This window comes from Sarcophilus harrisii, chromosome 3, assembly GCF_902635505.1.
Source record: "Sarcophilus harrisii chromosome 3, mSarHar1.11, whole genome shotgun sequence".
NCBI classification, from domain to species: Eukaryota; Metazoa; Chordata; class Mammalia; order Dasyuromorphia; family Dasyuridae; genus Sarcophilus; species Sarcophilus harrisii.
Window position 1 is genome coordinate 553,762,157 of NC_045428.1, and position 144,179 is coordinate 553,906,335.

Below are 144,179 nucleotides of genomic sequence, written 5' to 3' on the forward strand. Positions count from 1 at the left end.
GTAGTCCTGGCTTATATTGTTTCTGGCTCTGCTTCCTTCCGTCTGCACTAGTTCACGTCCATCTTAACAGGCTGCTCAGCAATCATCATATTTGTCATTTCTACAGCACAGTAATATTCCATTATATTCATGTATCACAGTTTGTCCATTCCCGATCGACCGGCATTTACTTTGTTCCCAGCTCTTTGCCACCACAAAAAGTGCTGCTATAAATATTTCCTGCGATGGTTTTTATAAATCCCACTTGTAGCCAATAATGAATGATATATGCTCTGGTGCAAACCTATTTATTTATTTTATTTTTCAAAGACATCCCATCTTAAGTTGTCAAAACCCAAACTATCAGTGATTATATTTTTTAAATGCTCTGAATCATTAATAATTAGATAAATGAACATTAAAACAGCTCTGAGGTTCCATATCATACCTATCTGATGGCAAAGATGACAAAAAGAAACATGGCAAATGTTGGAGGGACTGTGGAAAAAAAGACACTCGTGCTCTCTTGATAGGCTTGACACAGTTTACAGGTGATTAACAAATACTAGATGAAAGAGTGGCTATGAATTGGTTCAGCCATTCTGGAAAGCCATCGGAACTATTCCACAAAAGTTTCTGAATTGCGTATTACTTATGACCCAATTATATCACTACTAGGTCTATACTCCAAAGATATGAAAGAAAGAAAAGAAGGACCCCCAATGAACAAAAATGTTTTTGTAGTAGTGGAAAAAAATAGAAACTGAAAGAATGCCTGCCATTTGGGCAAATTGTGATAAGTGAATGTAATGGAATATTATTGTGCCATAAGAGATGACAAAATGGATAGTTTCTCTATGGATTGATGCTCAGTAAAGAGAATTGAACTAAAAAGAACAATTTGTATAATAATAATATCAATTTGTTGTTGTTAATGTTTTGAGTGATATCCAACTCTACATGACCCTATTTGGAGTTTTCTTGGCAAAGACACTGGAGGGGTTTGCCATTTTCTTCTTCAGGTCATTTGGCAAATGAGAAAACTGAGGCAGAAAGGATGAAGTGATTTGCTGAGGGTCACACAGTTATTGAGTTTCTGAGACTGGATTTGAATTCACAAAAAGATTCTATCTAATTCCAGGCCCAGAACTACACCACCTAATTACCTACAACAATATTACAGAAGGAAAAAAAGTTGTTTGTTTGGGTTTTTTCTGAGCACTATTATAGAGAAAAATAACTTTGAAAGACTTTAGAACTTTGATTAATGCAATGAAAAATCCTTAGTCCAGAGAACTATGATGACTCATCCTACCTACTTCCTGCCATAAAGGTGATAAATTTAAAATCCAGAATAAGATGGCTATTTCTGGACCATCCCAATGTTGGAATTTGTTTTGCCAGATTTGCTTTGAGGATTTGATTTTTAAATTTTTAAAAATTATTTAGTTGAGGAGACTAGAGGCAGGGAAAAAACAAAGGTTTTTAAAAAATAGTCTCATCCTAAAGGTATAATATTTCTTTATAATAAATAGTTTACTGATGACTTTTAAAAAAATACTGTCATTTTCCAATAATAATTACAGCTAACATTCATATAATGCATCAGAATTTACAAAACAAACAAAAAAAAATATATATATATATATGTTCTCTCATTTGATCCTCACAAAAACCCTATAAAATAGGTGCTATTCTCTCTAAGGGAATCAAAGAGGTTAGATGACTTGCCTAGTTTCACACAGTGAGGGAATGTCCAAAGAAGAATTTGAACTTCTGAATCGAGTCTAGTACTCATAGATTATAGCATACCCAGTTCCAACAGTCTTGTGATAAAGAGGGCTATCTACACCCAGAGAGAAGACTGTGGGAACTGAGTATAGATCACAACAGCATTTTCATTCTTTTTGTTGTTGTTTGCTTGTATTTTCTCTTCTTTCTCATTTTTTTTCCTTTTTGATCTGATTTTTCTTGTGCAGCATATTTGTGGAAATATGTATGGAAGAACTGCACATGTTTAACATATTGGATTACTTGCCATCTAGGGGAGGGGATGGGAGGAAGGTTGGGAAAAGTTTTGGAACACAAGGTTTTGCAAGGGTCAATGTTAAAAATTATCCATGTGTTTATTTTGAAAATAAAAAGCTTTAATTAAAAAACAAAGATTATAGAATACCAACTTCCAAATAATTACCTCCTCCCCTACCATCATTACCACCACCAGCCCAGAAAGGAAGCAGAAAAGATAAATCCAAAGATTGGCCGTGTCTAACAAAATATGGGCAACTAGGTGGCTCAATGAATAGAGTGCCAGGTCAAGAGTCAGGGAGATGCATTTTTCTGAGTTTAAATCTAGCCTCAGAAACTTCCTAGTTGTGGGACCCTGTGCAAGCCACTTAACCCTATTTGTCTCAGTTTCCTCATCTGTAAAATGAGTTGGAAAAGGAAATGGAAAACCATTCTAGTATCTTTGATTAGAAAAACTTAAATGAAGTCATGAAGATGGACATGAAATGACTGAACAACAGCAAAACATACCTCATTCCATGCCTGAACTCTCCTTGTGGAGAGGAGGAAAATATGGTTTTCTTTAGTCCTCTGGAATCAACATCAGTTGGTGAGCGCAGTTTATATTTAGGGAAGTTGATATTTGGTATAGTATAGTACAGGGTGTCCCAAAACTCTTAATGGCTAAAATTACATTATTAGAGACTCATTCCTTTTAGCTTACAAGTTTGTTTCCCATTAGAATGAAAAGTCCTTCCTTTCAGCAAAGGTAATCTCTTTAGCTCTTCTGAATTATTAGTACCTCACAGTGTATGAGTGTTAGATCCTTTCCTTGGAGCAAATTTTAGTAGGGAGAGAACAGCAAAGTGAGAAAGAGAAGAAAGGTCCTGTCCTCATATGACCACAAAACCACCCACTGCCCAAAAACTTCATTCATAGCTTTCATAGCCCCTTCAGCATGGACTCTCCAAAAGAGAGAGGGCTTACTAATCAGGGCCTTGATCCTGCCTCTTGCTTCTTATGTAAAGTGAGAGGTTTGTATTTTTATTTTTATACTTTGTTGAGCTTTTTTTTTAATTGGTAGAGGGGATAAAATGGTTCAATAAAAAGAGGAAATTATTGCCTAGAAGAGGGAAGTATACAAGGTTCTGCTGATAAATGTTCAACAATCAACTCTTCAAAAAATGCCAGCAGGACCTAGTTTCATATTTGCTCTGCTATTAAAATTTTCTCTGCCACTTTCTACAGTCTAGACATTAGACAAAGCAATCAATTAGGGTTGGATTTGTAGCATTTGCTGATTTCCTAGGTATAAATGCTCATACTGAAAATTAAACAGTTGGAGAGCCGGTAGGAGCCAGCTCCAGCACACTTATGGAAGTCAAGGTCAGACAGCAAGTCAGTGGCAGAGCCAATGCAGGATTTCTGGAACACGTCCATGAAGCAATCCCCTAGGGAGAGGGGCAGGCTACTCCGCCGAGGTAGGGAGACATCAGCTAGGGAGGCTTGGTTGGAAAAAGTGAAGACCTTGCCTAGCCTGCCATCTAGTAGTTTCTGATTTTAATTATTTATTCTTGCTAACCATGCGTCCAAAGGATCAAAAACGTTGACAGTGCCCTCTAAATTAGCATACCACCCCCCCTTGACAAAGTCCTCACTATTCTGCCCTGTGGGAGCTAGAGTTAGAACTTATGTCTTCCAACAACTAACCCTATGCTTCCCCCAAACAATCTACCCTCGTTGTTGTGGAGTCATTTTTCAGTAGTGTCAGATTCTTCATGATCCCCATTCAGGGTTCTCTTGGAAAAGACACTGGAGTGATTTGTCATTTTCTTCTCCAGCCCATTTTACAGATGGGGAAACTGAGGTCAATGGGGTTAAATGATTTGCTCAAGGTCACAAAGATAGTAAGTGTCTGAGGACAGATTTGAACTCAGAGAAATGAGTCTTTCTTACTCCAGGCACACTACTCTATTTACTGCACCCCTAACTGTCCCAATCTATTCTTGGATGATGATAATTTTTTTGAGATCAAGTTATTTTCCCTGCTCCTCAATTTAAGGGATCACTGATTGCCAAAGGCAGTCTTTGACTAAAGACATGACTTTGGTATCTCCCCCCCCCCCACTTTTTACAGAAATGCTCAGCTCTGCCTCAAGGAACATTCATGGCAGGAGCTGAATATGCCTGGTCCTAGGACTACCCTCATTCTCCCATTCTAGGAAAGAGAAAAAAGACCTAGAGAAACCCTCACTTCATTGAGAAAAACAGACTCCCCCCACCTTTCCTGAATAAAGAAATATCTTCAAATAAGCAACTCTAGAGCCTGATTTGGGGGCAGAAGATCAGTAGCCCTTTCACCTGAAGAACATCACTCTCTCTTTCCAGCCTGAGAGTTCCTTGTCCAGATATCCAGGACAATCCCCCAGGGAAAAGCCTCAGAGATAAAGGAGAAGTTAAGCTAGCTAGCTAGCTAGATAATAGATAGATAAATATATGACAGATACATGACAGAACTAAAATAGAGAATAAGTAAATAGATGTGAGAAAAATGATGATTATTAACCAATTATTTTAAATCTACTCAGGTTTGAGTGGGGACAAATACTTTGAATAAATTGCCTAAGGCTGGGCATAGCTTGAGAATTAAATGATATAATCAAAATTCAGGTCCAGCTCTTCATTGTAATATTCATTCTTTCATTAACTATTAACCAGTCAGAGTTGATTGCCACCCTGGAACATCTCTCTTCCAATGGGCTTATAAGCTACGAGTCCACTATCATGATTGTCTTTGGTCTAAGAGAGAGATGGCCAAATGGCCATCCTTTTATTAAAATGCTGGCATTGTTAACAAAATGATTAAGTTACCCTGGAATTATGCCTTTCAAACTTTTAAAATGCCATAGACAGATAGATGATAGAAACAGATAAATCCCTTTATCCATCAGCAAACAGCCAACTCTGTAAAGGAAAAATGTTCCCTGAAGTCCAGAGAGTAAAACTAGAAAAGCCACGAGAAGATTCATTGAGTCCAATCTATTTATTTTACAGAAGGGAAAACTGAGGTTCAGTGAGGAAAAGTGACTAGCATTTGAACCCAAACCCACTGTCTTCTGGACCTGTGCTATATCCTCTCTATTGCACTAGAGACTCAAGGAGAAAGGTTGAAAAGAGGGCTGTCTTAGGAGATCAGATTTCCTTACAGATACTGAACTACTGGTTCAAGTTATTATACAGAAATATGCTTCCCAAAACCAGAGGCACAACTTGTCTCATTCTCAGAAGGCCTTTTTTTTATTGGTGTGGAAACCTTCCCAGAATGAACTCGGTTGTTATCCCCCACTGAGGCCACGATGGAACTCACCCAGCTACATGACCTCGGAGCAAGATACACATAAATCTTACGGGAGATGCTGCTCCACCAAGAGCCATTTATTAAAATCAGACCCACTCTGCTTAGGAAACTCAAGGGCAAAGCAAAAGGATGTTCTCATCCTCTTCAGGGATTGTTAGCACATTAACAATTGGGATCAGGGCCCAGAAAGTCATGATTTCCCTATGCAAAAAGGTACAGAGGATCCCACACACAAAATAATCCAAGAGTTGTGTCTGCTGGGAGCTGGGGTACACACTAGGCTTGTTTTTGTCAATGAGTTTCCATCAGTAATACTGACTCACAGTCCCTGAGGACTAATTCATTGTTCAGAGGAGACACAGCAGGGGCCCCAAATTCACTGCATGATGGGAATGTTTGCCTCGGATTTCAGAAGCTGACTTGAAAGCATCACAAAGGAGGAGGGGAGGAGTGAAGGGACACAGATAATCAAACTAGAAAGCAGTAGTCCCCCTTTTTAGGGAGGTTGGGTGGCTGACTTCGTTTTCAAGTTTGGGCTTAGGGAAGACTCCTCCTTCCCCAATCAATATTATTTTATACATCCTTCATGTATTTTTTAATCTCCTAAAAGAACTTTCTAGGTTCTGATATCACCTTGTCCTTAGAGTATAAATTTAAACATGAGGCCCCCAAATCTATTTTTGTAAAAAGCACCCCTCTCTCCCACTCCCCCCTTTAGAAATGTCCCAGTTCCTTTCTCCTATGGATCTCAGACACTGGTGAGCAAAGGGGTAGGAAGCTGCAGAGTAAGCACTTTTCCCTTACAAGTTTGAAGCTGGCAGAAATCTTTAGAAATTATCTCAATTACCTTTTATATTATAACCCTAAAAGAGACAACTGGATAGCACAATGAATGTGCTGGACCTGCAGTAGAGAGGATCTGAGTTCAAATCTGATTTAGACACTTACTGGTTGTGTGACCCTGAGCACCTGAAGTGCTCAAGTTCATATAGGGAGGCTGCCTATTTTCTTATCTGTAAATTGGGGGCAATAATAGAACTTACCTTCTGGGGTTGTTATGGGGATAAAATGTGGCAGTATTTATAAAGCACTTCATAAATCTGAATGTTCTTTAGAAATGTTTATCATTTCTAAAATATATAGAGAATTGACTCAAATTTATAAGAAATCAAGTCATTCTCCAATTGATAAATGGTCAAAGGATATGAACAGACAATTTTCAGATGAAGAAATTGAAACTATTTCTAGTCATATGAAAAGGTGTTCCAAATCACTATTGATCAGAGAAATGCAAATTAAGACAACTCTGAGGTACCATTACACACCTCTCAGATTGGCTAAGATGACAGAAAAAGATAATGACAAATGTTGGAGGGGATGTGGGAAAACTGGGACACTGATGCATTGTTGGTGGAGTTGTGAATGAATCCAACCATTCTGGAGAACAATTTGGAACTATGCTCAAAAAGTTATCAAACTGTGCATCCCCTTTGACCCAGCAGTGCTACTACTGGGCTTATAGTCCAAAGAGATTTTAAAGAAGGGAAAGGGACCCACATATGCAAAAATGTTTGTGGCAGCCCTTTTTGTAGTGTCCAGAAACTGGAAACTGAGTGGATACCCATCAGTTGGAGAATGGCTGAATAAGTTATGGTATATGAATGTTATGGAATATTATTGTTCTGTAAGAAATGACCAGCAGGATAATTTCAGAGAGGCCTGGAGAGACTTAGATGAACTGATGCTGAGTGAAATGAGCAGAATCAGGAGATCATTTTATACTTCAACAACAAGACTATATGAGGATCAATTCTGATGGATGTGGCTCTCTTCAACAATGAGATGATTCAAACCAGTTCCAATTGTTCAGTGATGAAAAGAGCCATCTACACCCAGAGAGAGGATTGTGGAAACTGAGTATAGATCACAACATAGCATTTTCATTCTTTCTGTTATTGTTTGCTTGCATTTTTGTTTTCCTTGTCAGGTTTTTTTTTTCTTTCTAGATCTGATTTTTCTTGTGCAGCAAGTATAAATATGTATACATATATTGGATTTAACATATATTTTAACTTATTTAATATATATTGGACTGCCTGCCATCTAGGGGAGGGGATGGGGAAGAGGGGAAAATTTGGAACAGAAGGTTTTGCAAGGATCAATGTTGAAAGATTACCCATGAATATGTTTTGTAATAAAAAGCTATAATAAAATAAATCCTTAAAAAAATGTTTATCATGGTAAAACTGAGGCAGAGGGATCAAACTTGTATATGGTTAAACAGGGAGCTAGTCATAGAACCTCAGGATTGTGAGAAACCTCAGAAGCTGTCAAGTTCAACCTAAGCAAGATTCCTTTTTATATCCCCAAGTGCTTCTCTAGCCTCATTGAAAGACTTTCAATAACCAAGAAATTCACTACCTCCCAAAGCTAAGGATTCCTTACTCTTGGACAGCTCCAAATGGTCTTTTTTTAAAAATCAGTACTCATTCCCCTTGACCTCTCTGCAGTCTTTTAATGCTATTGGCTCCCTTCTCTTTGTTATTCTCTTCGTTCTAGGTTTTTGGGGATACCACTGTCTTTTCTGTGTTCTGAGATTTCTCCCAGATCTGACATACTACATAGAATTTAGAAAGGTCCTTCCTAATAGAAGGTGGGAAAATTGAGACACTAATGCACGTTGAGGGCATTGTGAACTGATTTAATCATTTTGGAGAGCAATTTAGAATTATATCCAAAGGTCTATAAAATTGTGCATATCCAGCAAAATCACTGCTAGATTTATATCCCAAAGAGATCAAAGAAAAATGAAACAGACTTATGTACACAAAAATATTTATAGCAGTTTTTTGGTGGTGGCAAAGAATTGTACATTGAGGAAATATCCATCAATTAAGAGATGACTGAACAAAATGTAGTATATGATTGTGATGGAATACTATTGTTCTATAAGAAATGAGCATTCTGCTTTCAGAAAAAACCTGGAAAGATTCACATGAACTGATGCAAAGTGAAGCGAGCAGAATCAGGAGAACAATATATACAGTAACAGCAATATTGTACAACTGTGAATGAGTTAACTATTCTTAGCACTACAAGAATCCAGAATAATTCCAAAAAACTTTTTGTGAAAAATGTTATCCATCTCCAGAGAAAGAACTGATGCAGTCTGCATACAGGCCGAAGCATACTTTTTTAAAAGCTTTATTTATTTTTCTTAGGTTTTTTTTCCTGGTCTGTTTTCTTTCACAACATGACTAATATGGAAATATATTTTGCATTACTACACATATATAACCTATGTAAAATTACTTGATTTCTCAATGAAAGAGAAGTTTAAAGACCCAAATGTTAACATTTTAAGAAATGAATGTTTAAAATTGTTTTTACATATAATTGGGGGAAATAAATTTTTTTCAAAAAAGGCTTCCTCTCATTTTATACATACTAATGACTAATCCAGTTTGATATTCCCGAAATCTGAGTTTTTCTATGCTCCATCCCTAGGCAAAATTATTCATTTCTACCATCATACATAAGGGATGAGCTCCAAACATATTTCCTAGTCTCTATAGAGATGTAACAATCTCTAGCAATGTAAAACCATGGAAAAAACGAACTTCTGGAATGATATGAGGAAGATAGAAAATGTCTTGTGGGGGGAAGGACAATAGAAATCCATGTGGTATAGAGCATGCTTGTTATTGAAGTTGGGTCAGTTTTTTTAAGCGTAGACATTAGACTTGTGACATCATCAATACAGAAAACTCCTAAGTGAGGAAACTTCCGGCATCAAGGCTGACCCCTTAACCATACTCTATACTGCTTTTCACTACATCCTCTATGAATGTAAACTCACCACTAATTTAGTACATAAAAACATATGTGATTTAGTTGTAAAAAAATATAAAAACAAAAAGACCTTCAAGTTTGGTGTGCTTAAGAGAAATAAAACCCCAGAAAACAAACCCCTTGCCTCTCAGAACTTAATTTTTCCATTATAATTCGTCTTCCAGCTTCCATTCTGGCATCTCATTGAGCTGAGTCTCCTTGGACTCTGAAACACAAGAACAGACTCATGGGAGGTCAAGCCAGAAAGGACCTCTGAGTTCATCCCTTCCAGCTCCCTCATTTTACAGAGAGGGAAAGTCACTTGCCTCAGGGACACACAGTGAGTTAATAATAGCCTTGCACAGTACCTGTACCAGGACCTAGGTCCTTGGAGTCCTAACATTAGCTCTTTCCCATTCTGACATCTACTGGCCCTTCCAGTCATGACCATACCAGCCCCTGGTCACAAAATCTCTTGTTGACTTGGCAGGTCTTTCCCTACCCGACTTGTACCTATCCATGTACCTTCTATCCTTGGGGAGGAAGCTCAGCTCAGCCCATTCTTCCTGGGAAGCCCTCTCTGATTAAATGCACTTGCTGGAAAGCTCTGGGCACCTACAGCTTTACACCCTTTGGCAAATAGAGTAATTTACTGTGTTGCTTAGTAATTAACTGTGTTTCTTTCTTCTAGCTATTCTTAGTGTCTCTATTTCCACCTGGAGTAAAGGCAGCCTCAAGGCAGAGACCCTAGAATCCACCCACCCCTGTCCCTCATGGTGTCTAGCACCAGACTCTGCAGAGGAGGTGGAGTATTTAAAGCTGGAAGGAAACTTAAAGATTATCCTACCCAGCCCCCTCATGAGTCCCTGAAATGTGAAAGCTATTGTCAAAGGACACATAAGTTTACCCTCAATGGCAGAGTCAAGATTTGAACTTGGATCTTCTGCCTCCAAATCCATCGTGTTTTTTTCTGAATGTCTGCCCAACTATTCTCCTCAAGAACTATAAATGCTATAATGCAATATATTGACAAAATGCTACTCAGAAAACATACCCAGTGTAGGTCACCAGGGACCACTAGGGTCAGTTTAGAGACTGGTTCCAGAAAATAAAACAAACTCTTGTTTGTGTTATTGGAAGAAAAAGAGCTCCTCCAGAAATCTCTGCCACATGAACCTCAATCTTAATTTACGCACTATTATTTAAACAGGAATCATTTATACTTGCTACTCAGGCTGACTTCATAAACTATCCCAACATGAAAGTCATTCTTTCATATATGGGGGATTCTGGTCTACACTGGCACCCTTAAGAAATGGAGCACTCCTGCCCTCAACCGGGAGTCATAGGCTCTAGTCTTGCTCACTGAGTAATGAATCACCTCCTTTTGATTCCTTGAAGAGTCTCCAACCCCAAGCTTTGAGTATTGAGACAGGATTTCTACATTAGGGAGGACACCGGCTCTCCTTCTTTATCTCTGCCTCCTTCAATTGCTTCAATTGCTCTAGCTTCAATTCTCAGCTAAAATCCCACCTCCAACAGGAGTCTTCCCCAGTCTTCCTTAATCTTAGCAACATCCTTGAGAGATCCCATCTTCTCCTAGGAGAGATAGCGTACCATTCCCTCAAAGCAGTCCATTCCATTTTTGGACCACTCTGATATTATTTTCCTCCCTCTTATCAAGCCAAAAGTTGCTCTTCAAAATCTCCACTTGCTCGTCTTGGTTCTAACCTCTGGTGTCATACAGAACATCTCATCCTTTCTCTGCATCAAAACCTTTCAAGCACCTGAAGATAGGTAGCATGTCCCTCAAATGCATGCCCAATTCCTTCAATCAATCCACAAAGGATGCAAACCAAAGGCCCTTCAACACCCTGGTTGTCCTCTGTTCTCTCCAGCTTATCAGCTTCTTTCTTCAGCTGCACCCAAACAGAACACAACTCTTTTCCTCTCTCCCTCCCCCACCAGAGGTTATCAGGATTAAGCGACTTGCCCAGAATGACATAGCTAGTAAGTGTCATATGTCTGAAGCACAATTTGAACTGGTCCAATGAGGGCAAAGAACAGTGGGATTAGCACCTTCATTTTTCCTGGAAGCAACATCTGTCTTAATATAGCCCAAGATCTCATTAATCTGTGTGGCTGACATATTTCATCACTGACTGATGGAGCTTGAGGTTCACTAGCATTCTCAGATTTATCTTGAACGCCATCCTTCATAATCTTGAACTTGGGGAAACCTTTTTTTTCCCCTAAAACTTTTCATAATATTATTAAATTTGGGGATCCTGACTTTGTCATCCTATATGAGCCATCCCTCCCAGCTCACTGTCACCAGCACTTGATGAGCAGATCATCCATCTATGCCTTTATACAGGCACAGGGCCAAGCCCAGACTCCTGGGATTGTAGACGCCATGATTAACTAAGAATCATTCATATAAGACTGGAAGTTCTTTGAGGGCAGGGACTGTTTTTTGCCTTTTTTTGAACCTCAGTGCCTGGCACTGGAATCCATCTGACTAAATTCAAATCTACAGCTCTCCATCTTCTCCACAAGAATAGTATGAAAAACTACCAAATGCTTTGTTAAAAATCCAGGAAAAGTGTGCTACACACTCCAAATTGCATTCTATGCCTTTTGTCTGCAGATAATTCTTATCATCACCTACGCCTGAGAGCACAATCAGCTCTGGACCTACTTCTCCTAGATCCCTCCCATTCCAGGTCACAGACACAGACTAGTAGGTGAGGGTTTATGTTCTTTGAGAGAACATATAAAAGAAAAGACTCATTTCCAGAAGGAAACACACACACATATCTATCTTGTTTTTTCTTTTTTCTCTTGTTTCTCTCTCTCCTCTCTCCCTTTCCCTGTCCCTCTTTTTTTCCCTTTGTTTCCTCTCTCTCCCCCATTCCTTTTTCTGTCTTTCTCCCCCATCCCTCTCTCCTCATTCCCCTCTCTTCTTTCTCACTTTCTTTTCCTGCCCCCTTTCTGTTTCCTATTTCTCTTCCCCTTTCTCCCTGTCTCTCCTTCACCTGTCTTCGTCCTCTCTCCCTCCTATTCTCCTCTCTCTCTTTCTCCTGTTTCTCTCTTCTCTCATCTCTCTCTCTTTCTCTCTCATTCTCTCTCTCTCTCTCTCTCTCTCTCTCTCTCCTCCCTTCCCCTTCCTGTCCTCCCTTTTCCTTACTTTGTCTCATCTCCATCTCTTTCTCCCCCTTTCCCTCTCCATCTCTCCCTCTCCTTTCTGTCTCTGTCCTCTTTCTTTTCTCTCTCCACCCCTTCACCCTCTAACCCCATCTTAATCCAGGAAGATGCCCATTATGTCACTGCTTCAGGGGACAAAGTCTCAAGTCAAATGCACCAAAAATGAACTCCCTCGTGCTATTTCTGTCAGAAGCATAATAACTCCCCAGTGAACTTAATGAATGGCTAGATTAAGAGAGATAATCAGTAGAAAGAAGGAAGCTTCCAGTGCTGGGTTTTAGTCACTAGACAGCTGGGCTCTTCCAGCTCCCTTGGGCATGACCATAGTTATGAAGCATAGCTGGATCATCCCAAGTTCTAAAGCAGAATTCTGAGTTGCTGCCAAATAGTCCAGCAGGGGACATGACAACTTTTCATTGGGGGTGATGGTGACCCAATGCATCATAATCACCTTTAATAACTCTATACCCCACCACCTGCTTCCCTATATGTGACTGATGGAGATTGATCTCCAGGTGACTTAACCAAGTCTTAGTGGCGTGGAGGAAAAAAGTCTCACAAAGGTAAAGGAAGTCTGACTTGAACTTATTCACAGACATTGAAAGTGAACTGTTAGTAGGAAGAAAATAGATACACGTGTACAAGTGCTTAGAAGAAGCAGCCAGGACCAAGTTACACACAATAATTACCTCTGAATGAATAGCATGAATGAGAAGCACACAAAAGCCAGCAGCAGAGGCACATCTGGTGCTGGTGAGCAGTTAAACTGGCCATTTGCCTCGGGTGAGCCCGGGCCTTTCACCTAGTTGTTTATTTATTTATTTTTATTTTGAGCTGTGCAATTTATAAGCAGCAGATTTGGGCAAAGTTATAGCCCTTCTGAAATTCCTTCCATCGTGGTGACATTGAGTTGCCAGTCAGGTGGGTTTCAGCATCGTCCCAGGGTTTCATCCATGGGATTCAGTGCTCCAGGAGGTTTGTCTTGTCTCTGTCTCCCCGGGAGAGTGATGATCTCTGGATCGGATTGCTACTAGGCTCTGTCTTTCTGCAAATAGAGAAAAGCTCAAGGAAGTGGCCTAAACTGGTCAGATTACAAATGAAGGTGGCCACTGATGAGACCCCGGTCCCATCCGGTATAGTTCAGAGTGTGTCTTGGAGGGTCCCCAGTTCTCCACACTCAGGAAACAATGATGGGGTTTAAGGGAGAAGCAATATATGGAAAGGGGGCAGATGAGAGAGTTCCAGTGACTCCCCCAACTCCCTACCCTGCCTCCCACTCTTCTGGCACTCTGCCAATGCCTTCCTGCACCAGCCAGGGTGCTTGGCCCTCTGAGCACCCGAAGGTGAGTGACAGCGCCACAGATACAGAGGGAAAAAAGGCTTTTGTTCCACGGAAATGACTGTCAAGGGGAGAGGAGAAGTGGATTGTTCACATTTTTTTTCTGTTTGAGATAAAAATGTCAATTTACCTCAATTTGTCCCAAAAAAGGAAGAAAATTAAATTTGTTTTTACAAGGATGTCAACTCGACACTTCAACATGAGAGCCCAAGTTAGCGTGACTGAAGGGAGAAGGAGCAGAACAAGAAAGGGGGAGGAGAGGCTCTGGGAAGAGATTCTGTTCTCTGGGGAAAGAGAATCACAGAAGTGAATGTTAGAACATGAAAGGATCATCTCATTCAAACCCCTCATTTTAGTGAAAGGAGAGCTACAGCTTAGAAAGGAAGATTGACTTGCCCAGGATCAAATAGCAAGTTAGGGGCAAATCTAAAAACTGTTTCATTAAGTTTTAGAAAAAATAAATCAAATCTACTTTGCAGCCACTAACCCTGGGATTTTCCCTCTCCTTCCCCATCTTTCCTAACATCAGAAATTTAATGATGAAAGGAAAGAAATACTCTGGGTAGGATCATGGGGTAAAGATCCCTGACCTTACAGGTTGTAGACAGGCAAGCCCAGAAGGAGTGGGCAGGGAGTTCTAAGGAGCAACCAGGTGACTCAGTGAATAGAATGCTGGCCCTGAACTCAGGAAGATTTAAATGAAAATCTGGCCTTAGACACTTACTAGATGTATGACCCTGGGCAAGTCACTTTTCGGCTTCAGTTTCCTCATCTGTAAAATAAGCTGGAGAAGGAGATGGCAAACCTCTCCAGTATCTTTGCCACGAAAATTCCAAATGGAATGACTGACACAGGTGAACAACAAAAAAGGAATTCTGAGACTGACTAGGTCTGTCTGTGTAGACGTTTGACGTCTGTCTCTTCCTCCCCTTACCCCACCTACGAAAAAATCCATTGGGTAAAAGTTACAAAGAGACAGATTTAAATGTGACATCAGGGAAAAAGTCACATCATCCAGAGCTGTCCCCAAATGGAACAGGCTGCTTTAGGAAGTAGTGAATTCTCCTTTTCTGGAGGCCTTCAACAAGAAACTGGATGACTACCTGTTGGACTCACTGCCAGTGGAGAGATTGTTAGCCAGATCAGAGTTGCACTAGATATCTCTTAGATCCTTTCCATCTCTGCCATTCAGTGATTTTGGAAAAACCAAATCCTTGGGTAAGGGACATCAGTATATGTATGGATGGAAGGGGTGGGAAGGAAAGAACAGGATTTCTCCAGAGTCCAGCTTTAGAGGGATAACGCCACAAATTATTTCCTCCACTTCATCACAGAAAAACCTGCACTAAAGTGAGACACCTAACTCTCTCACTCAAACCCAACCAGGATGGGGGTACTTTCTCCTTTCTCCCACACACTTTAAGGTTCTTAATTCCTTAATTACGCCTTCCAGGCATAATTCCAGTTATGATGGACTCCAACAGAGGTGGAGACCCGCCTTTAATTAGCTACAGGAAATCCCAAGTCTTGGGGTTTGAGGGGAATGGGGAAAGGGTGAAATATCAGCCATATCCCTTCCAGGGTCTCAAAAAAAGCCCCCAACCCCCAATCCTGGTGAACCCCCCGGGGAGTTGTGGTGTGGAGGTGGGGGAGGAGGCAAAGAGGATAGAGACCCTAGGATTTCCTACAGCCCACTCCCATCTCTGTTGCAGCCCCCTTCCCACCCCCACCCACCGCGTGACTAAAACTCTGTAGTGGTGACCTGGGTCACTTCCGAGTTGAGCTCGGCCCCTGGGGCTGCCCGGGAGGCCGGGCCCAGCTCTAGTCAGGCCGGCCTACTGACGCCGTCCGACGGAGAGCAGGTGGAGACTCGCTCCCGGACGGTGGCCTCCCGCGCGCGGCTGAAGCTGCTGGGCTCCCGATGGGGTCCCCGGCGGAAGGGCCGGCAGAACTCCCTGAAGCAGCGCTTGAAGTTCTCGTCCAGGAAGGCGTAAAGCACAGGGTTGAGGCTGCTGTTGGTGTAGCCCAGGGCAATGCAGAGGTGCAGGCTGGCCAGCACCAGCGGGTTCCTCTTGTCGATGTCCACGAGGGTCCACACGATGACGAAGATGTGGATGGGGGCCCAGCAGATGATGAAGGCGGCCACCACCACCAGCACCATGCGGGTGATGCGCCGCAGGTTGCGGTCCTTCTCCTTGGAGCCCGAAAGCAGGCGCACGGTGCGCAGGCGCAGAATCATCAGCCCGTAGCACACGGTGATGACTAGGATGGGAACCACGAAGGCAAAGATGAACACGCAGATCTTGGTCACTGTGTCCCAGTACCAGCTGGGTTTCGGGAACCGGAGCATGCAAACCACGATCCCATCTGGGGAGCACAGAGACAAGTCGGGTTAAGAGACTAGCTGAGAGGGGGGACAACTGGGGGGCGAAGTGGATAGGGCAGCAGCCCTTAAGTCAGGAGGACTTGAGTTCAAATCTCCCCTCAGACACTTAACACTTCCTGGCTGTGTGACCCTGAGCAAATCACTTAATCCTAGTTGCTTTAAAAAATAATAATAAAATAAATAAATAAAATTTAAAAAAGACTAACTGAGTAATGACCCTTCCCCATAGCTAGATTACCCAAAGGCTCCAGCTGGGGCTGGCAAAGGAAGTACCAAGATTATAGAGAGCAAAGCAATCAGCCTGAGTCCCTCCCTCTCGAGTAGTCATTTCCTTCTTTTATGGTCCTACGGTCCCAAACCTGGAGAATGAGAACCAGGTGCCCTCCTCCAGTCTTGTCTTATCCCTAGCACCTGCTTAGCAAGCGCTGCATGGGAGAAATAGGGGAATGACCACAGAGAGTCCATGGGCTGGGAAACATGTGGATTTCTCAACTCTCCCAAGAGCGAGAACAAGGAAGAGAAGGGCAGATTGAGTCAATCAGTCAGTCAACCATTTATTAGGCATTTATTATGTGTAGTGTGACAGGAACATGTTGCCTCTGAAATGTTCCTGGTGACTTACTTAAAATAAAATCTTTTTATATTTTGTCTTTTATATCACCTTCATCAGAAAAAAAAAAAAAAAAAAAAAAAAAACATTTCCTTCCATGTGCTCTCTACTCAGGGAGCCATTTCTTTTAACAAGGATGAAAAAGATTGAAAAGAAAGCATTTCAGCAAAAGCAACCAACTCCACAGTGTCTGATAACATACAAGATTCTACACCCATAATTTGTCACCTTCACCTTTATATTTTTTTATTACTGGTTTTATTTTCAAAGCATGCTGCATGTATAATTTTTCATCAGCCACTCTTGCAAAACTTTGGGTTCCAAATTTTTCCCTCCCTTCCCCCCATGGCCTCCCCTAAATAGAAAATACTCTAATATATGTTAAACGTGTTAAATATATATATTAAATCCAATTTACGTAGATATTTATACAATTGTCATGCTGCACGAGAAAAATCAGATCAAAAAGGGAAAAAATGAGAAAGAAAACAAAATGCAAGCAAACGAAAAAAAGTGAAAATGCTATGTTGTGATCCACACTCAGTTCCCACAGTCTTCTCTCTGGATGTAGATCCTCACCTCTTTAAAAAAAAAAAAGGGGGGGGGTTGGGAAGAGGTACATTTTTTCCTTCATTTATGCAAGGAAACTAGGGATTCTAAAATGTGGATGTGAAGACACAGAAAATTCTAAGCACTGGCAGGGTTGAGGGGAATGAGAGACAAAGTGTGTAGAAGCCCTAAGATGAGAACACACAGGCAGGAACAGCAGGAAGGCCAGGTTGGTGGAGTGCATAAAGAGGAATAAAGTGCAATGAGGCTTGAAAGGTCAGTTAGAGCCAGGTAATAATGGGTTTTTGATTCGATATTGGAGATAATATGCAATTCCAGGTAAAAGGGAGCCGCTAAAGTTTATTCAGTCAATTTAGGTGCTTCTCAGTAGAATCAACTTGAGGGACAAAAAGAAACTGAAAAGAATGACCAGTACGTGCCACCTCCAAAGAGCCTACTTCAACACTCCACAGGGACTAGCTTAGAGCCAGCAGGGAGTACGTTCCAAGAGACCGATATATTTTGTATAGCTGGTGACAGGACATATGGGTCTGGGGGGAAAGGAAGGGCCTGATTTCTGACTGAGGTTGCTCCCAGATACCACCTTGACCTTCTTCTCTACCTCCCCCATTACCCTATCCCTTCCCTATCAAGTCAGCAGGGTGGGCAAGGCTTCCTGATAGCTGATTCATTATCAATGGGAGTTAAGAGAAGGGTGGACAGCAGCAGCAGCAACACTCAATCCTTCCCCTCTCCTCTTGCCTTTTGAGATGAGCTCTGAAAAGATTCACCCTGAACCAATTTCTGACTCCCCATATTTGGTGAGAACAACAACCTCTGTTTTGGCTTCTTAGCCATAAATGTGGGCATGGAGAAGGGGAGAATCCAGTGATTGTCTTACCTCACCGATTTTCAACAAGAAGGAATAGAGTGGGTCTTCAGGAGGGGGCACTAAGGTGATATTAACCAAGGGACAATGTGCAGAGGGACAGGGAACACTGAAATGGGTTATACAGGCTCATAGGATCCTGGAGCTGAAAGGGTCTTTGGATGTAATTTAGTCTATCTATCCTGCCCAATGGGAGGATTTCATCCTTTGACATCCACTGCCAACCAATGAATGATTATCCAAATACTTCTAGCAACAGGGAACTTGTTACATAATAAGACAATGAGTTTCCAAAGATAGGGAATGATCCCTGTGAGGAAATGTGTTTATCTGCCCCTCTGTCTATGGTCCATTAGGGTCACTCTTGACTCTTTGTACCACTAATTGTTAAACCACTCTGATCTATGAAGAAATTGAAACTATTTCTAGTCATATGAAAAGATGCTCCAAGTCATTATTAATCAGAGAAATGCAAATTAAGACAACTCTAAGATACCACTACACACCTGTCGATTGGCTAAGATGACAGGAAAAAAAATGATGATTGTTGAGGGATGGGAAAACTGGGACACATTGATGCATTGTTGGTGGAGTTTAAAACCAACCATTTTGGAGTAGTTTGAACTATGCTCAAAAAGTTATCAAACTTGATACCTTTGATCCAATGTTACTTTGGGCTTTATCCCAAAGAGATTATAAAGAAGGGAAAGGACTGAGTGAAGAATGTTTGTTGGGCCCTTTGTAGTGGCTAGAAACTAGAAACGAATGGATGTCCATTAGTTGAGAATGGCTGAATAAATTGTTATATGAATATTATGGAATATTATGTTCGTAAGAAATGACCAAAGGATGATTTGAAAGGTTTGGAATTAACGAACTGATGCTGAGGAAAGAGGGACCAGGAGATCACTTTTCAAAAAATATTATTGATGACCAGTTCTGATGGACCTATCCCAGCAACGAGATCAACCAAATCATTCCAATGGAGCAGAATTGAATTAGCAGCCCAGAGAAAGAACCTGGGAGATGACTAAAACCATTACATTGAATTCTAACCCTATATTTATGCCCACCTGCATTTTTGATTTCCTTCAAAGTAATTGTACAATATTTCAAAGTCTGACTTTTTGTACAGCAAAATAACGTTTTTATTATACTTATTGTGTATCTAATTTATATTTTTAATGTATTTAATATCTACTGTCATCTTGCCATCTAGGGAGGGGGGGGAGGTAAGAGGTGAAAAATTGGAACAAGAGGTTTGGCAATTGTTAATGCTGTAAAGTTACCCATGCATATATCCTGTAAATAAAAGGCTATTAAATAAAAATAAATAAATGAATGAATGAATAAAAATAAATAAATAAAATAAACCACTCTGATCTGATGCTTGCAGTAGGAGCTTAAACACCTCTCCTAGCTTTCCTTAGGTAGGTAAGCCCTGGACAGTGACATTGACCTCCTTCTTGTTCCTCAAACAAGATCTTCCATCTCTCAACTCTGGGCATTTTCACAGGCTATTCTTTATGCATGGAACGCTCTCCTTCCTCATGTTCCTCCTGATTTCCTTCAAATCCCAGCTAAAATCCCAACTTCTGCAAGAAGCCTTTCCCAGTACCTCTAATTCCCTTTATTGATTATCTCTACTTTATCCTGTATGTAGCTTGTTTGTACATAATTATTTACATGTTCTTTCCCTCCTTTAAATTGTAAGCTCCTCAAGGGCAGGAACTGTCTTTGGCCTTTTTCTCATATCTCTAGAACTTAGCAAAATTCCTGGTACACAGTAGGATGCTTAATGGTTACTGACTAACTGGCCAGAACCCATTCCATTCCCGTGTCTCTCTCCAGCCCTTTCCCAAAGGACCTGCCACTCTGGGCTTGTTAAAAGTTGATGCTATTTGTCCTTCATGTTTGAAGAGGACCAATGACGTCACAGATGAAGTTGTGACTTGTGCATGAATTGGATTTAAATGAGACACAGCTGTGTAATAGCATCAGCCTTACTCTCTCTGAAATGAGAACATCACAGAAGGAATGGAAAAGTTACTTGTCAAAAGCTATCCTGAAGAGCCAGTATGTCAAACGACAATCTGAGTTCAAATTCCAGGTCTAATTTTTACTATCTGTCAGAAAGTTAATAAATATCTATTAAGCACTTACTCTGATCCAGACACTATACTAAATTCTGGGGATGCAAAAAAAAGGAAAAACACAGTCCCCAAAGAGCTAGTTCACAGTCTGTGGGGGAAATAATATACAAAAAGCCATGTACAAATAAGACATAGACAGGACAAATTGGAAATAACCAACAGAAGGAATGCACTAGAATTAAGGGGTCAGTAACTGTATAGCCATAGGGAAATCCTAACCTCTTGGAACCTCGTCTTCTTACTGTAAAGCTGTCATAATAACATCTACCTTACAGGTTTGTCATGAGGACAAAATAAAATCATGTATAGAAGTTACTTTGCATTATATCTAAATGTCAATTCTTATTATTTTTTCCTGGAAATGACTCAGAGAGATCTCTCTTCACTTAGGTTTGAGCCCTGACCAGATTTTATAGCTGAATTATTATCAGAGCAGGATTTGAATCCTGCTTTTCCTGTTTCCCAGCCTAATGCTCTCTCTACTTTGCAATAATTAATGAATGTGATCTTACTTAGATTTTTGTCTTTAACTCGGCTCTCCACCCCACTAAGTCTACTACTTTAAGCTAGACTTTTCTGGCAACTAGCAATTTGCCATCTCACCCCAGGTTGTAGGCAAAATGGTCATTCCAGCCAGGGATTCACACATAGATCTAACAAGAGGAGCTTCTCAGCCTTAGCCCCATAGGCAAAAGGCAAGAGTTGAGGCTGCCCTTGGAGTGAGCTCAAGGATGAGACCAGGAGAAAGATACATACTGGCCAGTGTCCTGTTTCTCAGAGATTCATTACTCATATGCTTCCCTGGTCAGTCCACATTGTCCATTGATCAATCAAGCTGATTAAGTCTGACAGCTCATAAGCTAGTAAGAGAATTACAAATATTCACTAACCCCAGTGTGGAACCTATATTCTCTCTGTACCCATTGACTTTGACACTTCTAGCAACTGAGGACTCACTACCTTTTTTTTTTAATTATAACTTTTTATTGACAGAGCCCATGCCTGGGCAATTTTTTTTTACATTATCCCTTGCACTCACTTCTGTTTCGACTTCTCCCCTCCCTCCCTTCACCCCCTCCCCCAGATGGCAAGCAGTCCTATACAAGTTAAAAATGGAGGACTCACTACCTTATAAGGCAGTAAATTTCCAAAGAAATCTGGGGAATCAACATACTCACCCTTGGCCTGAGTCACAGCCATGATCATGATAGGCACACCAATGCCAGAGGAAAGGAGCCAGATACAGATGTTGATCAGTTTTGCTTTGGCTGGTGTGCGGAAGTCCAGGGCTTTAACTGGGTGGCAGACGGCAATGTAGCGGTCCACACTCATCATGGTGAGGGTAAAGATGCTGGTGAACATGTTGTAATAATCGATAGAGAGAACCACCTTGCAAAGCAGCTCGCCAAAAGGCCATGTCTCCATCAGGTACTTGGCACTCTGGAAGGGCAGTGTGCTAGTGGCCAAGGCATCTGCCAGGGCCAGGTTGAAGATGTAGATATTGGTTGCTGTCTTCATCTTGGTGTATCTGAAGGGGAGAAACAACCAAAGAGAGCTTTCTCACTTTCCATATTTGTCAGGGGCCAATGGGCCATTTGCCAGAGGAAGGAAGAATAAAAGAGAGAATGAGACAGAGACAGAAAAACACAAACACAGAAATAGAGAGATAGAGACAAACAGAGAAACAGAGAGAGAAAAGAGAGAGGGAAAAGAGACAGAGAAAGAGACAGACAGACACAAACACAGACAGAAATAGAGAGACGGAGACAGAAACAAAGAGAAAACAGACAGAAAAAAGAGAGGGGAAAGAGACAGAGAAGGAGATAAAGAGAGAAAGAGGAGAGAAAAACAGAGATAGAAAGAGAAAAAGAAACAGACAAAGAGAGAGAAGAGGTTTAGAGCTGAAAATTACCCTTCAGTTTCTTGTTTTCCAGTTGAGAAAAGGAAGCCCAGAGGGGTTAACTGATTTGTCAAAGGTTACACATATAGTGAGAGATGCAAAGAATTTTTTATTCTAGCTGGAAGATGGGGGAGGGGGAAAAGTCTGGAACACTTAAACTCCACCATTTGTCTGGCCACCTGGGAATGCTCCTGGCTAGCTATCAGGCAAGCAGAGCTAGAAAATGGGTCCCTGGGTCCTTTCCTTTATGATGTTACGCTACACATGAAAAGCACTCAGCGAATCTTTAGCCTCTATATAAATATTATGCAGCTAGCATGGTGCAATGGATAGAATGCTGTACCTAGATCAGACAGATTCATCTTCCTAAGTTCAAATCTGACCTCAGATACTTCCTAGATCTTCAACTCTGAGCAAGTCACTTAACTCTGTTTGCCTCAATTTCCTCATCTGTTAAAATGAGCTTGAGAAGGAAATGACAAACTATTCCAGTGTCTCTGCCAAAAAAATCCAAATGGAGTCACAAAGAATCAGCTATGGCTGAAAAAAGATAAAACAACATCTGAATGTCAAGAATTTTCATCATCATTACAACTCTGTCTCTAAATCAAAATGCAAATCAAAACAACTCTGAGCATTGTTATTACTACAGTCTCCAAATCAAAACAATTCTGAATTATCACCTAATACCCATAAAACTGGAAAAATTGGCAAACGGAGGAAAATTTAAGGGGCTATAGAAAGACAGGCACATTAATATGCTTTTGTTGGAGCTATGGATTGGTTCTACCACTGTGGAAAGCAACTAGAATTCTCTATGCATACTCTTTGATTGAAAGATCCTAGAGTTACACATATACTCCCAAAGGAAACAAACATTATCATAATAATGAGTATTTATACTTACTTAAAGGTTTGCAAAATATATATATGATCTCAATGACTCATAACAACAACCTGAGAGGTAGGTGCTATTATTGTCCCTATTTTATAGATAAAGAAACTGAGGCTGAGGGAGGTTAAATGACTTGCCCAAGCTCATACAACCATTAAGTATCTGAGGTAGAATTTGAAACAAAGATCTTCCTAAGTTCAAATCCAACACTCCATCCACTATTGGCTCATAGGAAGGTTCTAAAGCAGCACTTTTTGTGGTAGCAAAGAAAATGAAAAAAAGGGCTATCAATGAGGAGTGGCTAAACAAACTGATACATGAATGTGATGAAATATTGCTGTACCATTAGCAATAATAATTATTATTATGAATATTTACATAGTGCTTACTATGTGTCAGACACTGTGCTAAATGCTTTACTGTTATTTCAATTGCTCCTCACAACAATCCTGGGAGAGAGTGTTATTATGATTCCCATTTTACAGTTGAGTAAACTGAGGAAGACCGAATTTGAAGTGACTTAGTAAGTTATCTGAGGCTGGATTCTAATACAGGTCTCCTTGACCTCAAGCCTGACGCTTTTGCTATGACAAATATGGAGAAGCAAGGACATATTGTATGAAGAGATTCAGTATGAAATGTGCAGAAATGATCCACACTACTGCAACAATGTAAATGGAAAAATAACAATAAAATTCAAATTGAATAGTAGGTTAATTCATCATCAAAAACCAAGTTTGATCCTGAAGAAGAGGAGAGAAAATGTGTTCCCTGCCCTCCTTTGCAGAGGCTGGGGGCGGGGGGCTGATTGTGGGACATGACATAGATTATTCAATTCAACTACTGTGTGGATAAATTTCACTCAGCTGCTTTCTCTCATCATCTGTCTCTCTGTCTCATTCTTTGTTATAAGGGCCAGCTCTCTGTGGAAAGAGGAGAGGAGATCTATATATAGTTGGAAATGAAAGTAATATAAAAACAAAAGATATCATTAAAAAGGTCAAGGCAAGTCTTATTTCCCAGACCCTCTCATCTCCCATTGAATAACACCCACACAAAGCAGACTCTGACTTCAGCTCCTCTTCATGTTTAATGATAGCAGAGATGATGACAAGGTGGGGGAGCAATTCACATAAAGGAGGCTGAAGGGGACACAAAGGAAATTGCACTAATTTGGGAATCTGAGACTGGGTTTGAATCACAGTCTTTCCACTTACTATCTATATGATTGAGGGCAAACCCTGTCACCTCTCAATTTTCTTGGCTTCCATAAAGTGGGAGAAATTAGCACAGATGGCCTCCTTTATAACTCCTATAAGTATTTCCACAGTCAGCCTGAGTGGGCCAGTGGGACTGGAAATCTCATGGGGGGGGGGGGGGGGCGAGGATAAAAAAAAAATCAGGGCTTCCGTCCTAGAACCATCATTTTCTTTTCTTTCTTTTTTGAGGGAGCATTTGAGTTGAACTTTATTTTTTTTATTAAAGCTTTTTATTTTCAAAACATATACATGTACTACTGGGCTTATGTCCCAAAGAGATTATAAAGAAGGGAAAGGGACCTGTATATGCACGAATGTTTGTGGCAGCCCTTTTTGTAGTGGCTAGAAACTGGAAACTGAGTGGATGCCCATCAGTTGGAGAATAGCTGAATAAATTGTGGTATATTAATATTATGGAATATTACTGTTCTATAAAAAATGACCAACAGGATGATTTCAGAAAGGCCTGGAAAGACTTACACGAACTGATGCTGAGTGAAATGAGCAGGACCAGGAGATCATTATATACTTCAACAACAATATTATATGATGACCAGTTCTGATGGACCTGGCCATCCTCAGCAATGAGATGAACCAAATCAGTTCCAATGGAGCAGTAATGAACTGAACCAGCTATGCCCAGAGAAAGAACTCTGGGAGATGACTAAAAACCATTACATTGAATTCCCAATCCCTATATTTATGCCCACCTGCATTTTTTATTTCCTTCACAAGCTAATTGTACTATATTTCAGAGTATGATTCTTTTTGTACAGCAAAATAACGGTTTGGTCATGTAAAAAAAACATATACATGGATAATTTTCATCATTCATCTTTGCAAAACCTTGTGTTCTAAATTTTTTGCTTCCCTTCCCCCAACCCTCTCCCCTAAATGGCAAGTAATCCAATATATGTTAAACATGCAATTCTTTTATATATATTTCCACAAAAATCATGATGCACAAGAAAAATCAGATCAAAAAGGAAAAAATGAGAAAGAAAACAAAATGCAAGCAAACAACAATAACGTAAAAATACTATGTTGTGATTCACCCTCACTTCCCACATTACTCTTTCTGGGTATAGATGATTCTTTTCATCACAAGATCATTGGAACTAGCCTAAATCATTTCATTGTTGAAAAGAGCCACGTCCATCAAAACTGATCATTTTATAATCTCATTGTTGCCATATACAGTGTTCTCCTGGTTCTGTTCACTTCACTCGGCATCAGTTCATGTAAACCTCTCCAGGACTTTCTGAAATCATCCTGCTGATCATTTCTTATAGAAAAATAATATTCTATAACATTCATATACTATAATTTATTCAGTCATTCTCCGACCTATGGGCATCTACTCAGTCTCTAGTTCTTTACCACTATAAAAAGGGCTGCCACAAATATTATTGCACATGTGGGTGATTTTATGATCTCTTTGGGATACAGACCCAATAGAGACACTGCTGGATTAAAAGGTATGCACAGTTTGATAACCTTTTGGGAATAATGGAACCATAATTTTCAAGTTGTAAGTCTGACTATGGACAAGAAAATCAATCAATCAACAAGCATTTATTAAGCACCTACTAAGTACCACCAAGTGTGACCAAAGTCATCTAGGTGTTGAAGCAGATAGAGCTCTGGGCCCAGAATCAAGAAGACTAATTCTTTATTTCAAATTTATTTCAAATCTAGCCTCAGACACTTACTAGTTGTGTGATGCTGAGCAAGTCACTTAACCATATTTGCCTCAATTTCTTTATCTATGTAATTAGGTGGAGAAGGAAATAGCAAACTTCTTTGATATCTTTGCCTTTCCCCCCAGAAAACAAATTGGGAGAGGGAGTGTCAAGAAGAATCAAACAAAGATTGAAAAACAACTGAACAACAAAAAAGTGCTAGATACTATGCAAGGTACTGAAGGAAGGAAAAAGACAAAAATGAAGTACTTCTTGCCCTACAGATCTTTAAATTCAATACTAGGAAGTCAATATGTACATACATACACACAAACATATATATGTATGTACAAATATATATATATATATATACAAAATAACTGCAAATAAATCATTGAAGTTAAATGAAACATAGTTAAGAAGGGAGGGCACTCACTAACTGGGGGAGGGTAAAAAGAATAAGGGAAGAGCAGAAGGTGGTGCTAGAATTGAGTCTTGTGAGATGATGAGATGATGATGATGATGAGATAGACTGGAAGAAAGAAGTGTAGTCCAGGCATAGTGGACAGCCAGTGAATGAAAAGACATGGAGATGGGAGAAAGAGATCTATGTGGAAGATACAGTTCTGTCTGTAGAGAGAAGAACAGTTTGACTGGATGAAAGGGGACTGGGGAGGAATATACAATGAGAGCAGAAAGATGAGTCGAGTTGTGAAGGACCTTAAAAGCTAAACGGGGGAGTTTCTATTTGATCTAAGAGGCAATAGGGAACCATCATAATTTTTTGAGTAAGGGAGTGATGTGGTCAGATAGTTATTTAAGAAAAACAACTGAGAGTTATGTGGGGAATGAATTGGAGAGGGAAGAGATTTGAGAGGGGTAAGATAGCAATGACATCTCTTAAGCCTCAGTTTTCTCCTCTGCCAAATGGGAGTAACAACACTTCATTAAAATGCCATGCGGCTCGGTTGAGGTTACATATGCCCCTACTCTTTAGATATGAGCTATTTAGAAACACAGTGGAGAATCTGAATCTGTTCATGGAGTTCCTGCTCAGTCACTTACCAACTGTGTGACCTTTGGTATGCCAATTAACTGTACTGTTCCTCAGTTTCCTAATTTGTAGAAGGGGTTTATAATACATGATTGACTCATTAGGCATCTTGAGAATCAAACAACAATATCCACATTTCTATTCATAAGACTTCAGATCTAAAGCTGGAAGAGTTCTGAAAGTTCTAACCTCCCCAATTTTCAGAGGAGAAAATTGAAGATTGGCAAAATTAAATGACTTGTCCAACCTCATACAGATAAATAATAGAGCAAGGACCCAAACCTCTATCCTCCAATTTCAGATCTAAAGCTTTGTCTTACAAACATGTTCTTTTTGTGTCTCCTTTGAAAGAGTCCACAGCTTCATTAATGTGAGTTTTCCCTGCACCTTTGCTGCCCACAGCCCCTCCATCCCTCAGACAGCCTAAACTTACTGAACGCTGGATTTTGGAACAGAGATTATGAACCCAGAAGGACTTTAGAAGTAACTTAGTACAACCTAACTATTTTTTTAAAGTTGTTGCTGTTGTTTTTCTTTGTTCATAAAAAGAATCAATAACATTATGAGGGTGATGTCTTGACTTGGATTTCAGTGTGGCAGAGCTATGCAAAGTCATCAGCCTCACTCTCTCCTCGTACCATTTTTGTTTTCCATATCACTGTTATCTCTAGAGACGATACCCAGGCACTGCTTTAAAATCAAAATTTTCTTTGTAACAAAGAAAAGCAGTTTAGACAATCATTATGATGACAGATTCCAGTTCCAGAAGGAAATATTTCATTATCTGATTCAGAAAACTATTCCAACCTTCCTCATTTCACAAGAGAGATCCAAACAGGTGGAGAGACTTGATCAAATTCAGTGAACCACAGGTGGACCATGGACACGTAGTCAGTCCATCATCAGCCTGTCCCAAAAGGCTCTACAATTTCAGATCTTCAAAAGCTTATGGACCAGTATCATGGTCTTTGAAAGCCTAGATCACCTGCACACTACAACGAGGTAGAGGAGACTATCTTAGAGAATATAAGTGTTAACCTGATTTTACTTCTGTTTCACAGAATCTGACCTGAAAGATAGTTTAGAGATCATCTATACTAAGGCTTCTTAAACTTTTCCCATTTACAACCCCTTTTTGCAGAAGAAAATTTTGCATGACCTTGGGGATATAGGTATATAAAATAGGCATACAAATAAAACATTTACTGATAATAAATCATAGTTTTGCAATGTCACATCCAGTAATGAGACCCTCATCTGGAGGTGCAAACCACAGTTTAAGAAGCTGGGATATATACTAACCTGTAACTTAAATGGGATCTCCTATACAACATTAGTAAAATGTAAGTCCCTTGAGAACAGGACATTGGTTCTTTATCAAGTATTCTATGTCAAGTATAATTAACACAGTGAGCAAAATAAATGTTAGTTGAGTTCAAATGAATTGATTATACAAGTAGTTACCCAACTTTTGGTTTTCCCTCAAAAGAAGGAGAAATCTATTCCTTTCCAAGGCAGTTCATTTGACTTTTCTACAGGACTTGAAATTTGTGTTACAATTACAATGTGAGAAAAAAACTGGAAACTCAAATGCCGGGTAATTAAAATGACCAATCTTGCCCCCCTTCCCCCCAAAAAAGCACAAGAAAATGTATCTTTTTCCTTTCCTTGTAGATGTGGAGGACTATGGCTGTGGAACATTGCACAAACCATCAGACTCAATCCACATGCTGATTAATTTTGTAAACTGTTTTATTCTCTCTTTCTCTTTTATGCATTGCTATAGCAGCTGAGTTCAAATCTAGTTTCATACACTTCCTAGCTGTGTGACCTTAGGCAAGTCATTTAATCCTGTCTGCTTTAGTTTCTTCATCTGTAAAATGAGCTGGAAAGGAATGGCAAACCACCCCAGCATCTTTGCAAAGAAAACTCCAAATGGAATCACAAAGAGTTGAAAATGACTGAAAAATAACAAAAACCATAGCAACTGTTCCTGTCAGCTCATCAGCACCAAGGTCAGGGCACAGTAAAGCAAGTGCCCATTAAAACTTGTTGAATGAATGACTCCAGATCTGCTGAGCCTTCAGGCTCTTTCTATTTGATGTTTCAAAGGGTATGATTGATTTCAGTTGTTTGTTTGGTTTTTTTTTTTTAACTAAAATTGACTAACTCAATCCATTGTTGGGCAGGCAGAGCATCTGTCCCACTTCTGTCCCAAAATATCCCTAATTTGCTCTCTGGGCTTGCAGAGAAAGGTTTTTGCTCCAAGAAAGATTTTTGCTCAGCGTCTTTCTCAAACGTCTTGGAAAGTTGTCTCCTCTCAGCTGTGCACAGATCCCAGCTGTGTGGGATGCGGCCTCAACCCTACAGCTGACTCCTTAAATTTCTTTTCTTTTCTACTGAACAATTAGATGTCTTTCTATTTCTGCTGCTTTGATTCATGCTGGATCTTTCAATTGCCACAGGGGGTTGGATCCTTGGGAATTGTGGGATTCATTTTCTTTAGCTTAAGTCTAATTTGTTTTTTTTTTTTTTTTTTGGTAACACTGCCAACCTCTAAAAATTAAAGATATGGTTTTTTAAACAGTGTTATCCTTTGGATATGAAGATAATGATCTTAACTTACCACCTAGGTATCAATTCTGTGCAATGGATAGAGAACTGGGTCTGGAATCAGGAAGACCGGCATTCACATCCTGCCTCAGATACTTACTAGTTGTGTGACTGTAGATAAATCACAACTTTTCTATGCTTCAGTTTCTTCATCAGTAAATAGATGGCATAGTGAATAGAGTAACAGACCTGGAGTCAGGAAAACTCATCTTTCTGAGTTCAAATCTGGCCTCAGATACTTATTAGCTGTGTGACCCTGGGCAGGTCACTTAACTCTGTCTGCCTCAATTTCCTCATCTGTAAAATAAAATGGAGAAGGAAATAGCAAACCATTCCAGTATCTCTGCCAAGGAAACCCCAAAGGGAGTCACAAAGGGTCAGAAAGGACTGACCAACAACAATATAGATAAAATGCTTTGAAAACTTTTAAATGCTATAAAAACAGGAATAATGATTTCTGGGATTTGGGGTTTGTTTGGTTTTTTTTTCCCCAGTACTCCTTTGGGCCAATAGTTTAGCAGAGCCAGATTAGCATTAGCCCAAAGGTTAATATTCCTCCTCCTCCATCTCATCAGCTGCCTTGATTAAAGTGATGGTTTAAGTATCCTCTCTGCATAGGCCTTCTGTCCCCCAAGCCTGGAATTACTCCCTCCTCACCTCTCCTTCTTAATCACCACCTCCTACACAAGGCCTTTTTCAACTTCTACTTCTACTGTCTCCGTGGCTCTGTATGACTCTGTTTTTACTTTACATGTATTTTTGTATGAAAGACAGCCCAGGCTAATGGGTGGAAAGCAGACCTCAGAATCATGGATGCCTCTGATATATACTGCTAGTCGTGTGAACTCCTTTACCCCCAACAACACCCTGTATAAATTGTAGGATTGCTTCATATATTCCCTGCTCCATTGAAATCACAAGTCCAGTAAAAAAAAAAAAAAACTACACAAAAAAACCATTTTGTATATACTTGTGGTTGCTTAGTGTTGTCTAATTTTATATGCCCCATTTGGAGTTTTCTTGGCAAAGATACAACAGTGATTTGCCACTCCCTTCTCATTTTGCATGGTTAAGTGACTTCTCCAGGGTCACCCAGCTAGCAAGTGTCTGAAGACAAATTTGAACTCAGGAAGATGAGTTTTCCTGACTCCAGGACAAGTGCTCCGAGCACTATGGTGCCACTTAGGGGACCTCCCATTCATGCCTATTTTTTCTCCCACAATGGGGACAAACTAAAGCTCCTTAAAGGAAGGTATTGTTTTATTTTTGTCACATTGCCCCTGGAACCTAGCAAGACATCCCCAGATAGTAAAGATTTAATAAATGTCTACTGATCAGTTAATTCCCATAATCAGCAGTCCATCAAGTGAGGGTGCTGGAACACCCTCATCACCTCTTGCTTGGACCACTGCATTAGCTGTCTGGTTGGTCTTTCTCCTTCCCATCTCTCCCCACACTGGTCGATCAGATCACCCTTCACTATTTGATCATCTCCAGGATTAAACCCCAGAACAAACATAAAATCCTCTTGTTTGGTTTTTAAAGCCTTTCATAACCTGACTCCCTCCTCCCTTTCCAATCTTCTTTTACCTTACTCCCTCTAGTGATACTCTTTCTGCATCTTCCAATTCCAGGCCTTCTCTCCTGGCTTCCCTGGCTTCTGTCACAACCATTTTGAAGTGTCACCTTCAGCAAGAAGCCTTCCCCAATCCTCCCCAATTTTTGTGACTTCCCTCTGAGATAAGTTCTAATTTATCCTGTATATATCTGATATATATCTTTATTTGCATGCTGTCTTTCTCATTAGACCGTGACCTCTTTGAGAGCTTAGAGGTTGGGATTTTGAGTTTGTTTTTTGTTTTGCCTTTTTTATATTCCTAGCACTTAGCACAGTGCTTTCCACACAGTAGGCATTCAGTAAATGCTTAATGACTTGATGGGTTTTGCAATTTTTTATAGACACAGCCAATCTACCAACCATCTCAGAGGAGACATGGTTCCTTGGGTATCCAATTGAGTTGAATGAAATTCAGGTAAGCACACAGATCTTCCTACAGTGCAGAAGAGTAATCTCCTAAAGACATAAGAGTCACCCATCCATATCTCAAGGGAATCTACCTCCCATAGAATCATAAAATTTCAGGATTAGGAGGGACTTCAGCTCAGTCCTTATGTGGACAAAGAATCCTTCCTGACAGGTAGCCAGCCCTTAGTCAGACTCTGCTGGAAGAGCACCAATAAGGAAGAATCTGCTTCCTTCCTGCAGCCCTAGCTCCATTTGGGCAGCTCTAGCTCCATTTGGGCAGCTCTCATCACAAAGTATCTCCTTAATACAATGAACCCAAATCTTCCCTGAAGATTCCCCTACATTACTAATTCTGCCCTGTGGAGCCACCAGAACAAAGCTATCCACTTTATTCATTGACAATCACAATGTCACCTACTGAAAATTATTACAAAAGAATTATAAAAAAAATGACTATGGAAATGGAACCCTAAGTCAGGGCAAAAAGTTCACAATTCAAAAAGAAGTTTATGACACTACAACAAAGAGAAGACGAGAAAAAAGAAATTTCTACTTGAAGGGGCTGTGGCTTGGAAGGAGGAAAGGTTCTGTAAAGACGGGAAAAGGACAAAACCCCTCCTAAAAAGGAGGTGTATGGCAAGAGGAAAAGTCTCATTTTTCCCCTTGGGAACTGTTAGACTATGAAGATACATAATATTTTCACCTTTTTTGACTGTTTGGATTTTTTTTTCTTTCTTGTGTTTTTCCCCCTTCCTTTTGGTCTAATTTTTCTAACACAACATAACAAATATGGAAATATATTTAAATTATTTCATATAGTTAATACTTATCAGACAGACTACTTGCTGTCCTGGGGAAGGGAAAGATAAGGGAAGGAGAAAGAAAAATGTAAAACACAAAATCTTATGCAAAATGGATGTTGAAAATTATCTTGGCATGTATTTGGAAAAATAAAATAATTTTTTTGGGGAAAAAGAATGCCCAGTACCCAAAGTGATAGCATCTTGTTCCATGAACAGCCAAGAGGCCAGTGTCGATGATCAGAGGATACATGTTGGAGAGTAAGGTATAAGAAGACTAGGAAGGTAAGAGAGGGCTAGGCTTTGAATGCCAAACATTTTACATTTGATCCTGGAGGCAATAGGGAACCACTAAAGTTTATTGAGTGAGGAAAGTAACAGAATCAGACCTGTGCCTTAGGAAAATCACTTTAGTGGCTGAATAGTTGAGGGATTACAGCGGGGAGAGCCAAGAAGCAGTATTATCATTTTTGCAAGCTGTCTCCCCATTCAAAGGTGAGCTCTTTGAAGGCAGCCTGTCATTTTTGCCTTTCTTTGCAACTCTAGTGGTTAGCACAATGTCTGGCACACAGTGGAATGTTCTGTTAATGTTTGTGGATTGAATGATCCTGTAGGGGAAATGACTTATTATATTGTCTGGAAAGATCATTATACTGTTTCAATCCAACCTTACCTGATGAAAGGCTGTCCACACCCAGAATGTTGGCTGACTCATAACTCTCTAGAAATGCTGAAAATAACTTCAAGGTGTCTGAGGATCCTCCAGGCCCCCGATCCACCAAAATCATTCTTGCTTTGAGTTACCACATCCAGAACTATGTGACCAATCCACCCACACTTGGGTTTTGGCTTCCTGTGGTTCCTGTGCAGGGTACCCTTGTCTAAATTCTATATAATTGAAACTTCTAGAGTTTGCAAGAGAGGGAGTCAGAGCTCCTTCCTAGATCTCTCTCCCCTAACAAATGATCTAATAAATGTCCTTCTAAAATTATTTCAGATTTTGGGGTCTGTTCCCATGAACAGTAATCTCCTGGTCTCCTCCTCTTCTAGACACATCCCAAGCTATCTCTTGTGCTCAGCTCACTCAAAGTCCATACACCGTTGCTACAGAATGTGGGGGAGGTGGGAAAAAAATGAATTTTTTTAATCACCAGCAGCTCCCAACTGGCACGTCCCTCTTACATGCCCTGAGAGCAGTCTCTATAGTTACAAAGCTCTTTACATATATTATCTTACTTGAGTCTGTCAACAGACTTTCAAGATAGGGAGGCAGATTTTGTAGATGAAGAACCAAAGCTCGGATGGATTAAGAGTCTTGCCCACTGACACACAGAGAAAAATGCACTGCTTGGACTGGAACCCAGTTCTTTGGACTCCCAAGTCCAATATGCTTTCCACTGGACTAGATCATTTTCCTTCCCTATAAGGTACTTCCTCTACTATCTGTCCCAACATGAGAAGCCCAAGCTAATGGGCTTCTTCTGACTCACTTAATTAAATTCAACATATTTATTAACCACCTTGTATGTGTGACAAACTATTCAACAAATATTTATTAAGGATCTACAATGTGACAGGCACTGGACAAAGCACTGAGGATGTACAGACAAGAAAAATAATCCCCTGTGTTTAAGAAGCCTTCTATTAAGGGAGTTAACATGTATATATCTTTTTGTTGTTATATGTAATATATATTTACATACATATGTGTGTACATATACATATATATGTACACACACATTATTGATAGAAGGCAATTTTTAAGGGCGATTCACTAGAATGGGAGGAGGGTAGTCAAAGTCATGTAAAAGTTACTGCCTCTGCACCTTCTTGGAGGAAATTAGGGATTCTAAGAAGTAGAAGTGAGGAGTACATGCTAGGGATGGATTCAGGAGATAGAGTGTTTATGAAGAACAGTAAAGGCAGTTTGAATGGACTGAAGAAAACATGGAGGAAGGTAATATATAATAAACATGGAACATTTAATCTGGGCCAGGAATGCCAAAGAGAGTTTTTTACTTGATCTTAGAGGTGAAAATCACTTAAAGTTTATTGAGAAGAAGAGGACCAAGGTTAGATCTGAACTTTTGGGAAATCACTAGTGTCAGCCATGTGGAGGATGCACTGGAGTGGGGAGGGACTTAAGTGAGAAACTACTCAGGAGGCAAGATATTAGAGATATAAAGAAAATAAAACTGACACAATCTCTGCCTTCAGGGAGCTTATACTGTAATGTCTAAATTGTTTTTTTCTCCAAAAAATTGAAAACCTGCTCTCTAATCCAGCCCATCGGCATCGGGACTAATAAAGTTTCTTTCCTGTCATCTCTTAAACCACAGGGGTATCTCCTTTAGATTTAGACAAGGGTAGATTAAGAATGGGTATGGCCCAGTAGCATATCCAGAAGTATAAGATTGGGAGAGGGGGAGAGGGAAGGAAGTCCTGAGATATGAAAAGGCTAAGGCATTAAAATAATACCAAAGCAATACACTGTTATATGCAGATCAGACTTAAATGAGTTTTCAAACAAAAATTAGATTTTTTCTTTTATTCTAGGAAAAGGACTTTTCATTCCCTGAACAATGAAACTTTGGGACCCCTGGGCCACCACCCCCTTTGCCCTCGTGTTCCCCTCCCTCTCCAAACAGCAGCTCTGAGTTAGCCCCAGATCTCTCACTCTTCCAAATAAATCTCATCAGCAGGGAGCCTCATCACCACTGCAATTAGTGTTCCTCTGGCTTGTTCTCTCCTCTTACCTGGGATCTGCTGTTCTCTATGATTGCAGTCTGCCCTTCATGCTTAATTGGCCAAATATAAGAGCCTTCAGGAGAGTTGTGTGTGTTTGGAGGCCAAGAGGGAGAGTCTGAGTTATAAGGAAAATGAATGCTGGAACATGCCCTGCTCACTGAGCTGGCAATAAAACATCTTTCCCCAGGCAAGCCCTGAGCAATTGAACAAGTAGAGATCATAGCTTTATAGACTTTGCTTAGAAGAAGTAGAAGAAGGAAAGAAGGAAGGAAGGAAGGAAGGAAGGAAGGAAGGAAGGAAGGAAGGAAGGAAGGAAGGAAGGAAGGAAGGAAGGAAGAAAGGGAGGGAGAGAGAGGGAGGGAGAGAGAGGGAGGGAGGAGAGAAGAAGAGGAGAAGAAGAAAGAAGGAAGAAAGGGAGAGGTGGGAAGAAAAAAGGAAAGAAGGAAGGGAGAAAGGGAAAGGAAAGAACTGAAGGAAAAGAAAGAAGGAAAGGAGGAAGGGAGGGAAGAAGAGAGATAGCCAGGGAGAGAAGGGAAAAAAGAAGGAAGGAAGAAAGGAAAGAGGGAGGAAGGGAGGGAGGGAGATTGAGAGAGAAAGAAGAGAGATAGGGAGAAAAAGAAAGAAGAAAAGGAGGGAAGAAGGAAGAAAGGGGGAAAAGGAAGGAAAAGAAGGAGGGAGGGAGGAACAAAAAGGGAGGGAGGAGGGGGGAAAGTTCTACTATTTGTGCCAAACTGAACAAGTCTGATTCTTTTCCCACATGAAACTTTCAAATACTTGAACACAGCTATTATGTCCCCCTCTAGGTTTTTTTTTTTTTCTTCCCCAGGCTAAGCACTCCTAATTCCTTTAACTGGCATATGACATGGACATGTTACTTCATCATTCTGGTTACCCTTCTCTGCACATTACCACTTTATCGATGTTTTTAATTTATGTTGCTCAGAACTGAACACAATACTCCTGGTGAGAATGATGAGAGCAGAATACAGGACTTTTTGCCTCCTGGTTCCTGGAAGCTATGCCTCTCTTAATGCAACCCAAGATCCATTAGCTTTCTTGGCTACTATATCCCACTGCTGACTCATAGAGAGTCACATCATATCATGAATTTATACTGAACTTGTAGTCTTCTAAAATCTCCAGAAATTTTTCAGATGAAATGCTGTCTGACTAAGCATCTACCATTTTGAAATTGTGAGGTTGATTTCTTGTACTCAGGTGTAAAACTTTACATTGATCCTTATATCCATCCTATTGGATTCAATCCCCAATTCTGGCCTGTCAATATCTTTTCAAATATTGCCTGTCATGCAGTATATTATTAGTTCCTCCTCCCAACTTAACGTCTTTTGCAAATTGGATGATTTGAGACAAGTCACTGATCATTACTACTGGGATATTTCTCTGGAGACTTTCTGTCATGTTGACATTGAACCATTCATTAGCTGACTTTTTTTATCATTCGATTTGAAAAAGGAAATTTCTTTGCCAAGAAAACCCCAAATGGGGTCACAAAGAATTGAATACTACAGAAATGACAGAACAACAATTTTCATTCAATCTGTTCAACCATTTTAGAACCCATATAATTGCATTATTGTCTAGTCTAATAGCTCTCCATTTTCTCCATAACCAGAAGTATGAGATACTTTTATCAACTGCTTTGCAGGGAGAGAAGTTAAATTATAGCTGTAACATTCCCTTCATTTGCCAGTTTAATGATCTCATTAGAAAATGAAATAAAGGATTAGTCCAACATAACTTGTTCTTATTGAACCCATTCTGGTTTGTTTGTTTTTTTACCTCTATTTCCCTAGACATTCTTCAACTGCCAACTGCCTTTTTAGTAATCCATCTCTAGAATTTTCCCAATGATCAAAACCATGCTCAGTGGCCTATAATTTGAAGACTTCTCTTTTTTGAAAATTAAGATTTATGCCTTTCTCCAATCTGGTGGTGTTTCTCCCATTTTCCATTTTTCAACAACTACACTTTCCAATTCTTTTAAAATTTAAATTTTAAAATTTAATTTTAATTAATTTTTAAAATTTAATTTTAAAAATTAAAACAATTTAATTTTTAATTTTTTTTTTAATTTTAAAATCAGGTAATATACCTGAGCCAAGGGACACAGAAGGTCAGAGCTGGAAGAAATCCCAGAACATGGAAAGCAAATGCTAGAAAAGACTTTAGGATTCAGCATGGTAGAACACACAATGTCAGAGTTATAAGTGGCCATCCAATCTAAATTGCTCATTTTGCAGATGAGCAAACTTAGAAATGTTTAGTAATTTGCTCTAGCTACAAAGCCAGAAAAAAATATTAAGAGAAGGAATCCAAGCCAGACTTTGGGAAAATAGCCACTCAGGTATGACACAAGAGATAGAATGTATAATTACTGAATAATGTGAGCTCTTTGAAAACAGAGCTTGCTTTGTTTTTGTCTTTGTATCTCTAGGGTCTTGCACAGTCCCTGACACACAGTAGACACTTACTAAATTGCTTGTTGAATTAAATTGAATAATACTTTGATACTGTAACAGAGCTATTATCTCACCCATGTGGGCATTTCTCCACAGGTACAAATCTGAACCACCCACATCTTCTCCCATGCTCCCACAAAAGCTCCACAAGAGGGCAATTCATCAACAAGAATTTATTAAATGTCTATTAGGTAGGGAATACAAGGACAAAAAATGAAATAGTTCTTGTCCTAGAGAACCTTACATTTTAAGAGGAAGAAAAAATACACACATATATAAATAGATATAAAATATACAATATAGATACAAAGGAGATACAACACATGTACACACATGATTACTCCTCCTTCTTGCTGTGAGATATCAATACAATCAGTCAGCCATTTACTATGCTTAGACTTATGCCAGGTATTGGAGATCCAAAGTGAAAAACTATCTGGCCCTCAAGGAGCTTAACTTCTATGGGAATGATGATGAGGATAGTGACACACTTGGAGGTTTACAAAGCACATTTGCACATAGAATCTATCTCATTTAATCTTATATTTATTTTGCATCCCTCCCCTCTAATCTTACGTTATATTACTGTATCAGTTATGTCCAATCTTCATGACCATATTTTGGGATTTTCTTGGCAAAGATCCTACTTCTTCAGCTCATTTTACAGATAAGAAAACTTATCTGACAGGCATTTTTGCCTGAGGCAGACAGGATTATGTTCACCTGGCAAGGAATTGTTCCAGGCCAGATTTGAACTCAAGAAAATGAATTTTCCTAACTCCAGGCCTGGTATTCTATACACTGTGACACTCCCAATAAGCCCTGTTTTATAGATAAGGAAATAAGCCTTAGGGACTTAATAATTAACTTGGCTAAATCCATAAACACAGTAAGAAGAGACAAGGTTTTAGTCTTTCCCTGATACCAAATTGAGATCTCTGACACAAGTCTCTCCCCTCTCCAACTCATTTTTCACACAGCTGTCAAACTAAACAGATTTTCCTTAAGGACAAATCTGATTGTGTCACTCTTCTACTCGATAAGTCCAGTGGCTCCCTGTTACTGCCATGATCAAATATAAACTCCTCTCTTTGACTTTTATAGCTCTTCAAAACCTTGTCCCAACAGACATTTCCATCCTGCTTGTATCATATTCAGAAAGCCAAATTTGTCTTCTTTCTGTTGCTTACATATAATATTCTATCCTCACGCCTTTGCCCTAACAGTATCCCCTCTCTCAAATGCAACCCCTCCTCATCCCTATATTTTAAAACCAATAGTTTCCTTCAAGGCTCAGCTAAAGTGAGACCTCCTACATCAGACCTCTCTTCCAAATCACCTTATTTCAATTCAGTGTAGAACTATATATGTCTATGCTTCTCCTGTCTAGTCTATAAGATCCCTAAAGGTAGAAGTTATTTTCCCCTGAACCCTGAGTGCCTATCCTAGGCCTGCCATATAGTAGGTACTCAATTAATATTTGTCAATTGATTTCTACTATATTATACATCTTAACCTCTCAAACCGCTAGTATCTTCATCTATGCAATGAAGAATATAATAATAATAATATATGACAATAAATAATAAAAGGTAATAATAATTATGGATTGTCCAGAAGTATTAGATCATATAAAATAATTTTTGTAAAGTGTTTCATAAATCTTATAGTTCCATAGAAACCTCTGCTGTTATTATTACACATTCCAGGACTGGATGAGACAGAATTGACAAAGTACACTGTAAATCACTATAAAAAATGGTTATTCTCAATATCCCTGTTTTCCAGATATGGAAAATTAAGGCCCAAAAATCCAGTCCAATTTATTGAGAATTAACCAAGAGACAAGGTGCTCAAATTTAGAATGGCTTCCAACTAAGCAAATAGGGACTCTAAAAGGAAAAAAACTTTTCCCATTTCATAAACTTTAAAGCAAGCCATACCCTACGCAAAGCTATGCCAAGAAACCAGGCCCATGGGGTCTACAAAGATTACCTTCTTCAATTCCCTCCCAAGCTCATAAAGATTTCATCTGCTTCTCTGGATCCTTCAACACCCATCATCGTGTTGAAATTATCCCCGGAGCTATACAAGAAAGCTTTTCAAAGCCTTTAGAGACAGAGAGCTGCCTGGCACTGGGGACATTGAGGCTCTGAGAGCCAAACTTCATTTAGGGGAAGCAAACCTAGGCCTGTTGGCTGAGGTATTCTCAAGGGGAAAAGCTGCCAGAAACACACACCCTACTCCAGTCTTTTCCTCCCTCCAAAAACGGGTTCCTATTTGTCTTGACAGTAAGAACTGAGTGGAGATAAGAGGAGGGGAGGGAAAAGAAATCAGACTGTGGGCTCTTCAGAACCTTAGGTCTCAACCCTTTCCAACGTCTAAGACTCCTGGATGCAGAGCCACTTCCTTTCCAGGGAATGGGACATTTAAGCAATATTCACCTTTATTCTGGGAATTGCTCAGAAGCAAGGAGGCTTGCACATTGATATAGTGGTGAAAAATGCAAGATTCAGAATCAGAGGGCCTCCCTGAGAATCAGTGATGCCTCTGGAACAAACAAGAGGCCAGAAGGAAGAACGGACTTTGGTTTTGAACAGATAGTTTTCAATATTCACCTTTGCAAGTGTTCCAAGTTTTTCTCCCTACCTCCCTATCTCCCTCCTCCCCTAGACAGCAGTAATTCAATATAGGTTAAACATGTGCAATTATACTAAACATATTTCCTCATATAAATGAATTTATATGGATATCTTGTTTTCACATTCCCTACATGTCTCGGTGTACCCTCCCACCTTTTCCCAGAATCATTTCTTACAATAAAGAATAAAAAGAGGAAAATAAGCAGTTCAGCAAAAACTAACCAACAAATTGAAAAAAATTTAATATTATATGCTATATTCTATACCCATAATTCCTCACTTCTGCAAAGAAGAGAATAGAGTTGGAAGGATAAGTCTGAAATGAGTGAATGAATCTATAAAACCATAAATGTAACAGTTGAAAGGGACCTCGGAGACCATATCGTTCAAAACCCTCATTTTAAAGATATGGAACTATAGCTCAGCAAAGTCATTTGACCAAGGTCATTCAAGGCACAGAATCCCAAACATTTTCCCTTTCTATCATCCTGTGGTTGCCTCCATGAATGAAGGAAAGGAGATAATTGGACATAGTGTGTTTACTCCATTTATACTTAAGAAGGGACCCGTAGGATGGCTACATGCACCTTCAGAAGAGCTGACTTCTTATTTCAGTATCCTAGTCCTCAGTCATTCAAATGAAATTATTTGCATTCAGGGCAAGTTGCGTGAATAGAACCCTCAGTTGGTTGGGCTGGTGTTATTAATGGGAGTAGGACAAAAGTCATATGGTCCTTTCCCTGGCCTGAAGGGAGGTGAACTGTGGAGATCTGTTCCTTTTTCTTGTAGGAAAGAGAGAAAATAGGGAACAGCATGGAATAAGAGCTGTCCAAAAGGAATATCAGAAACCAAAGCTCTGATAGAACAGGTAGTCTCCCTATCAAAGACTTTGCCTAGAAGCTGCTAGGATCACTCAGAATCTCTAGTTTGCTCCAGGGAGTCTGGAATCCTCTAGGAATTCAGGGGCTGGTCAGAATTTCAAGCAGCACGATGAGAAAGATTTCTGGACTTGATTCTGACCAACAAGGAGTGAATGGAATGGATGGATGGATGAGAAAAGGCAATAATTAAGCGATTACTATATGCCAGGCTCTGTGCTATATGATGGGAATGCAAATACAAAAGTAAGGCATCCCTTGCCCTGAAGAGGACTACAGTCTAATAAAGAAAGACATATATATATATATATATATATATATATATATATATATATATATATGAGGTACCAAGGATGAGTATTTCGTTCTAGCAAATTATAAGGATGATAAGTGGAACAAGAAAGCAGTCAACAGGAATAGGCTTATTCCAGTAACAGAGTTGATTTGATTACTGTTGGAAAATGGAGGAGGGAGGGAAGGAAAAAAGGAAGGAAAATATATTAACATGAATAGCAAGAAAATGACCAGGGTGAAACATGATCCAATCTTGGGGCTGGCTAAGTCTAGTGGCCCTTCACCTGTTGGGATAGTATAACCCCAGAGTGGAAGTCCCGAAGCTGAGCACTGTAGCTCCCTGGAAATCCTTGTAATGGCATTGATTCCATGGCAAATCTCTGTGCTTTTAGCTCTGATCTCTGCAATCCAGCTTTTGCTTAGGTCTCCAAATTTTCCTGCCGAACTCATGTAACCTTAGTAGTCCCCTGCTTAAAAATCTTAAATGATACCCCAGTTCCCACAGAATAAAGCAGAAGCAACTCAGTCAAGTTCTTAAGATCACAACCTTCATTGTGTGCTCCTTCCCAAATTTTATATTCCAACCAAACCAGGTCGCTGGCCCTTCTCTGACTCTATCCTACACTCTGCTGCTCTCAGCCGGGCCATTTATTACATCAGAACAACCTTCCCTTAACATTTTCATCTAGTGAAAATCTCTTCCTTCAAAGCCCAGCTCAAATACTGAGTCCTCAATTAATCTATTGCCCAACCAACAAGGATTTAATAAATGTCTGCTATGTGGCCGATACCATGCTAGGTACTGGGAACATATTCCCCTCTTCAACTCCCAAAGAAAATTATAATTATCTCTCTTAAAAGTCTTACAATCTTTTATCTAGACTTCTCCTTTCCCTTATGATCTTCCTTGTAATTTATTTATTATAATGTGCTTATCTCCCTTATTATATTAGCTAGGTATCTTGATAGATAGAATGTTGGACTTGGAGTCAAGAAAATGAGTTCAAATCTTTCTCAGACATTTGCTAATTCTGAGATCCTAGGTACAGCTTCTCTCAGGCTCAGTTTCTTCATCCGTAAAATGAGGATAATAACAGAACCTCCCTCATAGGGTTGCTTTAAGGATCAAATAAGAGAATACCTTTGAAAAAACTATTATTGTTTTTTCTTTCTTTTTTATTGTTTCTTTCTGGTTATACATGTACATTAATTTTCTTAGCTTTTTATTTTCAAAATATATGCAAAGATAGCTTTCAACATTCACCCTCCCTTACAAAACTTTGTGTTCCAAATTTTTCCTCCCTCCCTTCTTCCCCTCCACCCTTAGACAGCAAGTGATCCAATGTTACATTAATTTTGAAAAATTTACATTTCCTTATAAATCATGTTAGGAGAGAAAAATCAGAACTAAAGGGAAAAACCATGAGAGAGAAAAAAAAAAGAAAAAAAAGTGAACATAGCATGTGATTTATATTCACCAAAAACTATTATTATTATTAAATGCTAAATATTAGATTATAAAATCTTTGAGGCCAAAGGCAAGCATTTGTATTTAATCCTCTTCCAATAACTACCACAGCAAAAGAAAAGAACAATAAACTTTAAAGTTTATGTAGTTAAGGGTGGTGATTACACATTTCTGATTTAAGATTATAAGAGAGTGGATGTTAAGAAAATCTCATTTGAAAAAAGATAGCTAGGTGAAAAGAAGTGGCATTGGATAGAGTGCCAGGCCTGGAATCAGGAAGATTCCTCTTCTGAATTCAAACCTAGCCTCTAATCTTACTAGCTGTGTGACCTTGGACAAGTCACTTTACCCTGTCTGCTTCAGTTTCCTCATCTGTAAAATGAGCTGGAGAAGGAAATGGCAAACTACTCCATTATCAGCCAAGAAAACCCCAAATGGAGCCATGAAGAGTCAGACATGACTGAAATGACTGAACAAAAAAGGTGAAAAATAAGCTTTTCAAGGATTTTCATTTTTTAATTTGGCCAGGTTCCATGTTTCAATTTTGAATTTGCATCCCCAGTATCTAGCCTATAGCAGGTGTTTGTTCATAGATGGAAGAGACCTTACTAGTCCAAACTCTCATTTTAAATTGGAAGAAACTGAAGCTCAGGGGGTGTCTAAAAGACTTAATGTGATATCATACAGTTAATAAGTGCCAGAATGAGATTTGAACCTCAGACCTATCGTTCTTCAGCTAATGATCTTTCCACTGTACTGCCTGATCTGTGTCTCTAGAATGGAAATCAAGGGAGCTCAAGTGAGCTGAGAGGCTCTTGAGAATTAAATTCTGAGATGCAATCACAAACAACCCAAACTCAGCAGGCTGTCTTGGGCCTGGGAACTCTCAGAGGCTGTCCCCCATGTCTAGAATACTCTGTCTCTCAGAATTCTTCTGAGCACCTGGTGGGCACTTAATAAATATTCATTGTATTGAAATTGATTCTGGTTTATAAGCAAACTAGGAAGGCCTTCACCATGCAAAGAACAGTAGAGAATTTACTATGAGCCTCCTCGGTGTCTCCTTAGAAAGATCTCCTGATGTGGAATCAGCTAGTGCAATGGACTGGGAAATAGGAAGATTCATCTTCTTGAATTCAAATACAAGTCTCAAAAACTTCCTAGCTATGTAATTGTAAGCAAATTATTTAATTCTGTTTGCCTTATAAATGTTTCCACATTTATAAAATGATCTGGAGAAGGAAATGTCAAATCACTTTCTTTGCCAAGAAATCCCCAAATGGGGCTACAGAGAGTCCAACATGACTTCATACTGAACACCATCGTTCTTCTTGAAACTCTGAAACTACAAAGGACTATGGATATGCAAGGCATTGTTAAACAGAAGAAACTATGAGTAGGAGAAAAAAAATTTTCCCCATGGAAAACCCTGCTTTCTTCAGAACAATGGAAATGCTTGTGCTTCTTGCTGTAATCAATTTCCCATTAATAGTTTGTTTCTCCAAACAGTCCAAGGATCAATCTCTCAGTGATTCCATATTATACATCTCCATTATCTTGCATACCTCTCCCAACTCCATCCATCTCCTTTAATCTGGTCAAACGCTCTTGATTTTCTTTTTCCCGTCAAAGAGTACAAAAATGTTTCACTTTGTTCAATTATGTGAGAAGCTACTCCACAGAAATTCTCTGTACAAACTGCTCTTTCCCTTATAGCAGTAAGCAATAAAACTACACTTTCATTCACTGAGAATCTCTTGTTCTGAGCTAATTCTTTGACATTGGACACCAAGCAGGAAAGAGAAGTTTCAAGAGGAAAGAGACTAATTTGAAGAATTTGTTAAGGATCTACTATATTCACAATTGCTATTCTAGGTCTAAGACATGCAAAGATAGAGATTAAAAAAGGAAAATCACCTCCCCTTGCCCTCACCGTAGAGCTTATGTTGTATACTCCCTGGAAGACTAAGGGATGAGGGTGACTATGTAAGGAGGAGGCAGCAAATCTGTCCAATTTGGAAATAGAAGCCCAAGGCATTCATGGCCTTCCCCATCCCTATGACCTTAAGTAAGTGTCAAAGGGATTAAACTAAATGAGTTCTCAGCCGCTTTCGGTTTCTGATGGTCTAGCTGGAAACACAGAAGAACCTGGGACTCCTCATTTACAAAAGCCTCTAAGTTTTCTCCTCCTGATTCTGCCATTGATATATCCTGGTCAGGCAGACCCTCCCCACCCAATGGAAGCTCCTCTGCAAAACTGCTGTCCCTGCTGCTGCCATCCATATGGAGCCTCCTCTATTTAAAGGCAAAAGAGCGAGTCCTCTCTCTGTTGGCCCAATGATCCTAGCTTGGCATTGGGAATATCAAGCTGTATCCTTCTGCTTCTGCTCCCTTTCCAGCGGCAGGGGGCCAGAAGCTAATGAGCTGGGCCAGAGTTTGGCAAAGTGAGTTAATGGAAAGCAATTCATTCCTCTAAAGTCCACTGGTTACTATAGCAGAAGGTAAGAACCAGAGCAGAATAATGTGGTAGGAAGAAAGCTGAGGGTAGAATCAGAGAATACATTCAAATCCCAGCTCTGCTATTTCTTATCAGTGTGATCTTAGGCAAATCATCCCTCTGGCCCTCAGTTTCCGAATCTATAAAATGGGAAGGTTGGAGGAAATGTTCTATGAGGTCTAAAGTTACCATTCCATGAATCTGAAATTTAGGCATAGCTAAACAGAAGAAACTGTGGGTAGAAGAAAAGAGTTTCTCAGTGAAAAATCTTGTTTTCTTCAGAACAATAGAAGTGCACATGCTTCTTGCTGTAATCAATTATCCATTAATAATTTGCATTGTTCCAAACAGTGCAAAATCAATGGATCCCTTCATGATTCCACATTATACAACTTCACAATCTTGTATGTCTCCCAATTTTGCCTTCTTTAATCTTGTCAAAAGCGTCTGTGCCCCACTTCCTCCAGGACCATGTTCTGGCACTGGGGTCTGGTACTGCACATGGTCCACTACCAGATCCTAACTGATCTGTCCAGTCTGACCTTCTGCTACTCCCCAAAATAAGCCTTCTCCTTCAGCAAAGTGGGCGTATGGACTTCTACTGACACATTCCCAAGACTGAGAATCAAGACTTCAGTTACTGCCTCAAGAAAAAAAGGGTGTTGTCCTGGATGGTCACAGAGGACCTTCCCAGCTCTGACCTCCTATGTTCTAAGGCCCCTCCCAGCTCTGACATCCTGGGTTCTAAGGGCCCTCCCAGCTCTGACATCCTGGGTTCTAAGACCCCTCCCAGCTCTGACATCTTGTGTTCTAAGACCCTTCCCAGCTCTGACATCCTGGGTTCTAAGACCCCTCCCAGCTCTGACATCTTGTGTTCTAAGACCCCTCCCAGCTCTGACATCTTGTGTTCTAAGACCCCTCCCAGCTCTGACATCCTGGGTTCTAAGAGCCCTCCCAGCTCTGACCTCCTGGGTTCTAAGGGCCCTCCCAGCTCTGACCTCTTGGGTTCTAAGGGTCCTCCCAGTTCTGATATTCTGGGTTCTAAGGGTCCTCCTAGTTCTGACATTCTGGGTTCTAAGGGCCCTCCCAGCTCTGGCCTCTTGGGTTCTAAGGGTCCTCCCAGTTCTGATATTCTAGATTGAATCTGTTTAATAAAACACCAATTCTCCCTGAGCACCTCCATATCCCTGTCAGGTTTTTTACAAAGGGCAATGCTTTCTGTGTCCTTGTAGAGGGCCAGAACTCTGGACAAGTATACTTGAAATAAGGTGTTAACTTAGTGGAATTGATGAGATGATATTTCTCTAGATCACATATATACTTAGGACTTAACATGGTGATGTAATGATTCTCTAAGTTCACACATAATGAGTGTGCTATAATGATGTAATTACAATAAAGTATATAAGGGCTAAAAAGGACTGGAAGATGGACATTCTATCTTTAACCAGCCTTGTTGGGGCTCTCCTGCCTCCTGCCTCCTGCACTAAGAGCAAGACTGGGCCAGAATCTAGACTCTATTCCTGACCATTCTTGTGGTGTCTATTCTGCTGAGACCAAGGCCCATCTGAAGGACCTCCAGAAAGCTAGCCCAGACATTACATGTCCTCCCTTCCAATTCTGCGAATTCCAAAGATACACATGGCAGAAGCAAAGAAAGATTATTTAAAAACAAAATGACCAAAAGCAGTGCTCTCCTAAAAGAAAGCATGACCAGGGACTGAACCAGCAGGATACATGCCAGGGGCCTTCTGGGTAGTTTGGATAATGACCAAAGAAAAGTAAAGGATTACTCAGTACCCCTACTTCCCATATCTGGAGAAGTGATGTCTCTAGACTCTGACCTCCAGATATATGTTGGGCTCAGAGAATATTCAGAAAACTGGGCATGGGGGTGTCTTGCTGTTTTCTCTGGATGCCAAAATTAGCCTACCTGACACCCTCCCCCACCTAACTCCCAGCAGAGGGAAATGGGAATCTGTGAGCACTGCTCCATTACAAAATCAGCTTCCGCTCTAGATGATAAACAAAAATCACTGGATATATAACATTTCCTAGCACCAAGGAATCAAGAGAATGTGTTTATGGTAACCAGGGAAAACCTATCATCTATTTCCAATAGGGAAATCTGGTCTGCTTAGTAGAGGAAGCAGACGTTCCTTGGAATTGAAATGACTTGGTTAAAATTTTCCCCTTGAGACTGGATCTATCCTCATCATGCTCAAGTTTGAATTTCAGGCTTCAGTTGGTCTGACATCCATCAGTCAATCAAGATGCACAAGCCTTCTCTCCCACCTATCCCATCTTCCCCTCACCCACACTCCAAAACACCTTGCTTCAGACCCTCCTCCGCTTTCAGCTGGAGAACCATTCCTAACTGATTTCCCTCCTGGCTTCCAATCCATCCTCCAAATTGCTGGCAAGAGAATTTTCCCAAAGCACACGTCCGACCATATTATTTTCTTGATCAAAAACCTGGTACAAGGAAGGAACGCCAGTTCTAGAATGAGAAGGCTTTAATTCAAATCTAACTCAAATGTTTAAAGCCCTTAACCTTTCAGGGCTTCAGCCTCCCCATTTGTAAAATAGGGAGTGGAGCAGGGGAGACCCCAGCTGTAAATCTAGAATCCTATTACCCCTTGGACAGACTATGAACACCTACCTACCTCAGCCTGGCACTAAAGGCTCCACAGGGACTCCCACCCATCTTTCCAGCCTTCTTCACAAGATATAATCTACATTTCATCCAAACTGGATGATTAGTTTTCTCTATCTAAATTCAGCATACAGCTGGAGTCGGGAGAACCTGAGTTCAAATTTGACCTCAGACACTTACTAGCTGTGTGACCCTGGACAAATCACCTTACCCTGTTTACCTCAGTTTTCTCATCTGTAAAATGAACTGGAGAAAGAAATGGCAAACCACTCCAGCATCTTTGCCAAGAAAACCCCAAAAGGGGTCACAGAAATAGACCAAAATGAAGAACATAAAAATCTCTTCATGCAGTCCCCTGCCTCCATCCATTCACTCAGGCTATCCCCCAAATTCGGGAAAGCATTATCTCCTCAGCCTCACAGAATTCTTCTGAACACAAGGGAAACATTTAATAAATATTCATTAAAGTGAAATTGAATCAAGTTGCTAGGCTTGAGGCAGGTGTGCATGTATTGTACCACGAAAGTAAAAACTCCTTAAACCTCTACAAGCCTGTTGATTGTACTCTAAGGGAGGGACTTTTCCAGGACACTGAGGAGTGAGAAGGCCAAATCCCAGTCTCAGTTTGATGCAATAAATATCTATTAAATACCTATTCTGTGCCAGGTGCTTGTTAGCTACAGGAACTACAAAGGCAAATAAATTATTTCATTTATCTTTTTGTGGCCCTTAGTGCCTAGCATAATGCTAGGTAAAGATGTGCTCAATAAATATTTGTTGATCAGTTGATGAACGTGATCCCTACCCTGAGGGAGCTCACATTCTACACTTTTAGACTGAAGAGGAGACTCTGAATACAATTACTCTCTAACCAATAAGTCTGAACACACTCACAGAACTGACTTTGGTGGGGGAGGCTTCTTCTTGTTTAGTCTTGTCTGATTCTTCATGACCCCATTGGTTTAAGACATGGTCCTTAAGAAGGAACTCTAACAACAACAACAATCTTGGTAAAGATGCTGGAGTGTTGTGCCATTTCCTTCTCCAGTTCATTTTATACATGAGGATTTGCCTAGGGTCACACAGCTAATAAGTGTCTGAGAGCAGATTTGAACTCAGTCTTTTTTATTCCTGGCACTCAGCTGCCCTCTGGGAAGTGGAAGAAACAGGAGAGGACTTTCTTTACCTCCCATTTGCTGATCTTCAAGGAGAGACTGGACAGCTCCTTGTTGAAGATGGTAGACTCGGTTTTCCCTTCATGAAGATCTCAGATTGTTGCTGAGGTATCCTCCAATTTTAAAAATCAGCCTGTATTCCTCCAATTTTTTAAATAGTCAAAGGAAATAAACAGACACTTTCCAGAGGAAAAAAACAGCCAAGCTATTGGTTGCCATATGGAAAAATGCTTTAAATCACTAATAATTAGAGAAATGCAAAGAAAAACAACTCTGAAGTTCCACTTCAAGTTGGCAAAGTTGACAAAAACAGAAAATGACAAATGCTGGCAGGGCTGTGGGAAAACTGGTGCATTAATGTGCTATTGGCAGAGCTATGAACAAGCCCAGCCATTATGGAAATCATTGCAACTGTGTGCCAATTGTTATTAAACTGTGCATAGCTTTGACCCAGTGGTATCAACATTATGTCTATATCCCAAAGACATAAAAGAAGAAAAGGACTCATATGTATAGAAATATTTATAGCAGCTCTTTTATAGTGGAAAATAATTGGATCTATCTTCATTGTGCTCAAGTTTGAATTTCTGGCTTCAGTTGGTCTGACATCCAATCAATCAATAAACTTTGGGTGCCCATTAATTGGGGAATGGCTCACATGTTATCACACCTGAATGTGATGGAGTACCATTGTGCTCCAAGAAATGGCAAAGGGAGTCGTTTCAGAGAAATTTGGCAAACTCTATATGAGCTGATACAGAGAAAAGTGAACTTGGACCAATGAGAAAACTAATCTTTATTCCAGAGGACTGGAAACATGAAACAAGCTACTTCTTTTCTGAGAGGTGATTGAATGCAAATTGATAGGTTGTTCTGATAGTCAATGGGAGAGTTTGTTTTGTTTGATTGTGTGTATGTATGACAAGAGCTCTGTTTTTCTTTCTTTCTAAATTGGGGAAGAAAGGGGGAAGGAGAATTGAAATTGAATTGAAAAAATTGGAAAAAATTTAATTTAAAATAAATATACTCAAAGTGGAGAAGTCTATTTCTTTCATATATTGTGTGGTCCAGATCAACTTAACCTCACTGAGCCTCAGTTTTCGGATCTGCAAAATGAAGGGGCTGGATTCTCAGGTCATCTCTAGATCTCAATCTACAAATCCATGACCTTCCCCCTAGAATCAGTGTTGGTTGACTTTATTGTTTTTACTATTTAGTCAATTCAGTCATGTCTGACTCTTTGTGACTACTTTGGGGATTTTCTTGGCAGAGATACTGGAGCGGTTTGCCATTTCTTTCTCCAGCTCACTTTACAGATGGGTAAACTGAGGCAAACAGAGTTAAGTGGCTTGCCCAAGATGACAAAGCTAGTTAGTGTCTAAGGCTAGAATTTCAGGTCTTCCTGACTCCAGGGGCCGCATTTTATCCATTGTGCCACTTACAATGAACTCTATCTGGTATGGAAAGAACCAGTTTCAACCTAATGTATTCCAGGGAAGGTGCACCAATTGACCCAAGTAGGAGACATGTTTATTCATCACATTTCAGGGCTTCAATGCCAATTGCATGGGCCCAGAGCTCCAGAAGAAGCAGAAAGACCTCATCTTCTTTTAAATGTCCTTCCTTACTCCTAGGGGTTCAGGGCAGAGATGCAGAGGGGAAAGGGAGATACCAAGTATAGGGAAGTGAGCCACAAGACCTGGGGGTAGAGCAATGGGCCATGCCCCCTGGATCTTTGTTGAGGGACCTTGCTTTTCACCCACAGTAGCTTGAGGAGGAGCTAGAATGGACTCCCTCTGCCCTCCCCTTCTCTTTTCCCATTGCTGCAGCTCTCCTAGTTGCCCTTTGGGGCCCAGGAGGCAGGTGAGGAAAGCCTTGATCTAGCCAGGCAGCTAGCCATTGCAGATTTAACTACTCCCTTCCCTGGTCCCTGAGGGCTCTTAAGATTGAAACAGCATGAGGTAAAATTAATAATAATCATCATAACCATTCTACCTCTGACACATATTGGTTATGTGACCTTGAACCAGTTATTTAATCTTGCGGGACCCCAGAGAGCTCACAAAGACCATAAATTGCAGAAATAGCAGTTTATTATTAGTAGTAGAGACCATTATTAGTAGAGAAAGTTACTCACCAGGAGTTCCTCATAGTGATAAAAATCACAGGTCTAGTTAAAAAAAAAAAAGCTAAATAACACCTAAATCCTAGGTCTGATAATTAATATGCATGTAAGTGTATGATCTAGTTGTTTAATTTCCCTAGACCCAAGTTTCCTCCTTCGTTTCTCTAAATCAATGGATTTTATGCTTTAAGGTCAGCACAATGCTTGACATCCATTTGCTCATTTTACAACAGCCCTGTGAGGGAGCAGCCTGAGGGCCAGAGAGGTCGTGAATATATAGCAAGGCTCCAAAATAGGATTCAGACTTGGGCCCCTCATAGAGAGGAAAAAGCCATATTTGGAGTCAGAAAAACTGGATTGAGATACTGCATCAATCTTTCATTTTCTGCCACTATGACTTTAACTAAGTCACATTCTCAGACCTCAGTTTCCTCATCTGTAAAGGGGAAAAGTTAGATTCAATAACCTCTAAGGCTTCTTCCTCAATGAACCTCCAAGATGAGTAATTAGCTCATGCAATGTCAGGAGTCCCATACCTCTTCTGGTCTAGTTCCCTCTGGGCTGAAAGCCGGACATTGCCAACTGCTTATGAGATTTTAGGTCTTGTATGTGCACGAATGTTTGTGGCAGCCCTTTTTGTAGTGGCTAAAAACTGGAAACTGAATGGATGTCCATCAGTTGGAGAATGGCTGAATAAATTGTGGTATATGAAAATTATGGAATATTACTGTTCTGTAAGAAATGACCAACAGGATGATTTCAGAAAGGCCTGGAGAGACTTACACGAACTGATGCTGAGTGAAATGAGCAGGACCAGGAGATCATTATATACTTCAACAACAATATTATATGATGACCAGTTCTGATGGACCAGGCCATCCTCAGCAACGAGATCAACCAAATCATTTCCAATGGAGCAGTAATGAACTGAACCAGCTATGCCCAGAAAAAGAACTCTGGGAGATGACTAAAAACCATTACATTGAATTCCCAATCCCTATATTTATGCACACCTACATTTTTTATTTCCTTCACAAGCTAATTGTACAATATTTCAGAGTCTGATTCTTTTTGTACAGCAAAATAACGTTTTGGTCATGTATACTTATTGTGTATCTAATTTATATTTTAATATATTTAACATCTACTGGTCATCCTGCCATCTAGGGGAGGGGGTGGGGGGGTAAGAGGTGAAAAATTGGAACGAGGTTTGGCAATTGTTAATGCTGTAAAGTTACCCATGCATATATCCTGTAAATAAAAGGCTATTAAATAAAAACCAAAAAAAAAAAAAGAGATTTTAGGTCTGATAGTGGAAAAATTTCTTAACAATTAGAAATACCCAAAAGTAGAGGGGACTTCTTAAGTGGTGATAGGTTTCCCCAATCTGGGTAAAATCAACAATCTGCTGTGGCCTCAGTTTCTCCCTCTGTAAAATGAGAAAATTGGACAAGAAGAGTTTTATGGTCCTGTCCTTCTCTGACACCAAGAGTGTTCAGCACCTCCCCGATGGAAAGAAGAGCCAATAAGGAATGCTTCTGTTATCTGCCTGAAGCAAGTACTTTCACTGCTGTATGGCTAGAGGGAGTGACAAGTAGACAAAACTTTCATCCAAGTAACTAGGTGGCTCAGTGGATAGTGCTGGGCCTGAAATCAGGAAAACTCCTCTTCCTATAGTCAAATCTGGTCTCAGATACTTACTACCCGGATGATCCCAAGCAAGTCACTTTATTCTGTTTACTTTTTTTCTCATCTATAAAATGAGCTGAAGGGGTAGCTAGGTGTTGCTGTGGATAGAGTACCAATCTTGAAGTCAGGAGGACCCGAGTTCAAATTTGGTCTCAGACACTTAAATAGTTACTAGTTGTATGATCCTGGGCAAGTCACTTAACTCTCCCCCCCAAAAAATGAATAAAATAAACTGAAGAAGGAAATGGCAAATCATTCTAGTATCTTTGCCAAGAAAATCTCAAATGGGGTCAAGAAGAGTGAGACACGATTAAAATAGCTAGACAACCACAAAAATGACCTGGGTGTGCATGACTGGAAAATGCATAGGTATGTGCATTATTTTGACACATCACCACCTCCTGAGATTAGTCAGTCCCATCCAGGGACAAGGTACCTAGTGTTGTTGAACCTTCTCCCTTTTGTCTTTCAGTCCACCCTTAGGACACTCGAGAAGACAGGCTTCCTGGTCCTCCTCTCCTACCTCCCCCCACACATAGCCCTTCTTGGTCAGAGACAAGTCTCCACTGATTTCTGCAGCTGTGCTAGCTAGTTCAACCAGAAGTTCAAACAGAGCTTCCCTTCCCATCAAGCAGAGGCAGGATTGCTCCAACCATCTGCATGGTGAATGGCTTGTTTAACGGAGCCTTTCTTCTCTCAGTAACTATTCACCCTCTTCCTGTGCCCGTTCTGATTTCCTTGGGAGCCAATTTGATTTTGAGGCCCCAGTCCTCAGCAGTAATGAAATCATACTTTGTGCTTGCACAATTCCTTCCTCCCGAGGTGCGGCTGGCTGGAGCTTCACAGTAGCCTCTGGATGAGCAGATGGGTCTGTGGGCTGATACATATTGTTCAAGACTGGACAACAGATGAACTAAATCATGGCCAGCAGCAGGCTAGCCAGTCAGGGGTGAGGGAAGAGCAGGGGTGGAACCTGTCAATAGCATGGAAGAAGATGAATTATTTGTGCATTCACAGACCTTTCTCTTGACCAAGGTTTCCCTACATTTTTCAAGTCCCTTTAAAGAATCAGAGAATTGACTCGAGTCAGGGGAATGCATAATCAAGTCATGCTTCTGCGGCTCACTCCCTGTAAGACCTTGGGCAAGGCATTTAACCTCTGTTGCTTATCAGTTTGCCTCTCTGTAAAATGTAAAATAATAGGACCTACCTTACAAGGTTGTTGTGAGAATCAAGTGAGATAATAATTATAAAATATGAGGGTAGTTAGGAGGTGCAGTGGATAGAGCACCAGCCCTGAAATCAGGAGGATCTGAGTTCAAATCCGGGCTCAGATACTTAATACTTCCTAGCTGTGTGACACTGGGCAAGTCACTTAACCACAATTGCCTCAGCAAAAAAAAAAAAAAATTATAAAATATAAATGTCTCTCAGTTTAAGTCTTCTCAATTGAAAAATGAAAGTATTACAATATTTCAGAGTTCGATTCTTTTTGTACAGCAAAATAATGGTTTGGTCATGTATACTTATTGCGTATCTAATTTATACTTTAATATATTTAACATCTACTGGTCATCCTGCCATCTAGGGGAAGGGGTGGGAGGAAGGAGGGGAAAAATTGGAACAAAAGGTTTGGCAATTGTCAATGCTGTAAAATTACCTATACATATAATTTGTAAATAAAAAGCTATTTAAAAAAAAGAAATAAAAATGAAAGTATTAGATTAAGTGACCTCTAAATATATGATCTAGTGGAAATGGATTTCTTCAACAAAGAGAAGATCTAATTCAGTTCCAATTGATCAATGATGAACAGAATCAGCTACACCCAGAGATGGAACACTGAGAAATGAGTGTAAACTGTCTGCATTTTTGTTTTTCTTCCTGAGTTATCTTTACCTTCTGAATCCGATTCTCCCTGTGCAACAAGAGAACTGTTCGGTTCTGCACACATTTATTGTATCTAGGATATACTAGGACATATTTAACATGTATAAGACTGCTTGTCATCTAGGAGAGGGGGTGGAGGGAGGGAAGGGAAAAATCAGAGCAGAAGTGAGTGCAAGAGATAATGTTGTAAAAAATTACCCAGGCATATGTTCTGTCAATAAAAAGTTATAATTATTTTTAAAATAAATACATAAATATCTGATCTAAGTCTAAATATATGATGCTAGGAACTCAGGCACAAAAGGGCCTCAAGACATCACGTGGTCTACTGCCTTACAATCGAATGGTGTAGTAGATAGAGGGATTTAGGATAATCCCATTCAGAAACTTACTAGCTGTGTGAGCCTGGGTAAGTCACATAATTGCTCTAAAACTCAGTTTACCCATCTACAAAATAGGAATAATAATAGCACCTTCTTTCTAGGGTTGTTGTGCAATAAAAAATGTAAACTATTATTATTTGGGGGTCAACTAAGTGGTGCCATAATGGATAGAGTGCTGGACCTGGAGTAAAGAAGGCTCATCTTCCTGAGTTCAAATCTGGCCTCAGACCCTTACTAGTTGCGTGACCCTTGGCAAGTCATTCACCTTGTTTGCCTCAGTTTCCTCATCTGTAAAATGAGCTGGAGAAGGAAATGGAAAAGCACTCTAGCATTCTTGCCAAGGAAATCTCAAATGGGGTCACACAGTGTCCGACAACTGAAAAACAACTGAACAACAACATTGTTATTTTTAAAGCATTCTGTACACCTTGAAGTATCATAGAAATGAGAGCTCTCATTATTGGACCATGGTGTCCCCATTTTGTAGCCAAGGCCCAGAAAGGTTAGGGAACCTATCCAAGATCATAGAGCTTCTTTTCCATTCCTAACACCTCCTCCTTATTCAGCTCCTCACCACCTCATGGTTGGACCATTGCAATAACCAATGTCCCTTCTTCCAATGTCTTGACTTTCTACACTAGTGTTGTCAATCTCAAATAGGAATGAGGGCTACTAATTCATCCATAAGAATTCCTGTGGTCCACAATTGATTTCATTTTAAAATGTAATATCATCTATATCATATGTATTTTTATTCATTATTAATTATTTTCCAGTTATGTTTTAATCTGGTTTTAGCCACACTTGGGGATGTTGTGGGCCACTTGGCATGTGTTTGACACCTTTGCTTTACATCACTGACTCTGCCAATGTAATCCCTCTCCTCAAAAAACCTTCAAGACTACTTTACTGCCCATTACTGCCCAAAATTTAAAGTTTAGAATGGCCTTCAAGGCCCTTCCTATCAACTTCTCCAGCTTTAGCTTTCCCTACCTTCCCACAAGAATTCTTTTATTGTTCCCTGAATAAACCATTATATTGTTCCCCTAAATAAATACTCTTTGAGCCAATAACTCTAATCGGACTGTCTGGCTCTCCTCTTGTATGAACAAAAGCTTAAGATTCAGGGAGGAGTGGGTGGAAAACAGTGGAAAGGAGAAGAGGAGGAGAAGAGGGAGAGGAAAGAGGAGAGCAATTCACCAGTGTATTAGAGAAATGGAAAGCACCTTCCAGACCATGTACTCCAATCCCCTTCATTTTATAGATAAGGAATTGGAACCTGGAGAGGATTTGGCTTCTTACAAGTAGGCAGCAGAGCTGGCATCTGAGCCCCTCCCCCCAAGCCAGTTTATTTCACTATACCTATTTCCCTACTCCTACTTTGTACATTAATTCTATCACATCTCTCTATTCAAACGTTAGCAAGAATAAGCTCCTTCTGTTTAAAAAAATCTCCTTTCCCAAAGGGAGATGCATATGAATAGGGATCCCCCCCTTAGTGGGAAGCATGGACTTTGGGTCAGCAAACCGGATGATGCTGGAGCCTCATTCTCAGGATGAGAGCTGTCTTATCCTCTCTCAGCAGAGAAATCAGTGCTGCTCCAGCTCCAGAGGGAGTTAACCTGTTCATCTAGCAATGTGAAGAGCAGAAAGAGCTCTCTACATCTCAGCATGTTAGGGAGAGAAGGGGATGGTCAGTGAAGATGGTGCTGAAACATCTGACTTCCTGAATATCTGCTAAAGAGGCTGGGAAAAGGAGAGGAATATGGGCTTTGTGATTGGTAGAGGACAGAGTATGGGGGTGGGGTGGGCTGAGGAGGAGAGACACACAGACTAAGGGAGAGGAAGAAGCAGAGGGAGTTAGGGAGAGACATAGATAGGACGAAACAAAGAGACACAGGAAGACAGAAATATATTGGGAGGGGAAAGAAAGACAGAAAAAGAGAAAGGGGAAGGGCACAAAGTAGAAAATCTCTAGAACACAAAGAAGAAAAGGGGGAGGAGAAAGATGGAGAGAGATCAAAGAAAACATAGAAAAGACAAAGAAGGCAGAGAAAGGGGGAGAGATGGAATGGGAGAGAGACTTACAATGAGATAGATGTAGAGTTTGAGGGGAACAAGGGAAAGGCAGAGACACAGGCAGATACAGAGAAACAAAGAGACAGAAGCAATTCCTGATGTGAGGATCCAATCAACCCCAGGGTTAAACGTCCTCACATGATAAATCCAGCAGACTTCAAATTCTGGGGAAACCCAACTCTGTGGACAGAGGAGCTCTCCAAGGTGATAGCAACCTTCGAAGTCAGAAGCCAGCTTAAAGGCTTTGGATGACTGATGCTATGTACTGACTAGCCTCCCTCAGCCCTTTACTAGCTCACCTTTAGAAGAAATTGAGGTTATTTCTCCTCAGCTGACACTAGTGAACGAGCTTCACAAATTGCTCCTGTCCGAGGAACCCCTATAAGTCTTGGAGAAAGACTTTAAGAGGGCCACAGGAGAGGCAGCCTTAGCATAGGGAAGAGAGAGCCAGAGCATCCAAAAGGTCTTGGTTCATATATTGCCTCTGAAACATAAATGGCTATGTGACACTGGGTGATCACTTAACCTCTCATATTTCAGATACTGGTGTTAATCTGGAATGGGTAGAATTCCTTATACTAGTTAAGTTAAGAGAGAGACAGAGACAGAGACAGAGACAGACAGACAGAAACAGAGAAAGAGAATCCAAAAGATCTGGGTTCAAATATTGTCTCTGAAACATAGATGGCTTTGTGACCCTGAATGAATCACAATCACTATCTCAGGTACTAATGTTAATCTGGAAGAGGGGAAGAGTTCCTTATATCAGTTACAGAGAAAGAGAGACAGAGACAGAGACAGAGAGACAGAGAGAAACAGAGAGAGAGAGAGAGAGAGAGAGAGACAAAGACAGAGCAATAGAGAAAGAGAGAGAGACAGAGACAGAGCAATAGAGAAAGAGAGAGAGACAGAGAGAGAGCGAGAAGGAGGGATGGAGAAAGAGAAGAAGGGAGGGAGGGAGGAAGAGAAGAGAGAGAGTGAAAGGGGGGGCATAGATACAGAGATAAACAGAGACAGAGACAGAGAGAATCAGAGAGATTCCATTCTTAGAATGTTTTTTTGGTCAGAATCTCCCCTTTGAAGACAATCATCTGGCATAAGAGCCCCAACTGAGTGCAGGGTGGGGTGGAGAATGGGAGGAAAGAGAGGAGAGAGTGAAGAATTGAATGTAGAGAGCAGTTAGTCGGTTAGTTGTGAACAACTCAAATGCTCCCTAACCCTTTGGTGACTTCCCAAACTTTTCTGGCTAATTTTTTCCATTTATGCAACTTAACAAAGAGTAGCTGAGAACTGAAGTCAATTTCTTCTGCCTTTGCATCTCTCCCAAATCTTGCAACTCATACTAAGTCCCTTCCAGACTTAGATCTGAAAAGAACCTTTCAGGACATAGTATTTAGTTCACAAGTCCATACATCTAGTCCAAGCCTATCATTTGACAAATGTGGAAACTGAGGAAATGGTATGCTAGAGGAAAGGGAGAATTATTTGCCAACATACAGCTTTCAAGCAGTTCCATGTACTTCCCATAAGTTAGGTTCCACACTCTTCTTTAAACTTAAGACTCACAGAATGTTAGACCTAGAAAGGATGTTGGTTATAATTTAATCCAATTCTCTCATTTTTACAAATGAGGAAACTGAGGTGGAAGACCAGGTTAAGTGACTTGCCTAAAGTCACACAACTAATAAGTGATAGGATTGTATGTATGTCTCTTCATACCACCAGTTCTTAGAACCTCAGGACAGGTGACTCCAGGTACAACTACAGACCTCTGTTTCTGTGTCCTCATGGCCAGACTGTCTATGGAACATTAAATAGATTGCCTCAGATGCTCTGTGTCTCCATAATTCAGTGCCTCAGTGAAGGTGTCTATGAATATATGCATGTGCACTTTGAGAAACCAGGTTTCTAGCCACCTATTGTATGGTTTGTCCATTTGTTCACTGACACTTTGTCCATCCACTATGAGCCATCTGGATAGGAGTGTCTAGAGTAAAAATTGTTAACCTGGGGCCTATAAACTTGTTTTTTAAAGTATATACATTTATAGCTACTTTATTATAATTGGTTTCCAATAGAATCTCACAGGGTTTTTGCATTTAAAAACATTCAAAAACATTAACAGAGGCATCACCAGTTTGCCAATAGGGTCCATGACACCCGTCCCCAAAGAAGGTCATAACTTCTGATCTAGAGATATCTGCTAGCTGCTCTGGCCTCAACTTCTCAGAAATAGAGAACTCCTGTGCACCAAATTGGGGGTTGAGTGATAGTGATGATTATGAAGATCAAGGAGAGAGAAATGATAGCCTGAAGATCAGTTATGACAAAACTCACTAAAAGCTCTGCTGTCCTCCTTCATTGAGTAGGAGAGCTGGTCTGGATAGAATATTCAACAATTTATAGTTTCCTGAAGAGTCAATGCTGACCCCCAGTTTTCATTTGTCATTAGAGATAATTCTCTAGCTTGTGAAACAGGCTAGTATCAATGGGAAGACAAGAGAGGGTTCTGGGGCAAAGGTCTCTGTGCTAAGAGAGATATACTTTGAGCTCCTACCTAAGCATTGCTATATCCATCACCTGAGGGAAGGTGACATAATGGATTGAGTCAGAAAAACCTGGATTCTAATCCCAGCTGAGAAATTTACTAATTTTGTGACCCTGAGAAAGTCACTTCATTTAAGCTAAAATTTTCTCATTTATAAAAATGATAGTACCACTTACCATCCAATTGTTTTTAGTATCATTAAATAATTATGTAAAAGACTGCTAACTTAAAAAGGCAGGGGTGGGAATCATAATTTCAGATAATGTTACAGTTTATATATATATATATATATATATATATATAGGTAAAATAAAACTATGAGCATAGAAATTACATTATACTTAAATACTAACTATAACTTTTTTCTGTCAGAAATGTCATTACAGAAATCCAAAGTGATCACCAGGGACAGTCACTGTGGGGGAAGGAAGGAAGATGAGGGCTTAAATGATGATTGGAGGTGAAGAAAAGGCAGGAAGAGGGGAGAGATTTAAGACTGGGGAAAATCAAAGATGGGGTGCCCAAATTTCCCCAAGCTTATATGATGGCTCGGGAAATAGGTGCTCCCTCTCATTCTGACAAGCCTTCTTCCTGTTTCTATTTTTAGAAGGGGGTTAGGTAGAGGGGGATACTGTGACTGGGTCAGGCTGGATCTGAGCCTAGGGATGGAAAGTGAGGAAGAGTCTCTAGCCCTGGCCTCCTGAGGGGATAGGAGGCATACATGGGTGTCTAGCTGATTCAAACAAGGTCACCCCAATGCCTCAGGTAGTTGAGGGAGAATGAATTTCTTCCTTCAGCAAAGTCATAGGGTTTTTCCCATCTCTGGTTTTGGGTGGGTGGGTAGTTGTACCATGTTTAAGGAGAATGGGAAAATGTGCTAATTACCAATTACAGCAAAGTCATATTTTACTGCGGAGGTGAGGTTTTAAAGTCAGTTCATTTGAAAATCCCTTAAATTACCCATAAAGTTCAGTGTCTTTAAACAGTTGCAACTAGAGAGAGGATTATTCTTTTTGTCATTTTTATCAGTAGCTTTTGTATTATACCACCTTCATTTCTAAATACATCCCTTACACACACACATACACACAAAGAGAGAGAGAGAGAGAGAGAAAGAGAGAGAGAGAGAGAGAGAGAGAGAGAGAGAGAGAGAGAGAGAGGAATAAGCCATCCCTTGTAACATCCATGCATACATTAATTAATTAATGACCAAAAAAGAGGAGCAAAATAACAGTTCAGCAGAACTAATCAACGCAAGCTGCCAATATGCTCAGTGCTCCACAGCCAGGGTCTCTTTAAATGCAATCAGTGGCAGGGAGCAGAAGGCACTGGGATGGTTGCCATGGAAACAACTGAATGTAAATTTTATTTTTCATAGCACCCAGCTAAGCTACTGGTCCAGAGAGAATCAGGAACTAGGACTTATTTTTCAAATAGAAAAAAAAAAAATTAGAAACAGGTAATAACTTAGCTGACTTGAAAAGCTGATTGGGGGGAAGTAATCTTGGAAGGGTTTTAAACAGTAGATAATATTAAAGAATGAGCTAATCTGACAAAATTGTTTCTCCCCTCAGCTAGAGGCAAGAAGAAGTGCATCCTTGACAGAATCCTTCTAGTTAACCAGGAATTCTTTGGAAGGCCAAGGGAAGTCCCTTTCATTAACTTTACCCACCTAAGCAGACTTCCAGTAGGTGCGACAAAGATGATGCTCTAGAATCTCATTCAGTGCTAAGGAGACAATCATATTTGGAGAGGAAGAATGGAAAGAACTGAAACCAGCTGAGGAAACAGTACATTCAGCACTCCCATCTCCACCTCAGCCCACTCTGGAGCCAATGCTCATTGACTGAAATGGCAGGTGAAGGGTAAAATTTCTCACATTATTAGTATTTTTCACTTTCTTTTTGCTTAACGGTAGTAATTTAATTTATTTAAGTTACATACCTGTGGGGAACTCCATTGCACAGTGATGCCTCATTTATCAGACTGAAGGAGCTAGTCATAAAGAGCTGAGTTTCAAATCAGGATTTGACACTTAATTAGCTGTGTGACACTGGGCAAGTCACTCAGTCTCTCTGCCTCCCTCAGATGGACTCTAGGGTTATGGCTTGCAATCTGCATTAGTGGAAGGAGTTCTCTGTTGTTCTGTGAACTATGGTACAATCTGGTTGCCTTTAGGCCTAAGAAGTATAAGGTCTTCTATTCTAATAAGAATTGTTATATTCTAGACTATACTAAAGTGACATTGAGGCATAAGGAAGTATTTCATACTATTGACTACCAACTATTTTGCTTTTTGCGTTGTCAGCACTGATTTTTTAAAATAATTTTTTTTTCCCTTCTCTGGCCTCTCAAACTATGAGGTGCCTTGTCAAAGTACCTGCCTCCAGCATTCTTGCTCCACCCTGAATTTTCAATTCACACAAATTAATTAAGCTCGTCAGAACTGTGTCTAAAATAAGAGGCAATAGGCTTTGAGTTAGGACCTGAGGGAGTCTCCAGTGACTGAAGCACATTATGAATTGCTCTGTTTGGGCAGTCTTTTCCCCTTCCCCCATGCTTCTTTCAGGGAACCTGGACAAATAAATAGACAGAGTGATATAAATGTCCACTACATAAAACAGGCATTATTGCCTTACTATTTGTCAGAGTTCTGCTTAGTAGTGTGATAAGTCTGTGGGGTAGCAGGGCCAGCTCACAGTAGTGGGAGAGAGTCCATCATAGAAGAGAACAGAGCCTATGGGAAGGGAATGTGAGAGAAGGAAGGATCTCCCTCCTTACAGAAGTGCACTACCTAAAGAGCAAAGTCAATGGCAGGTCATTGGGAAAAGAACACTTTACAAACCTTCTCAAGCACTGCTCTCCAGAGACAGAGCCGCTCTTCTAAGCACAGTTAAAAATGATTTCATCTACCAGGAACCATGTAATCCCCTCAGGAAGGCACAGAATCCGTGCAGCCTTCACACTCTTAAAACAAGTACTTCTCCCTCTGCCTTCTCTTGACAGGACCGGAGTTAGCTCTGCAGGACCTCTTAGAGAAATTACACTCGGGGTGCCATGACACCCTAGGGAATGACAAATAGAGAGCTCTTTGCCCTTTCCCAGAAGAATCACAGAATGAATCTTATCTTCAGCTAGAGATAAGAGATGGGAGAAGTGGGGTTTAAACCTTTCTCTGTGGGGTTCTTGGATTACCTACAGGCACAAACCTATCCCAGAAAACCAGACTTCCACAGGTGAAGCAAGTTCACAGAATGAGGAAGAAACCTCAAAGGCCATCCACCCAAGCTGGCATCCTCATCACCAACAATCATCTGATCAGTTGATCCTTCGGAAGACCTCCCATGGAGAGATGAGACTAGCTCCCAAGACTAGTCCCTTCCACTTTGGGGTCTCTTTGGGGTTGTTAGGAAGTTCTTCCTGAAATCAATCCTGACTGGCTATCAGCAATGTCTAAATTCCTAATAGTTCTGTATTCTGTGCTAAGCCAAACTAGGCAATAGACTATAGATATAGAGATGGAAGGGATTTAAGAAATCAACTGGTCTGTCATTTTTTACACAGAAGGAAACAGAGACAGTCACCTGCCCAAGATTGCTCAAGTACTTAGATACAAGGCTGATATTCAAACCAATTCAAATCTTCTACCTCCAAATTCAAGGCTCTTTCTACAGTCTTCCAAGACTTCTGTCTCAAGGGGAAAAAACCTAATTTTTTTTCCACATGACATCCTTTCAAATCTTTGGAAATAATGTCATGTTCATCCTTCACCTATCCCTTACCTACATCATCTCTTCTTTGAACTAAAAATCTCCAGTTCCTTCAAGTGGTCTTTCTCTGGGGTGGTCTCCAATCTCTCCATCAACCTGGTTATTCTCCAATTTATAGTGTTATATCATTTCTTCTCTCACATTGCATTATGGCCTTCTTCAAAAAATAGTAGTAATTGGGGCAGCTAGGTGGTGTAGTGGATAGAGTACCAGTCCTGAAGTCAGGAGGACCTGAGTTCAAATCTGACCTCAGACACTTAACACTTCCTAGCTGTGTGAGCCTGGGCAAGTCACTTAATCCCAACTGCCTCAGCAAAAGAAAAAAATATAATAGTAATCCACCCCTGCACTTGGGGGTAGGGAAGACCTCATGTGATGGAGGAAAGAGCAATTACTAAGAATAGTCAGACATTCCCGGTCAAGCAGCACCTGGGAAGGAAATGAGAGCATTTATGCCTACACAGGGGCTTGGAAACCTAGGTTCCCCAAATGCTAAGGGGTTCTGGTTCACACAAATATTGAGCACCCGAGGTCACTAAGAAACTGGATTAAGGATACAAGAAGCCACTATGTACATGCATGGACACACAGAATATAGGAGTATAGACAAGCACAACACCTGAGATCACGCATAAGAAAGTCCAAGGAGGCAAGGATATGGGGATGGTAGTTCAGTTCAATTCAAGCACGTCCAGAAATAGAATTGCCTGCAGACAGATTGGCCCCCTTGCAAAGGCAGCTAAGTGTAGGCAGGCAAGGCACCTGTAGCCACCTGTCAAATTCCAGAGACCAGCTCTGGACGCAGAGGAACACATAGGGCTCCAGCTAACTGCAGCAGCCCCACAAACAAAGCCCCGGCGGCGGTGGCGGCGCACAGACTGCTGCTGGCACAGTGGGACGGCCGCTGATCCGCCCCTGTTCCTCCGCAGAGCGCGCAAGTATCCATAAGCACTTGGTACACACACACACACACACACACACACACACACACAGGCTCCTGGGCGCTGTCCACCACAACCCAGAGGCCTCGGGATACCGGGATGCCTCTTCCTCCACCCCAATCCTGGCGTCCCCGAATCCCCGGAACCCCAGGTCCCGGCCTCACCTTACGATCCCATACATGACCAGCACGTTGCCCAGCAGTCCTACCACACAGACCGCCGCATAGAGAGCCGTGATAGCCACGGCCAGCGCGATGGACGCGGCGCTACGGCCGCCCCCAGTCAGCTCCGGCTCCGGCTCCGACGCGTTGGCGCCGGAGCTGTTAGAGAGGAAATGGGGCGCCTGCTCGGCGTCTGCCAAAAGGACGGGTTCCATGGCGGGCAGGGTCCGGCTGGGAGAACTGGGACTGACCCGGACTGGACGGGATTGAACGGGACGGCCGAACCGGGTCTCTCCCTCTCCAGCGGACTCCAGCTGCAGTGTGGTGGAGCCGATATCCCGAGGCGGCCCCCGGGGGTTGCCGCGCGGGGCTGCGCGCTTGGCGCGTCCGGGCGCAGCCTCTGGCGCTTCCCAGCCCGGCTATGGGGAAAAAACAGCTCTGCAGTAGCTCCCCGACGCCCGGGCTGCAGCCCCCGGCTCCCGGAGATCTCGCTCGATTCCGGCCAGCCGCAGCGCCGCTTCCTCGGGCTCTCTCCGGTGTGCGCCCCAGCCCGGACTCGCCGCCGCTGCTAGCCCGGGCGCGATTTATTAGAAAACCTGCCGGCTCCTCAGACGTGCTGCACCACGTGGGCAGCTGCCAGGCTGCGGGGGCGGACTTTACATCAGCCTGGCAGACCAGACCCCGCTCCCAACGGGCCCCGGTGCAGCCTACAGAGCCACCTGGGGCTGTGTTCGATCTATTGATTATCTCCAAAGGTTCCTATAGACGTCGTTTGTAGCCAGACTGTGAGCTCCTCGGGAACAGGGACGATCTTTTGCCTTGCTTTGTATTCCTAGACCTTAAGAAGTACTTAGCACATAGAAGACACGTAATGTAAGCTCATTGACTGACTGGCAAACACTAATTGAACTAAACCGTCTCAGGGAGCCTAGTGCAAAATCAGCTTTGGAGACAGATATCTCGGTTCGAGTCCTGCTTTGGTCTCTTCTACTTTGGGCTAGTGTGACCTTGGACAAATCATTCATTTTTACCAAATATATTTATATACGGTTATCAAAAGATGATGTAAAAAGACAAATTCAGAGACTTTTCTCTTTTCACCCTAAATCAAGGTGAAGCAAAGGCAGCAAATGGACCGAATATGGAAGCAGGAAGAATGAAGAAACCCTGGGTCTCAATCCCAACGAAGACATCATCCTGTTAGCCAGAGCAAGTCACTGAACTTCTTTGGGTCTCAGTTTCCTCATTTGTAAAATAAGAATAATAATAGCACTTCCTTCACAGTGTCCTTGTGAGGACCAAGTGAGATAATGTCTCACTTTATATAGTATATATATATAGTATAGTATATAAATAACTATATCAATGTGAACTATTGTTATCCTGTTGTAAGGCTCTGTGCTAAGTAGGTACTGGGGAACCCTATATGAAGTGAGACAAAAGAAGCCCTCAAGGAGTTTACAGTCTTGGGATAGGGGGAAGGGAGTAATAACAAGTTCACTCCGGAGGTAGTAATGAACAAGTCACAAATAAGTCCTGTAGTAAATAAGTGCCCAGAAAATAGACTAAAAAATTGAAAAGAAGAGATCATTCACTTCAAGAAAGTTGAAAAGGGTGGGGGTAGGAGAGATCAGGAAAGGCTCTAGGACGCCTGAGCCAGACCCTGAAGGAAAGGAAGTCAGCAGGAGAAGATAAAGGGGAGACCCGTTCACATTTGCAAAGGCACCAGAAGTGGTGAGAAAGGGAAAGTTGAGGCAGAGGGGATGGAACAGGTAATCCATCTCCATTGGAAAACAGCAAAGTAGGACAGCAAAAAGCATTCATCCAGGATGGAAATAAGATTGGGCTACCTGGTAAAGGAGGCATAGGAATAGTGAAGGAGATAGGCAGATTTGTTCTTTGAAAATCTCGCTGGTGGCTGCATTAACACTGGATCGTAGGACTGGGGAGTGAAAGGGAAGGATTGAGATCCAAAGAAAGGTCCAGAGGTTGTTGCCATTGTACATGCCAGAGGTGTGAAGTAGTGGAAAAGAAAATGTTGGTTTTAGAGATTGTAGAAAACATAATTGACAGAAACTGGCAACTAGCTGGATGTTCAGGACCAAGGAAAGAGTCCAGGATGATTATGAGGTTTTTGAGCCTGGAGGATTGTAGTCAGTCAGATGTTGGGATTAATGGGGCTTTTCAAAAGAATCAGATGAGCCATTCGTGGGGAAATCAACAAGTCCTTTCATCTGGTGTGTTTCAGGCAGTATTGTTGTTGTTTTGGCTCTTTATTTTTAATGAAAGCTTTTTTTATTAAAAAAATTTTTCTAATTAGGTATAAAAATTTTAACATACTTTTTTTTTTCCTTTCTGAAGCAATTGAGGTTGAGTGACTTGCTGGGAATCACACAGCAAGGAAGTATTAAGTGTTTCAGGCAGGACTTGAACTCAGGTTTCCTGCTCTATCCACTGTGCTATCTAGCTGCTTCCTTAACATACTTTTTTTAACTTTTGAGTTTCAAATCATTTTCCTCCCTCCTGTGCTTCTTCTTCCTTGAGAAGTCAAGTAATTTGACTGTGATTACTTATACATATGAAGGCATGCAAAACATTTCCACATTAGCCATGTTACAAATGACAACATCAGGGATGTTGCCTTGCACCATATTCTGCAAGGCTATGGTAGGAAGAAAATGTTCCTAAGGGCCTAGGACTCCTGCAAGGATCCATATTTTAAAGCACATCAGACACCATGGGTATCAGAGCAACTCAGGTGTTTTATGGGTGGAAAAGAATCTATTCTGGCAAGTGTGGTTGGTTTCTTATCACTGAGCTTTTTTTTGAGTGAGGAGAGGGGAATCCAATCAGCTAGGAAACTGGAAGTTTGGGGCCCAGAATAGAAGTTTCCAGATATGGGGGAGGAGGGATTCAGAGAAGCAGCAGGACAAGTAGTAAGATTACCAGGTAAGAGGAGTCTGGGGAATAAATAGCCTTTCAAACAGAAAGATGAGGTCAGAAAAAATGAAAGGTTTTCCTGCCTATAACAAATGGAAAAGTAGTGGTACCATTAGCAGGGAAGTTCAGGAATTGGGGAAAGTAATGAGGCTAATTTTGATTGTGATATATTTTCAGAAAGGTATCAATAGGCTACTCAGGAACTGTCCAGCAGACAGTTATAGAGGTGGGTCTGGAACTCAAAGGTAAATATCTAGCCATAGAATCAGCTCCACAGAAATGACCAATGGAGCTATAAAAGTGGATGGGACCACTTTTTCATACATTCTTAGATTGTGAGCTCTTTGAAGACAGAGACTATCTTCTTTATTTTTGTTTTCTTGGAGTTTAACCAAATGTGTTTGCCCCATAGTGGGCACTTAAATTTTGAATTAAATTTGTAAATTGAGTAGAAACAAAATCCTTGAGCTAGAAGAGGATGAAAAGGTGATAGTTGCTCAGCTTGGTTGCCCTAGCTTTATCCAACATGCAGCAGAGTTGCTGTGTTGCCCTTCCCCCCAAAACTGACCCCAACAATGAGCCAATAAAAGAGACACCACAGGAAATGAGCTCCCAGTCCTTGAGTTTGGGGGTGATTTCTGTCCCCAATACTGCCCACATGTAGCAAAATGACTCATGCAATTAATCCATAGAGATGGCCCCATTGACCAGACATTCATAGAAGTGCTAATCTTGTTATGTGAGTTTGTGACTATACTCGTCGACCAATAGTGTTGAACTCAAATAGGAATGCTGCCTATTGACTCTGTTGTTGTTAACTCATTTTTCAGTTGCATTCAACTCTTCATGACCTCATGTAGGGTTTTCTTGGCAAAGATATTAGAATGGTTTACCTTTTCCTTCTCTAGCTCATTTTACAGATGAAGACGCTAAGGCAAACAAGGTGAAGTGACCTTCCCACAGGTAGTAAGTTCTGAGGCCAGATTTGAACTCAGGAAGAGTTTTCCTGATTCCTAGACAGTGCTCTATATACACTGAGTCACCTAGCTGCTCTACATATGGACTTAGAAAATCACAAATTAGCATTGTCTTGGTTGTTGTTTGACTTAAGTTTGATATCTCTGTATAAGTTATCTTAGAATCATAGAAACTCAGAATGTCAGAAATGAGAGAGGATTCAGAACATGGAATGCCCAAAGAAGGAGGAGCCTTAAAAACAATCTAGTCTCCTCCTCCTTTCATTTGATATTGGAGGATACTGAGGAACAAAGATTAAGTGGTTATTAGAGAATCATGTTTGTTAGCTTTCAAAATATAATTATGAAAATGGTTTCCTGAACTGATTGAGCCATTCTGGAGAGCAATTTGGAATTATGCCCAAAGGGCAATTAAACTGTGCATACCCTTTGATCCAGCAATACCACAACTAGGTCAACGTCCAAAGAGACCAAAAGAAAAGGAAAAGTACCTATTTGTACAAAAATATGTATAGCAGCTCTTTTTGTGCTGTCAAAGAATTGGACGTTGAAGGAAAGGCCATCAATTTGGGAATGGTTGAACAACTTGTGGTATATGATTGTGATAGAATGCTATTATGTTATAGAATGATGAGTGGGCAGACTTCAGAAAAACCTAGGAAGAATTATGTGAACTGAAGCAAAGTGAAGTGAATTGAACCAGGAGAATAGTGGACACGGTAATAGCAATATTGTGTGATCAGCTGTGAATGACTTAGCTCTTGTCAACACTACAATGATCTAAGACAGTTCCAAAGGTCTCATGATGAAACATGCTATTCATGTGTCTAGAGAAAGAACTGATGGAATCTGAGTACCAATTGAAGCATATTATTTTCATTTTGTGTGTGTGTGTTTGATCTGTGCTTTCTTTCACAACATGACTAATATGAAAATATGTTTTACACAACTGCTCGCCTATAATCTATCAAATTACTTATCATCTCAGTAAGGAAAGGAAGGTGGAGAAAGGAAGTGGAGAACTTGAAACTTAAACTTTTTTAAATGAAAGTTTAAAATTGTTTTTACACATAATTTGGGGAAAATAAAATTTTATCTCAAAATAAAGAAAGAAAGAAAAGAAAATGGTTAGCTAATATTAATAAAGGGAAGAAGTACACTAAACTAGAACTCAATCAGCACATTCCATTCCCAATTTGTGACATGAACAAATCACCCTTCCCTAAGCTTCAGTGCTCTCATTTATAAAATAAAGGGGTTGGGCTGATTCAACTCTAAAGTCCTTTTATCTCCAGTATTATATATCCTCATGTATCATAAGACTCCTCCCAGCTCTGACTTTCTGTGTCTTAAAATCCCTCCCAGCTTTGATAGTCTATGTTCTCAGGACCTTCTCAGCTTTGACCTTATATGACCTAAGAGTTTTTCTATCTCTTGATACTTTATTTCCCCCTTCAAGCACTGATTGACATTCTCTGGATCTATATTAAAGAATAAGCTAGAAAGAAAGGAACACATCATTTCTGCTGCTGTATGGGGGTAATATTCACATAGGAATTGATGATGAATCACCAAAAACACGCTGGATTTTTCATGCTCCATTATGCAGTCCTTCAGTCAATGGTGTGATTGATGTCTCCAGAATTCTCTAATGGGCGCCCATTCCCAACTTCTAAAGCAATGAAATGAGAAAAAGCATGAACCACCCTAAGATACCAGAAGTATACAAGAGGTCAAACCCAGCCCCTCCCTCAAACCCAAAACTCATGGGACTCAAAACAAGAACAAAATCCCTCAGGAAACCATTGAAAATAATGCCCATGGGAATGTGGGTCTTGCTTGCCAAGGAGAAGAACGTACATGTGTCTGAGAGTGAATACAGTGACATTATCAGACTTAACCAGACATCCCCTTTATGTTTCCATTTCCCTTCACCCCATTTAACAGCACAAAAGACAGAAGAAACATAAAATGAGACCAATATGAAAGTACAATAATCCTTTGCATTTATGTAGCATTTCACATTTCCAAATACATTTACATCTATGCTGTCGTTTTATCTCTGTCATTCCTACAAAGTACATAGGGAATGAAAACTCATTTCAGTTCAACCCAGGAGATCTGGTTACATATACTTAATGTGGAAAAAAATTAGCCTATAGGGTCTGAGATTGCCAAAATTAATAGGACCTTAGAGACCATCTAGGCTTGTTCCTGTCTGAGGTATAAACTAGAACATCTTCATATAATATGATCTCAAGGCACCATCTGGTTGGTCTCTAGAAAATCTTTATTATTAATATTTCTTCTTAAACTCTGATGCTCAACACTACACTCCAGATATGATCTAAGACAAAGTTTAGCAAAATAGCCATCTTCCATGCCCTGAAGTTATTTTTTAATGTCTTCTAAGATTGCATTTAGGTCCAATCCCAACTCAGACACTTACAAGCTTCAGGCAAGTTTCCTCCTGTGCCTCAGTTTCCTCCTCTATAAAATGGGGATAATAACACTTGTACTGTCTGACATTGTGAAAGCACTTGGTGAGCTGGAAATCATCATAGAAATGGAAGATTTTATTGCAGTATGAGTCACAGCAGAGATGTCAACCTTACCAAAACTCCCCAGTGCTGCCAACCAGATTAAAATGTATAATAAAAATACAATATAATATAGATAATGTTAATTTGTGGTTTTTTTAAGTTAATGTGCAACCTGTAGGAATCTCTTTCTATTTGTATTAGCTAGCAATCCCCTTCTATTGCAATTAGAAAACTTTCCAGTTAAAATCTTCCTACCTTCTTATAATTTCCACCCATATCTAAAAGTCTGGGTTCTCCCTTCTGAAGCCATCCCAAATGAATCTAATCCATGTTAACTCTTCACATACTAGAAGATATCTGTCATATCCTCCTTATGTTTTGCCTTCTTCAGAATAAACATTCCCAGTTCTTTCAACTAATCCTTTTATAACAACTTTTTTTTTTATTGTTGCTTTGGAATAATATTTTAATTTTTCTTATTACATGTAAAAAATAGTTTTAACATTCATTTTTTAAAATTTTGAGTTCCAAATTCTTTTCCTCCTGCTCTTTTCCCCTTCCTGAGATAGTAAACACTTTGATATAGGTTATACAGATGTAATCATTTAAAGTATATTTCCATATTAGTCCTGTTGTAAAAGAAAATGCACACACAAACACCAGGAAAAAATGAAGTGAAAAATAGTATGTCTTGACATGCATTGATCCATCAGTTCTTTCTCTGGAGTCAATAACATTTTTTTATCATAAGTCCTCTGGAATTGCCTTGGATCATTGTATTACTGAGTATAGCTAAACTATTCGTATAATAATGCTGTTTCTGTGTACAGTGTTCTCTTAGATCTTCTTACATCATTTGGCATCAGTTTATGTAAGTCTTTCAGATTTTTCTTTTTTGGAAGGTGGGGGAAGGCAATCAGAGTTAAGTGACTTGTCCAGGGTCACACAGCTAGAATCAAATGTCTTTGGCTATATTTGAGTCTAGCTACACCATCTAGCTGCCCTTTTCAAGGTTTTTCTGAAAGCATCCCATTCATCATTTCCTTTAGCACAATAGTTAAGGCATCATTGGGGCAGTTAGTGGCACACTAGAAAGTACTGGACCTGAAGTCGAGTTCAAATCCCAAATCAGATACTTAACACTAACTACCTGTGACATCCTAGACAATTTAACCCCAATTGCTTCACCACAGACAAATAAATAGTATCTGCCTTCTTTCCACACATGGTTTCAATATGATAGACAAAGGCCAGCAGACAACATACAGCCTATAATCAAATACTTAACACAAATTTTACAATAAGGGGCTGTAAACAACCCCCCAACAAAAAAGAAAAAAAAAAGGTAAGACTTCTTCTCTGGTATAAAGGGAGGGCCTAAAATTTTATGTAGATTTTCCAAATTGCAGAGGATAAAGAACTTATTTTTCAAATATGTAGAGAAGTGAGTCAAATTTGTAAGAATTCAAGTCATTCTCCAATTGGTAAATGGTCAAAGATATGAACAGGCAGTTCTCAGACAACAAACATTTTGTTCAATTCCTTTTTCCAAGATAGTGCTATTTAAATATTATATTTTCCCTTCTGTTAATCTGAGAAATTTATATATATTTTGTAAATATTCATCCATTTCACTGAGGTTGTTAGATTTATTGGCATAAAATTGAGCAAAATATCTTCTAATAATCACTTTTATTTCATCTTTATTACTGATGAATTCGCCTTTTTTGTGTTTGACTCTGATAATTTGATTTTCTTTTTTTTTTTAATCAAATTAAGCAATGGTTTGTCTATTTTATAGAGGTTTTTCTCCCTCATAAAAACAGATCCTAGTTTTATTTATAAGTTGAATGGTTTTCTTACTTTCAATTTTATTAATTTCATCTTTGTTTTTCAGGATTTTTAATTTGATGTTTAATTGGGAATTTTTAATTTGTTCTTTTTTCTAGTTGGGTTTTTTTTTTTTTTCAGTTACATGCCCAATTTGTTGATCTGCTCTTTCTCTGTTTTATTGATGTAAGTATTTAGAGATACAAAATTTCTCCTAAGTACCACTCTGGCTGCATCACATAAATTTTGATATGTTGTCTCATTATTGTCATTCTTTTTAATGAAATTATTGATTTTTTCTTTGACCCACTAATTCTACAGGATTAGATCATCTAGTTTCCAATTAATTTTTAATCTTTGTTTCTATAGCCTTTTATTGAATATGAATTTATTGCATTATGATTTAAAAAGGATGCATTTACTGTTTCTGCTTTTCTGTATTTGGTTGTGAAAGTTGATACATGATCAATTTTTATGTAGATGTCAAATCACTGAGAAAGAGGTATATTCTTTTCTATTTTCATTCAACTTTTCTAAAGGGCTATCATATCTAACTTTTCTAAAATCTTATTCATTTCCTTAACTTCTTTCATATTTATTTTTTGGTTAGATTTATCTAGTTCTGAAAGGGGCATGTTGAGGCCGCCCATTAATATAGTACTACTGTCTATTTCCTTCTGTAACTCACTTTACTTTTCCTTTTAAGAATTTTGATGCTATACCATTTGGTGTCTCTCTCTTTCTCTCTCTCTTTCTATCTATCTATCTATACATATATAAATTTTTAATATTGATATTATTTCACTGTCTATATCTTTTAGCAAAATGTAGTTTTCCTGCTTCTCTTTTAATTAGATCAATTTTTGTTTTTACTTTGTCTGAGATAATGATTGCTACCCCACTTTTTTTTTTTTTACTTCAGCTAAAGTACAATAGATTCTCCTCCAGTCTTTTACTTTTACTCTTTGTATGTCTGTGCTTCAGATATGTTTCTTGTAAACAATAGTTTGTTGGATTCTGGTTTTTAATCCACTCTGCTATACACTTCCTCTTTATGGGTGAATCCATCCCACTCACATTCACAATTATGATTACTATTTCCTTCCATTCTTCTCCCTCTCTACCCTATTTATCCTTCTTTCTCTTTCTCCTTTCACCCTGTCCCTCCTCAAAATTGTTTTGCTTCTACCCACTGTCTCCCCATTCTGCTCTCCCTTTTATCAACCTGCTCCACCTTCTCTTATCCTTTTCCCCTCCTACTTCTCAGTAGGGTAAGACAGATTTCTATAACCCAACTGAGTGTACTTGTTATTCCCTCTTTGAGCCAATCCTCCAACTTCCCCTTTATTTTAAAGCTTCTTTTATATGAGATAAAATATCACATTGTATCTCTCCCTTCCCCTTCCCCTAGTGCATCCCTTTTTTTACCTCTTAGTTTTAGTTTTTTGGATATCATCCCATCAGAGTCAACTCACAGCTATGACATGTCTATGTACACTCCTTCTAACCTCCCTACATATGAAAAAATTTCTTAGAAGTTATAAGTATCATCTTCTCATGTAGGTTAAAAAAAGTTTAACCTTATTAAATCTCTTGTGATTTTTCTTAGCTATTTATCATTTTATGCTTCTTTTGAGTCTTGTATTTGAATGTCACACTTTCTATTCAGCTCTAGTCTTTTCATCGGGAATGCTTGAAAATCTTCAGTTTCATTAAATGTTAATTTTTTTCCCCTGAAGGATTATATACTCAATTTTGCTGGGTAGTAACTCTTGGTTGTAATTTTAGCTCTTTTGCCTTCCCGAATATCCTATTCCAAGACTTCTGATCCTTTAAAGTAGAAGTTGCTAAACCTTGATATTCTGACTGGGACTCCATGATATTTGAGTTGTTTCCTTCTGGCTACTTGATTTGGGAACTCTGGAATTTAACTATAATAGTCTTTGGAGTTTTTGTTTTGAGATGTCTTTCAGGAGGTGATTGGTAAATTCCTTCAGTTTCTATTTTACCCTTTAGTTCAAGGATATCGGGGCAGTTTTCTTTGTTACTTTCTTGAAATACAATGTATATGCTCTCTTTTTTTTTTTTTTTTTTTTGATCGTTGCTTCCAGATACACCAATAATTCTTAAATTATCTCTCCTTTCTCTATTTTCCAGATCAGTTGTTTTTCCAATAAGATAGTTTACATTGTCTTCTTTTTTTTTATCCTTTTGTTTTGTTTTATTGTTTCTTGATGTCTCAAGAAGTCATTAGTTTCCACTTATCCAATTCTAATTTTTAAGTAATTATTTTCTTCAGTAAACTTTTGTACCTCTTTTTCCATTTGGACAATTCTACTTTTGCAAGAACTTTTTTCTCTGGAGAATTTTTGTATTGTTTTTACCATTTGGCTAATTCTGCTTTTTAAGGAATTCTCTTTAGTGGATTTTTTTTGCCTTTTTTTGATATTTGACCTATTTTATTTTTAAAGCGTTATTTTCTTCAAAACTTTGGGGTCTCCTTTAGTAATCTATTGAATCTTACTTTCATCACTCTCATTTCTTTTCACCACTTTTCCTTTGCCTTTTTTATTTGATTTTCAAAATGTTCTTTGAGTGCTTCCAGGACCTGGGACCAATTTGAATTTTTCTCTGAGATTGTATAGTTTAGTTGTTTTGATATTATTGTCTTCTTCTGAATTTGTGTTTCAATCAGATTCTTTTCTTAAATGTTTGCTCATTTTTCTAACATTTTTCTTGATTTTTTTTTCTTGATTTTTAACATTATTTTAATTTTTAACTCTATGTATGGCTCACTACAGGTTAGCTGGTGCAGAGACCTAGAGCCTCAATGTTGGCTTGCCCTGGATGGCCTTCCCTAGAATGTGCTCCATTCTCACTCCTATTTTCCTACAAATCTCCTAAGATGTTTTGGACTGAAAAATTGGTCACCCCATTCTTTTGTTGATTCTACCACTCCAGAATTCACATTATGGTGTTATTTTAATGCTTTGATGCTATTTTAATTTGGAAGGGAATTTGGGAAAGTTCAAGTGATTCCCTGTTTTTATTACACCATCTTAGCTCCACCCCTATAGTATAGTTTTTCAGTATCTTTCCTAACATGTAAGAATAGAATAAAAAATTCTAGATGTAGTTTAACCAGAGCAGTAGACAATGGGACAAGTTCTTCCTAGTCATGGACATTCTGCTTGCATTAATAAAGGCTGAGAAGGCATTCCAGAGCCAAGCATGATTTTTTTATCATCTGTATTCTTTATTTCTGCCCCCCCACAATTAGCTTAGATAATTGAGATCTGACTGTTTGCTACTCTTGCCAGAAATTGAATCCAAATTATTCCCAGGGACCTGAGCCTGAGGGATCTCATTAAAATGCATTTCAACCTCTGCAATATCCCACCCATCCACCCACACCTCTTCCTTATTCTTCCCTAGAGTTAGTAGGGAGAGGGAGTTATATAGAAATCACTCATACCTCTGCCCTAGAACAGAAATTCTTGAAGGTTATTAGAAGCAGATCCTCATAGGACTTATTCCCATCCCCAGCTCAGATCTCTACAACCTCCTGCCCTTTCCAAGAAAAGCCTTACAGCAACAATTGCTTTATAATCACTTGGAGTGGATTCAGAGATACAATTTAGTTAAGCCATACTCTAGATTTTCCCTAACACATCAAGAACCTATTCAACCTATCCACATCCATCCTTAATAATCGTAGTAGAAAGAGCCTTGTGTTTCAGGATTATAGATATGAGTCCAAATCCTGACTCTGCCACTTACTCTCAGTGTTAAATAGTCACCTCTAGGACTGTTTCCTCATCTGAAAAAGAAGAGCATCATAAAGTTAATGGAAAAAAACAATCACAAAAAGTTAAGAGTGAATGTTGCAAAATTACAAAGAAACAAACAAAAAAACCCTTGGCCCCTCCAAAACAGAGATAAAATACCATCCCCCACCTCCAACTGCTTTGTAAAGTTGTAAGGTCCATAGATTGGGAACACCACATATATTGTATTGTCAGATTTGGGGGAAAAGGGTGACTTTTCCCTTTTCTTCCTCTTTTTTCTTTTAAAAATATTCTGTTATAGGGATTAGTTCTGTGTAAGGAGGAAGAAAAGTACAAAGGAAAATGTAAGCAATATAAAAACAAAAAATATTTTAAAATATTTTTGAAATGAGGTTGGACTAACAGGATGATTTCAGAAAGGCCTGGAGAGACTTACATGAACTGATGCTAAGTGAAATGAGCAGGACCAGGAGATCATTATATACTTCAACAACAATACTAGATGATGACCAGTCCTGATGGATCAGGCCATCCTCAGCAACGAGATCAACCAAATCATTTCTAATGGAGCAGTAATGAACTGAACTAGCTATACCCAGAAAAAGAACTCTGGGAGATGACTAAAAACCACTACATTGAATTCCCAGTCCCTATATTTATGCACACCTGCATCTTTGATTTCCTTCACAAGCTAATTGTACAATAATTTAGAGTCTGATTCTTTTTGTACAGCAAAATAATGTTGTGGTCATGTATACTTATTGTGTATCTAAGTTATATTTTAATATATTTAACATCTACTGGTCATCCTGCCATTTAGGGGAGAGGGTGGGGGGGGGGTAAGAGGTGAAAAATTGGAACAAGAGGTTTGGCAATTGTTAATGCTGTAAAGTTACCCATGTATATATCCTGTAAATTAAAGGCTATTAAATAAAAAAATAAAAAAAAAAAAAAAAAAAAAAAAAAGAAATGAGGTTGGACTAAATGACATCTAGAAAATCTCTAGGGTCACTTAATGATTCCAATGACTTCCTAATCATAAACTCCAATTCTCATTCTGTAATTGCTGAACAGTATTTGGCTCTTTTGGATCTCAGCCTGCTCCCTGCCACTTTCTTGGCTCCTGTAGTTAATTTGCTTCTGGAGCTGTAACTGGCATGGGGCTTTAGAGGTATAAAATGGGAGCTTCCCAAAACTCGTGCCTACATTTCCTCCTTTCTCCACATTCACTCCTACCCCAGCTCACGTAGGATTTATCTAGGGTATAAGCAGACTGACTATTCACAGCTCCAAGCCTTATAAGAGTTCCTTCCGCTCAGTTAAATAATTCAACAGTCATTTATTAAGGACTTACTACAGAGTGTAGGCTGTTTTTGTTAAGCTCTGGGGGAGAAATCAAGTTTAGATAAGACAGAGACCTTGTCTATTATCTGACTGTCTATCTTCCTCTGCTCTGCCTCCTTGACTATCTTCCAGACCAAGGTTTCTTAGGCTTTTTCCACCCATGATCCCTTTTTTACCCAAGAAATTTTTACTTGACCCTGAGAACAAAATAGTTATATAAATCAAATATTTACTGATTCTAGACTACTGTTCTAGGTTACATTTTATACCTTATCATCCTAGAGCTTGATTGCACCTAAGCCACACATACAGAAAAGATTTTAGAGATTTGCAGAACAAAGATAGGAAGGAAGGAAGGAAAGAAGGGAGGAAGGAAGGAAGGAAAGAAGGAAGAAAGGAAGGAAGGGAGGGAGGGAGGGAGGGAGGAAGGAAGGAAGGAAGGAAGGAAGGAAGGAAGGAAGGAAGGAAGGAAGGAAGGAAGGAAGGAAGGAATTTAGAGATTTGCAGAACAAAGACAGAAAGGAAGAAAGGAAGGGAGGGAGAGAGGGAGGGAGGGAGGGAGTGATGATGTTCTGCACAGGGCAGAGAGTTGTGGGAATCCCTTCTGATTGGCACAGGTAAAAGAATTTATGAATCCAAAAAGTTAGATTGGCCAAAAGAAGTTTATTGGCACTGAGAAGTCAGCCTTTGCTAGGAAAAATGACTTCCCTCATGGCAAGATCTGAACAGAGATAAAGCTCCTAGCAGAGATAAAGAGGGGTGTGGTCCCCTTAGGGAAATAGGTGAGAGATAAAGAGGGATTAATGCTGAAAAGAGAATGTCTTCACAATGGGCAGAGGGGTCCTCCTAGGCCACTATGCCAAGAGAGAGAGAAAGGTTCCTTGGCATGATTCCTGCTTTTGGCCCTCTGCAAGAAGTGCCCCAAGTTGCCCCTTTTTATAATTTGAAACTTTGGTTAGGGACTGGGGGCAGTTTGAGTTGAAATCAGACCAAAATCTTCCAATTGAATATAAGATTTTCAATTGAATGAGTGTCCCTAGACTAATCTTCAACTCAATAAAGAACGTAATCAGTAGTGAGTGTTATCAATGGGGGGGGTGGGGGTGGGGGCTGGTCTCCTCCAGGATAACAGTATGAAACTACTTATCTTGATTCCCTAGGGTGGGTCTTTCTCAGGAGAGAACTTCTCCAAGGGTTCAAGGAGTTTCTCAAGGGTTCCCCGCCAAAGTCAGAGAGAGACAGTTTCAGGGTTCCCCAGTCAGGAGGAAGAAAGGAAGGGAAGAAGAGAGGGAGGGAGGAAAGGAAGGAGGGATGGAGGGAAGGAGGGAAGAAGGAAAGGAAAGAAGGAGGGAGGAAGGGAGAAAAGCAGGAAGGAAGGAAGAAAAGAAAAAAGGAAGGAAGGAAGGAAGTAGGGAGGGAGGAAGAAAAGAAGAGAGGAAGAAAGAAAGGGAGGAAGGGAGGGAGGGAAGAAAAAAGGAAGGGGGGAAGGAAAGGAGAAAGAGAGGAAGGGAGGAAAGAAGGAAGGAAGGAATGGAAGGAGGGAGAGAAGGAGGGAAGAAGAGAGGTAGGAAAGAATGAACAAAGAGAAACATAGTATACTTCAATCAGTATTTGAACATCAATTCTTTCTCTGGAGATGGATACTTTGGGATTGGTATTGGAATAGATAAATCATTTACAATTCTTCATTGTATAGTATTGTTCCTGGTTCTACTCACTTCCTTTTGTATCAGTTCATGTAAATCTTCCCAGGTTTTGCTAAAATCATCCTGCTTGTCAAAGATAGGAGGTTTTGTTGTTGTAGAAGGGTTGGGCTTTTTTTTTTGGGGGGGGGGGGGACTTAATATTTAAGAAAGAAAGGAATGGGTGTAAATATATGGGAGGGAACCAATGTGACCCTCCAGGAATCCATCTCAGCAAATGGCTAAACCAGGTTGAGGGTAACTGAAAGGCCTCCAAACCATCATTGAATTAGGGAGATATCTACCCCAAGCATGTAAAGATTTCCCCTAGTGGTATTGGGTAAACGACAACAATTTGTTCCAAGAAGACTTTAGTGCTTGGTCATCCATTAAAGGTCATTCACTGCATAGGAGCCATCATGTAGAAGATAATTAATACAAAAGCACAGAGATGGGAGAAGGAAATTAAATCAGGTGCCTTTGAATTCACTGTCTGAGAACCCAAAAGAGCATTTTGCTGATCCTTTCTCATTTCAGGAAAAAACTTATGAAGAACCAGATTTCAGCTCAAAATAAGGAAGATGATGTAATTCTTTGTCCTAAATAACAATGGAAAGGGCTACTTCAAGAGATGGTAAGTTCTCCACCACTACAAGTTTACGAATTAAAGATGGATGGCAACTTATGATTATATTATAGAACAAAATCTTTCTTCAGGAAGAAACTGGATTAGCTTCATCCATTCAATAAATATTATTAAGCATCTATTATGTGTTAGGCACTGTGACTGAGGGTCATAGGTTATCATTTTACAGAAAGAAATTGAAATAAACAGAGGATAAGTGATTTGCTAGGGCTCATACAATTACTAAGTAACAGGCCAAATCTGACTCAGCACCAAACACCTTTCTGGAGCTAAGGAACCTGGCTTCAAATCTCGGCTCTTTCACTTACTACCTGTATGTCCTTTTACAAGTCAGTTAATTTTTTTCAACTTCATTTTCCTCTTCTGTAAAATGGGAAGCTTGAATTAATTCATCTCTCAGGCCCCTACTGATTCTGAATTTGTACTCCCTTACTGAGAGGAGGTGCTGTTCGAGATTGGGTGCTAGATGAGGTCTTCAGGAAGAAGAAGAGTTGTTATAGTTGTCCACAAGCCAAGGCGAAATAATTTTGCATTCCTCTATTTGCTTTTGAGTTATTCACCTTCTATAGAAACTTGAGAGAAGACTGGAGGAAGCTTCTCAGCAGACACATCCACAGTCCACAGAGTGACTCCTAGGAGATGTATGTACCACCCAGCTCATGTCAGAGACCCCTTTGGCAGGCTAATGAAAGTGATGGACACCTTTCAAGAATTTTGTTATTGTGGCTAGTCTGACGCTTCATGACCCTGTAGACCAATATGTAAATCCCTTCTGTCCTCCACTATCTCTAGAAATCTACCCCAGCGTGTGCTCATTGTTTCCATGATCTGTCCATCTCATCCTCTGCCATCCCCTTTTTTATTTGTCTTCAAGATTTCCCAACATCAGTGTCTTTTCCAATGAGAATAGCTTTTTAGATAACTGAAGAAAATGCAAAATTTTAGTCAAAAGTTAAGGTTTTTCCCCAAAAGTCTTATGGATCCCCATGAAAACTATCCATAAGGAGGTCCACGGGCCTCAAAATATGAATTCCTGTTTTATAATCTTTTAGTCTCCCAATGGTCCTATCAGATGAATTGTTAATCTCATTTCTCTAACTTAAAGATGAATAAACAAATGCTGAGGGTGGAAGTAACATGTCCAATTGTCACAGACATCAGAAAAGCTAATATTACTCTGAATAATAATAATGAAATAATGAATGAATGATTTGGGATGGTAACCAACAAGAGGCATTCCAAGCAACAAACCTTTCTACCACAATAACAACAACTGGCATTTCTATTGAACTTTAAAGATCCAGAATTTGAGAGTAGGAGGAGAGCTCAGCAGTCACTGAGTTCATTGTTGCTGTGAATCATTTCAAACTCTTCGTTACCCTATTGATGTCAAGGTTAATACAGAAAGAAATCTGAGAGATTTTCTCTTAGCCATCAGGAGCTTTATTTACATAAAAGCATACAGACTAGTCCTAAAGGAAATCCTAGGAGGGTTCTAACAGGTCTAGAAAGGATGGGTGAGTGGGGACAAAGAAAGAACTTAAATATGAAGATGTTGGCACGTCGCTCTATGCAGCAGAGCTTCACATAGAAACAGGAAGAGAGATGGTACAGATATGGTCAAGGACATGGGACAGGATGTGGGTCTCTGTGATCTCCTAGATAGTCATGGTATGGGCTTATTTGGGAAAGAAATGCTCCTTTGGCTGCTTGTGCAAGGTTATGGTAATAATAGTGAACACATTTCTGGGACAAATTCAGGGGCTTTGGTCAGACACCTGTCCCATTGCTATTTGTGGGTTTTCCTGGCAAAAATACTGGAGTGGTTTGCCATTTCTTTCTCCAGCTCATTTGACAGATGAGGAAACTGAGACAAACAGGATTGTGATTTACCCAGGGACACACTGCTAGGAAGTGTCTGAAGCTGGATTTGAATCCCTGAAGCTGAGACTTTTTCCTTTCACATAACTGTGTTTACCTAGCTTCTTAGCTGCCCAATTAAGTTCAACCTACAAACAAAAGGAACCCCTACTATAATATAGCCTGCATTTGGTCATTTAGCACCTGCATGAAAACTGCCTCAAAGACCAAATGAGCAAATTAATTAAATCATTCATCCCATTTAAAGTGAATGTCAAGATGCTAGGCCCTGATACCTTCACCAGGTGAAAATAATGTTCCATTGAATCAATAATAGGCTTCAAACTAAGTATGGAACAACTTTGAACATAAAGTGTTTTTATATTAATTATGCCCTGTGGGACATCTTTAAAATACTGAGACAGTTTGTATCCTAGAAAGTGGAGAGGAGAGTGTTTCAGATAAGCCTCTTAGAAGGAATCAAATGAGGGAAGTCTTTCCTTGGTCTCTTTTTTTTCCCATTAACCAGAGGAGGACCTCAAGAACTTAGAAGGGAGAGCAATATGGAATTATGTCCAAAGGATCATTAACCTGTGCATACTTTTTGATCCAGCAGTGTCTCTACTGGGTCTGTATCCCAAAGAGATGGATAAAAAAGAGAAAAAGAGCCAGGTGTGCAAAAATGGTTGTAGCGGCCCTTTTTGTAGTGGCAAGAAATGGAAACTGAGTGGATGCCCATCAGTTGGGGAATGGCTGAACAAGTTATGGTGTATGAATGTTATGGAATATTATTGTTACATAAGAAACGATCAGCAGGAGGGTTTTTTAAAAGTCTGGAAACATTTACACGAATTGATGCTAAGTGAGTAGAACCAAGTGAGTGCATAACAACAAGATGTCACAATGATCAATTCTTATGGACATACCCTTTTAAACAGCGAGGTGATTCAGGCCAGTTCCAATGGTCTTGTGATGGAGAGAGCACTCAGAGAGAGGACTGTGGGGACTGAGTGTGGATCACAATGTAATATTTTCACTTTTTATTGTTGTTTGCTTGCATTTTGTTTTCTTTCTCTTTTTTCCATTTAGAGTTGAGGAAGCTAAAGTCCCAAGGTATTTGGCACTGTGCCGGGTACCAAAATTACAAAAATAAATGTCTGAATTCATGGGGTTTACATTCCATCAGAGGGACAGGATTTGTTCATAACCTCCAGTTCCACTATATTCTGGTCCATGACAGGAAGGAACAACATGGATAAAGATAAATAAATATGGAACAACATGGATAAAAGATAAATAAAGGTAAAATGTGTAAATGGACAGAGTGCTCATCTCAGAGTCGGGAGAACCAGGGTTAAATCCAGCCTCTGACCCTTACTTTGGGATTCTGGGCAAGTGTCCGAACCCAGCTTCTTCATCTGTTATGTGAGACAAATAAAACCTGCCATAGTTTCCGTCATGTGAAGCTCAAAGGAGATCTTAGCATAAGCTCTCTGAGAACAGGGACTTACTTCCTTTTGATCACAATATCTCTTTCAGTGCCTGGCATCCAGCAGGCACTTAATAAATGCTTAGTGATTGAATGGAATAACTATCTTCCAGTAAACGTCATAGTACTCTATCAATATTAGTTATTATGATGTGTCCTGTGCTGTGCTAGAAGCTATGGGAGAGAAAAAAGAAATGCCCTGTCTTGTGATCATTCTTTAGTCAATCATTGAACATTTGTATACAATGCAATAGGGACTGAGCTAATCACTGGGGTTGAAACTTTAAGATCAAAACAGCCCCTAGCTTTAAGGAGTTTCTTGGAGGAGAAGGGTAGGAGAGTGGAAACACAATAAAAGTAAGTACATACAAAATAAAAGTGTGACTAACTCATTTTGCCAGTGAAAGATAGTGTGATATGAGAGATAGTATAAACATGTAATGAATAAAGCTTTGGGTTTAACCTGGTTTAAAATCCTATCTAAAACAAATCATTTAAATTCTCTGTACTTCAGTTTCCTGCTTTGCAAAATGAGGGGATTAGACTCAATAACCCTCAAAGTCCCTTCCAGTTATAAGTTAATGATACTATGAGATGCCACCCAAAATAATGACAATTTGGAATTCAGTCTTTGTAGAGATGTCTGGATTTCAAAAGGGGACCACTGAGAAAGCTGGGAAAATTCAGAGTCTGTTCTCTATCTTGGGGACTTGGAATCATATGGTCAGGCTCTATGGGGTTCTGGCATTTTACTCTCCAAATTCATGGACAAATAAATAGAAAATAGTATGAGGGAAGAGAGGAACTATTGCCCACTAGCTCCCAGCGTTCAGTATCTTTAACCTCTCTAACCACTGAGCCCTCTTGATGCCATTTCTGGCTTGTTGTGATGTGGTCAGCCCAACAGCAAGTCAGCCTTTGCTGACTCTTTGCTCAAGGATGAAAGAAAACTTGCTGATCCCTTCACCTGGAGCCATCCAATAGTGTCACTGATCCAGGGCTCAGAGAGGCTCTCTGGGAGGTTCCCACTAAATACAAAACTCTGTCATTTAGATAGAGAGTCTTAGCTTGTAACTTTCCAAAGGAATCAGTCATCACAAGGCATTCCCCTTTAATTCTTTTTTTTTAATAACACATTTACCTGTTTTTTAGAAGCAGCTGGTGGTGTAATGAATAATATGCTGAGCCTCAGCTACTTACTGTGTGATCACTTAACTTCTGCTTGCCTCAGTTTCCTCACCTGCACCTACCTCCCAGCTTAGCACAGTAGTAGGTGCTATATAAATGGTGCAAAGTAAGTGCTCTGTAAATGCTAATGTTCTTCTCTTCCCTTTTCCCCAAGTAAGAGCTGTCATTGGCAAATCCATTTTGTACTCATACCAAATAACTGTATGTTTCAAAAGTCTTAGGACAGTTATAAAGCTTGAAACTGTCCTAAGACTTTTGAAACCTGCAAACCAGGTAGCTTCTATTGGGCATTGGCCTGGTCCTGAAGAAGGAAAGGCAAGAGCAAAGGAACTTTCTTGATTTATGATGACTCCAATCACACTGAGAGTGAGGCAATGAAAGCTCTGCTAAGTGGGCTAAATGTAATGACCCAATTTGATGACCATTTTTTTTTATTAAAGCTTTTTATTTTCAAAACATATACATGGAATTTTTCAACACAAAACCTTGTTTTCCAGTTTTCCCACCTTCCCTCGATCCCCTCTTCCAGATGGCAAACTATTCAATATATGTTAAACATAATAAAAATATATGTTAAATCCAATATATGCATACATATTTATACAATTATTTTGCTGCACAAGAAAAATTAAATCAAAAAGGAAAAAATGAGAAAGAAAATAAAAATCAAGCAAACAACAACAAAAAGCATGAAAATGCTATGTTGTAATCCACACTCAGTCCCCACAGTCTTCTCTCTGTGGAGGTATAAATGGCTCTCTTCATCACAAGATCATTGGAACTGGCCTGAATCTTCATCAGCATTCTTAAGCAACAAAGGAACTATAGAGCTTAACATCCAATAATCAGGAATAATTAGTTAAGATAAGAACTACTAAATCACAGGACCGTCAATCTAGAATTAAGAAAAATTTAAGAGGCTTTTTAGTCCAATCCCTTAATTTTACAGATGTGGGAACAAAGTCTCAAGGAGGCCACGTGGTTTATGCAAGATCCCACAAGTAATAAGCATCAGAGGCAAAATTTGAACCAGTCTTCTAACTCCTAACCAAGAATTCTTTCCACTGTACCACACTGCCTCCCATGGCATATTTTCTCTCTCTGACCTCCTCTACAGCAGTAGCATCCCATAGGAGATCCTGCTAGCCCTAATCCTGCTTCCTACCTTGCCTCTACAGTCTCCCCAGCAGCAGCCTTACAGGTTTGCTTCCGTTATAATTTGTTCAATCTCTGAGATTGTCCACATTCAACTCAGCCCCAGACTATCTTTGGAATGACCATTACTGGCTCTCTCACTGAGAGTAGCTTTTGTGTATCTAAAGTGGATTAGGTGCCCTTTAAGAGCATAATTGAGGGAATAAAACTGGGCTGGATATTGACTCAGCTCCAAATTAACCCGGTGACCACATCTCTAAAATAATAAGCCTCCGTCCAATTTTCCCTCACTGATTGCCTGTTAATAGATCCCCAATATTACTTAGCTAATTCATATCCAGTAGTAAGAGCTAAAATACAACAAAACCCCAAACCAAGAGTCCATTCTCCTCTATCATATTGATCTCTGGAAAGAGTGGACTCAAACTTTTAAGTGACAGTTTCAAAACATTGCTTTGAGATGTGGCCTAGCTGATGGAGGAGTCTTTCTCCTTCTTTTCTTGGCTGCGGGGTAAAACCACTGCTGGAGTGAGTCAAGGAATCTGCTCCTCAGAGTTGGCTGCTCTTAGCTATTGCAGCTACCAAGAGATTTTGCTATGCATTCTGCTGGCTCTTCTGATTTTTTGAAGCTCCCAAGGTCATAACTGGTTCTATTCCATCTCTGGTACTCATTAGGCACCAGGAAAGAAAAAGATTTTGTTGGAGACTTGTATGTACACTCATTTGTGGCAGAAAAATAAAAAGAACAATTAAAAAGACAATTAAAATCTCCATACAGTTAGCTGAATACCTTTGCATAATCTGAGTCATGGGATGAAAAGATACCTCCATCATACACTTCCAGAAGCAGGTTCTCTGATACTACACATGGATAACATGCATACTCTAAAGACCATGACTAGTCCCTCATCATATTTACATAGCATGTTATAGTCTATAAAACACTTTATATAATATTAGAAAGTCCACAATCAGTAACAACGCATTGGAAAAGGAGTGGATGCCCATCAATTGGGAAATGGCTGAACAAGCTGTGGTACATGAAGATAATGGCATATTATTGTTCTATAAAAAAACGATGAACAAGCTGATTATAGAAAAGCTTGGAAAGATTTACATGAACTGTTGTTGCTGAGCAAAACGAGCAGAACCAGGATTACAGTGTATACAATAACAGCAAGAATATGTGATGATCAACTATGAATGGCTTGGTTCTTCTAAGTGGTTTAGTGATCCAAAGTAATCCCAATAAACTTTGAAGAGAAAATGCCATCTGTATCCAGAAAAAGATCTAAAAAGACTGAATGTAAATCAATACATAATATGTTCACTTCTTTTTTCATTTTTTTAATCTCTCCCATGGTTGTTCCTGTTTGCTCTGATTTTTCTCTCCCAACATGATTCATAAAGCAATGTGTATTAAAAATAAATAAACTTATAAAATAAATAAAGATAAAGTCCACAATCATAGATTTCAGACTATAGAAGAGCATCTAGTCAAATCCTATCATTTTACAAACTAGAAAACTGAGACCCAGAGAGATGAAGGAATGTGTCCCTACTCATATATTTGTATGAGCATCTAGTCCATCCTGCACCTGGATCTCCTTTATAATTTCTCTGACAATTGGCCATTCATCCTCTGCTTGATTACCTTCAGTGAGGGGGGAATCTATCACCAATGAGTGACAAGATATTTTTAATTATTAAGAAATGAATTCCTCATGTCAAACCAAAACCAGGTTCTTTGAAACTTCCATCTCTTCCTCTTGGTTCTATCCTCTGGACCCAAACAGGTCTAATTCTCTCACCACAAGACAGCTCTTTAAATACTTAAACACAGCTATCAGGTTTCCTTTTAGTCTTCTCTTTCCCAAGTTGGACAGGCCTTGTTCCTTCTTATGATCTCTATATAGCATGAATTGAATAAGATAGCTACTCTTTGAGATTCCTTTTTTTAATTAAATATTTTTAGTTTCAAAACATATGCACAGATAATTTTTCAACACTGATCCTTGCATAGCCTTGTGTTCCAAATTTTCCCCCATCCTTTCCCTCACCCCCATCCTAGATGGCAAGCAATCCAATATATATTATACATGTTAAAATATATGTTAAATCCAATATATGTAAACATACAATTATCTTGCTGCACAAGAAAAAAATCAGATCAAAAAAGAAAGAAAATGAGTAAGAAAACCTCTCAGATTGGCTAAGATGACAGGAAATGATAATGATGAATGTTGGAGGAGATGTGGGAAAACTGGGATACTAATACATTGTTGGTGGAATTATGAACCATTTTGGAAAGCAATTCGGAGCTGTTCCCAAAGGGCTATAAAACTGTGTATACCCTTTGATCCAGCAGTGTTTCTACTGAAATTATATCCTAAACAGATCTTAAAAGAGGGAAAGGGACCTGTATGTGTAAAATGTTTGGGGCAGCCCTCTTTGTAGTGGCCAGAAACTAGAAACTGAGTGGATGCCCATCAGTTGGAGAATGGCCGAATAAGTTATTGATGTGGGTAAACTCTGAAATTGTGTCCCTTTTAATCTGTAAAAGAAGGGAGATTCGGAGTCTCAGACCCTCCCGGAAAAGCATATCTCCCCAGACAAGTTAAGTATCATCATTCAGTTGGAGATCTTGAGCAAATTACTGCCCCATTGATCTTTTGGGGTGACCCTGATCTTCAGGAAATTCTAGACTTTGAAAAAAAAAAAAAAAGGTCTTTAATGTGATTTTCATTCAATTGGAGATCTGGGCCTGATATTGAGTGGCTTGAAACTCCAAGATAAGTATCTAGGCTTTTTCAACTGGAAGCTTTAGCCTCAGACTGTTATAAAGGACAATTCTAAACTCCAAATCTTTGCAGAAGTCCTAAGTAGGAATTATGCTTTGCCAAGGGACCTCCCCTCTTGGCACAGCTGCCTACCAGGACTCCTGCCCGCTGTGAAGAGACCTTCTCAGTGATAACCTCTTGTTATTTCTCTGCCAGGACTTTGCCACTTAGGAAGTCAGTCTTCCTACCAAAGCTGACTTCTCAGTGCAATAAACTTCCCTTTTGCCATCCAAACTTTTCGGGTTCATGAATTCTATTCACATTGGACCTGTACCTCCAACCAAAGAGGAGATTCTCACACCAATTCTCACATCAACTCTCTGCATTGCCACTAACCGCATCATTATGGTATATGAATGTTATAGAATATTATTGTTCTATAAGAAAGGATCAGCAGGATGATTTCAGAGAGGCTTGTAATGAACTGATGCTGAGTGAAATGAGCAGAACCAGGAGATCATTATTCAGGGCAATAACAAGACTATATGATGATCAATTCTGATGGACGTGGCTCTCTTCAATAGTGAGAGGATTCAAACCAGTTCCAATGATCTTGTGATGAAAAGAGCCATTTATACCCAGAGAGGGGACTGTTGGAACTGAGTAAGAATCATAACATAACATTCTCACTCTTTTTGTTGTTCGCTTGCATTTTGTTTTCTTTGAGATTCCTAAGGTTTTATAATTCCAAACCAAAACAAAAAGCATTTATTAAGACCTATTATTTTGTCATGTGAGCAACAAGAAGGCAGATGAGATATTTTCTCTGCTCCCCACAATCTTTCAAACTTCTCCAAAACAGAAATTACGCACCAAAGATAAGCTTCCACTGCATCTAAGGTCCAAGATAGTTATAATCCAAAAAAAGGCTTAAAAAAAAACAGATGTTGATACTTCCTGACCCTGAGCTCACTCAGCACCCCTCTCCAGACTCCCATTCTACCTGCATTAAGATTGCACTAGCCAGGACACAATACAGTCTTATATCAAAACCTACTCCTAAATTCAAAAAATTTTGAAATAAAAGTTTAAAAAATTAATGTAATTAGAAAATATTTAAATAAATTTAAAAATTTTTTAATCTGCCCCTACATCCCAGTCCCTCCTCTCTCTTTCCAGTACTGTAGAGCCCCCAGTTCCAGACTGTGAAAGTTTACTCAGGGCTCCATAACCAGCTTGAACACAGCCTTTCAGAGCAAAAGTCTACTTGGAGGATGCAATCCAGAAGCACCAGTATTTCAAAGCTCTGAACTTCCTAGTGTCAGACCACAGAAATGAGGATCAAAGGGAATGGGACAAGTGACTAGGACCATTCTTGTGGTTAGTTATGCAGCACTCCACCAGTGCTGAGGGAAACAGCAAAGCTTTAAGGTGGAGCCAGTCCTAAGTATCCAAAAATCCTTTGAGACAGAGACCTAGGCTGGTGAACTGTGAATTGCCCAGGAAGGGAGGAGGCTGTTATTTTGATATCCAGCCCCCCAAAGAAGGAACAATTGGAGGAGAAGGAGTAAGGAAATTGAGTGATAAGGAAAATAGGGGAAGAAAAAAAAACTAAAGATACCAAAGTTTTCAGGAAGAAGAAAACCTAAAGACTATGAACATAGGTGGATAAATGAATAGGAAAATGAATAGGAAAACAATAGAAGAAAATAAGGCTTCAAAATTAAGTAAACAAGTTCAGATTATCTATAAATGCTACAAAATTCGGAAAATGAAAAAACAAAAGACCCTGTGGAACTTGAGGAGAACTTGGAACTATATCACATTGTTCCTGGGTGATTTATTTTTTTAATAATAGTTTTTTATTTTCCAAATACAAGGGAAGATAGTTTTCAACATTCACTCTTGAAAAATCTTTGGCTCCAAATTTTTCTTCCTCCCTTTCCCATCCTCTCCCCTACACAGCAAATAATCTAATATAGGTTAAAACTGTACAGTTCTTCTCTTCATACTTTCACATTTATCATGCTGCATAAGAAAAATCAGATCAGAAAGGAAAAATGAGAAAGAAAAAAAAAAAGCAAGCAAGCAAACAACAACAAAAAAAGGTAAAAATACTATGATGTGATGCACATTCCGTCTCTTCTCTCTGGATACAGATGGTTCTTTCCATCACAAATCTATTGAAATTGTCCTGAATCACTCATTGTTGAAAAGAGTCACGTCCACCATAATTGATCATCACATAATTTTACTGTTGCTGTGTATAATGATTTCCTGGTTCTGCTCATTCCACTTAACATCAGTTCATGTAAGTCTCTCCGGACCTTTCTGAAATTATCCTGCTGATTATTTTTTATAGAACAATAATATTCCATAATATTAAAATACTATAACTTATTCAGCCATTCATCCACTCAGTTTTCAGTTCTTGCCACAAACATTTTTGCATATGTGGGTCCTTTTCCCTTTTTTATGATTTCTTTGGAATACAAACACAGCAGGGACATTGCTAGATCAAAGGGTATTCACAGTTTGATAGTCCTTTAGGCATAGTTCCAAATTATTCTCCAGAATGCTTGGATGCTTCCTGAGTTGTTTAAAAAAGAAATGAGAATTTTGAAAGCAAACAATGTCAAGCACAACAAAAATAATGAGCAGAATAGAAAAACTTGAGTACAATGGCAAATTTCATCAAAGAAACAAAGGAGAGAATAATAGGTTGGGAATAATAGGTTGAGTGCAAAGAGCCCACTGTTATCCAGATTATAATAAGCTCTGATGATACAAAGAAAGAATAAAACAGTCCCTATTTTTTAGGAAGAGACAACATTCAAATAACCATGTACAAACAAACTATATGCAAGATAAATTCAAAATAATCAACTAAGGAAATGTACTAGCATTAAGGAGATTAGGAAAGACATCAGGTAGACAGTGGAGGGTCAGTTTGGCATGTGAAAGATTAGGAAGAAGCCAGGAGAGCATTCAAGGCATGATAGTCAATGAAAATGCTTGGAGTTTAAGGATTATTATGCTTTTGTTTAAGGATTATCAAGAAAGCCAGCCACTGGATACGTTGGCAGTGGGGATAAAGTATAAAAAGACTAATTAAATAGGAAGGGATCAGATTATGAATGGTTTTAAACACCAAACACCTCACAACAATGCTGTGAAATGGTGTATTATTAATTCCCATTTTGTAGATGAGGAAACTTAGATTCTGAGAGGTAATATGACTTGTCCAGCATCATGTAAGTGTAAAGAAAAGAGGTTTGGGCTTCATTGTTGATAAGGTTTGCTCTAATTGTAAGCTTCAATAAGTGTTCTGTATTCAAGAGATCTACCCCAGTTTCCTAGGGTAGTAAGGGGTTGGTCAACCTGAACAACTGGTCCCCCAGATAACAAAGAAAATTACTTGTGTACCATAGCTTGTACAAGAAGAGACTATGCTTTCATTTTTCCCTTATAATTTATGAAGCTCCTCCATCAAATTGACTGATGAAAGGAAGGATGAGCCACACTCCTTGTGGCCTTTAAAAATTAAGCTTTCTATACCCAGAAAAAGAACTCTGGGAGATGACTAAAAACCATTACATTGAATTCCCAGTCCCTATATTTATGCACACCTGCATCTTTGATTTCCTTCACAAGCTAATTGTACAACAATTCAGAGTCTGATTCTTTTTGTACAGCAAAATAATGTTTTGGTCATGTATACTTATTGTGTATCTAAGTTATATTTTAATATATTTAACATCTACTGGTCATCCTGCCATCTAGGGGAGGGGGTGGGGGGGGTAAGAGGTGAAAAATTGGAACAAGAGGTTTGGCAATTGTTAATGCTGTAAAGTTACCCATGTATATATCCTGTAAATTAAAGGCTATTAAATAAAAAAAAAAAAATAAAAAAAAAAATAAAAATTAAGCTTTCTAGCTCTAGTATTGGTTGAGACAAGAAGGGCAATTAGAGAAGGCCTTAACTCTAGTGCCCTGTTCAAATTCAATTACAGGACAAAATGAGGCCCTAACAAATCACTGAAAAAATAACAAAATAAAGTTTCCTTTGCTCTAGCATATTCATGATATTCAGCAGGATATAGCCACATCTAGTTTCCCTGCTTTTAGTCCTTCCTTGTCTATATCTGGAAACCTATCTGGTTAGCAGGGCAAGAGGACTTTTTATTCTTTTAAGGGACTAGGAAGGGAAACAGGACAACCAAGTCCCAGGTACAGTTTAGTTACCTTTTAGGAAAAACTAATTTCCTGGTTTCTGAGAAATGAGGCAAACCCTGATCCTATCACAGGGACCATCTCAATTGAGAAATTCATCTCCACTAACTAAAAATGAAGGAAGAACCCAACTCTAAGAGGAAATCTTCTTTTGTCTTTTCCCTTGTATCTCTTCCAGAGTCCAGTTAGAGGAAGGTATTTTCCTTCCCCACGCTCTCTTCCATTAACAAAGATCTCTTTCAACCAAGCAATTTGACCAATAGGAGATGCCAATCTTAGAAGGAAGCAAATCCAAAGGGTTCAGCTGCAAAATAGGGAGTCATTCCTGATAGTCAAGAATTGAGTTATAGATAGAAGAGGTTCAGGGAATCCACCTGACCAATCTGACTAGCAAAAATGCTGTGCCCAGGACAAAAAGCATAAATATACCCCAATAAGAGAAAGAACATCTGGGTCCCATAGTGGTAAAAGTATGAGTTGCCTTGATCATATACATTTCCTATATTTGCAATGGCAGTAGTCTGTGCCCATTTTTCCTGCTGACATATGGATTTGTGACAGAGAGTATCTCGGGTTTACGGGAGGAATGTTTTGGTGCCTTTATTCATATTATACCATTTTATTTAATTGTGTCAAATGGCTGGCCCTTCAAGGTAACCTCACTGGTGGGTGCTCATCAATTATAGTCTTAAGTGTAGATGCCCACAGAATAATTAAATCTAAAGTCATGGTGTGTCATCTGGCTTATCCAATATTTGAGTGTGAGGTAGGGGAGGGGGGTAGCCTCAGAGATGAAATACTAGACTCCCACCATATATATGTGCAAATCAGATTATATCAAACTCACAGGGAATACAGACGAAACTTCTACTTCAAGAGCAAAATATGTGCATTTTTTATTATTCCTGCTCATTTATATATTCATTTCCACTTGTTCTGTGTCACTTAATGATAACTAGAAGCTAGAAATCTTTCCCCATCATACCGAGAGCTAACCAAAGGCAAAGACTATATCCTTTTCCTCTTGTATCCCTGAAGCTCCCAGTAGAGACACGTGGTAGAGATGGGGGCTGGGTAGAGAGGAAAAGGGGTGGTAAGTTTGGAGACATAACTGTAGCTGACTGTGATCTAAAACTAGGCTACTGGAGTCTGCCTCCTGTCTCTGGAGCTCTTGGAAGCATGACTCACACACACCCTTCCAAAGTCTCTGTGAAAATGAAAAGAAAGCTTTTGGGTAGAATAGAAAATTGCCAATTTTCCCCTGCTCTCTAGCCACAGTGATAAAAAAAGAAAGCAAGATTGTCCTGCTTTTTTCTCTAGAGAGATAATTTTATGCTGCTTCCCTACCAAATCTCAGCAACTTCCCCATCATCACTCATTTGACCCAATGATTAAGAAACTTAATAAAGGTTATAGAATTCATCTTTTTCTTCTCACCCCCCAGATCTCATTTTCTAAAGTGCTCCCTGCTCCCATACTGATGAATGACTTGAAGATCCCTTTCTGCATCTTTCTGATTCCCACATCCCAAACTTCCCTGCTCCTTACCCTACCACCTACCTTGTTCCCTCAGGGTACAGACATTTCAAATTTAACAGTCATGGAATAGTCAAGAGAACTTCCTGCCCAGCTCTCACTCTGCTGATATAAGGTCCCACTGCAATGCACCACTGCTGATAACAAGAGCTGGGGATTTTTACTGAGCTTTATAATTTGAAGAGCACTTTAAATCCATTATCTCATTTGGCCCTCAGGACCACACTTTTGCACTATCTATTGGCACATATAAAGAGTGAATGTCCCTGAAGCGTAAGGGATGATCCTGCTGGGACAGGATGGTTTCCAGGATATGTGGGCATATACTTATGTGGGCACAGGTAAAGGGAAGACAGATTAGTGGCTAGCAGTACTCCGGAACCCTTCTGAGTGCTGCCACTCAGTGCCTTGGTCTGGCTTCTTCTCAATTCAGTCTAGACTTTAAAATGTAAAGTCAAAATGGCACACAATATTTTACAAACATTTTAAATTGGCTCATTCGACTCCACACTCCTAATACTCTGAGAAAACCTCCAGATGTGTCCCCATTTCCCCTTAACTTGCTTAATATCTAACAGCACCAAATGCAGAACTTAATAAATGCTCTGTCTACGGATCTAGCTAGCTAGCTTGTCTCTCTATTTATTTCTCTATCTACTTACTTATCTGTCAGCCTTTCTTTTTCTCTTTCTCTTTTTATCTATCTTTCTGTCTTTTTCACTTTCTCTCTACCTATCTAATTTTTCTGTCTTTCTTTTTATCTCTTTCCATCTACCTATCTTTTTCTCTTTCTACTTATCTTTCTTTTTCTCTTTCTCTTCCTATCTACATAGCTATCCATAATTTTTCTCTTTCTTTCTTTATCTCTTTCTGTCTTTTTCTTTCTTTCTCTTTCTATTTACCTATCTTTCTTTTTCTTTTTCTATCTACTTATCTTTTTTCTCTTTCTTTCTCCTCTTTTTTCTCTTTCTCTTTCTACTTCTCTGTCTTTTTTTTTCTTCTATGTATATATCTGTCTATCTTTCTTTTTCTCTTTTTCTTTCTCTTTCTATCTAGCTATCTATCTTTCTTTCTCTCTTCCCCTTTTTATCTACCTACCTACCTATCTCTCTCATCCTTAATCCCTTGACCCAAAAAGAAGACATTTGTATTATAGTTTAAAGTATATTTATTATATGAAAGAGGAATTTAAAAGATACAGTATAAAACGAAATCCTCTCTGGCCACTATATCTAGAACTCTGACATCCCCTCTCAATAAACCCTACCATTTACTTATTCACACTAATATCACAGTCACAGGAGACAGGCTCTGGACCAGTGATGTTACTGGTATAGGGGAACTCTCGTATGAAGGAATCCTTTTACAAAAATAGGTTCTTCTCATAGTATCAGAGAGCTGCCTGGAGAACTGAGGGGTTAAGAGATTTATCCAGAGTCACATAATCAATTTGTGTCAGAGGTAGGACTTGAACCCAGATCTTTCTGACTTAGGTTGTCTACCAACCGGCTTCTATAAAAGTAGCCACTCCCTGCTATTCCCTGGCCAATTGTGAGGGGAGCTCTAGGGCTTGAAGATCCTTGAAAGTCCCTCAGAGAGCTAAGGGAGCAGCCATAGTGCATGAAGTGCCTGGCCTGGAGCTGGATAGACAAATCACCTTGTCTGCTTCAGTTTCTTCATCTGTAAAATAACCTGGAGAAGGAAATGGCAAAACACTCCAGTATCTTTACCAAGGAAATCCCAAATGAGGTCACAGAATCAGATATGACTGAAAATAACTGAACAACTACAGAGATCTATGACGTCACCTATCCCTGCCTCCTTGTCCTGGGACCACATGAACTCTTGCTTCATGCTCCCTTTCCATGTGGCATCCTGGGTGCAACTTCCCACTTTTGGTGCAAAATCACACAGCTAGCAAGAGACTTAGGGCCAATGGATTGAAACTACAAGATACCAGATTTTGCCTCAAGATAAAAAAGAACTTAAATTTCAAGCTTGAAGGGACTTTAGCCGTAATCAAACCCTTTCATTTTAGAGATAAGAAACACAGACAGTGAGTAGCAGAGCTAGCTGGATTTGGAGTCACATCTTCCAGCTCTAAGATCTGGAATTCTATTTTATCACATCTAAAACTTTCAACTAGTGAGAATTTTCTAATAGCAAGTAAAATGAGATGTTCTGGTGAACAAATAAGCTCCCCATCACTGGAGGCATTCAAACTGGGTAGCCACTGTCAAGGCTATATTAAGGAGATTTCAGGCAAGACTTGGATTGGAGAGATAAATAATTCTCAATAAAAATAACTTGCTTTCATATGGAGCAGAAAGAGATACTTATAGAAGGATAGATATAAAAGAAACCAGGGGATAGAAAGATAGAAAGCAATTACATGGATAAATGATACATGGATAGAGATAGATATAAATATAGATGTAGATAGGATAGAAATATTGAAATAGACCAACATCTGAGAGATAGAGAGGAAATATAAATATATATATATATATATATATATATATAGAGAGAGAGAGAGAGAGAGAGAGAGAGAGAGAGAGAGAGATTTCATAGATAGTGGTGACAAACATATGAATGGATGGAGAGACACAGAGAGAAAGACAGACAGATAGACAGAGAGACAGATTACATAGATAAAAGAGAGAGAAAAGCATATGAATGGATTGAGAGAGACAGAGACACAGACAGAGATACACAAAAAGACACACAGAGAGACAGAGATAGAGAAAGATTACACAGATAACAGAAAGAGAAAAACATGAATGGATGGAGATAGAGAGTGAGAGAGAGAGAGAGAGAGAGAGATGGCACACATTCATTAAGCATTTACTATGTGCCAGGAACTATGCTAAATACTAGCAATAGAAATACACAAAAAGTCAGTCCCTACTCTCAAAGAACTTCTGTTCTAAAGAGGGTAAGGAACAATACGTAAAAAGGGAGCCAGAAAAATAGAGGGGGAGGGGAAGAGAAGGAAGGATTCCCAGGGGCAAGGCTGCCGGTGAGGAAGGGGAAAGTCAGGAGTGAATTCAAGAGTAGTGAAAGTGGATGATTTGAGCACCTCCCAATCCCAGCCAAGGATCCATCAATTAGAGGAGTGGACCAAAGAGGTAGAAGCATCTTCACATTAAGGGGCCTGCCACTGAAAAGACTCAAAAGTCCAGTGATTTGAGAGCAGAGTTGGGCCAGATAAGTTTTCACACGATAACCCTATGAAGTGATGGTATATCCTGGAAAACCTCTGATTTGTGTAGTCTAGCTTTTTTTCTGTCCAACAACTAGTTTAGTCTTTTGCCATGCTCTGCTTCCCCCCTTTTCCTTCTTTGAAAACCTTCATATCTGGAATCTTCTATTCTGGGCTAGAAACTTCCGGTTTCAACTCGTGATTAAAAAAAAAAAATCTATCCAGCATCAGAGAGAGAATTGGTGAACTCTGAGTGCAGTCTGAAGCATATTTTTTTTTATTAAAGCTTTTTATTTTTAAAGTATGTGGATGGATAATTTTTTAACATTGACCCTTGCAAAACCATGTCTTCCAAATTTTCCCCTTCTTTCCCCCAACCCCTCCCCCAATGGCAAGTAATCCAATATATGTTATACATGTTAAAATATATGTTAAATCCAATGTATGCACACATAGTTTTCCAATTATGTTGCTGCACAAGAAAAATCAAATCAAAAAGGAAAAAATGATTAAGAAAACAAAATGCAAGCGAACAACAAAAAGAGTGAGAATGTTATGTTGTGGTCCATACTCAGATCCCACAGTTCTCTCTCTGGGTGTAGATGGCTCTCTTCATTCATCACAAGATCATTGGTGCTGATTTGAATCATCTCATTGTTGGAAAGAGTCATGTCCATCAGAATTGATTGTCGTATAATATTGTTGCGGTGTACAATGATCTCTTGGTTCTACTCATTTCACTTAGCAGCAGTTCCTGTAAGTCTCTTCAGGCCTTCTGAAATTATCCTGCTGATTGTTTCATATAGAACAATACTATTCCATTACATTCCTATACCATAATTTATTCAGCCATTCCCCCAACTGATGGGCATCCACTCAGTTTCCAGTTTCTTGCCACTACAAACATTTTTGCACATGTGAGTCCCTTTCTCTCCTTTAAGATGTCTTTGCTGGGCAGCTAGGTGGTGCAGTGATTAAAGCATTAGTTCTGAAGCCAGGAGGATCTGAGTTCAAATCTGATCTCAGACACTTAACAATTCCTAGCTCTGTGACCCTGGGCAAGTCACTTAACCCCAATTACCTCAGGGGGGAAAAAAAGATCCCTTTGGAATTATAGGCCCAGTAGAGACACTGTTGGATCAAAGGGTATGCAGTTTGATAACTTTTTTGAGCATAGTTCCAAATTGCCCTCCGGACTGGTTGGATCTGTTCACAACTTCATCAACAATGTATCAGTGTTTCCCACTCTCCTCCAACATTCATCATTATCTTTTCCTGTCATTGTAGTCTGAGAGGTATGTAGTGGCATCTCAGAGTTGTCTTAATTTGCATTTCTCTGATTAATAGTGATTTAGAGCATCTTTTCATATGACTAGAAATGGTTTTAATTTTGAAGCATATTTTTTAAAATTTTAAATTTTTATTTATTTTTCTTCTTTTTGTGGTAGTTTAGCTAAAATGGAAATGTACGCATTTTTTTGGCATGACTTCACATGTATAATGGGTATCATATTGCTTGCTTTCTCATTGGGTGGGGAGGAACTAGAGGAAGGGAGAAAATTTGAAAATCAAAATTTTAAGATAAATTTTTTTTAAAAGCTTCCAGTTTCCTAAATGATTAGAGACTCCTTATCTGTGTCTTCAGGGCTGAAGTTCTCAGAGCTGAGAGCTGAAGGAACCTCAGACAGAGGCACGTGATATGTCCATTCATCAAGTCCTAGAAGAAGCCTGGGAACCAAGATCAGAGAGATGTCTGTACAGAGATGGATAAATGAACTCGGGGAGTTTGGGAAGAGAATATATAGAAAAGGGGAAAGAGCAAAGGAAGAGCTGAGGCAACAAACATTGAGGGGATTGGGTATGGTATTGGGCATTGGGACTCTCTAGGGAAGCATTAGAAGGGGAATGGGGAAAAGAAAGGAGGGTTATGCTTCTGAAACCAAGGAAAGAAAGAGGATGTATTCTGACAGGAGTGACAAACAGGGTAAAAAGTCATAAGAGGTAAAGAGATTAAAGACCAGAAAAAGATTACTGGATTTGATGATGATATGAATGACCTTAGAAAGTCATTGCTGGAGTGGAAGCTCAGTTGCAAGAGTTAAAAGGGTAGCAAGAAATTAGAACCATTAGGTATAGACAATTCTTTTAAATATTTTATTGATGCTTTTTCTTTTTCACACCATCTGTACTTCTCAAAAACCACCACCACCTCCATAGATTTCTGCCTAGAAAGAAAGAAAATAAATTAAGAAAAATCATGTTACAATGATCACACCATAGTCTACCACCTCTCTATTGAGGGAAGTGAGTTCCACCATCAGTCCTCTGAAACCATGATTAGTCATTCTTTCATCTGATTTCTAGTTATAGATGACCTTTTCAGAAGTGTAACAGAGAAAGCCAAAAAAATAAGATGGGCTGAATGGGCTTGAATAGTCAGTGAAGGCAATATAAAATTGGGGAGAACAAAGCTTATTTACAGGCAGTTGGAAAAGAAACAATGGTGAAGGACAGACTGAAAATAAATGAGACCCAGACAGAGACAGAGAGAGCCAAAGACAGAAACAGAAACAGAGAGGGAGAGAAGAAGAAGACAGAGAGACAGAGACAGGAGACAGACAGGGTCAGAGACAGAGAGGGAGAGAGGGAAGGAGGGAGAGGGAGAAGGAAGGAGGGAGAGGAAGAGGGAAGGAGGGAGAGGGAGAAAGAGAGAGAGAGAGAGAGAGAGAGAGAGAGAGAGAGAGAGAGAGAGAGAGAGAGAAAGAAAACACTCCTTGGAAATATTCCCAAAGAAAATAGGAAAGGAAAAGATCAAGACTATGGATAGCAGGAGACAACTAGGTGGTCCAAGTGGGTAGAACATTGGGCATAGAATCAAGACAAACCTGAGTTAAAATGTGACATCAGACATTTATTAGTTTGTGTGACTTAACCTCTATCTGCTTCAGTTTTCTCAGCTATAAAGCAGAGATAAAAAAAAATAATACCAACTTCTAGAGCTATTATAAAGATCAAATGAGGTAATATTTGTATATTTTTTCAAAGAATAAAGTGCTATATAAATACTAGCCATTATTATTAGAGGAATTAAATTTAACAAAAAGGGTGGCTATCTCTTTTTCTTTCACAGAAAAAAAAAAGGAGAAAGGCTAATGATTTAGGTTTGAGGAATAGAAGAAGGAAAACAAAGGAGTTCCCAGAAGATGATCTCAATCTCCTATGTGAGGTAAGGAGGTTAAGGCACTTGCTTTTGTTGAGGGTAATAATACCATTGGTGACAAGAGATGAAAAGAGCTTTGGCATTATTAAGCAGGATCAGTCAAGGTAACTCTTTTACTAATCTTAAAAAGGTTAAGTTTCCATTAGAATTTGGAAAATGAAGGGAACTGTCAACAATCATATAAAAATGCTTCAAATCACTAAAGATAAAAGAGAAGATTTAAATAATTCTAGGGTTTTAGGTTTTTTTTAAATCTAGGGATTTAAATAATTCTCATAGCCATCAGATTGACAAAGATAATCAATGACAGAAATAGTCAGTGCTGGAGGGGTTACATGAAGGCAGGCACAATGATACACTGTTGGGGCTGTGAATTGATTCAATCATTCTGAAAATCAAGGATTCTGAAAATCAATTTGGAATTATGTGAGAAAAGTCATTTAACTATTCCTATCTACATATAAACCAAGGTGACCCAAAACAAAGGAGGAAAGGTCTATACATCAACAAGCATGTACTATTAAAATATTCATGACAGCACTTTTTGTAGTTGTAGAAAACTAAAAGCAAAATGGGTGCCCAGCCACTGGAGAATGGTTGAACAAAATGTCATACGTGAATGCAATGGAATATTATTATAGGGAAGGAAGTGGTGAATATGCAGAATTCAGAGAAAATCTGGATGACTCATTAAAGTAATACAGTGAAGACAAAATGAATATAAAACTATACATGACTAAATTGATGCAAATAAAAATGCTAAAATGCAGATTAAATGCAATGACCAATTTGAATTCCAGAAAGCTGATGATGAAATATGCTCCCCTTCTTTTGGTGGAGAGGTGGTAGATTCTAGATATAGAATTTTGCATACACTGCTGTAATTTTACATACACTGTCAGATTTTTTTTTGGAACAATCTGTCTTATTTAGCTGCTTTTCTTTGCTGTAAGGAAAGATTCCATAACAAGATAGAGGGGATGGAAGGAGGTTGAGAAGAGAAAGGGACATAAAACTACCAAAAAAAAATACTAAAACATCTTTTTTTAAAAAGTCATTTCCCAATAGATATGGCTACATAATACAGTTAAGAAAAGGAGAATTGTTAACATGTCTATTAAAGAATGTTCCAATTTACCAATAATAAGAAAAAATGAGAATCCAAACAACCCTGAGGTGTCACCTCATATCCAGCAAATTGGAATAGATGGTAAAATACTGAAATAATCAAAGTTGAAGTGCTGGTAAGAAGAGACACTTCCTAATAATCTGTTGGTATTTATATGTGTGCATATGTGTATGTGTGGTTCTGTATATATGTGTGTGTGTGTGTGTATGTATACACACACATGCGTGTATATTATCACTTGATTCTCACAACTCTGTGAAGTAAGGGTCACTATTTCCTTCATTTTAGGGATGAGAAAATTAAGGCTTAGAAGTTACGTAACTTGTCCAAGTCATAGAGATAGTAAGGATCTGAGGCACGATCCAAATTTAGGTCTTCCTGGTCTCAAATCTAGCTATATATTATGCTACCTAGCAAAGAAGTGGAAACAAAGATTATTAATTGATTGGGAAATGGCTAAACAGTATATGACATATAAAAATAATGGCATATTACTATGCTATAGGAAATAATTTTTAATACAGAAAAACATGAGGAAACATATGAACTGATGCAAAACAAAAGAAACAAACTAGGAAAATAATATGCATGATCATAATAATATAAATGAAAAGAATAATACAAAGCAATCAAAACTGAGATCTGTATGTAATAAGGATGCTCTGGTTCACTCTCCCTAAGCCAGGCAGGCTTACATCTATTCCTCGGGGTTTTAGGGTAATCTGAGGATTTGGGGTGTCTCTTTTTTCCTGCTTGAATCCATGACTCGTGTTTCCACCATTTTTAGGTCCCAGAGAACAGAGCCCAAGTTTTATCTAACAACTTAAAATTGGTTAGTTTCCACAAAGGGATATTTATTTAAAAAAATATAGCAAGAACAAAAGTACAAGTATTTCCTGCAGACACCTCAGGGGCACATTCAAAACATATTGCCTATATATAATCAGCTCCTATTTTCACATCCAAATGCAACATCAATTCTGGATGATGGTGATGATGATGATGATGATGATGATATTAACTATATATAGTGCTTTAAGGTTTGCAGAGCATTTTACAAATATTATCCTGAGTATCCTGAGTAGTAAATGCTATTATTACCCCCATTTTACAAATGAGGAAATGAGGGTAGACAAAGTGATTTGGCGAGTATCACACAAGTAACATGGTCAAAAAGGCTCAAGGCTTTGCCCCTTACAGCACTCCCTCCCCGGACTCTATCAATGAAGAGTCCAAAGGACCTGCCAAAAGAAAGTCAAAGAGAAGGGGACCAAAGAGACCAGGCTGAGGCTGATGCAAGATTTTTTGAGAAGCCTTCTATTTCTGTTACGTAGCCAGATGAACAAAGATCCTCCTCATCATGTGGTTAGTAGACTGGTGACAGTTACAAAATAGTTAGTTATAACTGTTACACAGTTGTGTAACACAGTCTCAGACGATCTACAGCTTCAGGACTCTCAGAGAACCAGGAGCTTCAGACTGTGGGGTATTAGCATCTGCTGAGCATGTTCATTCATCTGTGGATTGTCCCAGTCCCTGCTCAAATAATCAAATTTAGTCCTAAAGAGGGGATATAAAAAGGCACTTCTACCTGCTTCTTTGAAGAGATGGAAGGTGCTGGATGTGAAGCCCAGCACATAACATCAAATACACACAAGTATATTTGGGATGTGTGTGAGAGAGAGAGAATATACATGTGTGTATTGGCTCATTTTGTGAAACATCTTTCTTTACTTTTTTCATCTTTCTTATAAATAATGGCTCTCAAGGAGAGGAAAAGGGAGGGAACTGGAGATGATGCAATATCAAATGACAAACAACAACATCTCATTTTTATGTATTTATTTATTGAAAACAAATACAAAATAGAAAAAGAAAAAATTGTCATGTGCACAGCAGAATATGAGAGGATTCAAAATATGAAGCAATAAATTTCTATTTCAAGAAAGCAAATATATAAATACTACACATTGCATTCAGAGCTGTCCATCTATGCTTCATTGTAGGTTTATTCTCTGCTGTGTACTTTTTATTTTATTCTTTTTTTCCTCTTTGCTCTCCCTCACCTCCTCCACACAGTCTATAATTAAGGATGAATATATATATTAATATATACATACATACACATAAACACACATAGAGATACCCTATATACCTACACATATATACATATATATAACTACATACACTTAAATATACATATGCATATACATACATATACATAGATATCTATAATCATAAACATATATACACATATACATCTATATAAGGTTGTACTGTACTATATAAAGTTATGACCTTTGTTTCTCTGAAGGTAGATAACAGCATCCTTCTTAGATCTAAGTCTTTCCCTATTTTTCTAAATCCATCAACTCATTATTTCCTACACCATAGGATTATTCCAACCTTATACTATCTATTTTAGATAGACTGATGCAATATTGATTAATATTATTCTGACATATATTAATCTGACATATATAATGTAGCTTCCCTATTTTTTCTCTTTTGAATGAATCTATTTTAACTTTAACTTTGAGATCAATGATTGAGATCAATAAATTCTACCTAATCATTATTTTATTTGTTTATAAAAGATAAGAAATATCTTTTATTTCCTTTTCTTGCTGACTCCTCTACTTTATTTCTAGCTGCTACCTTGCCTTGCTATTACCTAACTCTCCTCCAAGAATGCTTCCCTTATCCTATTCTTCCACTCTTTCTACCCTTTCCTTCCCTCTTTATCCCATTTCCATTAATCTACATACTCTTTTATCCCAGCTCCTTATCCTATTCCCTCCCCCTCTTATGTCTAATAAATTTGGAAGACTTTTATGCTCCTTTAGATTGTATATGTATAGTTCTCTTTTTAACCCCTTCCCAATATGAGTAGGATACCATAACTAGCAGCCCTCTTCTCCCATTTAATTCGTCTATGTCAGTTCTTGCTATCACATCTCATTCATATAGTCTAATTACTCTTTTTACTTTTTCCTACACAGTTTTGCTTTTTAGAATCACATCATACTCAACTCTACCCCAATCTTTCTTTCGAACTACCACTCACTAATGACAATCTTAGAAGTTTATTAAGTCCCTTGAAATTAATCTTTAGTATTTACCTGATATTTCTTTTGGATCTTATATGTCAAATTTTTTATTAAGTCCAGGTCTTTTTGCAACCAAATCCTGAAAGTCTGACGATTTAGCCACAACTTTTTTGTGGCTAAAACAATTCTTTTGATCTTCAATATAAATATTCCAAGACCTGCAGACTTTTAATGTGACCACTGCTAGATCTTGCAGCTCTCTCATATTTGAACCAGTTTTTTTTTTTTTTTTCCTCCTTGATCTGGGAATTTAGCTATGATGTTTCTGCAGGATTTCCTTGTAGGATCTTTCAAGTGAAGATTGGTGGAATTTTTTTCTCATTCTACTTTCCCCTCTTGTTCTAATAATTTTGGGACAAATTTCTTTAATTATTCGTGTATTATTTTTCATTTTGTTTTGGTCTTAGCTTGCAGGTAGTCTGATTATTCTTATATTTTCTCTTTTTTATGTGTCCCCAGATCTGTTATTTTTCTTATGGCTCACATTCTCTTCTATTTTTTCATTCTTTGTTTTGTTTTATTATTTCTTGGTATCTTATTATTTCTCTGGTTTCCTTTGCCCAACTCTAATTTTCAAGGAGTCATTTTCTTTCTTAAGACAGTGGATAGAGCACCAGCCCTGAAATCAGGCGGACCTGAGGTCAAATATGATCTCAGACACTTAACACTTGCTGGCTGTGTGATCCTTCTCAAGTCACTTAACCCCAACTGCCTCGGGGGGGGGGAAAGATTCTGTATTTTCTTTTTGAGAGAAACAATTCATTTTGAACTTTTCTCTGTTCCAATCAGTATTAATCAATTTGATAGAATCATATCAAAGTTCTGTATATACACCACCAGACCAGTGACCTGCAGATTCTAAGTTCACTTGCTTAACTATATAAAGTTCATTAAAGGCCTTCCACCTTTGTTTTTACCTTTCGGTGGCGATCAAGTCCAGCATTACAGAAATCACAATTACATGGAAAGTCCCTCAAAATATTTTTGTACCTCTGGATAAGTCATTTGTCCAATAGCAGCAGATAACTATATTATGACCACTGGTTACCTTGTGATAGCTTAGGTCACTGACTGTGATAGGTGAAGCTATCACCTTGTGACCCTGCTGGTATTTATATTTTAGCCTTTGTAATATATGTTAACCAATGAAATTGCTGTTCTATATTTAACATAACTGTAATCCTTTAAAAGTATAGTGTTATGGGCCAGAACTCTGAACTTGAAACAAAGAATTCTCACCAGGTACTAAGTCAGTGGAATTGATAGAGACAATAGTTATCTAAATTAGCAGGGTTCAGTATAATTGATTTAATCCTACAAGGAGATGTTATGGGCCAGAACTTGAAATAAGGTACTAAGTGGAATTGAGGAGACAATGGTTAAATCTAGTTTAGCATTGATTTAATCCTACAACAAATAATTGTTTCCTAGTGATATAATGATTGGTTTGTACTCAGTGTGGAACATATAAACTAGAAGCCTCAGATTCAGAGGGAGATTCAGAGATTAGAGACAAGTGGACAGAAGGCTGGAGGCTGAAGGCTGGAGCACAAGCCCTTGGACTCGGACAGATTCATCCCATCTCACACCACCTTGGTGGCAGGCGCTCCTCCTTAACCAAGATCTGGAAGCCTCCAGAAAACTAGTGGAGCCCCAAGTGAAGGAGATAGGACTTTGAAAGAGATAATAAAGGATTTGGACTTTAACATCTGTCTGTCCTTGTGGTGATTACTGAACTGAAAAGAAGATTGCTCCCAGAGACCCCAAGGAAACTGAAACAGAGAACATTACATTTTAGAGAGAACATTACAATAGCCCTAAGGGGAGGTGGCATCTCAGACTATGAAAAAAATCTGAGGTTCACTTCATCAGAGGGGACTCTTCATGAAGTGCCATTGGCTCAGAACTCTGGCTCGGTCTCTTACTGTAGGTGGGATAATTTTAATCCTCACATTTTCTAGTTGGTTGAATCTTTACATAATCTTTTTATTTTTCTTGTATTTTTTTTAGTTTTTCCTCAATCTCTATCATTTGATTTTTAAAGTGTTTTTAAGACTTTATGGGGAAGGTAACCATTTGATATTACTTTTTGGGGTAGGAGAGGCTTTTTAAAATCAGTATTCTCCTATGTAGATAAATCCTGGTCTTTCCTATTTCCGTACTAACTTTTTATAGTTGGGTTTTTTCTCCCTTTAGCCTGCTCATTTTGTAGCAGATTGTTGGTGAAATCACTTGTAGTGTATATGTAGGAGCGGGATTTAGGGCATGATGCCTCTGGTCCCAGGTCCTCCTTAAGGTCTCTCCTCTAGCCTAAACCCCAGACCAAGAACTTGCCCTCCTATAAGTGGCTAAAGCTTTCCTTGCCCGCTGCTTCCCATTCACCCAACATGTGCTGGGTACTTCCCTCCCAGGGCTATGTCGAGGCAGCAAAGCTGGACCCAGTGTTCCTTTTCAGCAAAGGATTCCTGAATCTCCCCTACTTCAGACATCAATTACCCATTGTGGGTGGGGTCAAGGTTACCCCCAACCCAGCTAGCCCAGAATTCAAAGCTTGCTAGCTCAGAGGAACTAGCCTGGAGGTGATGCCATTTCACACAGGTCAAACCTCAGTCCTGGAATCTTTCTTCCAACCTTCTTCAGTAGTCTCAGGAGAATCACTATTCTGCCCCACAGAAACAAGTAAAACAAGTGAAAACAAGTAAGTTTTTAATCACTCTATGTTTGCTCTGAGGCACAATTTTGTCTTGTTGGTAGGGAAAATTTGGAGAGCTGTGTGACTGTGGGCAAGTACCTACCCTTGTTTGCCTCGGTTTCCTCATCTGTAAAATAGGATATAGAAAAAAATGGCAAACTGTAATGTCTGGGCTAGCTTTCTGGAGGTCCTTTAAACGGGCCTTGGTCTCAGCACAAGATCATGAAAATGGTCAAGAATAGAGTCTAGATTCTTTATTCTGGCCCAGTCTTGATTTTACTGCAGGAGGCATGAGAGCCTGGTCAAAGACAGAATGTCTCTCTTCTAGTCCTTCTTAGCCCTTCTATACCTTATTGTAATTACATCATTATAGCATACTGAATATGTGTGAACTAAAGAACCATTACATCACCATGCTAAGTACTAAGTATATATGTGAACTAGAGAACTGTTATCTCATTTCCACTGAGTTAACATCTTGTTTCAAGTATAGTTCTTCATCCATCCCTCTACAGGAAACCATGCCAATATCTTAGCCAAGAAAACTCCAAATGTGGTCAAGAAGAGTCAGATATGACTGAAAAATGAGTAACAACATATATTAGTCACACATTCTTTTGCTGTTGAACCATTCTCTCCATCTAGAAAATATTCCTCTCTCCTCTCCACACATCCCTAACACTATCTCAATTTTTTTTTAATAAAATTTCAGAGAAGGTGGTGGAGTAAGCCAGAAAATTCCAAGCTCTCCATCATAACTAGAAACATGACCTTAATATTAAAGACTATAATATTTTTTTTTTAAATTGGAAGAGAGGCAGATCACATACATATCTATCATAGTTATGGGTAGGGGATGTATTCTTAACTAAATAAGAGACAGAGGTGATTAGAAAAGGCAAAATAAATCTTTTTGGTTAAGAAGAGAAGTAATTACCAAATGGGAAAAAAAAATCTTTGTATCTAATTTCTCTAACAAGGGTTTGACATCCAGGACATATAAACAATTAACAAATTATCTATAAAAGTATAGAGATGGATATATGTATACATAAACCAAAAGCCATTCTCTAATAGATATGTGACCAAAAGATATGGGCCCAAATAATTCTCAAAAGAAAAACTGCAAACTATTAACAACCACATGAAAGAATTCTCTAAATCACTAATAATAAGAGAAATGTTTTTGCTTATATGCCACAAATTATCAAAGAACAAAAGATGGAATAATCTATATTGAAGTGGTTATGGGAAGATAGGCACATTTGAATATTGTTGGTTAACCAATAAACTATTTTGGAAAGCAATTTGGAATTGTGCAAATTAAGTTATTAATATAGGCAACGAGGTGACATGGTGGATAAAATGCCAGGTTTGTAGTCAAGAAGATCTGAGTTCAAATCTGAGCTCAGATACTTACTGTGTTTGACTCTGGGCAAATCACTTAACTTCTTTTTGCCTCGGCTTCCTCATCTGAAAAATGGAGCTGATAATAGAACCTAACTCCCAGAGTTGTGAGTTTCAAATGAGATAATAATTATAAAGCACTTAGCACAGTGCCTGGTGTTATATAAATGTTAGCTATTAGCAATTACTTATAAAAATGTCCATAATTTTTGATTCAGAGATTCCATTACTAGGTTTGCACCTCAAAGTGATCATTAACAAAAAGAAAGTTCCATATGGATGAAAGTATTTATAGACGTACTTTTTATGGTAGCAAACAATTAGAAACAAATCAGATACTTGTCACTTGAGCAATGGCTAAACAAATTGTGGCACATTGATATAATAGAGTATTACTGTGCTATAAGAAATATGACCCTAATGAATATGAAGAAATATAGAAATATTTACACAAACTGATACAGATTTTAAAAAGCAGAGCCAAGAAAACAATATACTCAAGTAACTACAATAATATAAAGGGAAAGAACAAGTATTAAAAAAATAAAAAATGACTGCAGGGGGGAAGTGGTCATCCTTGCTTCATTCTCATATTTATTAGAAAAGGTTCTAGTGTATCTCCATTGCATATGATGCTTATCTTTGTTTTTAGATAAGTGTTTTTATGATATTTAAAAAGGTCCCCCTATGCCTATACTTTGTAGGGGTTGAGGTTTGGGCTTTTTTTTATCATAATATTTTACTTTGTTAAGAACTTTTCCTTCATCTAATAAGATAATCATGTGGTTTGGAATATCTCAGTTTTTATATGATTAATTATGTTGATCATTTCTCTAATACCAAACAATCCTTGCATCTGTAATGGACAGAATAGAAAAACTGGAATCTATAATGGCAAGTCTCACCAAAGTAACAAAAGACAAAGCAATAGATTAGGAATGCAAATACATAGAAATGAAAGACAATATAGAAGAAGTGGAGAAAAAAACAATAACGTTAAAAGAAAATATACTCATTTTGATAGCAAAACATACCAATTTCAAAGATAAGGTACATAAAGACAATCTAAGGGTAATATAACTTCCAGTAGAACATGACAGATCAAAAAAACCTCAATGCCATAATACAAGAAATAATAGAAGAGAACTGGCCAGTACTTCTAGACATTAAAAATAAAATACCATTTGAAACAATTCATAGTTCACCTCCAGAAAAAAAAATCAAGGCTGAAAATTCCAAGACAAATAATGGTTAAATTCAACAATTCTACTCAGGAGCAATAAATTTTTAAAGCTAACAGGATAAAGATCTTCAAATATAAAGGAAAGAAAATTCAAATAATGTATCCTGCAGCCACCAGACAATGTAGGAGGGAATAGAATAATGTGTTTCTAAAAGCAATAGAGTTAAGAATGAAGCCCAAGTTGATCTACCCTGTAAATCTGAACTTAACATAATTGAAAAAAAAATGGACATTCAGTAATAATCTTTCTTTTTAGAAAAAAAAAAGCAGAATTGAATAAGTTTTGCTTTTTGAACATGCCAAACAACAGAAATGTAGGAAGACTGATTAAGTGTAGTAACCAAGGACAGTTACAGTAAAAGAATGACATCAAGGAAACCCTTTCTAAATGTACACAAGGAGACAGAAGTAGAAGTGAAAATCTGGTGGAAGTGACATTGAAAAGGCAGGCATGGGGCATTATAGGCTCTATCTATAGATACTGTGCCTGCAGGTGACTTGGAGTTTTTGTGGGACTATATTACAACACTGGAGAGCATATGAAAGGGAATGAGGGAAGCAAGGAATAGAGGAATGTATGGTTTTCCAGGGTCAAATTGAGAGCCAGCAATGAAGGCAAGATGATTCTTTTGAACTCAGAAAGAGAAGAATTTGCAGTAGATTGAGTGAGGAGGAGGAGGAGAGAAGGAAAAATTGAAAAGAGAGGTTGGAGAAGGAAGGTTTTGCTTTGGTAATGGGAAAGGGTTCCACTGATCACTAACAAATATTCCTGTGGGTGAAGAGAGAAATTCTGTGAAGGGAAATGGTTACCTTGTGTTATAGGGAGTTGATGCTTGAAAAGTCCCTTAGGAAAGGGAAATTGGATCTCCTGGAGGAAACTGACACTTGGAAGAATGGGAGGGCATGGATTCAGAGAAAAGATTTTAAGGCAAATGTGGGAAGTGGTAATTGGAAAAAAAGTATGGATCAGCAGTGGGCTACATAACTATGGATGTATTGGAAGAGAAGTTCTACCATGGGGCAATGTCCCCTCTGTTTCCTGCAATAACTGGCATTGTTCTAAGAGTGAGGCATGATGGAAAAGGGGCAAACTCTCCAAAGTAATGAGAAAAACCTCCTAGAAGGGAGAGCCTAGAGTGGATACCTTGGAAGCTTTTATTGTTTGGGAATAGAGAATAAAAAGAAATTAAATAATTATAGGATCATGAGAATGAGAACCATGAGAATCTAGAATGATAGCAAGAGAAAATGGATAAAGAAGAGTGAAAGAACTCCCAGAAAGGAGTACACACACAAAAAATGACATTTAAAATCCTAATGAATGAGACTATTTGAGAGAAGGAAAGAGAATCTGAAGAGGTTCGGGGTTGGTGGTCAGGGAACCAAATGATGAAGTTTGGCTCCCCTTGATTCCCGGTGGTCAGGAAGCCAAATGAAGAGGTTCAGGGTTGTGTCCTCAAATGATGAGGTTCCACGCAGGGCAGGGAGTTGTGGGAATCCCTTTAGTCAGTGCAGTGGTCCCTTGTAAAGGAATTTATGAACCAGAAAAGTTAGACTGGCAAAAAGAAGTTTATTACTGGCATTGGGAAGTCAGTCTTTGCGAGAAAGACTGAATTCCTTGATGGCAGGTCCTGACAGAGAAGTAAAGTTTCTAGTGGAGGAGTCCTGGCAGAGAGACTTTCTAACAGAGAAATCCTCTAGCAGAGAAATCCCGTCAGGGAGGTAAAGAAGGCATAGTCTGTTAGGGAAATAGAGAGATAAAGATAAAAAGGGAGTAATGCTGAAGGAGAATATCATTTCAGGAGGCAGAGGGTTGCAGTTTGTGCCAAGGGGAGAGAGAGATGTCTTGCCATGGTATATTAGGTCCTATGCAAGGAGTGAGGCTCAAGTTGCCTCTTTTTTATAATTGGAACCTTGGCTAGAAGCTGGGGGCAGCTCTTGAAGAGGGCTGGGAGCAGTTTGAGCTGGAATCAGAACAAAAAATCTTGAAGCTGAATGAGTGTCCCTGGACTAATCTCCAACTCAATAGGATTAGGAGTCAACCAGTCCCACTCACATAACAGAATGAAAACCACTTTATCTTGATTCCCTGGGGTGGGTCTCTCAGGGGAGAGCTTAGCAGTCCCCACCAGAGTCAGAGACAGAGAAAGAATTTCAGGGCTCCCCTCATCAAATTTCCTTGACTAATTTGGTGGGGAGGGAGAAGAAGAATAACATAGATAAAGCAGGAGGGAAAAAAGGAACTATTAAGCAAAATTACCATGGAAAAGTGATACTAAATGAGAAAAGGGGATCAATAGTAAGGGAAAGCAAAGCAGTGGGAACAGGGTCATTATTAAAAAAAAAAAAAATAGGAAAGTAACTGAAGAAAGATAGTACTATGTTTAACAGCTGAAGAGAAAAAATAAATGTTATTGAAAAAACATTAGAGAGATGAAAGAAAATATAATCCTAACTCTCATTACTTTAAATGTGAATGGTTTAAACAATCCAATAAAGTGGTGGGGGTAGGGAGTGACAGATTAGGTTGAAAAAAAAAAAAACTTTACAATCTGTTGCCTACCAGAAATACTTTAAAATGGTTCACATAAAATAAAACTGAAGGAATGGCAAAAAAAAAAAAAAAAATCTACTATGCATCGAGAGAATTTTTTTTAAAGTGGTAATCATACTTTCTGACAAAGGAAAAACATATATTTAAAAAAATAAAAAGGAATAAACAAGAAAATTACATTATACTGAAAGGACTTATAGACAACAAAGCAATATCAGTAATAAGTTTATATATTTTGAATGCCTACATATTCAAATTTATAAAGGAAAACTTGTCTGGATTACAGGAAGACATAGACAATAACATAGTAGTGACAGAAAACTTCAGTATTCCTCTCAATTTTGGAAAAGTCTAACAGAAAAATTTAAAAAAAATTTTTTTTGAAACTGAACAAATTAGAGTTTGTTCCAATGTTTACATTGAACATAGGGCAGCTAGATGGCACAATAGATAGAGCACCAGCCCTGAAGTCAGAAGCCCTGAATTCAAATTTTACCACTTCCTAGCTGAGTGACTCTGGGCAAGTCATTGAATGCCAACTGCCTCAGCGCCCCCCCCCCCCCAAAAAAATTGAGCATGTAAAAAAAACATAGACTTACATGAAATAATGAAAAGTGATATGAGCAGAACTATACATAAATGTGTATCTGTGTCAAATGGTGGCCTTTTCTAGGGCAGAGTGAGATATGGAGACAGTTTGAAATTTAGAATGTAAACCCAAAAGATTTAATTTTAAAAATAAAAATTTACCATGTATTAGAGCACAGAGATAATACAAACAAATATAAAAAAGTAGAAGTATTAATACATCTTTTACAGACTATATTGCAATAAAAAAATGGTCCAGGGACTACAAACAAAAGATAAAATCCAGATGAAGACTTAATAAGAAAATCCTGCATAATTGCTGGATCAAAAAATAAATCATAGAAACAATGAATAATTATGTAAAATAAATTGATAATGATGAAACAGCATAGCAAAATTTCTAGGATACAGCTAAATGTAGTCCTCAGGGTTAAAATTATATCCTTAAAAAATATTCATTAACAAAATAGAAAAAGAAGGAATAATGAATTGAATATGCATTTTTAAAAACTAGAAGGCTAACAAATAAACCTAAAGTAAGCACAACAGAGGAGATATTAAAAATCAGAAGGTTAATAGATAAAACAGAAACAAAAAACATAGAAATGGTAAATAAAATTAAAAACTGGTTCCTTGAGAAGGCTAATAAAGTGGATAAGCCTTTAGCTAATCTGATTTAAAAGAAGAGAGAAGAAAATCAAATTAATAAAACAGCAAATGAGCAAGATGAAATCACAACAAAATAAGAAGAAATAAAAAGAATAATCAGAACATATTATGTATAGTTATATTCTAAGCTAAAATAAATAGGGAAATCCCAGGACTAGTAACTATAAAATAAAGTATTTGGAATCAACGTAACAAAGCACACAAAAGACTACAATAGAGCCAATTACAAAGTGCTCCTTAAAGAAGTAAAGAACTTAAATAATTGCAAGAATATTCAGTGCTCATGGTTAGACCATGCCAAGATATTTAAATAACAATATTTCCAAAGTTGATTTAAACTTCATTAATGTTATAGCAACCAAATCACCAATGGGATATTTTACAGAATTTGATAAAATAAGAAAATTTATTTAGAAAAATAAAAGATCTAGAATGTCAAAGGAAATTATTTTTAAAAGGAAGAGATGAAAGGAAAAATAATACTTCCATACTTCAAGCTATGTGATAAAGCAATAGTTACCAAAACAGTCTGGTATTAATTAAATAATAGCAAACTCAATGGAACAAGACAAGACGGGGAGAATCAGAAATAATAGAACTCTACCACTACACACCTGTCAGATTGGCTAAGATGACAGGAAAAAATAATGATGATTGTTGGAGGGGATGCGGGAAAACTGGAACATTGATGCATTGTTGGTGGAGTTGTGAACGAATCCAACCATTCTGGAGAGTAGTTTGGAACTATGCTCAAAAAGTTATCAAACTGTGCATACCCTTTGATCCAGCAGTGTTACTACTGGGATTATATCCCAAAGAGATTATAAAGAAGGGAAAGGGACCTGTATGTGCACGAATGTTTGTGGCAGCCCTTTTTGTAGTGGCTAAAAACTGGAAACTGAATGGATGTCCATCAGTTGGAATGGTTGAATAAATTGTGGTATATGAAAATTATGGAATATTACTGTTCTGTAAGAAATGACCAACAGGATAATTTCAGAAAGGCCTGGAGAGACTTAGATGAACTGATGCTGAGTGAAATGAGCAGGACCAGGAGATCATTATATACTTCAACAACAATACTAGATGATGACCAGTTCTGATGGATCAGGCCCTCCTCAGCAACGAGATCAACCAAATCATTTCTAATGGAGCAGTAATGAACTGAACTAGCTATGCCCAGAAAAAGAACTCTGGGAGATGACTAAACACCATTACATTGAATTCCCAATCCCTATATTTATGCACACCTGCATTTTTGATTTCCTTCACAAGCTAATTGTACAATAAAAAAAAAAAAAAGAAATAATAGAACTCAATGTTTGATAAAGTGGAAAATTTAAATTACCTGAGGAGAATCATTAAAATGGCAGGAAAATTAGAAAACAGTGTGAAAAAAATACGCTAGACTAATTGTTGTTGCTGTTTAGTGATTATAGTCAAGTCCAACTCTTCATGATCCAATTTGGAGTTTGCTTGTCAAAGATACTGCAGTGGTTTGCCATTTACTTCGCCAGCTCATTGTACCAATAAGGAAACTGAGGCTTGCCCAGGATCACACATTTAGTAATTGAGAAGGAATTGCACCACTTATCTGTCCACCTTAGATCAATACTTTATACCCTATTATACAATCTAAATGGATATGTAAACTTAATATTAAAGATCATGCTATTTTTAAACATGGAAAAGAAGCAAATCATTTACTTCTCACAATTATGGAGATGTATTCTCTAAAGTATAGAACCATTCTGAAAAGAAATTTAGAGTTATGCAAATAAAGTGACTAAAATCTCCATAGCCTTTGAACCAGAGAGTCTATTGCTGGGCTTCTGCCCCAAGGAATCTATCATAAGAAGAAAGTTCCCTTGTGTATTAAAATATTTACAACAATCCTTTTTTCTGATAGTAAAGAACTGGAAACAAAGTAGATGCCCACCAATTGGAAAATAGCTAAAGAAATGATGGTACATGAATATAATGGAATATTACTCTGCTGTAAGAAAGGATATATGTAATAACAGAGAAACATGAAAAGTTCTATATGAGTTGATATAAAGTGAAGTTAGTTGAATCAAGACTACAATATACACAGTAATTAATTAGTGTAATTATAATAATATAGACAAAAAGAACAACCACATACCAAAAATCAAATGAATTAATAAAATTGTAGAGATCAAGGATAACTAGAATTAAGAGACAGGAGAAAACACCTCCAAGTTTCCTTTTCATGGAGATGGGAGGCACACAGATATTACTTATTGTACATATTCAGACTTTTTCAATGTATCATAAGTTGTGTTGTGGGTAGAGCAGGTCCTTTATATACATATATATTATTTGTTATAGGGAATAGTGCTTGTGGTAGAGAAGGAAAAGTATAATTAGTATAACCACAATGATGCCAGAATCTATATAATAAAATATATTGAATTGAATTTATCAATAAAAACTTATTTTTAAAAAATAAAATTATACTAATAAAATATTTTATCTATTACAAAAAAAGGGAATGTTGCAAAATTATAATGAACAAGCATGGCTTGAAAAAAGAAATATCCCCTCTTCGTAGTGGCCAGAAACTGGAAACTGAGTGGATGCCCATCAATTGGAGAATGGCTGAATAAATTGTGGTATATGAGTATTATGGAATATTATTGTTCTATAAGAAATGACCAACAGGATGATTTCGGAAAGGCCCGGAGAGACTAACATGAAGTGATGTTGAGTGAAATGAGCAGGACCAGGATTTCATTATATACTTCAAGAATACTATATGATGATCAATTCTGATGGACCTGGCCATCTTCAACAATGAGATGAACCAAATCAATTCCAATAGAGCAGGAATGAATTGAACCAGCTGCACCCAGCGAAAGAACTCTGGGAGATGACTATGAATCATTATCCCTCTATTTTTGTCTGCCTGCACTTTTGATTTCCTTCACAGGCTAATTGTATACTATTTCAAAGTCCGACTCTTTTTGTACAGCAAAATAACTGTATGGACATGTATGCATATATTGTATTTAACTTACACTCTAACATATTTAACATGTATTGGTCAACCTGCCATCTGGGGGAGGGAGTGGGGGGAAGTAGGGGAAAAGTTAGAATAAAAGATTTTGCAATTGTCAATGCTGAAAAATTACCCATGCATATATATTGTAAATAAAAAGCTATTTAAAATAAAGAAAGAAAGAAATATGAGAAGACATTCCCACCATATACCTTTTCAAAAGTGGGAGGTAGATTAAGTCTTGCACACGGAGTATCTTTCCAGACTTTCTTAATGTATTTATCAGGTATGTTTATTTTTTTTCTCTTCTTTTTCTTTTTTAATCTTTAACAAATATTATTTGTTATATGTGATGTTCTTGGGGAGTGAAGGGAGAAGGATCCTACAGGAAACAATGGTAATATAAAAAATATATTATTAAAAGTTTATTTTAAAAAAGAAAAGAAGGGGAAAAAACATTATGAACTCTTTAGATGATTTCTAAGATCCCTCTCAGCTTTAGATCCTATGAAGCTTCCAAAACATTATAAAGATATGAGAATTTCTTGAGCCTGTAAGTTTGAGCAAATTCATATAAAATAACTTTATAAATGACAAAATTATAAAGAATCTATAAATTTTTTGTCATTTCTATAGCCTCATCCATTAGGGTTCATTCTATAAAGGGGAGTCTGATGAAAAGATTTCACAGACCCAACATCCGAAGATCATAGATCTTGGGTCCCTTGGAAGGGACCTAAGAGGCCATTTTGTCCACCCACCCCACTTCACAGAGGGCAAAGCAAAACTGATGTCTTCAATTAACTGAAGATCATAACATGGAAGAGAAATTAGAGTATTTCACATGACCACAGAGGGGAGAACTGGGATCAGTGGCTAGAAATTACAGGGAAAAAGACTTCATCTTGATAGAAGGGAAAACTTCCTCTCTGCAAGAGTCGTTTAAGTGCTAAGAGTAAGTTCTCCATCACTGGAAGTGTTAATGGAAGCTCTATGTTCAGAGCAAGGGAATCAATACTCTGAGGAGAGACCAGACAAGATGAGGGAGGCTAAGTAAACAGAAAGTGCTAGATTTAGAGTCAAAGCCCAGCTCTGCTATTTATAAACTGCCATTGTGAGCAAGTCACTTCAATTCCCTATACTTCCTTTCACCTCTGTAAAATGAAGGAATTGAGCTATATGATTCCTAATGGCCTTTACAAAAAGCTGGTGGTACAGTGGATCCTGGAGTCTTGAACATCTAAATGCTATCTGATGATGTCAATCAAACTCTTTTTGGTCTATGATTTCTTTCACAATATGCTTAACATGGAAGTGTTTTGCATGACTACACATGTACACAAGGAGGGAAGGAAGGAGGGAAGGAAGGAAGGGAGGGAGGAGAGGAGGAAGAAAGGGGGGAGAAAAAGGGGGGAAAGAAAGGGAGCAAGAAAGGGGAAAAGAAAGGAGGGAAAGAAAGGGGAAAGAAAGGAGGAAAAGAAAGGCGGAAGGAAGGAAGGAAGGGGGGAAGGAAGGAAGGAACTTCCTTTCCCTCTTCACCCCACTCCCCCACAGTTCTACAAATTCTATGCAGTCAAGCCAACCAATTCCTTGTAGGTCAATGTCAGACGGCTCAGAAGAAGCCTACCTGCTGCCATCTCTTGGTTAAAAGGAAAATGACAGGAACTTTGTCTCAGAATAGGAATGCATGAGCATAACTTTAGCTTACTGGTATACCAATCACGTAAGGAAACAACCTTGGCACATATAAAATATATGCATATTCCACCTCATTGCCATCGCTGAGCTTCCTTCTTTGTTTGCAATATAGGAGAGTTAGCCAATCAACAAGCAGCTTTTTAGACATCGATTATGTGTCAGGTACAGTGATAGACTCAAGGGAATACAAAGGCAAAAAATCAAACAGTTCCTGATCCAAGGACCTGACATTCTAAGAGGGAGATAACAATTACATATCTAAGTATGTGCAGAATATTTACCAAAAAATACGAGACAAATGCTGGAAGGAGAGAAGGAAAACTAATGCCTGTAGAGATCAGGTAGCTGAGTCTCAAGCATCAAGCTCAAATACTTTTCAAGCAACCAAATGATCCATTTGGTTAAAATGGGTATTTAGAGGGCTGTGAGATTTTATATTAGAATAGGCACCAAGAACTAGAACCATTTCTGCATAATCTTAAGTAATCAGACAAGATGAAGAACAGGGTGAGCAGAATTCCTTTGGAATAAGCATTACATTAAGATACTCATCAGTGCTTAGGATGTCTCTATCTGTATCTCCCCATCCGTTGATGTGAAAACGTCTGATTTAATTAAACTACATGACCTGTAGGAAAGCGGCTGTGCTCATTCATTGCCAATGAAATTGAAAAAGAGTAGAATCTTTTTAGAAGGAAATATGACTGTTTGTACTAAGGGTTTAAAAGTAGCAATGACTTGTGACCTGATAATTCCATTATCTAGCATATATGCTAAGAATGTTATCAAAACTAGACTAAAAAACTATCCATTCCAATGTCTTCATAGCATGATTGTTTATAACAGTGAAAAACTGGAAGCAGCCTTAATGTTCAACAACAGATGAAAGGTTGAATTGTGGACCATTAATGTCATAGAATTCCAAAATGCAGACAAGATGTACAAGTATGAAAAATATAAAGAAGATGGTAAAGGAACTTTAAGAAATAATTTAGTGCTATTCTCAGCAATATAATGATCCAAGACAACTCTGAAGAACTTATTATGAAAATGCTATCTGATGATATCTGAGTATACATTGAATCAAACTCTTTTTGATCTATGATTTCTTTCACAATATGCTTAATATGGAAGTGTTTGCATGACTACACATGTACAACCTATATCAAACTGCTTACCTTTCCAGTAGGGAAGAGGAAAGAAGTAGGAAGAGATAGAACTTGGAACTCAAAGTGTTTTTTTGTGTGTGTGTTTTTAATTTTTTATTATAGCTTTTTCTTTAAAAGATATGTGCATGGGTAATTTTTCAGCATTGACCCTTGCAAAACCTTCTGTTCCAACTTTTCCCCTCCTTCCCCCCACCCCCTCCCCCAGATGGCAGGTAGACCAATACATGTTAAATATGTTAAAGTATATATTAAACACAATATAAGTATACATATCCATACAGTTATTTTTATGTACAAGAAAAGTCGGACTTAGAAATAAGGTAAAAATAACCTGAGAAGGAAATCAAAAATGCAAGCAGACAAAACCAGAAGGACTGGAAATGCTATGTTGTGGTTCACACTTATTTCCCACAGTTCTTTTGCTGGGTGTAGCTGATTCTCTTCATAATTGAACAAATGGAATTGATTTGGGAATTCAAAGCTTTGAAAACAAATGCTAAAATTTGTTTTACATGTAACTAGGGAAAAAAAGTACTCAATAAATTTAAAAATATAAATAATTCAAACTTAAAAAAAAAAAACTAAAGAAGAAGGACTACCTTATATCCATGTGAAAGGAATAATAAAAATAACCTTAAGGGGATCACTGAAAAAATTTGACATTTTATTCATTGAATTCCTTTATTTTTGGTGTGAATTATTACATTAGGGATGTAAGTTCATAATAAATAGTTTTTAAGATATTATGGTATTTTTTCTGTATTATTCCCCTGTTATATTGTTAGTCTGAAGATAAGAAGTGTCTCATTTTTCTCCATACTTAACTCATTTCTCTCTCAGCTCCCCTTTTACCCATCTACCTAAGGCAGGTTCCTGGCCCTGGAGATGCCTTTATCCATGTGACCCCCTTCTGAGATGATTAACTCTTCCTCAGGGAACCTCCTATTGGAGGAAATGCAGAGGCCAGTCATACTCACTTTTCTCCTTACTTTCCATATTTTTCTATTTCACCTCCACAAAGGTAGATTTTCCTTTCAATGCTTGTCTCCTCCTCCGTTTTACAGTAGCTTAAGTGAAGGACTTTCTTTTTCATTGTATTTATATTCTCTTATTGCTTTGCATGGTACTTGACACATAAAAAGTACTTAATAAAAGCTTTAGCTATTACCTTTTTAGCATAGTCCCTTAAACACTGTAGATACTCTGTAAATGTCAAGGGATAAATGAATAAAAGAATACACTTCCACTTCAAAGACTCTCCCTTATTTCAAAGTCCTTCTGCACAATACATTTCAGGATGAACAATAAACATGTGGAATTCATTATCCCATGAAGAGCTATGAAAGCATAAATCAATTCAGGTAGGTATAAATAAAATATTTAATAATAGATCTATCACGAATTATCAGGTACCGAAAAGATTGTCAGAAAGAAGAGAAATAAGACCTTTTTGCTTAGGAGACAAAAAATAACCCATCAGAGATGGGACCTTTTCTATATATAAGGGGAAAGCTGGAAAGTCATTTTGTGTGGATATATCTCTACTAAGAGGAAGCAAAGTATAGTGAGAGGATAAAGTGCTTGACCTGAAATGAGGAAAACCTGTTCAAATCCTGTCTCAGATATATACTAGCTGTGGAAGTCCGGGAAAATCACTCAGCTTCTCTGTTTGCTCATCTGTAAAATGGGGAAAACCAAGAATCTCTCAAATTCTTTCCAACTCTAAATCAATGATCCTATGATCTCATGTACTTACCTAGAAATCCCAGTACTTGTGACTCAGATAACTAACATGATATTTGACGTGAACAAAACCTAGACAAAGACATATTCTTGCTTCTAGAAGTATAGGGTTAAGTTGGGGAGGAAGGGAAGGGAATCCCTACAAGAAAAGTACTTACAATTTCAATTTTCCATTCTTCTAGTTAGATACCCATTACAATCTATATTCTTCAATAAATTTCACTAGGATTTTTTTAAAAAATGTGTGTGGAGTGTCTTTTTTTATCTTTTTTTTTTTTTAACCATATAACCACCCATTTAGAGAGGAATTATTATTCAATGATAGACAAATACACAGGACCGACTGATTAACTCTAATCTATAAAAATAAATCCTCCAAGCCCCAATAGTGCTTGGGTATACAGAGCAATGGCAACTGACAACTGAGAGAAGATAGGGCTACCTAACTCTTACCTTGCTTTTGCTTTATTTGCAACTAAAAATGATCTCAAAGGACAAAATAACTCAAAGGAAGTCAATACTGAAGATAAACTTGGAGACAATATGAAAACACTGAGCTGTTCTTGATGAGTTCAAGTCTCCAGGTCCATATGACCTGCAGCCTAGGATACTGAGAGAATTTGCTGATGTCACTACTCAGCTATTGTTAGTGTTCTTTGAAAGATAAGGAGGTTCATATGCCCAAAGAGCTATAAAACTGTGAAAACCTTTGATCCAGCAATGTCACTACTGGATCTGAATCCTAAAAAAAAATCATAAAGAGGGACCCATATGCGCAAAAATGTTTGTAGAAGTTCTTTTGTGGTGGCAAAGAATTGGAAAATAACTAGATGCCCATCAATTGGGGAATGGCTGCATAAGTTATAATATATGAAAGTAATGGAATATTATTGTTCTATAAAAAATGATGAATAGACATGAACTAATGCTGAACAAAACAAGCAGAAATAGGAAAACACTATACACAGCAATTAGTCTTTGTGATGATCAGCTATGACAAACTTGGTTCTTCTCAGAAGTTCAGTGATGCAAGGCAATCCCAATAAGCTTGAAAGGAAAACACCTTCCATATCCAGAGAGAGAACGATGGAGAGTGAATGTAAATCAACACATGCCATGTTCACTTTTTTCTTTTTCTTCTGTTTTTTTCCCTCTCATAGTTTTTCCCTTTTGTTCTTGTTTTTCTCTCCCAAACCACTCCAAACTCTACCATACCTTTTATCTTTGCTAATTTATTAAAGGTAAGTTGAAACCTTAGAGTAATTATGATTTTTATTTCTTCTATTAATAGTTGTTAACATCCATACTATGATTTATAATTTTGCAACTTTTTTGAGTAAAGAAAGCTTCTTCTGGTAACAGAGAGGGGCCCAAGGATATAAAGCTTCCAGGGGTGAGCCAGGCTTCCATGAATGCAGCATGATAGAAGTAACTTCCTGGGTGACTAAAAGAATTATGGTGCCTCCAACAAAAATAAGAAATTTAGAAGGGATGGTTTTAGGGAGAAAGATATTGAGTTCTGTTTTGGACAAGTTAAGTTCAAGATATCCATAGGACATCCAGTTCAAAATACTGAAAGCATTATAATAATAATAATAATAATATATTATTATTATTATCTATATATTATATTTATTTATTTATTATAGTATATACATTATAATATATTTATATATTATATTATTCAATAAGTGACTGAAGCTCAGAAAAGCAATGAGGACTGAATATGTAGCTTTTTTAGGCATCTGCATGGAGATGCTAATTAAACCCAATGGGAGTTGATGAGATCACCAAGAGGGAGTGGATAGAAAAAGGAAAAGAGCTGCACAAAAGGATCCATCCACAAATGGATGATGATCCAGTATGATGACCCAGTTCATTCATTCAGTTATGTCCAACTTTTCATGGTTCCATAGATTATGGCAGCAAGTCCTTTTACCCTTTAGCTTCTCCAAAATCTGTCCAAGCTCATGTGAATAGTTGGAATTAGTTTCTATAAATATTGATTGATTTGATCTCCTTGCTGTCCAAGGGACTCTCAAAAGTCTTTTCCATCACAATAATTCAAAAGCATTGACTCTGCAGAGCTCAGCTTTCCTTAAAGTTCAATTCTCTCAGCCATACGTGGTTATTACCAGAAAAACCATAATTTTGACTATATAGATCTTTGTCAGGAAGGTGATATCTCTATTTTTTTTACTATACTATCCAGATTTTCCATGTTTTTCCTTCCAAGAAGCAAGCATCTTTTAATTTCACGGTGACAGTCATGGTTTACAGTGATCTTTGAGCCCAAGAATATAAAATTTGACTATTTCTTCTTCTCCATTTACCAGGAAATGATAGGACCAGAGGTTCACTGACAGGAACTAGGGTTTCACAGAGTTACAGATATAGAGCCAAAAAGAATCTTATCTGCCATTTGATCCAACTCCCTTATTGTATAGATGAGGAAGCTGAGACCCAGAGAAATAAAACAACATGCTCCTGCTAGGAAGTGTATGAGGCAGGATTTGAATTCAGGTTTTCGTAGCTCCAAGCCCAATTCTGTCCATTGTGCGACCTGCAGCAAAGAAATGGCAGCTCAGGGAACAAATTGAGAAGAAGTTCAGTGAAGGAAATAAAGTCTCCATGAAATGTTTGTATGAGTGAATGAAAGAGTTAATAAAGTCAGTCAGAGGAATTCAGGAGAGGGTATGTGTGATCAGCAAGGTGAGGATGAGTGGGTTTCAGCTTTGTAGCCACATTCTAAATGAGGACTTCCCTTATCTCTGTCCCTGCCAGTGTTCTTTTCCTACTCCAATTACCTTATGATTATTTATTTGTGTCAGTATTGCAAACCCCTATAAAATGAGACAGATACTATGTTTTTTTTAAACCCCCAAACTCAGTATTTGGCAGATAGTGGGAGCTTTATGAAGTTAATTATTGAATAGAGGCACATAGCATGGAATGAGGGATTCAATGAATATTCAAGGACTCAGTGAGGGGAAAGAAGCTTATTGAGGGGATGGTAAAATCCCAAGAGCTCATTGGAAGTGCTAGGATTTATTAAAGTCAATGGAGTAGGGCAATTAGGTGGCACAAATGGATAGAGAAGTGGCCCTGGAGTCAGGAGAACCTGCCCTCAGACACTGAACATTTAGTAGCTATGTAATGCTGGGCAAGTCAATTAAGCCCTTATTGTCTTGCCAAAATAATAATAATAATAATAATGGAATGAATTAAGCCCCTATTGTCTAGGGGCTTATAATAATAATAATAAGGGAAGTTTAATGTTAAATATAAAACTTCTTTCCAAGTTTAGGAAACCTTTGATCATGTCTCCAAATAGTATAAGAAGATCTGAGTACTTGGATCTTTTAGAGAAAGAAGGTAATGGCCGATGGGATCTAATATATACGCAAATATGTTGCAGTCTTTCATTTTGAAGAGGACCAAAATTATATTACTATGTTAGAATCAAGTTATGGTATGTCCGACTGTGACTGATCGGACCAATATGAGCTCGGAATGCTCTGCCACAGGTCAGACACAAATAATCCATATGAACATTTGGGGTGGCTTCTCTAATTTTATGTATTTCAAATTTCCTTTGGGCTAATTTAATTCTGCTTTGCTCATAGAGCACAGCATCTTCTCTGATGAGAGTATGCCACGCTGGCTGGATCTCCTATGTCATACAACTGATTCTAAAGCTCTGAAGAGAGAACTTGAGAGTGTCCTTGTATTGCTTCTTCTGACCACCTTGTGAGTGCTTACCCTGTGTGAGTTCTCCATAAAATAATTTTATATATCCAGCTGTGTTTCTCCTGGGCTTATATCCCAGAGAGATCTTAAAGGAGAGAAAGGGACCCACATGTGCAAAAAAGTTTGTGGCAGCCCTTTTTGTAGTGGCGAGAAAATGGAAATGAGTGGATTCTCCATCAGTTGGAGAATGGCTGAATAAATTATGGTATATGAATGTTATGGAATATTCTTGTTCTGTAAGAAATCATCAGGAAGATGATTTCAGAGAGGCCTGGAGAGACTTACTTGAACTGATGCTGAGTGAAATGAGCAGAACCAGGAGATTATTGTACATGGCAACAAGACTATACGATGATCAATTCTGATGGATGTGGCTCTCTTCAACAGTGAAATGATTCAAACTAGTTCCAATTGTTCAGTAATGAAAAGAGTCATCTGCACCCAGAGAGAGAACTATGGGAACAAATTGTGGAACACAACAAGGCATTTTCACTCTTCTGTTGTTGTTTGCTTGCATTTCATTTTGCTTTTCTCTTTTTTTTTTTTTTTTTTTACTGGTTTGATTTTTCTTGTGCAGCACAATAAAAAACATATTTATATGTATATATATTGAATTTAACATATATTTCTACCACGTTTAACATATATTGGACTACTTGCCATCTAGAGGAGGGCATGGTCCAATATATGTTAAACATGGTAGAAATATATGTTATGGAAAGGGAGGGAAAATTGGAACACAAGGTTTTACAAGGGTTAATGTTGAAGAATTGTCCACGCATATGTTTTGAAAAAGCTTTACAAAACCAGGAAATCATTATATACCTCAACAACGATACTGTGTGTATTTTGATGGAAGTAGATTTCTTTGACAAAGAGAAGATCCAACTCAGTTTCAACTGATCAATGATGGACAGAAGCAGCTATACCCAAAGAAAGAATACTGGGAAATGAATGTAAACTGTCTATATTTTTGTTTTTCTTCCCCGGTTATTTTTACCTTCTGAATCCAACTCTTCCTGTACAACAAGAGAACTGTTCGGTTCTACACATATATTGTATGTAGGATATACTCTGACATATTTAACTTGTATAGGATGGCTTGCCATCTGGGGGAGGGGGCGAAAGGAGGGAGGGGAAAAGTCGGAACAGAAGTGAGTACAAGGGATAATGTTGTAAAAAATTACCCAGGCATGAGTTCTGTCAATAAAAAAGTTATGATTATTTAAAAAAAGAAAAAAATAATAAGCTTTAATGAAGAAAAAATGTTGGGCATATCTTTTCCTTTCTCCTCTTTTTCTTTCACTTTTCTTCTTTCCTTTAACTCTTTGAAAGGCCTCATCAAATAGTCATTTTGCTTTCTTGCTCTTCTTTTTCTTGGGAATGTTTTTTGTTGTTGTTGTTGCTGCCTCTTGAAAAATATTGCAAACTTCTGTCCATAATTCTTCAAGGATTCCATCTACCAGATTTAATCTCTTAAACCTATTTACCATTTCTACTTCATATGCATAAGGGCTGTACTTTAGGTTATACCTATATGGTCTGCTATTTTTCCCCTACTTTCTCCAATTTAAATCTGAATTTTGCAATAAGAAGGTCATGATCTGAGCCAACTCCAGGTGTTTTAACTGCATAGAGCTCTTCCACCTTTGGCTGCAAAGTTTATAATCAGTCTGGTTTTAGACTTGTCCATCTGGTGATGTCCACATATAGAGGCATCCTTTGAGTTAGTGAAAAGAAATGTTTGTTCTGACCAGTGACTAATCTTGACAAAACTCCATCAGTCTGCCCTACTTCATTTTGTACTGTAAGGACAAATTTTCCTGTTATTCCAGTTATTTTTGATTTCCTACTTTAGCATTTCAATCCCCTATGATGAATGTGGCATCTTTTTTTGTGTGATATTTCTATAAGATATCTCAGGTCTTTAGAGAACTGAGCCACTTTACACGTATCATTCTGTTATTTTTTAGTTCATACCCCAGCATTGCTTTTCTCACCTTTTTCTTGACTGTGAGGGCTTCTCTATTTCTTCTGAAGGATTCTTGTCCTTAGCAAAATATGTAATGATCACCTGAATTAAATTCACCTATTCCCATCCATTAAAGTTTACTAACACCAAAGATGTCTCTCTTTAATCTTTTCATCTCCTGTTTGAACACTCCAGCTTATTTTGGTTCATGGATCTTCTATTCCAGGTTCCTACGCAATATTGATCTTTACAGACTTTCTTTTCATCACCTGACAAATCCTCAGCTGATTCCTTTTGGCTTTGGCCCAGCTACATCATTCTCTCTGGAGCTACTTGTAGTTGTCCTCCATTCTCTCCCAGTAATGTTGGACACCTTCCAATCTTCTTTTGTCATTTTAATACTGCCCAAGGGGTTTTCTTGGCAAAGATACCAGAGTGCTTTGCCATTTCCTTTCCCAGTGGATCACCTTGATCAAATCCCCCCCATTATGACTTACATGTTTGGGTTTTGAGCTACAAAAGCCTCTTCCCCAAAACAAAGGAATGATCCTGGAGAAAGAAATAACCCAGTGGAGAAGGCTAATGAGGATACAATCCTCATGTATGTGTGCAACAGAGAAGAACCAAGAAAGCAACAATTAAAAACACAGAGAGGAAACAGGAAAGTGTATCTAGAAGAAGGATGTAGCTATCCTGCAGAGAGCTCAGGAAGGCTGAGCCTGGAAAAAGGCCATTGAAATTGTCAATAAAGAGCTCTTAGATGCTCTTGAGGAAGATGCTCTTGGTATGGATGGGAGCTAGAGTGCAAGAAATCAAGGTGATATAAGAAAGTAGGAGACAATAGCATGGAAGTTCCCCAAATGCCATGATTTTCATTCTTGTGACTGGCACAGTACCAGGCACATTGTAGTCATTGCTTATTGATTGAACAATTGATTGATTGACTTCCCCATTTCCCAGAAAATGAATGGGATGTTCAAGGATAAGGAGAGCTTTTTTAAAAGGGGTTTATATATATAAATATTTATTGTCCCTCTGTCAAATGATCTTTTCCAGTTAGGAGCATCAAGATAATAAACAGCAGATAAGACGGCTGGGAAAGTAAGTGTATACAACATGTTAACTTTTTCTTCTAACAACAAAGGAAAAAAAGAAAATAGAAAATATGTTGACATGTTTAATAATAGAGAAGAGGGATATAGTTGTGGATGGTCTCAATTTTTTAAGTGATATATGAAGCAGTATCTTCTGCTTAGAGGATGAGGACATGTTATTAAAAGCTAAGTAAATAAAAACCTAGTGATCAAAACTTATTTTTAAATAAATACATACATCTGAAACCTATGATCGCCTTCAAAGTAGTACAATGCAATTCAATAAAATAAATATTTATTAAGTGCCCCATGCACACTGTCTAGTACATAGAGAGCACTTAAATGCTTTTCTATCTATCTACCTACCTACCTATATATATTCAATGTGAGTAAACTGGGGCTCCATATATTTCAAAACTTAATTTTCTAAACTAAGGTTTCTACATAAATTTAGAAAGTAACTTTTGCCTTTTGGCTTCCTTGACTCCCCTGTAGCCCCTTAGTCTGCTCTCAGTGTCAATACACAGTTCATTCATACATATTGGGTTCTAATCATTAGACTCAGAAATTCCTAAAGCAGATTCAAAAAAAAGCCTTGCAGGATTTGGGTAGGAGAGTACTCTATTGTCAACTCCTTTGCCAATGATGATGTCATTGCTCAAAACATTTTTTTGACTCCTTTTTCAGGAATTGCCCTTAAAACCTATGTCTTTTAGTTGTCCACTATGATGGTAAATTTTTATTCTTTAAGGATTAATTTCATTTCTAAAAAGGACAAAAAATTATTTGGGGCCAAGGCTAAAGATTAAACTAATTAAAGCTATGTTGAATTGGAAAAGAGGTGCAATTAGAAAGTAATGAGATTGGCTTTCTTGCAGGGCAATGAAAATGAAAATGCAGACCAAGTTTCCTTAAGATCCTGGGCAGTGGCTACAGGAATGGGGACCCATTGGTATCTCTAAAATGGAGTCAATATTTTTCAACAGTGAGACAATTCAGGCCAGTTCCAATGATCTTGTGATGAAGATCCTCCCAGAGAGAGGACTGTGGGAACTGAGTGTGGATTACAATATAGTAATTTCACTTCTTTTGTTGTTGTTTGCTTACATTTTGTTTTCCTTCTCTTTTTTTTCCTTTTTGATCTGATTTTTCTTGTGCAGAAAGATAATTGTATAAATATGTATGCGGATATTGGATTTAACATATATTTTTATCATGTTTAATATATATTGGATTACTTGCCATCTACGGGAGAGGGAGGGGAGAAGAAGGGGAAATAGGAACTCAAAATTTTGCAAGGGTCACTGTTGAAAATTATCCATCCATTTCTTTGACAAAGAGAAGATCTAATTCAGTTTCAATTGATCAATGATGGACAGAAGCAGCTACACCCAAAGAAATAATACTAGGAAATGAATGTAAACTGTTTGCATTTTTGTTTTTCTTCCCAGGTTATTTTTACCTTCTGAATCCAATTCTCCCTGTGCAACAAGAGAACTGTTTGGTTCTGCACACACATATTGTATCAAGGATATACTGCGACATATTTAACATATATAGGACTGCTTGCCATCTGGGAGAGGAAGTGGAGGGAGAGAGGGGAAAAATCGGAACAGAAGTGAATGCAAGGGATAATGTTTTAAAAAATTACCCTGGCATGGGTTCTGTCAATAAAAAGTTATTATAATAAATTTTTAAAAAAAGAAAATTATCCATCCATGTTTTAAAAATAAAAAGCTTTAATAAAAAGAAAAAAAAAAGAATGAAACAAAAAAATAAAAATAAGATGGAGTCAATAGCCAGTAGTTAGTTGCTCCAAATGTTTAATTACCTTAAAAATATTATTGAATCAGTAATAATAGTTCGTATTTCCACATACCCTTAAGGTTTGAAGTGCTTTCCTTCCAATAGTCCTATGAAATAGGTAGAGTATTGATGATAACATAATAATAATTAACATTTATGCCTCTCACTCTGTAAATATCATTTCACTGAATCCTCACAACAGATTTGGGAAAGATTCCTGAATTAGGAAGACAGTATCAAAAGTGTAGGGGGTTCTTAAGATATCCGAGACCAGGATGGGGGCCAGCCCAAAGTGCACCATTGATGGTTCTTGGAAGCAGACCCAAAAGCTTTGGAAGTTTCCACCCCAGAGATGATAAAGGAGTCAGATAACTGGTCAGAAAGAGATTACAGGGAACCTTTACTGGCCCTGAGGACAGCTGGCAATTCTATTACCCATACCTCTGGGTCGCCGTTCTGGGGCTGAGAAGAGTGCTTGTGGTCACTCACAAAGGAACAGGAGCCCCAGTTGTAGTTCCAAGGTGCACTAGCACTTGTGGCTTCAGGAGAGCAGGATTTTTCATTGTACTTCCAGATCCAAGAAGAGAATTAGCTCCTGCAGGGGAGCAGGGGCTTTTCCTGGGTAGAGCCAAGAATAAACACTGAGGAGAGCAGTGACTAAATCCCTCCGTGGATCATGCTATCCTGGAAGTCCTGAAAACTTACAGAACCCCAAAATTAGATCTGAAAACAGAAGCATAGAAAAAGCCTGAAATCTGAAACAATGCCTCCCCACCTTTGGTGAGCCGAATTCAGTATTAGCAAAAAGTTCATCATCAAAAAATAGAAGCAAATAACAACAAAGAACTTGATTATAAAAAGCTACAAAGTTGGCAGAGAAGATCAAGATAAACTCAGAGACAAAAATGTGAAAATAGCTAATAATAATCCTCAAAGAAAAAATCCTAACTGGACTCAAGCCCAACAAGAATTCTTAGGTGAGCTAAAGAAAGTTGTAAGAGGAATAATGGAAAATTAGGAAAAGATATGAGCGTGGTACAAGGGAAAAATAGAATTAACAGTTTGGTTAAAGAGGCCCAAAAAAATACTGAAGAAAAATACTCCTTAAAAAAAATAATCAACCAAATGGAAAAAGAGATACTCACTAAAGAAAATATTTACAATTTAGCAAGTGAAAACTAATAACTCCATAAAACATCAAAAACAAAGTAAAAAAAAATAAAAGAAAAGAAAATGTGAACTATTTAATTGGAAAAAACAACTGACCTGGGAAATAGATTCAAGAGATAAATTTAAGAAAGTATTATAGGATTACCTGAAAGTCATGTTCAAAGAAAGAGGTTAAACATATTTCAAAAAATTATCAAGAAAAACTGCTCTGCTATCTTAGATCCAGAAGTAAAATAAAAATTGAAAGAATCCATCAATTACCTCCTGAATGAGATCCCAAAATGAAAACTCCCAGGAATATTCCAGCCAAATAGCAGAACTTCCAAGTCAAAGAGAAAATATTTTAAGCAACCAGAATTAATTCAAATTCAAATATCATGGAGCTACAGGCAGAATCACACAAGATTTAGCAGCTTCCAAATCAAAGGAGTAGAGGGTTTAGAATATGATAATCCAGAAAGCAAAGGATCTGAGATTACAACCAAGAATATCCCATCCAGAAAAACTGAATGTAATGCTTAAAAAAATAGACATTTAGTGAAATAGAGAAATTTCAAGCATTCCTGATGAAAAACCCAGAGCTGATTCAAAATGTGACATTCAAGCACAAGACTCAAGTGAAGCATAAAAAGGGAAACATGAAAGAATAATCGTAAGGAAATCAATAAAGTTAAACTGTTTACATTCCTATGTGGAAAGATGATATATCTAATTCCTAAGAACTTTATCAGAGCAGGTAAAAAAAGGCTATGTAGACAAAGGACATGAAATTGTGTTGGGATGATCTCCAAAAATAAAATGAAGGAGTGAGAAAGAGCAATGCATCAGGAGAAGGAGGAAGGAAAAAGTAGAATAGGAAAACTTTCATACATAAAAGAGGAGTAACAAAAAAAAAAAATGTTTTTATAGTGAAAGGAAAAAGAAGGAGTAGGCAATGCTTGAACCTCACTCTCATTAGAATTGTTTCAAAGAGGGAAGAATATACATATACACTTCAGTTGAGTATAGAAATTTGTCTTAATCAATAGGAAAATAAGGAGGGGAAAGAGATAAAAGATATGGAGAGAAGATAGAGAATTGTAAAAAGGAGGGTGGATTAAGACAAGCAGTGGTCAGAAACAAAAGACTTTTGAGAAAGGAGAAAATTAAAAGAGAGAGAATCATAAATCTTCTGTTTGGGAGTATACAAAGTAAATAAAAATATTAAAGAAAATATGAATATTTATTTTATATTATTTAGGCATCAGTCTGTCAAAGTTGCATGGTTGGTTTGTTTTTATTTAATAAAACATTAATCTAAATCAGGTTGATTTCAGAAAAGCCTGGAAAGACTTACCTGAACTGATACTAAGTGAATTGAGCAGAACCAAATGAATATTGTAAACAGCAACAAGAAGATTATGTGATGATCAACTGTGATGAACTTGGCTCTTTCAACAATGAGGTGATTTCAGGCAGTTCCAACAGACTTGTGATGGAAAGTGCCATCTGCATCCAGAAATTATGAAGACTGAATGTGGATCAAAGCATAGCATTTTCATCTTGTTGTTATTTGTGGGGTTTTTTTTTTTTTCCTTTCTCATTTTTAAAAATTCCTTTTTGATCTGTTTAATGGGACTTTTCTTTCACAGCATGATGAATATGGAAACACGTTTAGAAGAATTGCATATATTTAACCTATATTAACCTTGCAAAGATGAATGATGAAAACTATCTTGCATTTATTTGGAAAAATAAAATATTAAAAATTTTAAAAATAAAAGAGAGAAAGTTGTCTTGGAAAAAAATTAATCTATATCCAAGTCATGTCTGGCTTGGAGAGGAAAGATGTCCAAATATCAGATGGCCTAATCTGATATATCTTCCAATAAGACTCTTTGCTCCAAAAAGATTTCAGATACCATTTATAGGAATCATGAACAAAGAAAAGATATCAGAAGATTATAGCCTGGGTTAAGATTCCAGAATTGAACAACCTAATTTCCTTTTGTACTACTCTGCACCAAGAATACATGGAATTCCTCCCACAGATCTATACTGAGAATCCAAATTGAATAGGAGGTGAATGGAAGAAAGTAATTCTCAGGGGTAGATCTTAATATAATCCTTTTAAGGGATAGAGGGAGGAGATTGACTGAAGATAAGTCTATTTTGTGGTCCAGGAGAAGAGTTCTTCTTTTCATCTAGATCTATCCCACTCATCTTTCCAAAGAACTTTTCACAGAAGTCTGGAAAGGGCTTTTAGAGAAAAACATAATTTCCTAATATTGGGGGAGAAACTGAAAAGGAGATTTATGTTTCCATACAAAGTATTTTCAAAGATGGGAGAGAACACTAATTGGGGGAATCAAGAAAGACTTCATGTAGTAGGCAATACCAAAATTGAGCCTTGGAAGGAGATAGGGATTTAAGAAGTAGAAATGAGAAAGTTAAGTATTCTGGGTATGGGACTAAGATGGAGAAGTGGGAAATTAATTTTCTATTGCCTCAATTCCAGAAGATGAATAATAAAGCATTTTATATGCTTTACCACATAGGTGATGGACTCATGAAGAGCATTAAAGTATGAATTTTCAGATGTAACCAAAGTAGTCATTTGTTTTGAGTATGAATATTTGTGATTAAGTTTGTTAATATTTTTCTCTTTTTGTCCATTTGGGAGTAAGAAAAGGAGAAGAAAAAGAAGGCTAAAAAGAGGGTTGCTTCCCCAAAAGCAGGGGAAGGGGGAAATAGAGGGTCATTAAAGCATTAAATGTACCAAAAAGAAGTCCAAAAAGAATCACAGATAATCAGGTCAAGGATAAAAGTAACATGTTGAATTTATTTTCATGTGTATATATGTATATATATATATATATATATATATATATAATATGTGCATATAAATAAAGAAAAATATTTCATATGTATAAGAAAATAAGTTTTATGTAGTTTCCTATTTTTTCTTCTGCTACATATAGAGAAATGCTTGTTTTATTTGGTGTTAAGATCAGAATAAAAAGTAAATTCAAAAAAATATTTTCAAATGTAAAAAATTCTGATGTTCCGTATGGTAAAAAAGCAGTCCAGTTTGACTGGAACTACAAGTGCATGACAGCGAGTAATGTGAATTAAGTCTGGAAATGCAGGTTGGAAATGAGCCTATGAAAGGAATCCAATCAAAGCAATAGGGAAATTTCCTGTGGGTAATTGGGTAGTAACTTGTGTTTTTGGAATAACTGTGTTTTGGGAGTTAGTAGCCATGGAAGATAGATGCCTTTTACTAAATTAGAAGGACTAGAAACTACCAATTCTTCATCTGTGTTTATGTAACATTTCTTGCTATTGCTATAAACCAGTTCTCTACATAGCATACCAATAAATAAATAGTAGGTTAGAGCAAATACAGAGCTGGTAAGGGTATCACTGAGTCAAAGGGTATAACACAATTTTATATATTATATATTTATATATTAGGTATAGTTTTAGTCTTCAGAAGGTTGAAACATTCACAACCATTTTAACTCACATTTGAAAATCATAAAGTAAAAAAAAGAAAGAAAGAAAAAAGAAAATCACAAAGTAATTTGATGAAATTCAAGAAAATAGTAAAGTGATTTTCTTAAAAAGCAGCCTCAGCAGTACCACCACACCACTTGATGGCTCCCTATATCTCCAGTATGAAATATAAAATTTTCTGTTTGACACTCAAAATCCTTTTTAAGCTCATCTTTTTCTAATATTTTTTTGGGGGTGAGGCAATTGGGATTAAGAGACTTGCCCAGAGTCACACAGCAAGGCAGTATTAAGTGTCTGAGAGCAAATTTGAACTCAGGTCCTCCTGACTTCGGGGCTGGTGCTCTATCCACTGCGCCACCTGGCTGCCCTTATTTTTCTGATTTTCCAATCTTCTTACATATTACTCCCTGCAATTTAGTCTTCCATCCAGTAACACTGGTTTCTTTAGACTTGCTTTACATCTCAGCACTTAGCATAGTATACAATTCTATTACAAAGAGCTATTAGTATGTTGCTATCACTTTGGATGCTTGGGGCTCAACTCTCTTATGTATAAAAAAGGGTGGGGAGACAGTTGGGAAAATGTGTTTGTGCTGAATTTTTAAGGCTTCTTTTAAAAATTTATTTTTAAACATTTTTTAATTTTCAGCTTCAAATTCTTTCCCTCACTTCAGCCCCTCCCTAAGCCATTGAGAGGACAAGCAATTTGATGCCCATTATAAATGGGAAGTCATGCAAAACTTATTTCCTCATTAGCCATCTTGTTTAAAAAAAAAAAAAAAAAAAGCAAGAAAAATAAAGTGAAAAACAATATGCTTCAGTCTGCACTCAAAGCTCATCAGTTTTCTTGCTGAAAGTGGATAGCATTTTTAATCATGGGCCCTTTGGAATTGTCTTGGATCACTGTTTTGATCTAAGTTACCAACCCTTTCACAGTTGATCATAATTACAACATTGCTATTTCTATGTACAACAGCCTCCCAGTTCTTCTCATTTCATTTTGGATCAGTTTATATAGGTCTTGCCATGATTTCTGAACCCCCCCTCCCCATCATTTCTTATAGCACAATATTATTCCACACAATCATAAACCAGAGCTTCTTCAGCCATTCTTTAGATGGGCATCCCCTCAGTTTCTAATTCTTTGTCACCACAAAAAGAGCTACTATAAATATTTTTACACATATGGGTCCTTTTCCTTTTTTTTTTAATCTCTTCATAATAGTGATCTAGTAGTGGTATTTCTGGGACAAAGGACATGCACAGTTTTATATCCCTTTGGGAATATCAGATTGTTCTCCAGAACTGTTTGGACCAGCTCACAGTTTAAAGCCCTTCTAAGTTTTTCCATTCTGTGAGTCTAGGGTGTCCCTCCAAAGTGAGAATCAGTGACATCATTGGTGTGGGCTCCCACCAAGTTTTCCAAACCTATTGCATAGTTTTCATAAACCAAAGGATTTATCACCCAATGGCTAAGCTCTGCAAGACAATGACTTACACTTACTATTGATCAGAGAAATTCAAATTCAGACAACTCTGAGATACCACTTCACAGCTCTCAGATTGGCTAAGATGACAGGAAAAGATAATGATGAATGTTGGAGGGGATGTGGAAAAACTGGGACACTGATACATTGTTGGTGGAGCTGTGGACAGATCCAGCCGTTCTGGAGAGCAATTTGGAACTATACCCAAAGGGCTATCAAACTGTGCATATCCTTTGACCCAGCAGTGTTTCTACTGGGTCTATATTCCAAAGAGATCTTAAAGGAGGGAAAGGGACCTGTATGTGCCAAAATGTTTGTGGCAGCCCTGTTTGTTGTGGCTAGAAACTGGAAACTGAGTGGATGCCCATCAATTGGAGAATGGCTGAACAAATTGTGGTATATGAATATTATGGAATATTATTGTTCTGTAAGAAAGGACCAGCAGGATGATCTCAGAAAGGCCTAGAGGTACTTACAGGAATCAATGCTGAGTGAAATGAGCAGAACCAGGAGATCATTGTATACAGCAACACCAAGATTATATGATGAGCAATTCTGATGGACAAAGCTCACTTCAACAATGAGATGATTCAGATCAGTTCCAATGATCTTGTGAAGAAGAGAGCCATCTGTACTGAGAGAGAGGACTATGGGAACTGAGTGTGGATCACTTCATAGAATTTTCACTCTTTTTATTGTTGTTTGCTTACATTTTGTTTTTCTCATTTTTTTTTTCCTTTTTGATTTGCTCTTTCTTGTACAGCAAGATAATTGTATAAATAGGTATACATATATTGGATTTAACATATAGTTTTACCATATTTAGCATATATTGGATTGCTTGCCATCTAGGGGAGGAGTGGGAGGAAAAGGGGGAAATTAGAACACAGGGTTTGACAGGAGTTAATGTAGAAATATTATCCATGTATGTTTTGAAAATAAAAAGCTTAAATTAAAAAATAAAAAAAAAAAAAAGACTTACAGTGGAAAGTCATGGATCTGAAATAACAATACCTGCCTATTACTGGAAGAATTCCAGCTCTACAACTTTCTATATAGAATTAATCAATTACTTGGTCAATAAGCACTAATTATCTCCAAGTTCAAACATAATATACATTTTTTGATCTTTAAAGCCCTTCCTAACCCAACTCTTTCCAATTTTCCAGTCTTCTTACACTGTTTAATTCCCTCTACATTCTCTACCATCCAAGGACAATGGCCTCTTTGCTCTTTCTCACATGAGACATTCCAATATCTTGATTACAAATATTTTCACTGAGTGTCCCCAAGGACTTCCACTCTTATCTTATCTTCCACTTCCTTAACTCTGCTTCCCAGGTTCCTTCTAAGTCTCAGATTTCCCACCCTCTGCTACAAGCATTGCTCAGTCCTTCAACTTATCCTGTCTTTAATCTGTTTGTCCATTGTTGTTTACATGATGTCTCCCTTGATAGAGGGAGGGTTGTTTTTCTCTTCCTTATATCCCCAGCTCTTAGCATAAGCCTGGCATATAGTAGGAACTCAATAACAAATCAACAAGAACTTATTAAGTAAGGCAGAACCAATGCTAAGGTCTGGGGAGAGGAAAACAAAAAACAGAAAACCATCGCCCTTGTCTTCAAGCTTACATTTGAATGGGAGAGACAACATGCAAGGAACATTTATGTATCTGTAAAATATATACTGGTTACATCATGAATGTAATGGAATATCACTGTGTTATCCTACAAAATTTGATGTCTTCAAAGGAACATGGAAATATTTATAAACTCTATAGACCCAAGAAAACAATATACATAATGACTAAAACAATATCAATTGAAAGAACAATGATAAAACAACCTAAACTGAATGGTATAGATTTAAAACGACTACGCTTGGTCCCCAAGAAGAGAGATGAAGGATTATGAATATGAAACATTATATAGAATATCAGACTTTTAAAATATATGTTAGTTTGGCTGAATTTTTCTATCTTTTCTCTTATATGGGGTGGCTCTCTAAGAGGGGAAGAGGGAAAGGGAATACTGGGAAATATAGGTGATGTAAAAAAAGAATTTTTTAGAAGTTTTAAAGAAAGAAAATAAGAGGGGCAGCTAGATGACAGAGTGAATAGAGCATCTGGAGTTAGGAGGACTTGAATTCAAATCCCTGTCTTGGGCACAACACTTACTAGCTGTGTAATACCCAACTAAGTTACTCAACTCAGAGAGAAAGAGAAAGGGAGGGAGGGAGGGAAGAAAGGAGGAGAGAGGAAGGAAGGGAGAGGGAGAGGGAGAGGAGGGAGGGAGGGAAAAAGGAAGGAAGGGAAGGAGAGAGTAAGAAAGGAAGGGAGGGAGGGAGGAAGGGAGGGAGAGAAAGAGGAAGGAAGGGAGGAAGGAAGGGAGAAAGGGAGGAAAGAAGGAAGGGAGGAAGGAAGGGACCTGTGGAGAAGAGAAAGAAAGATATCTTAAATGAATGCTCAGAGGCAATAGAGACCATGAGCAGCATTTTTACATCCAAACCTAAGCGTATGGGACTTTTTTGGAAGGAGAATAAGGGAGAAGAGTACTAGCTCTGATGCCTGCAAGATTGCAATGTGTAAAGAGAGTTGGAAATGGAGTTGGGAAACCTGAGTTTGAATATGAGCTTTGCCACTTTGTAATGAATCAGCAAACATTTATTAGAAGCCTGCTATGTGACAGAGACTATTAATTATGGTCAAGACAAGAAACCAGTTACTTCTCTCAAGGTCTGTCTGTTGGGGGAGATTACATGCAAACCACTATGAACAGACAAGATAGTTGCAGAATAGATGGAAGGCCCTCTTACAAGGAAAAACAATAGTAGCAGAAGAAAAAAGGAAAAGCCATCTATCAGCAGAAGGGAGATTTGGGCTCTATTTGGAAGGAAGAAAGGAGGCAGAAGAGGGGGGAGGGAGAGGAGAGTACAAGCATTCCAGGTATGAGGACAGTTAGGAATAAGCATTTATTAAACTCCTACTATGTGCCAGACACTGTGCTAAACTCCCACGGTCTGCCAGGTATTGTGCTAAAAAAGAAAACTAGTAAGCACCTACTATGCGCCTAGCACTGTGCTGGGGATACAAAGAAGGAAAAAAACAACATGTAAGAAAACTGGAAAAGTAGGAAGGAGCCATGTTATGAAATATTTTGAAAGCCAGTGAAGGACTTTAAAGGCCAAGAAGCGGGTTTATATTTGACTGGAGGTAGGATTGCCTCTGAAGATGACCGAGTAGCCAGGTGAACCGTTCAGACTTGAGCTTTAGCTGCTGCGCGGGGGGTTTTTTTCCTTCTTTGTATCTGGAATGGGGAGGCAGAAAGCAGAACAACTAACCAACTGCTTTGAAATGATAAGAGCCTGTGCCAGGATGGTGGCTATGTGCGGAAAGAAAGGAAAATTACATGAGACCGTGCAAAGGTAGAATCAAAAGGATTTAGGCCCTAGATTGGACGTGGGGAGAAGGGCCGAGACTGGGACACTTAGGACTACAGCTGAGTCTGCGAGTTTGGATGACTGGGAGGGTGGTGAGTTTTCTGGACAGAAAATTGGAAGAGGGGAGGTTTGGGGAAAAGATGGTTTAAGTTTTGAACACTTCTCCCCTTCTCGAGTTCTCAACGTCTGCGAAGAAGTTAAAGATTACAAATAGGAAATAACATGCATACTCAACGGAGATATAGAAATCTGTGGTCCTGCAGGAGAATGGGGAGGGAATGAGATGTGGGAGGGGGAGGAGTGGCTGGTATTGGAGGAAGTGGTTAGTAGCAAAAACACTTTTGAGAAGGGACAGACTGGGTGAAAGGAAAAAGAGCATAAACAGGGAGGGGGCTGCAATTAGCAACAGTGATGGTAAAAGAAGTCTTTGAAGCAAGTTTCTCTGATGGAATATTATGATTGTTCTCCGGGAAATGACGAGCGGGACGCTCTCAAGAAAAGACAAAAGCAAAGCTAGGAAACCCTCCGCGAAGGAAGTGAAACACTGTGTGTAACGCTGATCTGGGAATGACTTTGTGATCCTCAGCAGCACAACGAGCCGTGACTACTCTTTCCAGAGAAGGACCTGAGGGGCTCTAAATGCAGATCTCTCTCTATTTCTCTGTAACCTAATTTTCCTTGAGGGTTTTTATTTTTTAGGGTGGGACCTGACTTTTAAGGAAATGGTTTACACAGCTTTACATAACTCCACAAGGGGTTTCTTAATTGAGTGGGGATAAGGAACTCAAAAATCTTAAGAAATGAAAAAAAAAAAGGTTTTTAATGTAACAACTGGGGTAAAAATTAAAAAAAAAACTGTCAAAAATCTGATTTAATTTTTAAAAGTCACCAACTCCAGACTACAAGCCAGCAAAGGCGTTAGAGCTGAAGAAGTATTTCTGAGACTCAACCGCATCAAGAAAGCACTTCCTTTTATGAGGACAGCCTGCCCTCTGCACAACGGAGTAAATGTTCACCGGTGTGTCTTGAGGGGGGAAGGAAGTCGCTTTGGGATCGGACACCGACGCCGCGGGGAGAAACCAGCCTTCCAGGCGAGTCATTGCCCCCGGCGGCCGGCCTGCAGCAGCCCCAGAAGCCAGGAGGTGGAGCCGCGGGCAGACGCGTCATTATCATGCCCATTTTGCAGATGAAGACACCGAGGCAGGTGGAGGTTAAGGCACTAGCCCGGAATCACGAGTTTTAGTGCACGTTAAACGTTCGAATTAAAAATGAGCTTGTTTGGAGACACCCGCAGACGCCGGAATAGCGCGTCCCACGCCCCGCCCCCCAAGCGGGCAGGGCGCTCGCACGTGGTCGGGGGGAGGGGAGTAGGAGTGGAAGTCCCGCCTCTGCGCAGGCGCGGTGGCCGTCGCGTGGAAGGGGGAGGGCTCCGTCGCGTGGAAGGGGGAGGACTCCGTCGCGTGGAAGGGGGAGGACTCCGTCGCGTGGAAGGGGGAGGACTCCGTCGCGTGGAAGGGGGAGGGCTCCGTCGCGTGGAAGGGGGAGGGCTCCGTCGCGTGGAAGGGGGAGGGCTCCGTCGCGTGGAAGGGGGAGGGCTCCGTCGCGTGGAAGGGGGAGGGCTCCGGCGTTTCCCGTGCAGTCCCCGCCATCTTGCGCAGAATTCAGTTACTACGGTTCTCGAGTGTTTGTGGGGGTGGGAGGGTGACGAGGAGCTCGCAACAACGGAGCCGGGGTAAGGCGAAGTGGGGTGGGGCAGAGCGGTCTGGGTCGGCGGCCTTCGCCAGGCCTAGAAAGCCGCAGCTGCCACCAGCGGAAACGGACGGGCCTCGGGACAACGGAGGACGCCTTGGACGTTGGGCTCTGACGTGTGGAAGGGAGGGGCCTTGACGTCACTGGAGGGAGAAGGGAGGGACCTGGGAGGGACCTGGGAGGGGAGAGGCCCCGAGTTCGAATCCCACTCTGCCGCAGTTGCCGCGCGGCCTCAGGCCACGTGCTTGTTTGCTTAGAGATGCCCTCCCACTCTCCGTGGCCCCATTGAGAGCTTTCCCGGCAGATGCTGGAGTCGTTTGGCAGACGGGGAAACTGACAAACGAGGTGAAGTGTCATATTTGGAAAGATGAGTTCCGACTGTACCCGCTGCGCCCGGCAGCGCCGAGGCAGAAATGAGTGGCAAGGGCCCGTGCTGCGGCACTGCCTAGTTTCCTCCCCTGGGTAAGGTGAGGTCTCAACAAAGCGGCCACCCTAAGGTTTGCCAAGTGCTTGCCGCCCCAGCCAGGTGGGCAGGGCGAGAGGTGAAGTGGGAGCCGTCTACAACAGGCCTGCTCGCTAGTTCTTGGAGAGCAGGGGCTTTCTTTTCGTTTTATTTATTTGTATCCCTCAGCGCTCAGCCCAGTCCCTGGCTCGCAGGAATAAGCATTTATGCGCCCATTATGTGCCAGGCTTTACAAATACTTCATTTGATCATAGATCAAATCACATAGTAAGGGCTTAAATTCTAGTTGCCGGCCTGTCTCAGATTTTTTTCTTTTTTTTAAAGTTAAATTTCTATTAGAGGCTAGTGAAAATAAGGATCTTTTACCCCCATTCAAATGTATGGGCTCCCTGAAATTTTTTCAAACTCCAGGTTAAAATCCTTTGCTCTAGACTACAAAATGACATTTTTTACCTTTAAATTCACTATAAACTAGGGGACTAAAACAAATTACAATAAAAGATTATCAAGTTTAATAAGAGAGGTCAAACAGGATTGAGGACATCCTTAAAAACAAAGATATTGGGAGTTTCAGGGGATGGCTTATGAAGGAGAAAGACAAAAGATTATGGAGCAGCACCATTTGGAAGAAAGAATAGAATGGCTGCAGAGTAAGAACAGCCTGACCTTGTTAGCTAAGGTTAATAGTCTTCAGAGGCTGCTTGCAGAGAATCCTTGAGGTTGGTAGACCTGTACTCTCCAGGAATTTAACTATCACGGTAAATCACTTGGCCTGTCATGCCTCCTAAAGCAGGCAAAATGTTTCCATGTTTGTTCTTTAGGATGAATGAGGGAATTTTGTCTAATAGTAATCCACACTAAATACTGGAATTGTAAGAAAAGGTTGTTTGGCTGGGATAATTCTGAAATCCCCTGGGCAAGAAAATTCCACTACCAGAAAACAACCAGGAAAAAAAAAAGGGTATTTAAATCTCTCTACTAAAAAAAGAATTGGCCTAATTTCTAAAATGTGAAGGTTGCTCTTATGATTAAATATTAATATTTAGATTAAATTCAGATAATTTGGCTCCTAATCAGAGGATCGTAGCTGGAAGAGATCTTAAAGGTCACTAGTTCCTTTAATTTTATAGCTGAGGAAAATTAAGCCCAAAGAGACTGTTTGGCTTGACCAAAGTAATACAGAAAATAGCATAGCTTGGATTCCAACCTAGAACTTCTGATTCCAGATTCAGTCTATTCTTTCCAGAGGCTAAACCACAGGATTATTCAATTTTTCAGCTCTCAAAAGAAAATCTTTCATTTAGCAAACTGTTGATAATAAAATTTAAACCATTCATAATTGGAAAGTGCA

General features: G+C 38.7%; 1 protein-coding gene across 1 annotated transcript; it reads right to left on the reverse strand.

The window, feature by feature from the left end:
• Nucleotides 1-14,544: 14,544 nt before the first annotated feature.
• On the reverse strand, nt 14,545-65,377 carry OPRD1 (opioid receptor delta 1). The gene is made up of 3 exons (XM_003765031.3): nt 64,968-65,377; nt 21,487-21,836; nt 14,545-16,088 (listed from the first exon to the last, which is right to left on the reverse strand). Exons 1-3 carry the CDS (start codon nt 65,177-65,179, stop codon nt 15,547-15,549), a joined length of 1,104 nt encoding a protein of 367 aa, XP_003765079.1. The 5' UTR covers nt 65,180-65,377; the 3' UTR covers nt 14,545-15,546.
• Between the last annotated feature and the right edge of the window lie 78,802 nt (nt 65,378-144,179).

What these genes read in the sequence shown, in the direction of transcription:
- OPRD1 (XM_003765031.3), bottom strand. Translation starts at nt 65,179, where the DNA reads ATGGAACCCGTCCTTTTGGCAGACGCCGAGCAGGCGCCCCATTTCCTC. An exon ending in GTCATGTATGGGATCGTAAG is followed by an intron (nt 21,837 to 64,967) that starts GTGAGGCCGGGA and finishes TCTCCCCTTCAG; the next exon opens with ATACACCAAGATGAAGACAG. An exon ending in GGCTGTGACTCAGGCCAAGG is followed by an intron (nt 16,089 to 21,486) that starts GTGAGTATGTTG and finishes TGTGCTCCCCAG; the next exon opens with ATGGGATCGTGGTTTGCATG.